At 38.2% G+C, this 144,179-nt stretch overlaps 1 protein-coding gene across 7 annotated transcripts; it reads left to right on the forward strand.

Moving 5' to 3' along the window:
* Window positions 1-11,136: 11,136 nt before the first annotated feature.
* ETV1 (ETS variant transcription factor 1) lies at window positions 11,137-75,634 on the forward strand (the record flags this gene model as incomplete). 7 transcript variants are annotated; one of them, XM_080340039.1, is made up of 12 exons in its annotated part: window positions 11,137-11,673; window positions 12,459-12,546; window positions 14,329-14,376; window positions 24,301-24,354; window positions 44,813-44,942; window positions 46,519-46,707; window positions 50,593-50,840; window positions 62,855-62,923; window positions 65,708-65,776; window positions 68,793-68,962; window positions 72,730-72,831; window positions 75,413-75,634. In XM_080340039.1, exons 1-12 carry the CDS (start codon window positions 11,629-11,631, stop codon window positions 75,632-75,634), a joined length of 1,434 nt encoding a protein of 477 aa, XP_080196165.1. In that variant the 5' UTR covers window positions 11,137-11,628. The 7 variants fall into 7 exon arrangements, with proteins under 7 accessions (XP_080196165.1, XP_080196161.1, XP_080196160.1 ...); XM_080340035.1 differs by lacking the exon at window positions 62,855-62,923; XM_080340034.1 differs by lacking the exon at window positions 24,301-24,354.
* Window positions 75,635-144,179: the final 68,545 nt, after the last annotated feature.

Consider the following 144,179-nt stretch of genomic DNA (forward strand, 5'->3'; position numbering starts at 1 on the left):
TTTTTTAAATTTCCAATGGTACATTTGAAATAGAAACGTTCATAAATTGTTTGCTAGTTTTGAATATCCAGAATTTCCAAACATTTAATTGCTTGGGTTTTTTTAGGGTTGATCTTTCTTCTTTTATTTTATAAGGATATACAGAGTATAAATCAGGAAACCTTAATTGTAGATATATTTATTTGAGTTCTTTATGGGAAAGTTTCAGCTCCATTTAATAATAAAAAAAGTTGTTAATACATTCCTATATGAATAAATGTGGGAAGATGCAAAATCAGGGGTGGGAAGAAGGGCATTTTACCCTGCTTTTGTACAATCATTTATCTGACATTGGTTTTCTTTAAGAGGTGACACCTTCTATTTTAGAGAAATAACTTCTAATTTCACTTTCATTAATTTTTCAAGCTCTCAGCTTCAAGGCTTAGTTTACTTTCTGCTTTTGCTGGTCTGGATTCAATATTTAACTCTGGAATATGGATATGTACTTTATGGATATTTATATTTTTACTCTGTGATTCAGCAAAAATACTTGGATATTTTCTCATTTTACCACTACAATTAGTTGATGGCTTTTTGAAATAATTTGACTTTATGTATATAACCATGGCACCCTTGCTATCAATAGTTTGACCTGAATTGCATTATGCATGGCTCTAATAATTAACTCATTGCTTAAGCTTTTGAATGTCCCAACAAACTGACCAGTATCTGTCAAGTACACAATTTTTCCTATCCTAAGAGTAGAATAGTGAATGGATATTTAGTTTTTGAATAATTTTAGGTGTGTCTGTGTGTACGGGTGCTTCTTCGTTTATATTACTGCTCCTTCGTATCTGTGTCATCTGTGTAAGGGACTTGTACCAAAGGTGGCATCTTCATGATGATGACATGAACTTCCCTAGAAGGCAAAGATAATTTTCATCCTGTATCTATAAGCTTTTGAACTTAATATTTTGACTCTCTATGAAAAGAACTTGACAGTAAAGAATGGCATCCAGTCCAAAGAATGAGGCAACAAAACCATTGTTTCAACTTAAAGGACTGAAAGTCCTTCTTGGAAGGTTTTTCTTTGACTTGTAGTCAGTGCTAGCCTTCAAACACTTGGTACCTCTTTATGCCACAAATTATGTTTTCAAAACATAATATGGTAATCAGAGTTGATAAAACAAATCAACATTAAGAGAAAGCAAGGAAGAAAGTTGCATAATTCAGGTATGTTTTCCTTTGTATGTTCCCTGTGCAGAAAAAAAAAAAACAAACCACAATGACTCAGGGCACTGTGCCTAGTAAATTTGAGCTTTCCTTTGTAAGATGTGAATAAAAGCCAGCTTTCTTCCTTAGGCCAACATGGAAAGCATGGTGATGATAATAGAGTCAACAGAGTTTCTAATAGGAACATCCTGAATAAAGTACCAGATTTCAGAGATTGTAACCTTAGATATAAGAAGCATTACATTCTTATGGCTTTCCTGAGGCAAATCTACAATCCAAGGACTTTTTATGTCATTCTGGGCTTCTGTTCTTATTTGAACTGTATTCTAACTGAATGAGAAGCTGCTTTTTTTCTTTTTTGATATAGGCTGGCCTTGTTCACAATGGGATTCCAGCATTTCCTGTTAGAATGTGATTTACCAGGAATTTAATTAATCTCCAGTTCAAACTGTACTACACGCCCCTAAAATTAAAAAGAAAAATAAACATAGCAATTAACATTGAGAGCTAAACTTAGCACTTGAAACTTAAATTACAATAAATACAGATGAACCCAAACCAAAATTGAAAAAATGAATGCCAGTGAAACCTATTATGTTCAAAAGCCAAATATGATTACTGTATTTTAAATCTTAGGTTAAGAAATAACATGGATCATGATATGAATGGCATAATGTAATTACATAATCTGAGTTCTATCAAACATAAACTGTACCTTTTATATTGTTTATATTGCTGTTTTTCTTAGAGATGTTTATTTCTTCTCCTTCCCTCTTTCTCAACCAAGATGTGATTTCGAAACACAAGCAAATGTCAAATCCTCCTGCCTTCGTTCTGCCATTCCATTTCTGAACTTCTGCCAAACTGAAAATTTCCATTCAGACTGACTGGCATTTGTTGAACTGATATTTTTATTATTATTATTCTTACTTTTATTTTACCACTCTTCTTCAAAAGTAGTGGAAACTTTGTGCAACCCTTTCTCTGTCCATGCATGACATTTTAAGAGCAGCTGCTTCTGTGGATCTTTTTCACAATAGTACATTTTTTCCTGCAGATGCTCTGAAAACCCCTCACAAAAAACTTCACTTGTTAAGTCCTGGTCTATGGTATTTCCAAACTCATATGTAGAGCAGGTACCACCCAATTTAACACCATGCCAACCTAAGAAATACAGAGACCAAATAAAAAGCTACAATGAAGAGTAAAGAAGATCAGTGGAAAATTTGTTAAAATCTCCTCCTCCTTCAAAACAAAACAGATTGTACAGACTTTGGATTCAAAAGCTCTGCTCTACTACTCAGTTATACTCTTTTATGATAAAAATGAGTAGGTAGAATAATATGCACAAGAAAATAGATGGAACAGAATGGCTTATGAGGAATTCCTTATGTAAAAAAGGCTTTTCACATTTACTGTAGAGTAATTTCTCCAGCCTGTGATGTGTTAAAAAGAAATGTAAGACCATGAAATGTCGCTATACTACAAGAATCCTTCTTGCTTTTTGTGGACAGTACACAGGCTGTTTGCCCATTAAGACAGCAGACAGTTCTCAAAAGATGTGTTATTTTAGTTATAGAACCAATTTTTTAGAAATAAAATAATGAAAAGTCACCAATGAATTCTTCTATGGTTGTGCAGACCTGAATAAACTAAACTACTTCTGTGTGGACCCATAGAAAGATATTTCAGCAAGATGCTCCTTTTCTGAGCAGCATCCTTTAAGCTGCAGCCATCTCATCTTCTGTGCTTCCCTGTGCTGAACCTGGAGCTGAATAGCAGCAGTAGCAGGTGGAGCTAGACCATATTTGTCCTGTTTGCCCCTTATCACATAAAACAGGGCTTCAATTCCACCTCTTGGAGGATACTTTAAAACATGACTTATTCTTCAAAACAGACAAAAAATCTTTAGGGTAAAACAAAATTCAATATGAACTAGTAATTAAAGGAAAGAATGCCTTATTAAAACACGATACTGAAAAAATTAAATTCCTAACATTCAAAGATTATATGTTTTTCCCTTCTCCCCTCTTTTTCAAATACTGAAAACTAATGAATTGCAAAGTTACAAATGACGGTAACCTTGTGCACTTTTTGTGGAAGAAGCCTCTAAAATCAGAGCTCAGTTTGGTGACCCAATATAGCAGGTCAGAGGAGCAATGAAGTCCTTGAATATGACTGAAATCCTCCCAGCATGCACCATTTTTCCCTCTTATTGATCCTTGGTATGCTTGCAAGAGCCTAATTTTCCTTTTCCAAAAAACAGGGGTAATTATGCCTTCCTCTCTTGCTAACAGATTTTGTGAGGTGCAAATGAAAGTTTTTAAGCACATTAAATTCAGCGCATGAAAAGATCGCTTCCTGCTTCTAAATGTTCTGTGCCTGTTATGTTTTATAATTCTAAGGGTTCAAAAGTGATTGTGTTGTTATATCCTCTGTGACATTTATTATTTCAGTGAAGACTTGCACAATTCATTTGGAAGAACTCTGGCCTGTAATTCCTGTACATCCTATTCCACCTGTACGTATAATTTTAGGCTCCATTTTTAGGTGATTTCTTCCCACTGAGGAATTCAGTTACCACATGGCTAAAATAGTTGTTTAGTCCTCAATCTAAAACTTGCTGAACATTATCTTTTGTCAGTGACTGCTTGCCTTCAATTTTCCCATCTCTGAACATCCCTGTTTTGGCACCTCTGTCTGCACACGCCAGGTAGTGCGACAAAGCACAGGCTCCTTGTCTGTCTTGCCCTCCTCCTCTGGTTTCTATGCTGTCCTCAACCATCTTTCATTGAAGCACTCTGCCTTTGGCTCTCTGTAATATATTTTATCCTAACTGTGATGTTTTCTGCTCCAGGTAGCTGTGTAATAGCTGTAGTAGCTGAATTATCAACAATGAAGGCCTGCAGTGCCCTGCATTTGCTACTTACTTTCTGCTTTGTATGGGAAAAGTTCCCAGGGAAAGCTCAGGAACCTCATATGTTGTGTTCTTTCAAATGCTGCCTTAAAACCTCTGATTTAAAACGCCTCCGTCTGGCACAGGTAGACACCATACCTAGCTGCTGCCTGTTTTGTTACTTCTGCCTCTCAAAGATACCGGTTTGGGTGGGAGGGAGTACATATTTTCATTTCTGTTTGAAAGAACAAAAATATTCTCTCAGGCAGAGACTGGCATCTTTATTCGGCACCTTCACAGGCAAAACAGTGCCCTACTGCAAGGCTCGCATTCTCAGCAACTGAAAAATTACAGAATGTATTTGATATGTCAAAACTGAGAACATAATGTATATGATCTGATTATCCTCACAGGAGTTAACATAGTTCCTTTCTCCTACATTAGCTATTCCATAACAAATACATGTTCCATGCTGCTGATGGACACAAAAAATTAATGTTCACCTGAACACAATAACTCTCACCTTCTTGCCCGCATAGCAACTTCCTAATGCTGGAGACTGGGGCAGGCTTTGTCTCTGAAACAGAATTTACAACAAATATGTAATTCAACTAAGGCCATGGTTTACCTAGGTCTTTATTATTTGCTTCTGCTACTAAGACAGGCCTTTACTATTTAGACAAGCATTAAGAAATACTGTTCACTGCCTTTTAATTTTTTCCTTCTATAAATAATCTATATCTGCTTTTCAGTGTCTTGTTATTTCATGTGCTTGGAGCTGAGCTCAGATTTTGTTCTCTCTCTTTGACTCTAGTACTCTTTCTCTCGGAATACTCAGATGTTGTATTCAGACATCTGGGTTTCAGGATGGTAGGCATGCAAAAATGAATGGTTATGTCTTGATGATTATAGGCATTTATGATTTCACATGTGTATATCTATTAATATTTCCTGAGAGGACTAGGACATAAAGAGAAGAGAGTCACAGATAGTAACATATTGATAGTGCAGGTATGATAATGCCAATAATATGATGTAGTATCAATATAGCCATTGACTGCTAATACTAATAGTTTTTGATCATCTCTGTAACTGCCAAAATGCATCAATTAACATTTGTAGAGAGGTCTTATTTTTTACTAGCCTGCTTGATGCAGTTACTAAAAAAGAGCAGATAAACTTAAGGCACTTCTTTGTTTCCAAAAGCTTGTTTGTTTTTTGTTTTTTCTTTTTTTTGTGTGTTTTTTTGTGTTTTTTTTGGTCATTATAGCCACTCGTTTAATAAAAGGCACTGCTTTTTCCTACAGACCTCTTGCTGCTGTGTTAATATCTGTGCTCAAGCTCTGAGCATGTCCAATGGTGATCTTGAGTGGGAGTGTGTAATTCTGACAGGGCACTTTGTATCATCTCTGTCTTCTGGATTTCAGGCTGTCAGGAGGGTTTAAATCATGGCCAAACCCATTTAATGTGTAATGAACAGCTTCTAAATGACAGATTTTCCAGCAAACTTAGTAAACACAATTTTTAAGTGTTTCTCTTCCTTTCCCTTCCTTCATGTTTGTCTTAGACTATAACTGCACCAGGATATTTGAGGTTTTCTACAAACCCTATGAACTATAGTGGGGCAGAAATCTCATATAAAGTATGTGAAGGATTATGAAGTGTTTGCATGATTCTCTCTTGGTATTCATAAGGGAGGACATGCAAATTAAAGCCATCTGTGAGATTAGGGGTTGTGCACAAATTCTTTGACTGGCCTGATATCCAAATGACTTCTAGGCTACTTCATTATCACTTAATCATGGCCAGCCATTTCGTAAGTGTAATTGGAAGGGGAGTAAACTGGGAGATTACTGACCCTGCAAAAACCTATTACAATTTACACGTACATGTTCCTACTTGGTTTGTTCTTCCAGTGACTCATATATTGCTATATTAGGTCCTGGGCTAGTATCTTTTTTATTTTAGTTTGATTTGCTCAGTTGGCCAGGAAATTAGCATTGTTGAGATGAGGCAGTAGTGATTTATGAGAGTCAATCAAACTGCCATTTAACTTGTTCACTGGTAGTTTGTGGTAGAGGGATGCTTACTGCCTTGGTTATGATGGCACACAGAGCTGAACGTTCTTTCCTGAGCACCATTTCGCAGGACTAGATAATCCACTCCAGTTTTGTAGCAACTATTGTTGAAGTTACTACATCGGCACAGCATGATTTTTGCCCTTCACCAATTTGGAAGGAGCTAGATTAAGACAATCCAGGGAACTAGGTGTAGCCAGGATCTCTACAATCAATCATCATACACTTTCTATAATTTTCAAAAGTACTTCTCAAGTGATGGAAGTATCATTGTCTCGCCAATGAGCTCAGTGAGATGACAGGGCTTGCCCATGCAGGGATTACCCAGCAGACTACTAGCAGAGCCAGAACAATACTGAGGTTACTTTGCTCCAACAAATGGGCCAGTGCTTAAAGAGAGCTGCTAGGCCTTCTCCTTTCTAAAGCTTTTATAGTCAACCCTCAGTTTGAAGTCTTAGTTATGAAAAAGGCTGAAAATATTACTAAAGCAAATTTGCTTTTCGCCTTTCTGCAATAAAAAATTTGATTTATCTTTGTTTTCTTGCACTGTTTGTGGAATATCTTAATTTTTGTTTTCCTGGCTAGCATAAAAGTTTTACTAAAAGTTGCATTTCATTGCATTGCCAGGTAAATGGGCATTTAAACGCAGTTTGCACAATGCTAGTTCTAAATTACAATGACATAGGCAATATGTTATTAATCCATACACTAAAAACAGTCAAACTGGGGTTACTTCTTTGTTTTCTTTCCTCCTTTCTTTGAGGATCCTTGTTCGTATGTAAATTCCACCTCTGATAGTTTAGTGTATGTATGTGTTTTATTCCTACTGGTACTTTCTTTTTTCTTAATTTAGGTTTCACTCCTTGATGCTGCATTTGAATCAAAAGCTTTACAAAAAGCTCTGCTGTTAGGCAGGTATCTGCACTATTAATTCCTCTGTTTTTTTCTTTTGAATTTTGCTATTATATACTACACTACTACTATACTACTATGCCAGTAGTGTCACGATAAGATAAGCACTGTTAACCTACTGAAAGAGTCAGCATCAGGAGGTTAAAATGTGGTCAAGGGTTAATTTTCCAGACAGAAATCTCATTCGGTTTTCATGGTTTTGCTGTAGTCGGTCACATGTTTAGTTGTTATTTTACTGAGTCTGCTATAGACCATGTTTTAAAAGTTGCTGCTCAACAGTTGTTTGGATTGACAGCATGGGCAACCCTTTTGTTGTATATCAGGCCCATAAGTACATCACCTTTACTGAGGAAATGCCTGGAAGGAATGGTTAGGCTAAACAATTTCAGAAAAACAAGTGGGATTTTTTAAACTGAATGTTGTTTTGAAATATACTTGCCTCTTACATTTCAACTGTGCCTATCCTTCTACTGAAGGATCTTCTTTGATGTATATATAATTTTACAAAGATGTCAGAAAGGTTTGTTTGTTTTTTTTTTTTTTCAGTATAAAGCATTTTTGAGGGTAACTCTCTGTCTTGTTATTAAGTCAGTTTGTGTTATTTTTTTTTTCCATATTGAGTTTAGATTTTATCCTATTGGATTATGTTTTGTTTTTTTTTTTAATTTGAAAATGTGGTTACATTCTTCTCACATTTTCCAGGAAAACCAGAGTTTATAAAATCTTCTCCTTGCTCTGTCTGCCTGGATTTATTTCTGGTTTTTATGTTACAGCAATTATTTCTAGCTCCATAGTGTGTCAAATCAAGCAAGAAATATATCATTGTCTTCTTTCAGATAAGTATGTGAAGTATACATATACATTATGAAAATGAAATAATATATAATTTTCAATATATAGTGAAGCTTTGTAGTGTAATTGAACATGTCTTTTTCTAAAAGAACACAAATATCTTGCTTGTAAAGCAGTAGCATTAAAAAAGCTGAATTTTTAGAACTATTTTTTCTAGTAAAACAAATGCAGCACATTTTTCAGAATGTTTTCAACTTGGTAAAGCTGTTCAGTCTGTTCAAGTAAAAAACAAAGTGATTTTGAGGTTACTTTTTAGTTTTCTAAAAGGTTTATTTAAAAAAATATATATATATTTAAGAATACTGTTTCCTGAAAATAGTAGTGAAAACCTTAAAACTTTATTAAAGTAGTAAAACAAAGCTGCAAGAATTTTGGACAAACATGCAAAGTTACAAAATAGTTACTGTGGCTGCACCAGTTCACATGCAAGAGAAGTCTAACTGGTGATGGCACAAGACTGTGTTTGTGCACACAGAGCTTTGAGTGGGTTGCCAGTAGATATGTGGGTTGCTTTTTTTTTTTCTTTCCTGTAAGCATCTACCTCTTAATAGTTAATGAAGTTTCTCTGAGTACCACTCAGCATAGTGCATGAAGAGAGATGAGGATGAAGAGGACTTCAAAACAGCTTTACTCTTCCGTTCCCCCCAGCATGCCTGAAAAGACCAGTTGGGGGAGGAGGGAAGAAGAGGCATGTGGTGTGAGAAGTGACAGCAAGCAGTACAGCTCGTCTGCTGCCAGGACACCTTTAAGTCACAGCTTCTCCTGGAGTTACAGCCCAACCGGGAGCACAGAGATCTTGGCTGTTACAGAGTGCCAGCCTCCTGCAGCTCCATAAACTGGGGTGCCAAACATGTGGCCATGGCGGGGTATGTGCTGAAAGGTGGCCAAGGTGCTGTGCCAGCAGCCTGTGAGCCTGTGGTGTAGGGAAGTGCAAGATGGGATCCAGTGGTCCAAATGCCACAGGTGGTACCTAGTATCTGGTGGGTACAAGGTCCCTTGGAAACTTCAGTTGGGGCTGGCTTAATTGGCTTTGTCTGACTGACACACTGACAATTTTTAGTGCGCTGCTTAATGATAATTCATCACTGATTTTGGTTTAGAAGAGTACGTGGTAAAGCCTAGCGCTTCTGGAGATGGTCGATGAGTGGCTCAGACATCCACTTGGCAGGGTGGTGTGGACAACTGGAGACAGTAGCTTCATCAGCTCTGCTGGTCCAGGGGTTAAAGTGGTCACGTGCTCCCCAGGGACAGATCTGTAGCCACAGCCCTCCCATGAGGCCATCATCCCTGGCTCAGCAGCTGCTCTAGTCTGGATATGGGTATAAATAAGAAAACAATGGCCTCATTACCCAGGAAATTTCATTTATACCTGGAGCATTTGGCAGAGTTTTATTCCACAATTACATCACAAGAGTGGCTTACAGCAGTAGCAACTCAAGAGATGTGGCCAAGAACACAATAAAATGATTATAGATTTATACAACACTGAGAATATAATTACTTTCTTGTAATTCCAGGAATGCTGGATTGCACGTGTGGAAACACAAGCAGCAAGAACACAGAAAACAAGCTGCTGGTGGTGAAAATTTTCCCTGACAAGGCAGCATGGGAAGGACAGAAGTGACAGGAACATGGTGCTTTCCTCTTCCTTGGCTGGACAGGGTAAGTGGCGAGTATGAACAGTGAGATCAGAAAGGAGAAAAGGGGAATGGTTGTGGCAGAATGTAATATGCGCCAGAATATGGTGTAGTGAAACAACTGTAACTTTGAAAAACAATGTTAGTATAGAAGTAACCTGAATAGTGTTACTGCTACTGGAGACGATTTATGTAAAAGCAGATTTCTTTAGTTGCCTTTACACCCTTAGCTGTAAATAAAACCCTCAGGAAGGGCTGAGGGTAAAGCTGGATTTGCTAGCTTGGGGCTCTGCCTGTTAATTGCTGAACTACATCAGATCATATAAATCTGAAACTTCATATCACACAGCAAGACGACGTCATGAATACCTAAATTTACCACCTGATTGCTGTGATACCTGGAATTCAGTGCTCAAAGAAAGGACAAATATAGCTGTTAAATGAAACCATACAGTCTGCTTTGGTACATTTTGGCAGTTTAGAAAAAGCAGGTTTTGGACACTGCCCTCCAACAGTCCCTCTATACAGAGAAAAAAAAGCTCACTTTCTTTCAGAAGTCCTCAGAAATCCTGAGCTTGATAGGTTCTGGCACCATTGCACCCCCCCAAAAAAACCAAACTCAAACCAAAACAAAAAAACCCTCAATCTAGACCCAGTGCCTGGATGCTGCCAAAATATGTCCACAAAACCTAGAAATTATGTCATCCTAGTACAAATAACCACTGCTTTCTATGATTCAGTGAAAAAGGAAAAAAAAAAAAAAACAAACAAAAAACAACAAAACAAACCCAAACCAAAAAAACCCCACGACCAACAGCCCTGGGATGCCGCCAGATCCCAACGGAGCGGTGCAGCCCCTGCCGCTGTGGCTTGAGCCTGTCGCCGCGCTCACCTCTCCCTCACCTCTGGGCTCCCGCGAAGTTTTGCGGGACTGCTCTGCCACCAGAAAAGTCGCGCGTGTGTGTGGGTGAGGATGCCGTTTTGCTTTTAACACGAGAGGCCAAACTTTACTTTTTAAAATAAATTCGGTGAGGGGAGGGGGTTGCCTCGTCACTCGGGGGGTGTCGCGGACACGGTGTGCCTGCGTGGCGGCACCGCCGCGCATCCGAGTTGCGATTTCCGACCTCCCCCCCGACACCCCCGGCAGCGGAGCCGAGGGGAGCACGGAGACTCGCCCCCCGCGCTGGCGGCGGGGCCGGGGCCGGGGCGGGCGGCGCGGCGATCCGGCGATCCGGCGGGGGGCGCGGGGAGCCAATGGGCGGCGGGGATCCGCCGGCGCGGCTCGGGGGCCCCTGGAGGAGGAGGAGAGGAAAAACCACGGGATTGAGCTCTGTCAGTGGCGCTCGCTGCTTCCAAGGGGGAAGTGCCGGGGAATAATTAATGTTTTTATTAAATTTGGAGGGAATTTTTTGCAGCCGATCGCCGCGCGTGGCCTTCAGGTGGGTCTTCCCCGCAACTTTGTCCGCCGCCCCGCAGGATTGCCTGGCGGTGGGCTGCAAAAGCGAGCCTGGGGGAGAAGGTGGCTCAGTGCGGGGGTGTGTGTGGGGGGGTGTGGGGGGGTGTTTAGGGGGGTGTGCGTGGCTGCGGCTGGCGGGCGCTGCCGCCGCCGCTGCCGTGAGGTGCGCGGCCAGCCCCGCCGTTCGCCATTACGAGTTGAGCACACGTTTGCCAGAGTCGGGGCTGCCACTTGCGCGGATCGCCCGGGGGATACGGCGGGGAGTGTAAATAAACCCCAGCCTCTCGCCTCGCTTTCTGCTGCTGCCTCGAAGTGCTTTTGCTCCGTGTTTTCCTGGCAGAAGCGTGTAACCCAGGTGAAGGCAGAGAAGGGAGGGTTGTTTTTATGAATGGGACTCTTTGAGGTTAATTAGCTATGCAAATTCAAGCAGTTCATTCATGGCTTTTTTTTTTTTTTTTTTTTTTAAATCTAAAAGCCATCTTGTGTTCCCCTCTAGGCTGGTTGGAGTCCAGATCCCGAGGAAATCTCCAGATCAAATGCCCAGTAAATAAAACACTGAGCTAAGACTTGTGGAAGACCTGCAGAATGGATGGATTTTATGACCAGCAAGTGCCTTACATGGTCACCAATGTGAGTGATCGGTTCAAAGTTGGTGTTTGTAAACTTGACTACGACTTATTTCTGTGGGGGAGTTTCACAGTCTGAGTATCTGCTTTGTTATTGCTGTAGGGACGACTTCATCTGGGAGATTTGCCTGCAGGATGAGCCTATTTTCTTAGCTCTTTCAATAAAGCATCATGTTCTTTAAAAGACAGTTTTGAGATGGTTAAAAAATCATGCACATGATTAGCGGATGAGAGAGGCAAGAGCAGCAGCAGCTGCATTCAAAGTTTCTGGCTGCATTTGCCTGCTACACTCAGAAGAATGAACTTGAGGCAAACGTTAACATTTTTTTTTTCTTTCAGGACTTTGCAAACATGTTATAAGTAACACGGAGAAACAAAGCAGTCTATTATAATTTTATATCTGGATTCTCCTGCATAGCTTGTGCAGAGGGGATTTATATGCTATTGTGTAGGTTTGTGTACTTTAGATGCTAAAAATACATGGTATTGTGTTGCTGCTTGAACACATTATATATGTATCTGTACAAACAGATGTTTACATAGATACATACATAAAAATATGTTGCATTTAGACACAGGAATCTTTCAGAGAATGTTAGGTGCTCAGCAATACCTTTTGCTAGAAATTGGAGGCAGCAAGCCGATAGTTTCCCTGTTTGAAAATGTAAAGAATTCATGCCAGCTTTGAGTATTCTTGATTAAATGAAAAAAAAAAAAAAAACCAACCAAACAAACCACCAACCAACCAACCCTCAGATTTCTGAAGTAACTGATCTTTCCTGTTTATAGAATCCGCGTGGGAGAAACTGTAATGAGAGACCGACAAATGTCAGGAAAAGAAAATTCATTAACAGAGACCTGGCTCATGATTCAGAAGGTGAGGGCTTGTTCCCCCCGTTCCCCCCCTTGCCCCCCCTCTGCTTACTTACTAATGCAGAAAAGCTTTTTGAGAGGTATTTATTTATTTATTTTGGAGATAAATATATCTGGATCAATCTGAATAAACAAGACAAGAAAATTGCATTTACTACTGCAAAACAAACTGGCAAAGGCAATAAACTGATGAAGTTAGTGTTCTTTCCTTGACTTAGCCTGTTGCATTTGAGGTACTGCTGCACATGTGGCACATGGATATCGTGCACTGAGGCCAAGCCTTTGCAGCATCTGACACAAGTCACGGCACCTGGCTTTTTCACCTCCAGGCCTCTCGAGGTTCAGGGCTTTTCCTCATTGCTCCGATCTTTTAACATCCTTTTCACTGGTGTGCATTCAGTGACGGCAGTCGGCATGATAATGCTCGTGTAGAGACTGTTGGTTTTCACTCTGGCTTTTCTGTAGAGTCAGGCTCCAGGTGTCTGGTAGCCTGTCTCTATTGCTGTGTAACACTGGTAGGGTTAAAAATCCTGGGGAACTCAATTAAGGAATTCTAGAGTGGAGGAAGTTTTGTATGGCCAAAGATTTGTAACTTGGTCCCATAGGTTGCTGCTCACATGACTGTAGTTTGAGAATTGTAGTCTAGCAATAGCTGTTAACACTTCTTTAGGTTACTGTCAGTATAGATGCTGCGCCTACACCCTTCTAAGTATGTAAGACATATTGGAAGGCATATAGGGCCCTGCAGCTTACCCCTTTATAAATCTTATTGGGTGAGGACATATTGATACACTTTTCAAAATCTCTACATACTTGTTTGGAAATTTTATTCTAGGGTAAATTGAAAAGAAGGCAACTTTCTGATTTTCAATTAAATGATTTCCAGACACGAACATGAGGTAGCAGTCCACAGGGTAAATGAATAGCCTCTGTCATTTAAGTGTGTTTAAATAGCTATCTGTCAGCATTCATAAAAGAGGAAGTCTCTCTCAAAATACAGTAAATTAAAAATAAACCATTTGTCAGTTCAAATATCCCACTTAGTCTTAGTAAACAGAATTTTCATAATTGAGTTTCTGAGCTTTGCAAGTAAGCCGAATGCTGCCCGGTTTTACACCCATTATAAGCAATTGAGTTGCAGAAAAAAGATAAGCTGCTGCAAAACTCAGTCCATGGAGAAAGTGATTTCACTTTAAAGAAGTACAGTGAGTATAGAATAGAGGAAATACTGGTGATTCTCTTGTCATACATAAAAACATAAGGGGAAGTACAAAGGACTTCCCATTTCTGTTTACTATTGCAGCATCCCAGGTCTTTGTTTCAAAATTTTATATAATGTTTACGACCCGACTCATAAAAATAGTCGGTCATTGCCCAGGCAGAACTCTTGCTGAGGTCCGAGGGAGCTTTATAGCTTTATCTGGGGCAGATATTGCAAGCGGAGGCCTGAATTGTATAAGGGGAAATAGTTCACCTGTAAGAAAAATTACAATTTTAAACGTTTCTATGTATTACTGAATGAGCCTTTTATACTATAGAACTTGGTTAGATTCTGGCTGGTATTTTGGGAATTGATAAAATAGTACAGTAGTTACTTCTTTTTTATTAACAAGTGGAGAAAAATCATTAGCTGCAACCCAAAAATACCTGCCTTGTCTGTATGTTTGACTGGCCAAAACAGAATTCATGTACATTGTTCATCAGGAAAAATACATTTTTGAGCATATTTTAATCTTAAAAAGAGATTAAAGGTGTGAGTCTTATCCATGTCTTCATCTTTTTGCAGAACTCTTTCAAGATCTGAGCCAATTACAGGAGACATGGCTTGCAGAAGGTAAGGGAAAAAACTGCTTGTAAAAAGAGGAAAAACAACTCTGGAGGGAAAAAAAAAAAAAGTCCTGAACTTACTGTCTTAATGTTCAGCCCAATTAATTGAGCTCTAAAAGAGCCACCTCATGTGTCATGCATACATTAGAGCCTCTGATGAGTTTGTCTTTGGGGACTCTGGGGCTGCTCTACCCAGTGTCATCACAAATTACCAGGAGAAATTGCTTCCAGCTCACAATCACATCTGCTTTTGGCAAGAACTAATGCACCAAGACTTCAACTTCTAAGCCTCTGTTCAGATTTTAATTGCAATTGATCAGGTTTATATTATTGTACCTCGAGAGACTACATACAGCCAGAACTGGGCTTGCCGTTTCCTTTAGAGCAGCACATATAATTATTTGGTGTTCTGGTGGAGTACTTTTCTGATGGCAGAAATTAGTTTCTCTGGGTTCATCGGGACGGGATGCTTCAAGATTTAAGTGCAAGTGTCTTCTTTCCACCTTGTTCACAACACAGAGCATTAGGTGTGTATGGAATACTTAAAAAGTACTTCTTTCTTTTTTTTTTTTTTTCCAGAAACCTTTAAATATTTTGCATGTTATTTTTATCTTCGTATTTGTAGTTGTGAGATTTGTGTACTATGTAATTAGAAAACTGACATCAGTCTGTTTTACACCTGCTTGTGCTTTTAAGTATTTCAAATAATCTTGCAGAGCACATTCTACTCAAGAGAGAAGGTTTAAGAACAATAATGTAGAAATCTGAATTTAGAGTAGATGTTGAGAGATTCATTTAATAACAAAAAATGAGCTGCTATGTTAAGAGAACTTTAATAGAATGCAAGGTAGTTTTCTGTTTGTTGAAGTGTATTTGTTCTCTTCAGCAATATTTTCTTTTTATTTTTCCTTTGATATTTACAATGCTGCTTATTTCAAGCATAAACATTCTTATGCATTGTCTGTTCTCAATATTTCTGGTTGAAATTTTTATGTAAACTTCTGCATCTGAAATGTTAAACATGATTTTGGTGCAAGTTAACATAATCTCTCTAAATTTATCCTGATTTAAATGAATGTGAGTATTCACGTGTGTTAGATTTTTATAATGTACTGGACTAGGCATGGTTGTTTATAGAATAGATGTTACGCTTTTTTGGGAAAGGAGGGATGTTGGGGTGAGTTGCTTACTGCTGGTTTTCATAGAAAAAGGGAAATACTGCTGAGGACAACTTGACTGCATACTGATTTTTGTTTTAACAGCTTTATATATCAAGTCAAGTTCTTTATATATAAGTCAAGTTCTTAACATATAAGCAAGTTGTGGGGTATTGTTAATTTTGCTGACCTTTTTATTCTTCTAGCATTATTTTTAGCATGTGATTATTCAGTATATAATGAAAAAGTCCTCTTTAAATCAGTGGATCAGAGCATATATTTTTTATGAATTAATAAGGTTCTTTCCTAATAACTGAAAGCAGAATGTCCTGTACTAAGATCATTTTGTAGTATAATGATCAGGTACAACTGTAACTGTCTCCCTGTGGTAGTTTTTCTGAGGATCTCTTTATTTTGTATTATCTCATTCACTCTAACAAGCCAGAAGTATGTTAAAATACTACTCAAAAGATACTATTTTTTGATTGAGAGGAGAACTTTTAGTTTGATTTTTCACTGGTGTGGAGGTTTTTGTTTCTGAAAATGATTAAATTTCTTTGATCATTAATCAGAAAAATACAGGCAGATTCATAATGCATGTACAGATAATAATGTAAGTTTGAAAAATAATAAGGAATGTAAAACTGATTTAATAATTTCAGCAGGTACATAAATTTCTGTAATGGTGATTTTTATTCTGGAGGCACTGCTTATTTTAAACTAGAATGAATATTTTGAAAGCCCTTTTTTCCTCTTTAGCTGAGTCTATTTCACTTAATAAATGTAGATAGGTTTTGAGAGAGAAAGGTGTCTAGTCCTGCACCAGCTAGGTTGAGGAAGCTTTGTAAAAGCAGATAGCATCATCTGGTAAGTATTTAAAAATTAAAAAAAAAAAGTTGCCTTTTCATGTAGCAGAGGATAATAAAGCTAAAGAATGTTACATTTTTCCACAGCTTGTTACAAATTAATATTACAGATTTTTCAGTGTTCTAGAAATATTTTAAGAAACCTATGTGTTTCAGGCCACGCCGTGGTCTTAGCTGTTCCACAAAACACAAACTTTTCACAGCTTTTCTGAAGACTAAACTAAAACTGAAATAGAAAGTCAAGATGAGAAAATCAAGTATTGAGCTATTAACTTGATCTCAAATTTTTGTTAAAAAAAACTCACCCAAAACAACTTTTGGTAGTCTTTCCAATATACTGGTGTTTGAGAATATATTGTTGTTCTGCTCGAGTGTCTACATGGATGAGCTTAGCCAGGAAACAGATTTTGAAATCAGACTTGTTTACCCATTGCTAGATGTGTCCATTTATGTTCTTCTGGACCTTCACAGGCTAGAAGTCTGCCAATTTGGCAGCATCAGTAATGTTTACATATTTCTTTTCATAATGCTCTGGAGCCAGGGAAATGACCATGAAATTTTAAAACATCTTGACCCTTTTTAAGAAAAGCAGTGGCAGCTGACCAGGTTTCTCCCACGAGTTCAGATCCCCACTGGGGAGTAACCAGGTCAAAAATCTACTTAGTAGTTAGGAGAAGAAAGTGAGTTGGATTTTATGACACACAAAAAATGCTTGTGGATTTCTTTGTTTTGCTTTTCCTGAAGCTATCCTTGCTACATCAGATATTTTAGCCTGGAGATTTTTACAGTTAGTGTCACCTGTGACAAGTTGATGGTAAAGAAGTAAACACGAAAGAAATGTATTTGTTTCCCATTGAAAATAGTGGGAGGTTCACATGTATTAAAGAATTAATCCAAAATGTAAACAATCCAGTAACCTCTTTAATATTTTATTACTCCATAATTAACAAGCTGAATACTACTTAACAGAAAACTTACAAATGTATTCCACGAGCTGCATACTAGATTTTTATGGACATGAGTTTTGCTCCTTTCTCTGTGTAGTATTAAATGTGTAAGAAAGAATCTAAATTATTTTAATGTCAATTGTTATGCTGGACAGAAGATAGATTATAATTATTTCCTTATGTCAGAAATTGAAAGTGAGAAGCCTTTAAGAGTTGTTTCAGCTTTCAAACTTGAAAGGAAATAGTTAAAATTGCCTATTGCTAACCAAGGCAAATATTATTCAGACATTATCTTTTGTTTTATATTTAAATAACTTGATGGCAACATTTTGTTATGATAATATTATAAAATGACTTTATTGATTCTGTATATTTGGAATCAGATTGGTTTTGGCAGAGAGCAATTGTTCAGTGACTTGAAAAAATGGTTCAAATATTAATCTAATGTTATCTCATCATGAAAGCTGTAACTTCCCATTCTGGCATAAAATGAAGAGAGGGAACAAATTCTTGGTGTCCTTTCCATGGTAAAAGCATTTGGTTTTAGGGGTATAATAGATCAACAAAAACCAGATTTTTATTTCAAACAACCTTTTTAGGTACTAGTTTCTCCTACAGCTTGTTAAAAATACATAAAAGGCATCCCAAGCAAAGACAAATAATGAATTTATGTGCTAGAGCTGTTTCTTAGAGCAATAAATAATACACTTCTCAGATGGTAATAAACTGGAAAATAAAATACAATGTTATTTCGGTGACTTGAAAAAATAGAAAAAGATAAGTGAGCAGTAAGTGCTTTGAAATAATAGTTACAGGTAACGCGTTTATGCCTCTACTGCCGTTTAGCTACATTTAGTGGATGGCTACTACAACCTACCAGTATTTAAAAGCCACTTTTTGGTATCTGCATGTAAGTTATTTCTCTCAAATAATTATTATCTCAGTTTGGAACGAACTTTTGGAAGTAAGTTTCTGCCCTCTGCTATCATGAAGGATGTACCAGTGTTGCGGTGATGTGTAAGTTGGTGCTGACTTCTGGTTTATTTCTTAAATGAGTAGATATGACAATAAGTAGTTTCTAGTTCTCAAAGGATTATTTTTGGTAAAAGAAAGTACTAGATCTTCAAATATTGGTCTAGTTAGAGCGACTTTGTTTAAATCAGTGAAGATGCATAGAAGCTTGCTCTGACTAACTAGCTTGCTCCTGCCAGAAACTTGTAAAATTTACCCAGTGTAAGGCAAATGCTATGTAGCCATATTCAATAACTATCCACGTTTTTACAAGAGCAAAAATAGTCAAGAAATTATAATTTAATACCTCCATGGCTACAATATGTCTGATGGGGTCACACGCTCTAAAACACAGTGAAAATATTTTTATTTTGGAATTTGTCATGCACAAAATAGCTGCCTTTTTTTTTTTTTACATTTTTTGTTCTAGTGATTTGGCAGATCTGGCTTTCACATACTTGTAACTTGTTAAATATCTGTGCACAAGGAATGAGAAAAGTTAAATGAGACAAAAAGGAGGAGAAATGGAGGGGATGTTCTTTTAAAAAGAAATCCAAAAGAAATAAAACCACCAGAAATCTCCAAGTCTGAAAGTCTATGTAGTAGTAAACTTTTAAACTTTTTTTTTGTTTAGTCGAAAAATATATGCCTTTTACTCAAAATAGTAATTTTCAAAGGCGTAGTGGGGTTTGCGAACCATGAGGGATGTAGCAAAATGTCAAATGTGAGTGTTCTTTTAGTTAACTTTTTTCTCATTTTTAGTATAGCAGCAAATGAAGAGCAGATTCTGCAAACCCATCTTCATATTCCTAGGGATTATTCACATAAGGAAGAATTTTGAGATCTGGAGCTAGTTTTGAACTGCATATAAGTTTATTAGTCAGAGCATCTCACTGTATGTAAAAAGGGTTAGGGGTTGTTTTGACAGCAAATCCGGTGCTTATGGGAAATAATATTTTTTCACCATCTTGAAATTTGTCACTGTTTTGCCTTCTGAATGTTCCTTTGTTAGAAACAGTTGTTCCCATAGGAAAAAAAAAAAAGCAAGCACCACCCAAAACATTCCCCCCCGCCCCCCGCCGCCCTGCTCTTTCAGGAATACTTAAAATTTATACAATCTCTCTGATATTCAGAAGTGACAATGAGTCAAAGAAAACTCAATAGACTCCTTACTGTTGAGGCCTGAAGTCTTATTTTAGCTGAAGCCAAAATACTACTGTTCATATATAATTTCCTGCCAATTTCAGTTTCTTTTGCCACTTTGAATAAATCATTGATATTTTAAAACAAATTACTCTTAGCTCTAAAAGTGAAGCGTGAGGTCAGAGAACACAATACCGCAGGAAGTGTTCTGCTACCCAAAATAAAGTTTTAAGTGAAGCGAGGAGGTTTGCAGCTTCTTGTTTTTCTGGAAAGTTTTTTTGTTTTGTTTTGCTTTGTTTTTTGGGTTTTTTTTTTTAAACAAGAACACCTTTCCCTGGAGTGCAGCTGAGCTTTTGGAAGCAGTTTGTGATTTTGAGAAGGAAGAGTTAAATTTAAGCCTTTTATAGTTCGCTTAACTTTTCATTTATTAAATACGTTCCTCAGCAGGTCTGCACTGCATCTTGAGACAAAGCAGTGAAATCAATGTGTTTATGCCTAGAGTTCAAGTTTACTTTGCTGTAGCTTTCTGGAAGGGTGTGACATGAAAAGCTTGTGGTTGGGGCCACATGGTTCATGCTGGACTGTGTTTTTGTGAATGGAGGCAGAACTCCAGTTCTGACTGCTTGTCTTGAGGAATTGCTTCGGAGATCAGCTGTCTCATTCACTGGCAGAAAGAATGACTCATACATCTTCTGCCTTGTTTGGCTCCAGGTCATTGTTACAGTGGATAGAGCTGGTTTTAATTAAATATTAACTCCTTTTGTCCTGGATGCTTGTTAATGGGCACTTTTTATTTTTTGCTTACTTGTAATGAAAGCAAGCTAACGGGCCCTAGTTTTAAACTTTTTTTTTTCCCCAATTTGCTTTCCCTTTGTAAAATGTGCTGTCAGTTCAGCTTTTCAAAAGCTTTTTAAAGCTCTGAAAACTACAAACGAGTATTAAGTATTTTTGTGCTGTGAATGCTTGCTTTTGGCAAACTGATTTTAACTCAGTAGGTAGTGAAACCGTAAAATCTAAACTGATAACATCCTCAAGATAGTCATTAACATTTCTGTACACTTCCCAAATCCTCTTGAGACATTATAGCTATAATCAGAAGAAAAAATAAAACTTTTGGTAATAATCTAGACTGAGCTGGATGGCTTATGCTGCAGATGTTGTCTGCTTCAGGAGTCTGAGTCTTGATGGCTCTGAATGTGGAATGAACTAATGTGGCTGCTTCTGCTATTAGCAGTAAAAGCCATGTGCTTAATATCCTTCAAAACCTTTTATTAGTCTTTTGGAATATACTTGCCTTCTCAAACCCCCATAATTAAGTAGCTCAGGGAAATATTCTCATTCACTTAGATGATAATTTCAGGTATCTTTTTCAATTTTTGTCTGAATGGCAAAGTAAAAAAAAAAAAAAATTAAAAAAAAAAAGAGTTTTGGTGATTTATGTGTTGTGTCTTATATTGAGTATGTTAACAGAAGACCAATGGAGATTTTATGGCCGCCTTGCTGAATTGCATTATTTGTGAATAAAAGAAAACAGGAAATGAATGGCGTATGTCCATAAATGCACAGACGGCTCCAACACTGCTGGTTATTCGGACATTCAGGTTGAAGTGTCCTTACCTGTCTGTTTAATTTGCTACAAAGTCTGCCTATAATTATCCAAACTCAAGGTACAAAAGCCCTTTGAGCAGTGACGTGGGGTATCCCAACGATTTGCCTTCTCACAGCAAGAGGCTGGTGGAAGAAGTCTGTGGATTGGGCTCATGATGGTTGCTTGCATTTCGGCAATATGATCCTGTGTGAGTTTCAGTTCTGCTAGTTTAAAAATAATATCTGATTAAATGAAGGAATAATTTAAGTCCTCATCTCCAACAGTTAGCAGGTCCTTTTAATTTCTTTCTATATGCTTGTGGGCTCGTTTCTAAGGTACTGATGCTGCTAAAGTTAGATTCCAGCAGGAAATCTTGTGTTCCTGGGGTTTGATATTTTGGATATTGTTACTTGTTTTGTTTATATTTGGCAGGCTTGTAAACACTTCCTAACTTGCTGTATTCCATTTCCTACAAAGGCTTTTAAGTCTCTGTCAATATTGTATTTAAAATACATTTGACAGCGTAGTCTCCACCTATTTCAAGAGTACTGATAAAGTGGTCTGCCTTGATGTCTGTTAAATATCCCTTCATAAATTTTGAGGATCCGTGAATGAAGTTTATTTTTCTTGCTTACTCCAGACCAAATCAGGGGTAGTGTCAGTATATACTGTTTTTCCTTGACAGTTGAACCAGATGTATTTCATTTTTTCTTACTCTTCGCCCATAAATAAAAAAGGGCCTCATTTACTGATATGTACATGGGTCTTTACAATGGAATTGTTCTGGAGTAAGTCAAGTTAAGCTGATGAAACAGGAATAAAGCATTGGTGAAGCAGTCTCGCGCACCAAGTATGCTCTAGGAAGTTACATAAGACTGCTGTCTCAGTTCTGCAGTCACTACGTGTGGCCTCCCAGTTTCAACAGGAGGGATTTTGTTTTCTTTTACCCTTTTTCAGGTATCCTGGATTTCCAAAATAACATATATATAATGGTATATATAAAAAATGCATGTGTGTGTATAACACATGAGTCATACTAGCCTCCTTGCCGCATTCGAAAATGATAGCTGGCTTAAGAAAAATGTGTGGGATGTGTCTTCTGTAAACAAGAAATTACTTGATACAATTACTTTAACTCTGAAAGTGCTCACAAGCCCTTCAAAAACAATTGGAAATGTAAGAAATCCTTAGGAACTGATTTTTAAGTAGGATACTTTGGTTTCATAATTGGATTCTTCTGTGACAGTCAAATATTTGGCATTTTTGTAAGGAAAATGCCTAGCATTCGCATGTAGTGAACTGCATGAAATGTCAGAAGTTGCAGAGTGTTAGTGTTTGTGCTCATATTGTCCCTGAGTTAATTTCTGGTAAAAGTCCTGTGATTTGTATGGAGGAAAGAAAAATTAAAAAATTAAATGCATCAAAAATACTGGGAATATTTGGCTTGATAAAATAAATATTTCATACGGTTTCAAACTTGGAGGAGCTAACATGTCCTCAGAGGTACTGCTTTCTTCTAAAAGGATAGGTTATTAAAAAAAAACCAGACAACAAACAAAAAAACTCAAACAACAAAGCAATAAGAGCTATGCTTCTTTTTTTCAGAGTAATGCTAACTACACTTTGTCTATTTATCTTACTCAGGCTTCTTTTCAAATCTGTATTTGCAGATTTCCCAGGGTTATTTGTTCTTAAGGGGTGTTTGCTGCAATTAAGACAGTAGATCTTAAAACATTTATTTTAAAACTGAGAGCAAATAATTTTTCGGTACAATGAGCCTGATTCTGAGCTCTTTGCCCGGGAAAAAAAATCTCACTTCGGTCATTAGAAATATATCCTGAGTAAGGAGCGGAGGTCTGTTCCATGAAGAGTACTGTAGTGCACATTCAAAATAATTGTAAGTAATTAAGCATCTATTTTTAAGTGAAAGAAATTATGTTGAAACTAGTAGCGAATGCACATATGTGAAGGGGAACATACACTTCCTAAACTCACAAAGTGTTCTGAATGGCAGTAAAGTAACATTTTATCATTTAATATATTTAATTATGTGATAGTCACAGTTTCGATACATGATTATATAACCAGTATTTACCTCTCAAATCTTGTTGGGTAACCGGATCGTGGCAGATGTTAACTTTTAATTAAGAACATATGAATTATTTGCTTGTGTTTAGACAAGAACTGTGTAAAGTGAAATATTTTCAAACAGATAATTTAATGCGGCTTTGCTGTGATGATTCTTGTTAGTGTATGTTGAAGACAAGATGACAAAGTTCAGAGATGGTAAGCTGGATCTCTCTTGGGATGTACCCAGCACCTGTTGTGCTCTGAGGACACCACTTCTCAGCGTAATGTTCTGCAGTTATTTGAATGTATTCACCTATAATATACCTTCAATGGTATTTCAACTTAAATGGTTTAAATGAGTTTCCAACACAGTATGAGAGATGGCTAATGTCTTAGATATACAACGAAAAGGAACTGTGGTACGACAGACACAAAATTATGTATCAGCAGACCATGAAACGATTGTATTTTATAGCTCAAGTTTGTGATGAAGGCTTCTTAAAAGCGGACATGATCTTACACAAGGTGAATGGATGATATAATGATTCCTACTTTAAGTAATTATTTTTTTTTTTCAGTGTCTGAAATGTTGTCATTTAACCAGGAATCCTGCAATCGGGTCAAATAGGGTTTTTTGTTACTGTTCTAAATACTCAAAAGGAACTACCGTGTTGGCTAACTGCCATGAAAAATGGGAATCACTTTTAAGGAAGCTGAAAGTGTAGTTTGGGGTTAAATATGCCTAAGTGTAAACCACTAGGATTTGGTTTTGTGCAGGCTTTCCGTGCAGTTACTTTGAAAACGAGCACGGATGGGTTTTACCAGCGGCATGGTAGGTCCAGACCCTGGTGCAGGGAGCGAGGCAGGGCCAGCGCCAGTGTCAGCCTTCCCGTCCTCTCGTCCCCATCGCTCCGTGCCGTGGCTGCGCTGGGCTCGCACCGCACAGCTTCACCCCAGGGTTTATCTGATAGTAAAACGATGCACTTGCCTGATTTTCATACTCAACAATGATAAGGAAAAAAAAATCCTAGTTTTAATCTTGGCTGTGCTTCAAATTAACCACAAGAGTCTTTATGCTGTAATGGCTTCTTTTAATTCTTTCCTTGTTTTTGTTTTTTGTTTGTTTGTTTTTTGTTTTCCTTTTCTCAGCTCAGGTACCTGACAATGACGAGCAGTTTGTGCCAGACTATCAGGCTGAAAGTTGTAAGTATAGTATGAATCGTCACTTTCTTAAAAATATATATTTGTGTATTTATATTTGGGTCTTCATATTTGTTGTTTATTGTGTCATCTGCGGTCATGTGATAGTTCCTTTTGCCGGTCAGTGACATCAAGGTGATGAACAGATAAAGCAAGTGGCGTTTTGATACGCGGCTAAAATAAGTTATTTAAGCTGAAGGTATAACCTTTAGCAGGGGCCATCTCCTGTAGTTCCTACCCGCCAGCCCCATGGAAGTGAGAAGAAACATGGAGATGGAGGGAGTTTCTGTGTCTATAGTGTGGGGAGAAGAGTGTGTTGAGCCGATATGGATCAGATACTATGGGACAGAGAAGGCAGCTCTGCTGAGCAGAAATCAGGCTGCTCAGTATATTTTATGTATAGGTAAATAAAATTCTCCAGACAATCAGTCTAATACAGCCACTCCTGAAGCATTTTTAAGTTGTCTTAGCATGTGGCATATTGTTGCTCAGACAGAATATCTCTTTGAATTAATGGGAGGAAGCAGGAGTTTTGTTAAGCTCGATGCTTTGCGTTGTTTGCTACTTTACTTAACATATGCCCAAACTTCTTTTTCTCAGCCTGTACCCCTCAAATCCTGCTTTTACCTGCTAAAGTGCTACTGTTCTGTTAAACTCTGGCTCTCCTTTGCTGTACCTGCTGTTCTGTGGTTTTGGGTGATTGCAAGGAGGGAGTAAAGAAATGGCAGGAGAAACATTCTCTGACAAAGTCACAGACTTTTTGGAGCATCTTTTTTCCTCATGACAAGGTTTCTCTCCGTCATGAGAGGTCTCATCTAAACAGTGCCTGCTGATAGCAGCAGAGCGCATGGTAGCTTTTCTGTTTCGCTAAATAACTTAAATAATTTATCCTATCAGAGTGAATTACGGCAGTTCACTAAACCAGATAGCTATTAAATACAGCATTAATGTACCGAAATGTTAGGATTAAAATGAGAAAAATTAGAAAGAATTGCATTAAAATAGTCTTTCACCCAAAACCCAAATTCAGACTTATTTTCTTATAAATATTTTAGAGGATTTTTTCCAGTTATTTAGAAACTTTTTAAATAACAATTTATTAAGAGTATTCATAACAATGTTTTGTGGGGGAAAAAAATAAAAAAAAATAAGTTTCTTTATTTTTTTGTCCCCTGGACTCCAATAGTGTACCTGCACAGAAACGATTTATTTTTATTTTCCTCCGGCAATTCCTGTAAATACACCAACCAACAATCCCAGTCACTTTTAAACTTTTAAAGTTGCCCTTTGTAACAGCATGTGTTTGTTTTTTGGTTTTTTGGTTTTTGGTTGTTTTTTTTTTTTAACCTCTGGCTTCAAAAACTTGTAAAAAAAATTAAATTATAAAACGAAAGCCAAAACTATTCTATAAGTTGAAAATCAGATATGTTATCCTACATATGGAGCTGTGTCCAAATATAGTCATGTATGCATACGTCCTTTGTGTAAGAGTACAAAGTTCAGTTAGGGCTTCTATTAACCCACAATTATCGTTACATAAGTCAATGATTCTTGGAAAATAATTTGTGAACTGTGAATGAAAAGCTCCATTGAAGCTGGTCAGTGCTTTTGGTGATAAAGAAATTCTCCTAATACGGGTATTTTATTAATGCTGTTGTATTTCAAAGTTCCTTAGCCACAGCTTACACAGTATTATCAAAGGAACATTTATTTCTTCATTTCAGTTGGTTTCTTTATCTTAAGTAAAGGTCAGGAGAGCTTCCTGGAGAGTTACTCTGGCAAAGGTTATGGAGTTTCAGACATACACTTGGATATAATATATGTAGCTGTGGGCTCTGTAAAACAGGAACGGAGATCAGCATAACCAAAGCCATGGGGAAATTACTGCTGCAGCAGTAGCACAATTGTGACTCTTTTCTCTAGGATCCAAACCTGCCTTCAAACTCTTTTATAATGACTTACTATATATAATCTGTAAGCCTGTACAGTGTTCACCCTGTTACTGGCAGCAGGCTGGCAGGAGCACTTGGCGCTTTTTATTTTTTGTTGTGTTTTTACTATTTTTATTTTTATTTTAAACGTGGGAGAGGATGTGCAAGCTTTCCTAGGTTCAGTGTTTAATACACTTAATTGAGCCAAAAGTGGTGAAGGACCGAACTGTAAACCAGTGAAGGAGTTCACAGCTGCTTTGTAGTGCAGGAGCAACCAAATTGTGGCCATCCACCTCATTTAAATTTGCTGCACAAATTTCATTCATGGAGCTGTATAAAGCTATGGGGAGGGGTGTGTGCAATTTGAGAATATGATAAGAAAACAGACGTGTTCCACGGAAACGGTTACAGTCTGCAGTCCAGGTACAAAAAATAATTACATTTTACTTTTGCCTTCATTGCTTGAGAAATGGGCTTTAAAACTCAGATGGATTTGTGGTCTTAAATTGAAGCTTGCAATGTTGAAAGGAGTTGTAAGACACTTCAGTAACATTATCAGTGCTGGAAAGCTCTGGTTAAAACTTTCTTGCCAAGACATCACCAAGTTAGCCAACTCTTGAAGCGAAGGTGTGGAAGGAACTGATACTGCCATGAGCATGGGCTGTGTCCTAGCACTGAGCAGGATTAAATGCCCCTTAAAGAGCTGTGGGCTTCACGTTTCTGTTCTGCAATAATGATTTTACCTAGTGAAACTGCACTGGTATTAGTAAGTAAGGGAAACATTTAGTTTAGATTAGATATACAGTCCACTTATCCACGTAGGGATTTAACTTCAAAGCCAGCTTGGGACCATGAATATTTCAATTATGAGTTGCTATTAAACTTCAATCAGTTTTCAAAACGCAAACATAATATATATATTTATAGTTAGGTGTGGGCTTTGGATAGTATGAGTGAGATCAACAACTACCATAACTTCATGTGATATTATTGATGTCATTGGAATTACGCATATTTCTACTAGGTAAAGATTCAGCATGTCAAGCTTCCCCTTAATGCTTTAAACTGCAGTTTACGTGTTTAAAGTTGAATTCATTTTGTTCCTCCGTTATGTCTTCTGGAAAGTGGTCTTTCCTGCTGTAATAATCTTAGAAATGTCTGCACTTCCAAACCTTTCTTTTTTGTCAAAGCCCCATCTTGTCCATCTTGTACTACCTTTTTTTTTTTAAAAAAAAAAAAAAATATGAATACGTGTCACAAAGAATATTTTTGTTGTTTAGCTCAGAGTGAGGGGAATGAGGAGTAGATAACAACTAGCCTGTTCGGGTGAAATTTGGAAAACAAATTGCTATTTAGTTTCTCAGAACCTTCTGCTTTCTGCAGTGACTGAACTTTTTGAGTTCTAAGGGAGAAAAATGTGTATCAAAAAGACTTCCTTTTGGCTTGCAATTACACTGCAAAAATATTGCATTTGCATATTAAATAGTGCATTTTTCTTACTCTTTCATTTCCGTTCTCACAAGGAATAAACATTCCACAAAAAGGCATCACTTTTATAGGCATTTACTTGGAAATTCTGTGTTAGGCAGGTTGGTTTTGCCCCATTCTGAATCTGCTTCTGCACTTCAGCTGACCTGTTTGCTATATATTTGAGTGGCTTCCTAATGACTCTTCTTTTAGCAATTACGTGAAAAGTTGTGTAAAGCAAAAACGCCGAGTCTGTTTCTCCAAAAAGGTGAAGGCTTTTTGAATCAGTGGTTGGTACGTGACGCTTTTTCCGAATTGGTATCTAATTCATAAGACTTAGTTAAGCTGTTTTTGTCTCTGCGTAAAGTCAGTGTTCACGTGTCCAGAAGGGTGACCTGTGTTAACTTCCTCAGATAAGGTTTCCTATTGTTTGAAGTTCATTTTCATATACTGAGGAGGAGCCAGATCCTGAGCTGGTTGTAATCAGTGGCGAGGCTTTCAGATACTGTAGAACAGCAAGGACTTTTCCATCCAGGAGTAAAAATGAATAAAGTGTTCAGTTTGCTCGAAGTCAATAGCTGTTGAGGTGAAGATTGCTTGCTCCCATTGTTTGGATGGTTTCTATGGCAGACACAAGAGGAAGTAGGTAGGATTTGCTGATGTTTAAAGGATGTAGTTGCCAGAGAATACTTGGTGTTGTCAACAATACACTGATTTGTAATTTGACCTTGGTACAATTGGTTATAAATGGGGATTACCCTGCCCCAAACCAGATTGTGTCGTGTCTTAATAGCATAATGGTACTTTGTTTTGTTTTATTAATATATATTTACATTGGTCTGTCCTTCCAGAGTTTTTTTCTCTTTCTTCTTTTGCCCTAAAATGTAGGTTACCCATTTAAAATTCATGATAAACTCTAGCTTTTTGCTTTCTATTTGTTATTGAATTTCTGCTAATGAGGATTTGTGCTGTGCTTCACCTTGTTGATCGGTTTCCTTCCTTCTCTTTCATTTTGTTCCTGTATTGTTTCCCTGACCATCACAGCCTTAACTTAATACTGCCAAGGGGTAAATGTAAGTGTTAGACCACAGCTGTTCACAATAAATGGGGAGGGCTGGCTGTAAAATCTGTGCTCCTCCATGTCTGTTTAACTTTAAGATAGGAAAAATACTTTTTTAGTAGTGATTTTGTCTCTGATCTTTCACGACCTTTATTCTTTCTCTTACCTCTGTTTTTTTTTTCCCTCCAGGTTTAGCAAGGGAGCTCTTTCAATGTAGATGCCAGGAGCCTTAAATTATTCAGGGATGTGCTTTTTAGATGCTCTAGCTTGCAATCTTTAAAAGCCTGTTAAAGACAGATTCTTTACATAGGCTTCAGGTAGCTGTATTGTTCTGTCATTTTAACTAATGGCTTGGGATATTCCAAATGCAGTTTAAAAGAGGAAAAGCTTTAGTATTTATTTACATGTTTGCAGCATACAAAGACGTTATTTTATTTTTCACTGTCAGCCAAAAGATGTTCTGTTTTCTTTTTCTTTCTGTGACTTAAGTTTCAAAAGAGCATTTCAGAACCAGAAGAGCATTTCCTGTTTGGTTTAGTATAGCAAGAGCTGGTAAGCAATTTGTAGTGGTTAATTTGCACTTATTTTGACATATTTTGGAGGAAAAAACCCACATGACTAAAACAAAGTAGAAAATACCAGAATAATGTAAGTTCTCATGGGCCTTCTGAAGTCAAAGGGAGATCTGTTAACTGGGTTTGTTTTTGTTTATCATGCAGAATAGGTTAATTTTGCAGCTTCTAGAAGAAATGTTATTGAACTGAAAAAAATGACAACATTTTTTAACGTGATGATTCACTACATAGGCAGCTGGTAGTCATGTCTTGGTAGTGCACAATGTCCTAGAAACTGCAGTTGGTAGTGTTTGGGTTTTTTGTGTGTGTCAAGTTGCACACACTAGTGTGTTTTCCATGGTGGGGTTTTTTTTGTGTGTGTGTATGTGTTTGTGTATTTTTATTTTTTGGACTCTCTGTGACTGGAATGACTTCAAGTGTAGCTCCGCAAGTGTCCTGCTGCAGCAGGCAGCCCGACAAATGCCCTGCAGGGTGGTGCTGGTTGTTCCCGGTGTTTGGCTATTCCCTGATAGGGCTTTCTGCTGCAGCTATGTTTTGTTTCTTGCCACTTGTCTTGAAACTACTTCCTTTCACAGGTCAGACGTTGTCAAATACAGAGACATTTACTTATTTATTTTATTGCATGCCTGACTGACAGATTCTTTCTAAAGGGCTGTGAGAGTCGAGGCTCTGTGGTTTGTTCCTGCCCTTTGCTTTGCATGACCTTGGGCATGTTGCTTAACATCTTTGTTTCTCGGTTTGAAGTAGGTACAGAAATGCATGTATCACTCTGGTGTGAGATACACAGCTTTCTTAATGATCACTTATCTAGAGATCTCAGAAGCATTTTACAAAGAGAGTCCAATGCAATTGCTGTTGTAAGAGCTGGAGAGGTCAGACTGAGGAGTCAATGCTGACCACCTTATCTCCCTTCATAGTTGCCTTAGATAGCCCCACTTCTTTCATTGTGTCCCTAAGCACTTGTTTCCTTTGTTTAACGCAGGACTGAAACTGTTACCAGCTGTTAACTTCCTTTTTTTTTTTTTTTTTTTAATTCTCATTCAAAAGAAATTAGGAATCAGTGTCTTTCAGAGAACTTTGTGGGCTCATTTTGTGGTTCATTGCCAAGCATTAGCCTGTGCTAATATGGATTTTTCTTTCCTCCTCCTTCCTCTAGAGGTTTTTTTGGAAATATTTAAATCTGCCATAGTCGCGACCTTTTCCATAATTGCAGGATTTAATTCTTGAAAAAGTTTTACCAAGAGGCAGACTGTTGACCGTAATGCCTTTAACTTGTGATCTTAGTAGAGAATTTGTGGGTTTGCTTTGAATTTAATAAGCAGTTTCTGTTTATTTGCTTTTCTGTTTGTATTTTTATACTAAATTTCCAGCTTCGGAGGTGCAAGGACTTGAGGTTCATCTGAATTGTAGCCGTGGTAGTGACTCACAGTAAATACTGATGGTAGCAACAGCACTGTGAAACAAACGACCTCATCAAAGTACATAGCTTTTGATTTTTAAAACTTCTGAAGTGAAAGCTGTTATTTTCAGAGTGCCCTGCATGCCGCGATGTGAATTTTATTGCTAACGATAAGGCGCCTCTGGGCATCCCAGCAGAGAGAGCAGCCACGTTATGCATGTGTGGTTTAGTGGCACAGGGCCACTGTGAACCTGATGGTCTCTAGCGTTCTGGGGCCTGGAGGACCACGGAGCAGCTGGACAGGGCTGTTCTTGGGGGGTTTTGTCCCCCTGTCTGCCCCTTGGCCTTCAGCTCGGCCATGCTGACTTAGTTTCCTCAGAGCCTCATCCTCGCTTGCCGTTTTATTGCAGATTAAAGGCTTGGGTTGCATGTGGAGGTTATCAGCTAATGAATAAACTTCAGTCATCCTATCCTGTGATAAATCTGTCTCTTAGATCAAAGATGAAGCATGTAGAGCTTTTTTCTTTCAAATGGTAATTTCTTAAGGCTGTCAGATCACTTCCTAAGGTCCGTTTACATAAAAACAAAAAACATTAAACATATTTTATTCAAAATGTTGAATTTTTAGTTTTGAAAAAGACTTCTGTTTACTTTCTGAGGAAGCCTCCCCTCCTCTCTTCCCCATAAGGACTCTATGAAGATCCCATCTGTGGAAATGCAGGCGAGTCTCACATTGTAACTTGTAGTCATGGCAGTATTTTCGTAACACTACAGTTATTTCTGTTATAAAACAGATAGTTGTTTAGTTAATTTCATCAGGAGTATGTATATGTATTAGAGCATCTGTTCAGTTCCAGTTGTATTAAACAAAGTATGCAGAAATTTGTTTCAACTGTATTTTCACACAGAAACCAAAAAAGGCAGATTGAAGTGTCTTCATGATTGTATTTTGATATGAACCTTTTATTCTCCCTAGACTGCTTTCCACACAGTGTTTTTGCGAAATGTCTTCTGTATTCCAAGAGCAAGCTAAGTAATGCTTTGAAAATTCATAAGCACCGGGGTGGTGTAAAATAAGGAGGCAGTCTGCAAGCTGAGTCCATCCACTTCTATTTATTTATATTTTTCTTTAGGTAAAATGTGTTTACAGCCTTTATCATTATTTTGGGGGCTTTTTTTCCTCTGCTTGCTGCCTCAGCAACTGAAGACATAAGTCAGGCTCTCTCACAGACGGCTGTGAAGTTTTCAAAGGGCATAGCAGGAGAAAAAGGGAGGAGAGAGTGACAGCCCTCGGAACCTCAGTTAAACATTGGCGAGTCTGTGACACATTCATTTCGTGTAGGACCGATATTGCTGGCCCTCTGTAAGCGTACAGGAAAAACAACTCTTGTTTCTGGTTCTGTGTCCTTTTGTTTTGGTTCTATACATTTCAGTACTGGGAATTAATTATGATGGAGCCATTTATAAACAGATAAATATGCATAAATTATGATTTTTTTTTTTTTTGAGTTTTAAAAGTTGTCAGTGTTTTTTGTAGGAGTGATCTAAACCTAGTCTAAACTGATAAATGGAAAAATGATTACTTTTCCAAGGCATGTGCTCTAGTCCTTTCCCTCAGAAGCATTCTTTTTTTTCTTTCCCTTTCACTTGTTCTTCATGTTCTCCTTGTCTCCGATACATTACTCTTGCCCGTTCCTGGATTATAGTTTGACCTTGATGAGGTGAATAGAGAAGTGAACTGTCTTGGTAAAGGAAATCTTTATTCTTACGTATCTATGTGTTCTGTAAACGGAGGATTATGCATGTTAGAAAAGAGTGAATCATTAGCAACTTTATTTCTGGTTGTCTTTTTTTCTCGCGGCTGTTTATGAACTTATTCAGCAAATGTGGTTGCCAGTAAGTTAATGTAGTGAAATATTTTTTAGCAGTGACGTTTACTGCCAAGTCCTGTACTCATTGAATAGGAAGGTTACTGACTGGCCAGGTTTTTGTCTTTATGTATTATGAGTCGTCATCAAGGACGTTTGAAAAATTATGTGTGTAAAAACAGTTCCCAGTCTTGCTAATTTGATCCTCTTTGCTCAAATGTTGTTTCCTTTCTGCCTCTAATATATACCTTAAAAAGATAAACAGTTTAATTTTTTTTTAATACTCTTGTCTTTGTGCTGAAACCAAGTGCAATTTTTCTGTACTAACCCATCCATAAATAAAATTTCACATGACCGAAGCATTAACATTGGTGGAAACAAAGGAGACTTTGAAAGTGTCAGTGTTCAGTAGAGACCAAAAGTTTCAAGTATTTGGGATTAGAATTTGGGAGCTGGATTTATACGAGTATACATGTATATACAAAGTGTATACTCAGTGTGTGTATGTATGTGTATATATATTCATACATGTATATAAGAAATGTACATGCCATGTAATTATCAGTCTTACTGGTTGCATGCACATGTAAAGTAATCATAGAACTTAAGGAACAGCAGGCTTCGGAAAAAACATGCTGTGTGTGTATTGGTAATGTACGTTCAGTTGCAAGTCTCATATACAGTAAAAATGCTTTAAGTAGCAGTAGAAGCCTTAAGTATCTGTGCTGAGAACAAGAGCCTGGTTGCAGGTGGTCAAAATTCCACCACCTCCAGAACTAACACTTTGCTAAGAGTCTTTGAATATCGGGCTCCTTATTTAAGTCCTGACTTTATGTTCCCAGACGTAACCACTTCTGACAATGGCTTCTTTGTCTCTCTGTTGAATCAGTGATAAAACTTGTGAGCTGAATTTTGTTATTGACTTATTTCAATGGCCCACGCCTTTGCCAGTGGAGGCAGCAGTTTTTGCAGGTTTTTTTGGTTGTGAAAGATTTAGATTTCAGCCTTCCTTTAATGAACTATAAACTCGATATGTTAGTTGCCTTACTGGTGAGCATTTGTGAAAATTTAACATTAAAGCATGAAGGACACATGTATTTAGAGTCTCATGACAGTCTCATTCTTCCAACGAAGTAAACAAGAATCCTATTAGCTGCCCTGAGTTATTATATACTTATTTTATGAATGTATACATATTTTTGTTATTAAAGGCAAAATGAAATAAAAAACCCATCTTCTTTAATTGCAAGTTTGTTCCTTCTAGTGCCTATTATTCAGAGTTGGTAAAATAAAAACAAATTGTAAATAATCTTCTAAATTAGTTGTTTAATTCATGCAGAGAGAGCTCACTGTGTAGTCCATTTCAGTATTTATTGGCTTCTTTTGTTTTTGCATATTCTTGAGTGGCTGACAAACAGGCATGATCATCCTTAAGAATAACTTTTTATTATGATGCTCTTTTATTATCAGGTTATTCCTATCTTTATAGGGAAGCAAGCTGGCACCGTGGTTATGGATCTCTGAAGGTAGTCTCATAAAACTGAGCTACTTCAAACTAAGCAGCAACTTTCTGACACAGAGTTGTTTAGGTTATGAACAACAAATGGCAGAACCAGAGATTAAATCCAGCTTCTTTCACGTTTTGTCCTGCTGCAACTATGAGATCAGCAGCCTTTTCATCTATAGCTGGCTGTTTGCTCTTTGCATGAATACATCAGAAAAGAACAACGAAAACATAATAACTAGATTGATGTAACTTGAAACTTTTCCGTAAGACAGGAAATGAGGCAGAATCAGTTGCTGTTTGTTTTCTGCTGTGGGCATGCTCTCCTAAATATCGACTTGATGATGCCTTTTACACAATAAATACAAAAAATACAAAATGGTTTATTTTAAAGCTTACTGTTACTTTTGGCAAAACCACTTGTTATAATTTCCAAAGTTCATTCTGTTTCTACAAAACTCATTGAAATCCAGACCTGAAACCCTCAAACTGCAGATTTATCTGAAGTGGAAAGTGTGTGTGTGTAAAATGCTGCGATATTATCTCACTTGGATATTTTAGTAATGGAAGTTATGTAGTACTTAGCCATTACCTCTCACAAGTTAAATTAAATTTTGCAAATTGCAGCAAATGGAAGTCCTGTCCTCAGAAGAGCACACAGACCCAGATTTAGTGGCCAGCTCCTCTCTTTGCATTTAACGTTGTTGATAATTCCCAGGTAGGAATACAATTTAAGTTTCCTCCCAGGCTTGGTTTTACATTAAGACCTTCATCTTTAGCAGCAGCTCTAAAGGTGGATTGCCTCACCTTGCACCCTGCTTTTGGAGCCACATATATTGTGAGGAACTATAGGAACAAATAAATGGCTGTGTCTCCTCAAGGATTTTAACACTGAAAGCTAATGCAGATGAAGAGCAGTCCTGTTTCTCTGTGGGGTCCTGGAGGCCGCAGATCCAGTATAGAGGGATTAAAAATTCTGTAGATTGTTTTTTTAAACCCTAGTTGTCTTATGCAATCCACAGGTTTTAGATCAATTGCTATGGAACCCATCTGGTTTAATTTTTATTAGGTTACTGCTTCCTCTTCCAGAGAACCCTAAGCCTCTGTTTATTTTGGGGGCAGGGGGAGAGGGAGAGCTCTTCCTCCTGCCTCACCTACTCCCCTGAGACATCAAAGCAAGCCAGTTTGCTCCTCCTAGCTTAATCCTCCCTTCCTCTCTCCTACCAATGTTCTGCAAATTTCCTTGTATTCTTCTCGGAGTTATGCAATGTCCATGCTATTTGTCAGCAGGTGAAATTTTGCCCTGAAGGCACTTGCTGGGAGGCAGAGCCCCTCTGGCAGTGCTTTCCCCTCACTGCCTGCAACTCTGAGTCCCATACAGCTGGACAGGTAACTGTCTAGAAAACAAGGAGAGCATTGTATGAAGGGGATATAAATCAGAATAAAACAATGCTCATGACAGCATTTCTGTGAGATTGGTGCTTTCAGAGGCTAAGAAACTGTGTCGGTAACTGCAGCTCCCACTGCATGAAAATGCCTTCTAGACAATTCTTAACAAGAAGCTGAAATCTTTTGGGGGTAGAGGAGAAGAGGGGTCAGCTAACCAAAATTGTGTCAAACTTTTCCTTTGCTTGAGGCTAGAGAAGTGGAGACAGTCTTTTAACACTGTGTGGCAGTTCAGCTGGTTAGCAGCTGCCCAAATACAGTGTCAGTTCAGGCCAAAGGACCTATAGTATCCTGACAAGGTGTTTACTGGCAGCCTCTTGAAAAGTTTACCTTGGATTTGCTTCATCTTTGGGTTTAGGGAATAGGTTAACTTCTATTGATATTTGCTGAAAGCATTCTCCCCTCCCCCTTCTCTAGCCAGGTGGCTTACCCTTTTCGGTGTGCTGCTTAATTTTTGCTATTCTGAATATACTCACAGACTTCAATTTTCAACCGGCGTGGTCCTTTTAAAGGAGATGCCAAGTAGCTACAAATATCTGAATTATCTCAGTGGTGCCTTCAGCGCTTCCAGCTGCAGGTGTACCCTCAGTAACTCTAATGAATATTTCAGAAATTGCAATTTCACAGGCAAGCAAATAAGGGATATCTTGCACTAAAAATGGGGATTTATAGCATTGAACCAATTATCAAGCTGTATGGGTGAAATCTATAATATTTTGCCCCCTCTTGCACACTGGCTGGGAACCCCTCCACCTCTCAGGAAGGCTGCAGCTGTCGTGGCAGGGGAGTCTTGGGTTAGCTGCCCAGAAACAGCTAAACTGGCAAAAATGTTTAATGTCTTAGTGCACAAGCTTTAGAAGAAAACATTTCAGTTAAAGAATGAGATTTATTTCCATTTGTGAAGAAGTAGCTTGGAAAATTTCTTTGCTGAACAGAGAGGCAGGAGTGTCATGTTTAGGAGTTAAATAAGCTGTGTTGTAGGGCAGTGGCGTATGTCTGCATTATAATGATGATTTTGTGGGTCACGTTTCCCTGTGTACAATTGCCCTCATATAAACTCGCTTTATGGATAGTGATGCAACTTTGATGTGCTGTAGGTACACCGAATCCCTCTCTGTTCTCTACTTGAACCTTTTTTTTTGGCTTCACCTGTTATTCTCAAAGGTTTTATGTTAATAGCAGATCATAGCAAAGATAGGGAAAAATTGTGGTGGGTATATAGAGTTAACATAATCTAGAGATGAACAGGTGATTTAATGAATTTAAAATTGATTTTCATCAATACCTGTTTTTCATCTTTTAGTCATTAATCTGTAATACTTTTCGCTTTAAGAAAAGGAAAGAAAAAACCTCTTAAAGCAAGAGAAAGTTATATTAACAAACAAGGCTTGTTAATATGGATGCATTACTGCAGATTTTAAGGTCCAGAATTTCCCAATATCAGTTGTAGGAAAATGTGCTGTTATTTTCCATCTTGAAACTCTGTAGTAGTAAACAGGAATAAATTCCAACTTCCAGTGCAGTTTTTCTTCACATGCTTGCTCATTTTTCCTAATTCAAATTCAGAATCAATGCTTTTTCCTTCTCATACCATGTCATCTGAGAACAGTCCATGTAGACTTTGAGGAAAAAATCCCACAATTTTGGGCTGTCTTTTATTCTTCACCCCCAATTCCTTCCCCACCCCCTGAGGATTTTAAAGACTATACTATTATGTAGCATTTGTGCAATGCTATATTCAAGTAGACCATTAATTGACATGCACAGTATTGTATGCTTTAGGCTGGAAGAGAAAATAAGCAATTTGCTTCATTTTGCAGAGTGAGTTCTAACTGTTATTAAAGTGCATTTGTAGTTGCATATTTTCCGGTAAAGGTGACAGATTACTTCAAAGCTGGTATTTTCTTTTTGTTAAACAAGGTTCTCAAATAGATCCATCTTGCCCACGTATTCTATTCTTGCCAGTTGGCTTTGAAAGCTGGTGCTTGGGCTCATCGTTCAGAACTAGCTTCCAAAAAATGAGGTCCCATGCTGTTTCTATCTATCGAGCTGGTAGGGGCTGGAAGGATCTGATCTGAAGCCAAGGCAAAGACTGAATTGATGGAATCATATCTAACAGGTTTGCCAAGTACTGCCCAGCCATAAAGTTCCACTTTCTGGGAAAGAGCACTGAGACGAGGGGTGGCAGAGCACTTGCCGTGATGCCGGCTATCCTCAGATTTCCTCCCCTGGACTTAAAACCAGGACATCGTGTAGGAAAGAACTAGCTTTTTGTTGAATTTTTTTTACACATTTATGTTTTGTTCCTCTCTTCTGCCTGCTGCTTCCCCATTTTCTCCCCAGTTACATATATACATTTGAAGAGGAAAAAACTTACTGCCATTTATTATGGTATTACACATATTTTGACCATACGTAAGGTATTAAGGCAGAGGCAGGCTTGCACATTTGGTATGCTTGCTTCCATTTGGCTCTGTGTGCACAGACACAAACATCCGAACACACATGCAGACTCAGTTTCAGGTGAGTGGTCACCACTCGGTGGGACTAGGTGGAGGACAATTGTCTGTAAGGCTGAATTCTGCATCTTAAGCAAGTTCTAGTTTTCTAGGTGCAGCCATAAGATGAAGAGTAATACCAAGATCATGCACACCTTTGAACAACTACTTGACAGGATTGCTTAGATTTTTTTCTTCCCCACTTTTCTAGCAGCTTTCGTTTGTGAGATAGTGAAAGCTCAGGTGTCTTGTCTATGTTCAGTTTTTATATAAGCTGCCAGGATAGTCTCTGAAACCACAGTGGTGATACACATCTGTGTGTCAGATATCCAATTTGTCACCAGCTTCTTCCAATATCTGGCAGAGAGCAGGACCTAAATGAAATCCACTTGACTGGAGCTCAGCTAAAATCTGATAGAGGTGACTTTGATAGATCAAATGGTTGAAGAACTCAGTGGAGTCTGGGTAGATGTAATCTGTTCAGCCACTTTTAAATCAGTCTACAGTCTACAAGTCTTGCTCATCTCTGCAGCTGTTGGCAGTGGTCAGAAACAAAAGGGAGTTTTTGCCATTGTCTAGGCAAGAGATTGACTGGGGTGAAAGCAATTGCAGATCTTGCCTCAGTCATCCACGCTTGCAGTCAGTTCTTTCTTCAGCTGTTGCAGTGGCCCGTATGCATAGCCTTTAATTCAAACTAATTCAAAACAGTTTAGCTGGAAAGACTCACTTGCCAGCCTTCACTATCTTTCCATCCTCCTACCTCTCTTCATCTGTCACCTCTCCAATGTGATGTTTTCATTTCAGTTTTTGTTAGTGTACTAGGCTGGGTGCTGCATTCAGCTGCAGTAGCAGTAACCTCCAGGGTATGAAGGAATGGTCAGCTGGGTCTCGTACCTGCTTCAGCTAATTCCTCTTGTGCATCCCAGAAATTACAGGTGAAATTTCTCATCTTAATGTAGAATGGAATAAAATGGAAAGAACACCCTGCTTTGGCATCCTGTTGTCTTTAATCAGATGCCTATTAAATGGCTGTTGAAATTCAGAGTGCAGCTCAAACCATAATGATCTAGAAATAAATAATCAATAGCCTCCAAAATGCAGAAGGCTATTGTTCCATAAGTTAAATACACATTTTTGAAACCTCTTCAGAAAATACTTATAAAGCCTGGCACTCCCACCTTGAAGGTCATATAGAAAGTATTTAGTTTTGTAGCTCGTTGCATCAGATATGCAAATACTTGAGCTGAATATGTGGTCCAAATGGTAAATAGCTGTTGCAGAAATAGAGCATTTCAGGCCTTTTAGGAACCCACAATGTTGTGTTTTGATTTGTTTTTTGTAATGTATACTGATCTGAACACCTAGGTCATTACTATCACCTGAGAAGTAACCAGCACTTTACCATCCTTGATGAACCGTTCAGTGAACTGTTTGTTTATTGAAAGCAGATTTTTTTAATTATTATTAAAATGCCTACCTGTTGTACTTACAGCATAAATAATTTGTTTGAATCATCAGGTGAGTGTTGTTAAGCTATAGTGAGCGAGGAAAATTGCGAAAACACAAATTAGGGTCCCTGTCCTTAAGTGTATTTCAGTTTGCATTTTGATAGCAGTTTAGAAATGTTATCGCCTGTTTTGTCACAGACATAATTCACATCTTTCTTCAGGCACTGTAAACAAGAGAAATGGTTTAATGGCTCCATAAAAGGCACTCTGTGCTGATAGCTGAGATTAGACCCTTTAGTAATGGATTTTTGTGTGTTGGGGGAAGGGGAGGGCTTGGCAGAGGTAAATGTACTGGAAAAGAATCTTGGAGAGACTCTGTAGCTGAAGTGCCTGCTGCATTTCTGTGTGTATTGGGAGACAGATTTAAAGTGTGACAGTATTGGCTCTATCAGTACAAGGGCCTTCTTTTCTTGCTTTTGAAATTTTACCAAATACTCACTTGGGTCACCTCAATCAGTCTAGCACCTGGAGTTGTAGTGATATTAACCTAAATATTTTTACATTTTCTGTCTTTTCATCTTGCTGTTAAGAATATCAAATACCCTCTATTCAAATGTGTTCAAGAAATCTCTCTAAACTGACTTCGTGTATTAACAGTTTTGCCTCAATCGATCTTAAAAATGCATGAGTATATTTACTAGATCAGGTTTAGAGGGTGATTTGAGAGCATAAATGCGGAAAGAAGTTCAGAAACAGGCAGCAGAAATGTTTAGGGCATGATTTTCTTTGACTTCTCAGTTAGTTCCTTTTCTCTGCAGGAACACAGAGTCCTCAAACATAATACGCATGAATGTAGTATTACTTGGGAGACATCGGAGTTCAGTAACACGAGCAAAGTTGCTGCTGTCAGTTAGTTTTTTACCATATAGGAAATGTTCTTGCCTTCTGAGTGCTGATAATAAGACATCTTTGTCTCCTTGGTCAGTGGAGTCAGGATTGCCTGCTGTTAGCCAACGTCATTGAATTGCCAGTAATATTCATGCCTTTTAAAAATATAGTTAAATCTGTTCTTCTTCAGAAAATAAAATCAGATTTATTGTGTGTTCTGGGCAGGAAACTGAAGTTTGAAAATTATAAAATAACTTTTTGTTCAAAGGAGAAATGTCTTCCAATTTCATGCAAAATATCTCTCATTTCTTCTTAATCTTGAATAATCATCTCTTGAATTGAAAAATACTCTAAACTGTTGCTTTTATATTTGATGCAGTGAATTCCTGGGACCCTCTCAAAATAAGTGATTCAGTTCTATCTGTACAGAGGTGATACATTTCTGTCAGGCTACAAAGTATACAAATCAGTCTTCTCTGAGACAGTGATTCCTTCTCCTATTTTCTGAGGTCTTAGTAAACTTGTTCTTCATTTGAGTCTTAAACTGAGTGTTATTACGAACAAAATGTTTGGAGATTAGGCTGTTGACAGACAGCAAAGGGGAACAGCACTTCAAAACAAGGGGTAGCAGGTTTCACCCTGTGTTTTTGCAGGTTCCTTGCAAGTTCTCTTTGTGGTGAAATTATTTTTGCATTGTATAAAATCCAGATCTGTACAACAGCCCATTATGTATAACATGCGAGCCCTCTTACTCTGCAGATATATTTATGCACAGAGAATATGCATACAGTAACATACCTCAATCAATTTGCTACAGATGGTAGCAGTCCTCCTGCTTGCCTTATATCTGCATGTTGGCTGCAGAGAAGCTCCAGAGAGGGTCTGCAGATTGAGTCCATTCTGATACTGATAAGCCTGATTTTCCTCAGTAGCTGAGATGAGGTGTTGAAGCCTTCCATCTAAATACACGTTTTGAGATTGTTGCCTTTCAAGTTGGGAGGTGGTTATCTGTAAGTAATCGCTCGGGATGAAATCTTGGCCCTTGGTCACTTCTTAATAAGATCGTTATGAAGGGAGAGTGCCCGTTACTTTAATAGGGTTGAGACTCTGTTCTGGGGTTAAGTAAAATGAATTTGCCATCAGGAAGAAAGAAGTGATGAGGAGCTGGTTGTTTGAAATGTCATTTTGTTAATTTGGATGTGTTGGTAGCTTGGGTAAGCTGCACTAAAATTAGATTGTATAAATAAGCAGTCTTGCTCTCCTCAAAAGAAAATGGATTGAAAACATAATATAAAATCCAGCTTAGCAAAACGGTGTATGTTTAAAATCTGTTTTAATAGGTGCACTATTAAGTGAGTGTCACACTAAAATGAAGAGCGACGGGTGCAAGGTTTCAGTGATGATACAAGAACTGGTTTGAATGTTTGAAATTTTATCGTTGGAGTAAGTCTGTCATCTTCAGCCACACTTAAGATTTGGTTTAAAAGGTCAAGTAGCCTTCAAGAAAGCCCCCCAAAAATGCAGTAAGTGTTCTTAGGCTATCTTTTTTTCCTTTCTGGCTCTAAAAGTGTACACTTAAGGAGCTACAGATAAAGTTTAGCATGGTGACTGTGTCAGGGGACTGCCCGAGGAAGGCTTTAAATTTTACAGCTACATTATCTTTCTGGCCGTAGTTAAGATAAAGATCTAATATAAAATCACTTTGGACTGTAATGCTTTCCCTAAATGAAATGAAGGCGTTAACCTACTTGATTTGATACACTTTGCCCTAGCTTATAAAGCTGAGAGGAAGGTGAGGTAAACTTTAATTAAAACTACAGCACAGATGCCTTCTAGCACTGTGCCCTGTACCTCGGTAGGACTGTACAGTAAGCAAAATAAAATGTACCTCGCAGCCGAGGCAGCAGGCTGGAGCCGTGTTCACTGAAAGTAATTTAATTAGTGTTGATCATGACTCCAGATGATGGTGATTTGATAAGGAATAATTTAGTACTTAACAGCCTTTTACATGCACCAACTCCATGTGGGAAGGTAAAGCAAATTGCACAAAATGAATGTGCTGCTTTCTTGTGCCTGTGCCAGTGAGCTGGAAAACTGCCTGTTAGCAGACGTTCAGGCTCTCAGCGCTGTGATGAAATACCCAGCCAGTTCTCCGCGCAGGGCTGTGGTGTGGGAGTCTCTGTACTCCCGTTATTTAAAAATAAATAAGGGAAGTAATTTTTCATAACAGATTAACTCCGAGGAAGTAGCAAAGTTAAAATAAAAAAAAAAAAATAGAGCAGCATGTGGCCTTTGTGTGAATATGTGATACTGACTTTAAAAAAGAGTCTTGTTGCAGTTGTGTTTTAATTCTCTGATTCAAGTCAAAGAGATTGCCTACCTTTGCATCCGAGCCACCATCCTGGAGTTGTGGGGCCCATCATATGCATGAAATGTGCGGCATGCGTTATCTGACCAAGACATTCAAGGAGAGTCAGCGGTAAAAGTTCACTAGCAAAAACCTAAAACGAACTGCTGGATGTCAGTCTGCTTTGTGATTACAGTGGAAAGCTGACTGGGCTGCATTTTGACATATTATTTAATTTGAGAATCTTTAAGAAGTCCATATGGTCTTTTATTTTAGTGCAAGTTCAGACAGCTCTATTCAGAAAGAGTTCTGTCTTTGCTGTGGCATTCACCACTTCTCATGTTTCTTAAGTTGCTATGCTGTGCGTATGTATTTGTGTACCTATTTTACTGTCTGCTTTTCCTTTGTAATCTTTCCAGATAATTGTCTATTATCCACCAAATAAAATAGCTGGATAGCAGGTTTAGAGGCAGTTCTTTTGAGTTTTGTAAAAATACGTGTAAAAATAACATAGTGCTGTCTTTTATACGTCTCAGCTGAAAGGCAATAGTAGAAGCTGTCATGTAATAAGGTACTAGAGGACCTGTTTGTGAAAGAGGTCTCTGAACGTTGCTCAACCGTGGGAAAACCCGTGGTGAGAATCTGGACTCCAGATCTTGCACACAGATACTTATAAATCAGAGTTTATTAATTCTGATGCTCACTTCTCAGACAGCATTTAATTTACCTCCCCCTCCCCAGTGAACACGTGTATGTACGCAGGTGCATTAGCATCAGAAAATATATAGTGTGCGTAACAAATTGTCTTTCCTAAGTTCAGGTGCAACGGAAGGGACAGGATGCTACTTGATGATGTATAATAATGGCCTGATTTTGTGCTGAGGTTCTCTAACAGGGATGGCTGCATGTATATGGATTTCCATGGGGAAACAAGTGTCTGTCTCAGCCTGGAACGTTATGTTCAATCTACGGTGTTTTGGTGACAGCATCAAAAATTAGTGATAAAATTGATCTCTGAACCCTAGGCTTCCCAGAGTTCAAAAATGTTTTTACAACATCGTTTTATTTAAAACTTGAAGGGTGTGTTTTCAAGCTCTTTAATACCTGTCTTTTACTCCTTTGTCCTCCTTGTGACTTACTTTAGATTTGTCCAAATCAGGTGAACCTTGAATTTTCTTCTGCTTTAATTATAGTTAAGGTTGGCTATGAAATAAGGAAAGTTATCTGGCTTAAACTAATATGCTTGTTAACCTTGTCTTTACCTTTGGCCTTTTACTTAATCCAGACCAACTTGTGCTTTTAATTAATACTGCATTACTGTCACACTCTCTCTGTTCTTTTTACCTTTTAAAACAGTATGATTATTTTTTTTCCCTCTCAATTTGTGTCTGTGTCACATTTACCATTGACTTTTGTGAGGCCAGGATTTTTTATTTTGTATTTTTGAGAAAAATTACTGAGACCATTTTTTGTGTATTTTTTTCAGACATTATTTATACCTAAAGGCACATGTAATCATCCAGTTTCCTGAGTTTCACTGCAAATTTTCATGCATTCTGTGGGACGAAAAGATCGCTGATAATATACTTGAGTTTGATATATGAGAAATTTATTTTGGAGTAATTTGTGTGGCACTCTTCAAAGTGGACTACTATTGCATTTATAGCTAAAAGCTACCTCACTAATATTACTTAGAAACATTTTGTGCCTGAGAAGTATTTTGCCTCTGACAACATTTACAGTAGTTAAGCCAAATATAAGTGGGCTGTTAATTTCCTGCTAATGAGATGGGATCCTGGACATCATTCTAATAAACAATAAGAGTGCTAATAGCCAGTGCGAAGGATCTCTGGTGTCTATTTTTCAGTTGACACCCAAAGAAATATTTGAAATATTTATTTCCTATATTGTTTTTAGTATTACAATGGTTTAATTAATCATGTGTTTAATTAGCAGTGTCTGACTTACTTGAGAAAGCTCATTGTTAATATTGTACTTGGGCTTTAATTACATGTTCTTTCTCTTTCCAGTGGCTTTTCATGGTCTCCCTGTGAAAATCAAGAAGGAACCCCATAGCCCATGTTCGGAACTTGGCTCTGCTTGCAGTCAAGAGCAGCCATTCAAGTTCAGTTATGGGGAAAAGTGCCTGTACAATGTCAGGTAAAGCAATCGGTAGCATGTTTGCAGTGAGAACTGCTGATTTAAATGAGGACTGACTAAAGAGTAATAAAACCATAATAGAGTTCTTATAAAAGTTACCTCTTCAGCAGATAACAGACTGATTAGATAATGCATTTAGCTGATGAACACTGATGGAGTTGTTTACAGTTGTATCAAACACTTATATAACCATTTTAAAGTAGTGTTTTTCATCAAAATGCATATTCTCCATTCCTTCTCCGTGGGAGACAGCCAAAGTTTAAAAACCCAGAGTGCAAGCATGAAACAGAAGGAAGGAGTATCTTGTTTTCTGTGAGTTGTGTTGAAAGTACTTTCAAAATGCATTACTCACATTAGGAAAAAGAGATATCTGTGTAACAGGCAAGAGATTGGCAAGTCTGAGCAACACATTAGGCATTTGACAAGTTTTGAAGATGTTGTATGTGTGTATTCATGGGTGATTACAATTGAAAAGGCTATTTCATTAGTCTCTGCATCTTTGTTACCTATTCAAAAACAAGTTATCTTCTCTTATAGGGGTAGATAATAAAAGCTTTATATATTTGTGGGAGTGGAGAGACTTGATACTACTGCATCCTTTATTGACTTTCTTTTGGTTTGCACTTACATGTCACTCCTTCCTTTAGTGTCAGCAGTGAAGGGTTTCTTATTGACATTTCAGTCTATTTTAGAATCTTTCATCTAGCTTGTGAGTTTTTATTCTCATTAATGTACTACAAAACCTGTTAGCACTTAAAGCATTTACATTTAACGTTTTGGATATGAAAGGGGGAAAAAAAAAAGACTGGCACCTTTGCCAGTCATAGAGGAGTGATTTTGATTTCAAAAATGAAATGCATACATTGATCAATTTGATGAGTGATAGGAGACCTGACATAAGAAAGCATGCAAGTTCTTGCTTACTCTCTGCCTAATGTCTGCATTTTTCCCGTTTAGAAAGAGGGATGATCAAAGTGTGCTCAAGTCCTTTCCTGATTTAGGACAACTTTGAAAACAGCATCTATGTATCTGAAGGATCAGCATTTTATTTTTGAGAGAACGGGGGGGAAAAAGAAACCTGTCAGGAGAGACTGCTGACATCCTAGTGTGGGTAGCTAAGCCAACATACCATTGTTTTTCTGGGTCAGATCCCTTCCCTCTAGCTGTATTGTTTTACTGTCTCACTTTGTGGTTTGTGCAAGCTCTAAAAAAGAGTCTTGAGAGGCACTGCCAGCTCTCGTGCTCAAGTCCAGGTGCATCTACTTTTATGTATTTTGTATGCCTCCTGTTAGAATGTCGCTGGAAGACCGAATCCTTTAAAAATACATTTCTGTGCCCCAGAGAAGAAAATGCTGTGTTGAACCACTTGCCTATAAAATGATTTTTTTTTCTGTGCTTTTCGTAATGTAGAGAATTCCTCTCTCCTAAACTGGTTAATAGGGTAACTATCATAAAAAGCTTACAAATGTGACACTTGATTTTTTTTTTTTCTGGATGTAGATGCTACCTTCTTTTTTTTTTTTTTTTATTTTCCGAGAAAATAACCTGACCTCCTTTCCCCTTGCTTTACTGATAGTGCCTATGATCAGAAGCCACAAGTGGGAATGAGGCCCTCCAACCCACCAACGCCATCCAGCACTCCTGTGTCACCGCTGCACCATGCCTCCCCAAACTCAGCTCAGACTCCGAAACCTGACCGGGTTTTCCCTACCCATCTCCCTCCATCGCAGTCCATTCCAGACAACAGCTTCCCTGTGGACCACAGGTAAAACACAAAACGCATGAGGGACCTGTACAGAAGGTTTTTCAGTTGTGGCTGCAGGTCTCTTACAAAGGGTAGCACTGGCTTCCTACCCATAACTATTGTTTTGTGAGTTGGGGGACCAAGGTGAAAACCAGGCACTTTCAGAGTGTCAGAAATAGTGTTTTGTGAAAGGCTGGTGCCCGGCTTGGTGCACTTCAGTAGGAGTTCATATTGGCAGTGACAGAGTTTTAGTGACTACCTTTTTCTGTCTTGTGAGGCTAATTACAGGGTTCTGGATAATCTCATGTAGGCTCCCTTTCCCACAAAAGGCTGGAACAGATGGTCTTTCAAGGTCCCTTCCAACCTGGGATATACTGTGATTCACTTGAAGTTAGTTAGCCCTTCAACGTAATGAAGTCACTAGTAGGCATGATCCTGGCTATAAATGTCTGGCCTCTTGCTAAACAACTCACCTATCTAACAGATAAGTGGCCAAGTTATGGTGTTACTGCTTCAGAATATTCTCTGGAAGGGTGGATCATTTTTCCAACCCCTTTTGAAATATAGTATTTCAAACAAACTAAGATGCCAACATAAACTGTGCTTAAATAACATTAGTCTGAGTAAAAGCCACAAGAGCTAGAGACTAGCATTAAAGCTTAAACTGTCCTTAAGTCACCCTGTTTTGTTTTGATATGTTAGAAATCCCCAGACAACCGACTGTCTTTCTTAGCTTAGTTTTGCAGCAGATATGCTCAGTGGATTTCACTGAGTTTTGAGACCAAACACTTGTTTGTGGAATTCTATTTATCCTAACCTTTATTGCAAGAACCTGGTTTTGTCGGTAGTGTTGTGTGATTGCTCCGAGCTTTTAAAATTTCAGCTGTATGTAAAGAGATATATATGTTCAGAAACTCGACTTAGCTCTTAAACGTTAGCAAATTAAGTAGCACCTGAAAAGAAAATCACAGTTGCTGAGTGTGTGATCTGCATGCTTCTGCTCTTATAAGGGCTATTATCTCCAGGGATTTGTGCAGATCACTTCTGAAAGGGGGTTAGTAAGGTGTATGTTGCTGTTATGTGCTCTGCTTAAATAGTTTTAAATATCATCCAAGGTTCTCTACAAGCCCTTCTGGGGCTGGGAGTGAAGAAACACTGAATTGGCCCCTTCAGCTGCCATAGTCACCATCTTTTTCCCCTCTGTGGACTGTGGTCTAACCACGCAGGCCTCCAGTGAAGCCGGGCAGTGGTTTTGATTACAGGATGATGGATAAATGTGTTTCTGTATATACAGCAAAGTCAAGTTGTCAAGAGACTGAAATCTCTAGAAGCTAAATGGCTTCTGTTCAGAGAGCAGTAATAAGATTTTTCAGATGAAAAAATCTTCTGTTTTAGAGCCACTTGTAAAGAGAGTATTGAAGCTGAATGTTAGTCCTAATTTGTATTTATAGAGATTTGCGTACACCTTAGTATATTTTTCTATAGCTATAACACTTGCTCTGCCCAAGCTTTGTAGGCTCTTTACATCATTTCCCCCCTGCTGCCCCTATCTTTGATATTCATGTTCTTTAGGGCATTTTGCACTTGTGCTTCCCTTCCGTAATAGAGCATGATGTGTTTTAGTGAAGTCCAAAACAGAAAACTGTGGCCAAAAAAATATTTTTTTTTCTTTTTTTAGAGAAAGTTACAATTGTAATGGAAGATGTTTTTTCCCAGTTTTCTTATGTGTTGTGAATCTTTGCACTTACAACTGTCTGAAGCAAATGTACTTCATATTTTTGTGAAATTCAAATCGTCCCGATTTACAAGGTGATCTGCTACTACAATGAGTGTGTTCAGAAAATGTCATTTAAACAAATGACCTACCTACGTGATTTTGTATATAAATCTAAATCTCAAGGCATATTTCTATGGAACATGCATTGGTGCCATAAGATTGCATTAGTATCTAGAACATACAGCCCATACATCTTCATACAGTGCATGAATATATGAACGATAAGTGGTCCTAACAAGTACCAACAGGAATCAAATCCACTTGTATAAACAAATGGCTTGATTCCATACAAAGCTTCCAGTACAACAAGTATTATTAACTTCCTTTGAGGCTTTGTGAGTGAGCCTGTTTCTTATTTTAACTTCAAGTTGCAATTTTCTGATTCACTCCTTGACAGTTCTTAATGATAATTTCTGCTTCTTTTTTTGGCTAATGAAAAAAGGAAAAGAGGGAAATGAATGCAGTGCCAGTCAGCCTAACTGTTTCATAATACATTTGAGTTTCTAAGTTTATTTTCTGCAGGTGTAGGTGGAATTGCAAAACCCAAGGTTACAGTGCAGTACTCTTTCTACTGCAAAATATAATATTTACAGCAGCATTAAAAAAAATAATTTTGTCTCCACTACTACATTGTAGTAGTGTCTACCTCTGTAGCTCCCACAGTATTTGGAATTAAGCTATGGCAGTGAATATTTTTCAGACCAAGTTCACAGAAGCATTATGACAGATGTTATCAGAGTTTAAATTGTTTCAGAAACATACACTACATGTGAGTTGATAGTCATGGATTGTATTGCCTGTGCAATCAAACCTCTGTATTCTTCACTCAGGCATTTTTTTCCAAAAGAATGTCTGGTTTTGCTTGCGTGAACCGAAGTTGATTCAGACCCAGAGTACAGGAAGCTGAGGAATTATTAGTAGTTCTTGATTTTTTTTTTTATTTTTTTTTTTTTAGTGTAGCACTGAGAAACTTGCAGAGAAAGGCACAGGTTTCTTTCTTTTTTGTTTTTTTTAAAAAAAAAAAGTGTGCCCTGTTCATGATGAGTGCTAACAGGACTAGTAGGCAGTTTGTTGAAAGAATGTTGCATCTGCTGTGGATTAGTGCAGACCCAGTGTTACTGCAGTGGTGGTTACCACTACTATGGTAATCTGCAAGAGATCACAGGGAGACTTTGTGCAGTTCATTAGGGCACGGTGGGAAAATGGCATCCTTTTGCTCTTCTATGTGCTTCTGAACCTTCACATGTCCAATACATTCAGACCTTTTAGTTCAGGTAGATATGTTTTATGGAAGAAACAACAAGCATAGGTTCTCAAATAGCACGGCATGTAAATGAAGTTAATTTAAAACTGAATTATCAGATTTTATACCTGCTGAACAGCATTTGGGAGTAGTTGATGGCAGAACGGCTTCTATGGATGACTTCTTTCATGTAGAAATGACCAAGGGAACAAGTTATGGCAGAAGGGAAATTCTTAGACATTGTTTCTCTTAGCAGAAATTTGCACCCTCTCCTTTTGCTGAGGTGCTTATATTCCCTTTCCATTAGAGCTGGAATGCAGTGCAGCCTTGCAGGTAGATCTCACGTGGCACTATCCCGGAGAGGACGGAACTGTGGACTTTTATCCTGGAATGATTCCAGATTTACAGCAGACAGTACTCTTTATGCAAAATGTTTGTGTTTGTTGTGGTCAGAATGGTTTCCGTGTAACTGTAAGAATGATAAGAGTAAATGAGAGTACAAGCAATACGTTGCTGATACTCATGAAAGAACAGAGAACTCTGCCTAAGCCTCCTTCGTGTTACTGTGGTAGGATGTCAGTCTTTCTGCTGGTTTGAAGCTAATGCAGTTCCTATTTGCCTCTTCTGTTGACAGAAGATAGTGAATGCAAAGAGGATGGTGGTGGGGATAGGTCTTAGAGCTGTTATTAATAGGTGGGGTTTTTTGTTTCTTTGCTTGTTGCTGTTTTACAGTGCAAGTGATCCTGATGGGACCACTGGGCATGATCATAACCAACATGCTTTCTACTGAGAAAGCGATACAGCCACTGATCGTGACCTGTGAAGGTCTTTGGGAAACGGAATGTAGCTCAAGTCCTTTACATGACCTCTCTAACTTGTGTCCTAGATTTCGCCGCCAGCTCTCTGAACCTTGCAATTCTTTCCCACCTTTGCCTGCAATGCCAAGGGAAGGACGTCCGATATATCAGCGCCAGATGTCTGAGCCAAACATCCCTTTCCCGCCTCAAGGTTTCAAGCAGGAGTACCACGATCCAGTTTATGAACACAACGCTATGGTTGGCAGTGCAGCCAGTCAAAACTTCCCCCCTCCTCTGATGATTAAACAGGAACCTAGAGATTTTGCATATGATTCAGGTAGGTGAGACTTTCCTTTAGTTCTGCATAGCAAAGTAATAAATAAGTGCAAGCCAGTGCTGTTGATGTTTTGATTGTATGAATTGAAACTTGCTCTTTTGGCTTCTAAGTCTCCTGAAATAATTTATGTCTGAGATAGCTTAGAAAGTAGTAAGATTGCTACATAATACAGTGTGACTCATTCCACCGTTGCTTGTTCTGCAAAGGACTTCATTTTCCAGAAGTCTCTGTCCAGAAAGTGCACAGGTTAAAGAAGCTGGAGAAGAAAAAATCAGGGATGCAAAATTGAGCTTGGCTTAAGAGGGGGCTTGTTCTGTGCTGTCTCATCTCTGACCTCTGAATTTGTGTGCTCCATTTTATGAGCTCTTTCATTTGTCTGCCAGAAATAGAGGACTCTTTCTCCTCTTGCTTGCACTACTTTAAATCAGGAATAACTCCGCTGAAGTGGGGTTTATACAGCTATAAAACCAATGAGGGAGAAGAATCAGCCAAATTGGTGTCAGCTTCTCAGTTTGTGCATACTGCTGTGTTTTGTGCAGGTACATAATCTGTGATGCCAGGTTGCTGATGTAGAGAATACATTGTTGCTATTAATAATGTTTATTGTGATTGTGCTTATAGGGCAACTGCAATGGAGCCTTATTGCTCTATGGACGGTACAAAACCGAGGAGGTGGTGGCAGAACCTCCTCTCAAATAGCTTCTGGTCAAAACAGAAAAGCAATAGAAAAGAATAAAAGCATAAATCAAGGGAAAAGCATTATAAATGTTTGCTGTGATTGAAACATAATATTTATATTATGCTTGGGAAAAGAGAGGGAGAATCAGGAATGCAAAAAAAGGAGTTTAGTAATGAGTACCAAGTTACAAGGAGACAGAAGCTGGAAGGGTGGTATGGAGAGAAGCTGAAATTAAAGCAGCATGGAGTGGGCTAGGTGGGGTAAACAGTCGGCCACTGTGGAGCCAAGAAAATGCAATCAAAACACGTTTTTCAGTTTTTTGTGTAAATGATTTCTGCAACTCCCCTTCAGTCTGTGCCTCTGTCCTGCTTTGTGTCTGCCACACTGTTGAAAGGGAGGGATTTCAGTGAGTCTTCACTGTGCTTCTGGAGGAGGGTCTGTTGCTGTCGGACACGCTGAGTTGGGCAGGGGGAATGGGTGGCCCTGCCTGACTTCAGTCTGACTCTCTCTTCTGGGTGCTGCAGCACCTGCACTGCTTTCCTGCTGGTTCAGTTTGTGCCTAGATGCTTTTGCAGTTTATTTCTCAAAGGCTACGTGGTGAGGTCTCCTTCGAAATCTTAGCCCGTGACAAGCTATCTTGCAATTTGATACAGAAGAGAACTGGTTCTTATTGTCATTTCTGTAGCTAACTTAACATTGTCTATTTAGAGGGGTAGTTTGTGGTACCATTAATATAAAGTGCTTGTTTTAGGGTTGATGTCTATGCTAGAACAGGGGAATTTGGAAAGTAGAGCTGCTTTCTCGTTTCTAGTTCTTGACAAGCAAAGAACCAATCCTTAGGTAAATTTCAGTTATGCCCACACAGGTAGGGGACCAGGGATTAAATGTTTCTCCAAGTTTAAATATAAGACAAGATGAATATGAATTCAGATTATAAAGATGAGATCTAGAACTCAGCCTGTTCATTGATGAAGGTTCTTTGGCAGTTGTGTTTCTTTAGTCTTATGGACCAGCACGGGAGAGCCAGTCTGCAGAGTTCATGTGGCAATGGCTAATAAATGGGGGACCGCAGCTTCAGGCACTGCCAGTCCCTTGCAACCTTCACAAGCACTGTTATTCATCCTGCTAAATTAAAGACTTAAAAAAAGCTCTTTTGTAAGCGTGCTTCATATTTGGCTAGAAAGTGGGATCTCCTTATTGCATACTATTAGTTTAAATCTGGGTTGGCTGCTAGGATTCATCTTTCTTTGCAATATTCTTTTTGGAATAAAGCAGGAAATTTTGTTCTGAAAGGAAGATGTGCGAACTTGTATCCAATCCTGTCATGCCTTTTTTTTTTTTTTTTTTTTTTTGTGCCAGCAAGAGCAACATTCCACTTTATAGTAATGACGTTCAAGCAAAATTGTTGTTTCTTTTGCAGATGAATAATTAGTTTTTAAAAATGTAATAGCTGTGTAACCAGTGGTCATGAAAAATTAATCTGTTGGTATCAGGAAGTACTTTTATTGGCCTCAGAATCACTGCATTTAAGTTGACACATCTGTACACTCCATAAATTGCAGTCAACAACTGTGGTCTGTTGATATTTTGTCTTGTTACCATCTGTTCTCTAGAAACCATCATTTTCCATCCTTGCTAAGAGTACATTAAATAACCCCTTAGGAAACATAATGTATTTGTCACTGAATCATTGATTTCATTTTTCACCTATGGATGTTCAGGGAAGGAGGAATGCCAGAGTGAAAAGTCCTTTTTGCTTGGTATTTTATTGCAGCTCAGATAAGAATATAGAAACATATTTTAAAAGTTCATTGTAATACACTGAGATGTTCCTTTTGGGATGTTTTTGAAAGAGCCTCATAAAAGTTCATTGCTTTTGTGCACTATACTTTTATACTTTGTGGGAAGCTGGTGAATGAAAAGCATTATTATGGAATGATTATAACTCTATTAAAACATGACATTAATTATGACATGGGAAATGGCAGATCAATTAGTTGTAATTGTAATTGCAGGTATGCAATTTCTACTGCAGAGTGTTTGAGATAATGGAAAAAGAAAAATGTCAACAGAGTAGAAGCCCGCCCTTATTCGTCTACACTTCTAGAAGTCACAGAGCATCATATATGTTCAATCAATCAGGCCTCATCTTCCACCACAGATTTCTTTTTTTTTTCATGGCTGCCAGTCAGAGGTATTTAGTACTTGATGCTATATCTAGCAGCTTTAAGCACAAAGATGCAGCCAAGGACATGTAGAGCTTTGAGATTTTGCATCATTAATGAATATACTCCAGAAGGCTTCCTAAGACCTTTGTTTACAAGGGCAAATGGTGAGCATTTCTGTGCAGTTAGCACTTCTAGAATTCAGTTAATGTATTTGAGTACTTAAACAAAATGGCCAAACTTGAGATACAGCATCTATTCTGGGCTTTATTTTTAAGCAGGATCTTTGCAGACTTTTCTTAATATGTTAATGTAGTGTATTTGCAAATATACTAAGGTATGACTCTAGCTATATGTGTATCAATTAATACTAAAAATCTAATTTTAAAATGAGAAATTATTAAGTTTAAATCTAATTTTGTTTTACCAAATCAAAATAGTTATTTTGGTTGGAAAGTTCTTTTATGACCATGTCTTTAGGAACTTTGAAATTTGTCAGATGATGATGTTAGAGGAGGAATTGTTGTTTGCATATGCTTATTACTGGTTGCCAGGAATTCAGCTTTTGAAATCCAGATTCAGTCTTTCCTGAGCAGGTTAGAGCCATTAGCAGGGCTGTCCTCACAGTTACATTTCAGGGTAGCCCCACAATTAAATGCTTGAACAGACCTTAGAAAATTTAGATTCCCTCCCTGTCACTTCCAAGGTTTTCTTCCAGGATGCTAGTCACATCACTTAAGAATGAACTATCCAGACGAATTATTAGCCTCCACGTCTTGCTTTCTGAGTTGCTCATCCCTTTAATTCCTGAGACATCAAGCAATAAATACCTTGTATTGGCATGTGAGAATGGATAGGGACCCTTTGTTAAGAGAGATGAGCAGAGGCAGAGAGACACATCAGATCTATATACCTGTTTATTTTGGGTACCCAGTTAGGACTGGATAGTTTTTAAAGAACATTATGTATTACATAATAATAATAAGCTTACCTCCTATGGACTTTCTTTGTATTTCTAGGCGAGGATGTGTATGAACATCAGATTAGGGTCCCTGTGTAAGCACTGCAAAAATAAGAAATAATATGAAAAAACTGGCAGAAGTGATATGACTGCTTTGGAAAACTTCATTGGGGCTGGAATGGGTTTTGGGGCCTAAAATTCAGCTATATTAATCCTGAAGGACGTATTTTCCTTTCTTGAAATGTTCTGCCTCATGAAGTACACAACTTCCAGCCTCTGTAACAAATATAGCAGGGGCTCCACCTGCAAAGCTGTTTACAGCATGGCTTTCCCTCCCCAAACAGTTTTGACCTGTGCACTCAAGAGACAAGTGTGCCGAGGCGAATGGCTGTATCATAATTCATTTGCGACAAAGGAGTTGTATCAGGGTTGTGCAGGAAGTTGTAATTATGACATTTCTTAACCTCCTAAGTTTGCTCTTACAGGTTAGGATGTTGTTAGCATTCTACTGTCCATGTTATAAATGTGTATTTACCTAATGACTGGGCACAGAATAAAAGGCAACAGTCCTTTTACCTGATGTGGTCGTTTTTGAAAAGCAAATCAATGCGAGTTGATGTGGAAAAAGATCTCTAGTAGCACATTCTTCCCTAGAGGTCAGCTGGCATGTCCTTCAATTTGGGAGTTTGCAGAACAGCGTAAGAGAATGCTGATGACTTAAAATTTTAGGGGAAAATAAAATCAGATTTATTTTGTGGAAGAATATTTATCTGCAGATTGCCTTTGGTTTTTCTTTCCTTTTTTAAACAACAGTTGGATATTATATTTTACTTCTTGGAGGTAAAGTTCAGATATGTGGAGATGCTAGTGTGAAGGAAGAAAGGAAATCTTAGCTGTCAGAGTCAGTGCCAGTTTGCTTTTTCTAGGGTGTTCTCTAGTGTGTTGACCAGTGCAGCATTTAAAATGGCACAACTCGTGGTGCTTCTACTACTGTTTTTAATTATATTGGCTAATTTTCGTACAGTGCTTTGAAAATATAAAGCACTATATGAGTACTAAGTATTATTACTACGGTTTTCCCTTGGGAGATTATTTCACAGACTACTTCACAGTTACAAAATATTTTTTGATCATAAGCCTAAATTTTCGCTTTGATCAGCTCCATTCCTTTGCTCATTGCTACACCTCTTTGCCTCATCCTGAACAATTCCTTGGTATTAATGTACCAACTCTAAATCTCTGTAGACAGTTTGCATGTATACTCTTTAGTCTGTCTGTGTGACTCGTTGTTGAGATCCTGCTTCATAAATCCTCCAGCTGCTTAATCTTTTCCTCAAATTCTGTCTAGGTTTTCTTTTTCTTTCCTTGTCTCTTTCTCCTTTTTGGTCATGCTGCAGATATTTGCAGTATTTTTGAACACAGTTTTATAAAAAGCTCTGTGAAACAGAAGCGACTCCATCCTTTTCCTGGATATGGTGCTTCAGTACGCACATCTCAAAACTGGATCTCCTTATGGCCTCTACATTCTTTTACACAGCAGTACAATTGTTCTCAATGAAAATCCAGCTGGCATAAAGGCAGGAGGGGAGAAGTGGTGGCGGTTTGCTCTTGTATTCAGTAGGTTTAAGAAGTCTTCCCCTCCTCGTTTTTGGTTTTGCAGTTTCCCTGAGTCTCACTTCTGTGGTTTAAAATATTTCACCCTTCTGTTTCAGGAGCTTGTCTTTGCTGTGCTCTTTCAGTGAATGAGTGTGGATTTTTTTCAGTCGTTAAGCTGCACTGTGCTTTGTATGTGCCCTTAAAACACATAAACACAATCTGCTGTTGGATGGTATGACAGTAGAAAATACGAGCATCTGAGGGGGAACCTTGGGAAACCTGGACTTGAGAAGATTGCTATGAATGGCAGAATTTTAACTTCTCACTTGCTTCCTATCTAACTGATTTGCTCTATTCACTAGTTCTGTCTGAGGGAAATCTGTAGTTAGAATAGAATTCATTTTTAATATTATCTTCATGAACAAAGAAAAACCTGAATACCAGGCTAATGTGAGCATATAGGTAGGAGACCATACATTTATTCTTCCTCTCAAAGCAGACAATACAATCTGAAAAATTGTCCTGCAGTCCCTGTTTTTCAAAGAAATGGATAAATTTCCTCTAAATCTACAGTTACAGTAAGTGGCACTGGCTAATGATTTGATTTGAGGATTGAGAGCGCAGTCTGGATTTACTCTTTGTGCATTAACGCAGGTCAAATGGACACAGGCTGCATTTTAAATCAGTAATGGAAGGCTGAAGCCTGCCTTAAACCAATCACATCAGCCTTACCCAAGACCGATTGATCCCGAGAGACTGAGCCCTGTGAGCATAGCTTTTATATGAATGGACTCTGTGCAGCCTGAAGTTTCATTCATAAAATGGATGCTGAAGGGAAAAAAAAAAAAAAAGCACACACGCCAAACCCTGGAATGTCCATTTATGCGGAGCTGAAGGGTGTAGTGTTCCCTCAGCTGCTGCTTTTGCCAGTTGCCTTAAAGTAATGATTAATGCTCCTTGGCCCTGCCTGCCTGTAAGCTGACACCATTTATGGCCTTGGTGTGTTTCTAATGTATAGTGAATGAGAAGGCTACATTCTCAAATCAGAAACATAAACAGGAACTGGTTGGTCTGAATTCCATTCAAATATGTCACTTCAGCCGTGCAGTGTTTGTCCAACTTCGATTTTACAGGCAGGGGATGGGGCAGGGGAGAAAAAGCAACACAGACATTTTTGCAGTAAGATTACCAACAAAAGGAGCGAGGCAGAGAGAAAATACTGCTGCATTCTTTTGAATTCAAAGGGAAGCAATGTTTAAAATACGTTTTACAGTTACTGAGGTTAATAAAAGCAAATATATGATTTTAAAGTATGCTCAAAAGATCAGCTCCATGTGGAATTTCAATTCAGAGCTGAATGTATGAGCCTTTGTTTTCCTGCTCTGCTGTATAAAAAGTTACACATCGCCTAGACAGGCTGTTGACATCTGGTCTCAGAAAATGCATTAGATGTTGTCATAGATCTAAAACCCAAAGTTGTGGAAACGAAGCTGTTTGCTTAAAGGCTTTTTTTCTGTACATGTGTAATAATTCCACTTAGACCTGAGCTGGTAGGGCCGAATCTAGTTCTCCGGTAGGTTTTTGTCAAGTGAGATGTAAGAAATTAAACTGAACAAATTTTAATAGGTGATTTTTATAAGGGAATGTATGTGTACCTATGAGTACATACACTTGGAGATTTTTTTTCTCCTAATTACTGGTATGAAGGCTAGTGACAGTCAAAATGATCAACAAAACCTTTGATTCTAAATGTTTTAAAACTGCATAATGGTTCAGGAAGAGAATGCTTGATTTTTATCAGAGAAGACAGTGACTCTGTTTTCACCCATGTAACTTCAGTGCACCTACATTTTTCATGCTGAACCTGCTAATGGAAAAATAATGCTGACTTTTGGGTTGCCAGGATTTTACCAATATGTAGGACTCTCTTGTAATTATGTAGCTTCTGAGGGGATAGTGCTTTTATAGGTGGTTGAACTAAAACATGGTCCACCAGCATTTGTCATTGTGAAATACACTCAAGCACTTTCTGTATAGGGGGATTGTCCTAAGTTCTGAGTGTCTCTTTTTGGACACCTGTACTAGTTTTAATCTTAATGTGTTCTTCAGGTTTACAAAATCATAGGTTTCATGATCAAAGAGAATCATTTGGTACTTCTCCCTGCAAAATATAGATCATGCATCTTTTTTAGTGATGCCTGGTGCCACTTTAGCCACTTGTTGCAGTCTGATTTGAAGAATTTTCTTTCTTACCTAAAAAGCCCTGTCTGTTTTCCAGTATTTTCAGTATTGCTCCTCACCCTTGGCCTGGTCAGAGCTCCTCAGTGGTGGAAAACAGCTGCTTTCCACCAGGAGGCTAAATGTGTTTCAGTGATGGATGGAAGCGCTCCTTTGTAAACAGTTTATCAGTGTTCTTGGAAATCCATCAACAGAAAAGTTACTTAGAGTGTGATTATGATGTTTTAAGTTTGAGGCCAGAAATACGACATGTTCTAGCATGAGCATTTTATTTTGAAAAGGCTACCTTTGTCTCTGCACTTGGAAAAAATCTCTCCCACTGCACCAACCACCTCTTTGCGTACCAGGGAAATGCTTGTGTTGCTCAGGTAAGCCCATGGCAGAGCTCTGCAGGGCACCAAAGGCAGAACTGGTGTTCTTCTCACCCTGTGTAGCACAAGGTCAGACTGCCATGTGCCAGTGGCACCTGGGAGCTGGGTTGGTCCCAGCTACTCAAAGGGCTTGTGAGTATCCTGTGCTCAGCAGCACACAAGGGAGGAATCTGCACATGCTGTATTTCTTGCCTACGTGAAGACAAGTGACAGAGCACGTTTATGTCTCTTTGTACAGACGCACCAACTCTGAATTGCTGAAATAGGCATCAAAACGCATGTAATTACATTTTGAAGGATATGGTGGAAGTTAAATTATAGGACTGGCTGTATACACTGCCAGTGGAGCCCCTCCAGAGTTTTGGGGAACTGCCCCTTTGGGAGCAGTTCCTTTTGGGAACTGTTCTTAATATGACTTAGTTCATAATAAAGTGTAAATTGGAGAAGTAAATGGGCACATAGTAAGAAGGTTCCAGTTTTAGTGTCATTGCTTTGTTTTATACTGGTAGGGAAGTAGACAAGTTTCGCATATGAGTTGAGGTGACTTGGTAGCAGGCTCACTGCACGAAGCAGCCACTCCTCAGGACACTGTACCATTCCCCAGAGCTGCCACATGGAGACCAGTGCCAGGCCCATAACTCGACTCTTCACCCACACTATTTCAGATTGTCCACACCTTCTAAGCTTGGTCTCTCTCTCTACACATGCATGTATGTAATGCGATAGCTATGTATTGCACTATGCTTTGTCACAATGCACATGGGCTGTGCCCTGGGCCTCCAAATCTTCTGATGATGTTGATAAAGCGAACTAAAAAGTAATTCAGAGTTAGAGTGTAACATAACAAGGAGTCCTTTAGATAGGAAGGATATGTAAGGTCAGAAACAGAAGTGACTGAAGAATAAATCCTGGTTCAGGTTTCTAGGTCCTGCTTCGCTCTGCTTCATTCAGGAGGAGATGGCCAGTTTGTCCCGTTGCCTGCAGAAGCTTAGTCTTCACCATGTCTCGCCTGGCTGGGCACGCGGGCTGAAATTCTGTTTGTTTCTGCGCAGGGTGTGATTGTGGGTCTGAAACCTGGTCCTTATCTCTGAAAAACAATCAGAAAAGGAAATTTAAGTATTCCTTACCTACGTTGAGTTAAATAGGGCTGAGACAACCTAGCCCTTTAAATCCTGATAGGATAATTAATATTAAAATCTTCCTTACCAAGGGACCATTCAAGTGTCTTCCTTAATATGAAATGTAGAACGTCTACCTGATAATTCAGTAGTAGATTTTTCTTGTCCTGAGGAAGTCTTTTTTTTCTGCTTTGATGTATTTTGATGAAGGCACAGCAGAGCTTATTTCCAGTATTCTTGTTTGTGACAGTCTCAGATGAGAACGCATTTCTCCAGTGTCTAGGTTACGCATATTTTTGATATAACACCAACTGGGAAAAAAATGTTTCAACCCAATATGATATAAGGCCATATTCATTGTTTTAAGATGACTACTATGTTGCTGTTAGCAAGGCAAACAATGAAGACTGACCTCTAAGTATTCCAAATTAATAAAATTTTTTTTATTTTTAATGTCTCTGTATTTTTAGAAGTTTTTTTTTTTTAAAAAAAAAAGGGGGCTCTGCTGTTCTTGAAATGATGTAACTTTACAATGTGAATTATTTCATTAAAAGCCTGAAATAAGTTTGTGTGTCCTAAATCAAGGCACATTTTGCTTAGAAGACTACAAATTGTTAAAAGGTGATAGAATCAGTCACCTCAGACACTTGGATCCTACCCTAGAAGTGTTTTATTCCTAATTCTGTCTCATTTGTTGTCTTGAAGTAATGCTTTCAGGAGAAGAAAACATATAATTGCTCTGTAATTTCTGCACTAAAATGTTTTCTTTTGAAGTAGCTCCGCTTAGCTTGTAAAAATACTTCTGGGTCTTAGTCAAGCATTTAGTACAATTTAAAACTGCAATGCTAAATTTCATTGGTTGGACTTTTTATTAGATAAGGTAGAAATGAAAGCAGCAGGCAATTTAATTAGCAGTAATTTTTCTGGGCAAGTCATTACTTTGATGAACTTCAGAGCAATGTTTATGGCTCCTAATTAACCATGTTAGTCATTTGATTGAATAATCACTTTGGAAATGTTTCTACAATTTGATTAGAGTCTGACCCACTCTGATAGTCATAAATTAACTGATAGCACTTTAAGATAACAAGACTCTAGTTACTTTACGAGAAATAAACTCTTCCTTGCTGTATTTTTTGGTCCTCTGTGGACTGTTTAAGCACAGGCTAACCAGAAGATTGAGTAATGTTGGTACAAACAATGCTTGCCTTAAAAAGACTCCAGATGTTAATTATAATTGACTTAGGAACATGGGAGATGAAACCCCAAATTGGCTAAGAACACAACTTCTTGGATGTGTGCATAATTATTTGTTCTGTATACTCTGCTGTATCACTTTGCAGGAGTGGAGTTCATGAGTCAAAAAAGGGTTTTGCTGCCAATACGGGTGGATTTTAACCTAAAATAGAAAATAGCATCTGTTTCAGTTCTTTAACTTCCTCTTTTTTTACGTAGATTTTTCCATTCTCCTTAAAATTCAATCTGCTTGGTAACGTAAGTGATTCCTTGCAGGTGAACCAGTACTTGTAGCCTTGACTTCTCGTGTACAGAGCTGTACTTGACTCGGGTGATCACTGAGTCACTGATTCCTGTGGTTGCTCAGAATGGCTGCCTGAGACATTAGAGATTCTCGAGGCCTGAGCAGGCAGGCACCGAGTGTTTCATCCAGAGTAGGTAATGAAGAGTTCGGCACAGATGTGCAAGAGAGACTGTGGACTGTTAGAGGAAACTTATTATTACTGCCCTGTGTTTCACTTGTTTTGTGAAGTCAATGTAAAACCTTATTTTCTTATCCTGCCAAATCTTTGATACTCATCACTAGTCAGTGAACAGTGAAATTTGGAATCACAGCCTCAAAGAGTCTGTAGGCAGTGTTGGAAAAATAATGTCTGCTCTTTCGACCTCTGTTTGCATCTCTGAAAGAGTTACGAGTTACTGGTAACAGATTGCATAGTTTAGGGTAGGAGTTTATCACAAGATCAAATAGACTTTGTTAAGCAGGATTTTTGATATCCAAGAAGTAGGTTTAACATGATCTAGAAGGGCAAACATTTATGGTATATTTCTGTTTGCAAATCCTAGTGCATAGGATGTAGCTACTTGGGGACAGTGCAAGACACAGGTTAAAAATAGAAAGATGTTTAAAGAGCACTGTTTTCATTTGTTCTGTTTGGTTTTTCTCATTCTTTTTGCAGATTGGAGTAGAAGTGGGGAATGGTGAATGTCTGTATTACTTAAAATGTGCACACTATTTCTTTTTTGAGGGGGGGAGGGGATTTGTCTTTTTTTTGTTTAAGGATGTACAGTTGGAGGGTGAAATTGATGTATCTGAATTCCTACATGAAATGCTTAGTAATTGCAGAAAATTTCATTAACCCTTCAAGTCCTTAACTGGAGTCTAAAAAGCAATATCCTATTCTAAATTCACTCTGGCATTCCTTGTATTAGAGTTTATAAGTCTCCAGTGTGATTGGCAGGCTTTTCTGTGTAATTTATTAAAAATGCTAGGTTGAATTAGTTACAAAGGTAGATATACAAGCACAGAGCTTAAAATATTTATACTGTCCTGTGTGGCTTTTTTTGATCTGTGGATGGTCTAAAGCGTGATTGTCATGGAAGTCAGCTTTTAGCAAAATTGATTACAATAATTGTTTGAGTTCAAGTGCCTATGTTAGGTGGGCTCTATGATCCTCACATTATGGTTTTCTCCTCTGCCATGGCTTGTGCATGCTGCTCTGAATTGCTGACTGTGTGTTGACAGGTTCCTCCTCACTGTAACTTGCATCCTTTTTGTTGCTATTCTGCCTGCAGCCTGTCTCATTGGTAACCTGCACACCTTTAATTTCAGACAGTCTTCTGACTAGCATTGTCATCTTCTCCTTTCAGAAGTGCCTAGCTGCCATTCCATTTACATGAGGCAAGAAGGCTTCCTGGCTCACCCCAACAGAACAGAAGTTAAGTTTTCTATTATGTATCGCTTCTATATGAGAGAAATGTAAAAAATTAAAAAGCCTAGGGGGATTTGGGGTTCACTGGTTTAATTCTGCTGCTGAGAAGACTCGCATCATCTTTCTTTCCCTTCCCAGTCTTGAGTTTCTGATTTTTTTTGTAGCTTCTTTTAGTGCTACAGGTTGATCAGGATGGAAGCAATTTTATTATGAATTTACTCGTTCTGCTTTTCAAGGCCTCTAGCAGTTGAAAGGAAGAGACACTTAAAAATTCGTTCATTTCACTCATTCTGCTCAAGTGATTTTTTTTCCAGGCTATTGGTGTGACAGGCTCAGTTAACTGTTAAACAATCAATTTTATTCAGTGGAGGTTTTTGGCTTTTCCTTTTGTTATGATTTTTGCAATGTTTTGGTGCTGCGTAGGCTCAAACTATATAGCCATTTGATACATACCAAAAATCCTAATGACTTAGAATCATTTAGGTTGGAAAAGATCTTTAAGATCATCAAGTCCAACCGTTAACCTAACACTGTCAAGTCTACCACTAAACCATGTCCCTAAGTGCCCCACCTACATATCTTTTAAATGCCTTCAGGGTTGGTGACTCAAGCACTTCCCTGGGCGACCTGTTCCAATGCTTAGTAATAAACCTTTTGGTGAAGAAATTTTGCCTAATATCCAACCTAAACCTCCCCTGGCACAACTTGAGGCCATTTCCTCTTGTTCTGTTGCTTGTTACTTGGGAGAAGAGACCAACACCTTCCATGATACAGCCTCCTTTCAGGTGGTTTTAGACAGCAGTAAGGTCTCCCCTCAGCCTCCTTTTCTTCAGGCTAAACAGCCCCAGTTCCTTTGGCCACTCTTCAGTAGGGCAGAACTTACATCATTGTCAAAATTAATAATTCTGAGTAAAAGCGCTTTAAATGTATTAGAAAAGAGAAGGCCAACAGAACTAAGAAAGAAGACCATTGAAAAAGATGTTGTACTCTCCACTTCCCTGCTTTGGTGTATCTTTCTTGTCAATTTTTTGTTTGCTTGTTTAGGGTTTATTTGTTTTTATTCCAAGGGGCAAATTTCACAAACATGAGGGAAATTGGTTTTGAGATTGATGAGAATTTAGACAGATGTATGAATCCAAGTCCTCTAGTAAGACTAGTGAATGAACACTAGTGAAAAGACACAACCGGAAAGATAACAAATCTGGCTGAAAGCCCAACTGCTTCTGGGGTGGAATAAAGGCAGAAAATAGAAATAAAAGGTGTTGTTTAACAAGGAGGGTGAAACAGGAGCTGGAAATTTATAACAGTCTTGGTATATGAAATTATATGAAGTATAGAACCTTGATAAGAGAGGTGAAAGACATCAGGGAAAAATCCACAGGCTGCAGGGCTAAGGTCAACAGATTTAAATTTTAATCAGAGCACAGACATGGGAAAAACAATCTTTGCCCTGTTATACACTCATGAGTACTCGGAGGTGTTAAAATTGTTATGAATGACGCAGAAAAAGCAGTGATGTTCAATAAATATTTGTTCTCTCTATTTGGAAATCACTCAACATGATTTTATGGAAAAAAGGTCATGTCAAATCTGATTCTATTCTTTGCTAAGATTAAAAGTTTAGTTGCTAAAGATACTTGTATCTTATATTTAGACTTTTTGTGGCATTCAATTTGCCACTGCATTACATTCTGATTAAGAAGTTAGCACAAAGCAGTATCAATAAAGTACACATTAAATACATTAAGACCTGGCCAACTGACAGATCTAAAAGTGGCTGGCACTGGCCAGTCATCTCTGAATGGATTGTTTCTATTATAGTTCTGTAGGAATTGATATCAGGAGTGTTGCTATTCATCATTTTCAGTAAAGATACGGGACAAAGTTAATAGATAACTTTATGGCACAAAGATAGGCAGAGTGGTAAATAATGGGCAGGACAGGGCAGTCATAGAAAACAGTTTGAATTGTTTGGTAATCTGGGCACATTAAACAAAATGTTTTTTTAATATGCTCAGTGTAGACCAGGCCTATGGAACCGGGAAGCAGTATATTGGAAAAAATGATTTTGAGGTGGGCCTCCTCCTCCTCGGCTTCACAGTGGAAAAACAGCCCAACCGAGTACTGCAACTATATGGCAAAAAGGCCGCTTGTAGTATTTGCACAGTCAAAAGTAGGGCCATAGGGAGACAGGAGAGGAGGAGATGTTTTGTCTTGCTGAGTAGCACTGGTGAGGCTGATACTTGCATACACTGCAGTTCTGGTTAAGCAAAACATTAAAATAATACTGAAAAGTGGGACTGTGTACAGAAGAAAGTGCTAGGAGGAACGTAGGGTTGCAGAGAGTGTCTTTTAACAGCAAAAATAAATTGTACAGAATTATCTTATTTGGAGGAATCATCAAGGGGGGTGACTTCTGTGAGTATGAGGAGGAGATACTGAGTAGGACATTTTAGTCTCGCAGGGAGAAGACCCACAGGAACCAATGGTTAAAAGTCAAAGCCGTGCTAGTTCAAACAGGAAATGAGACAAACATTTTAGAATAAATCATAGAGAAAAAGGGGTGCTTTTTCATTTTTGCAGGTGGAGATTAACAGTCTTTTGGGAATGCATACATTAAATAAACAACCCTGTACTGAGGCCAAAATGTTGCGATTGGGTGATGTGTAAAGGATGTGGGATATTAATCTGATTCCTCTATGACTTAGTGTTCCCTCTGGCATTAAACCTATGGTCTCTTCTTTCTCCATGCATCTTTTATATAAACATCTCTCTCTTTTTTAACTTACAGGTTGCATGTATGAAAAGGGACCTAGGCAGTTTTATGATGACACTTGTGTTGTTCCAGAGAAGTTTGACGGTATGTATGACACATTTCTCTTTCTTTTTCGTGTGTCAGGAGATGAAAAAGGAATAGGTGAGGGACTTTTCTCTGTTGCTGATCAAAAAAAGCTCAGTAACGTTCCGATGTAGGATTCCTTAACACACCATTTGCGGTGCGCCCAACCAAAGCTGACCTTTGTCTCTTGAAACCAAAGTCTCCTTTTCAATAGGATGTGGTTTGACTTTTGCCAGTGAAAGATGCTGTATCCAGAGTTGTGGCAGAAGAGCTCAGTTCCTGTACAGTTGAGAAGTAATAGGAGGATTTCCATTGCACTGATGATCACATACTGCTTGTTGTTTGAGATTTAATGAAAGCTGTTCTTATAATTAACAAAACGGTGGAGAAGGCGGCAGCTTTGGTTTTACTGAGGATTAAGCCTCTTGTCTCGCTGTCTGTGAAGTGATGAATAGTGGGGAGTGAGTGTATAGGGCATTTTTGTGTTTGTGTCAGTATATTTGCACCATGTTAAACATTGTACTATTGGTTTATTTTTCAGTGGGATTGATAACAAATCAATGATCTTTTCACAGCAGTACCCATTACAACAGATTTTTTTTCCAAGAGGGATTCTGAGGTCAATTAAAATAAATGGCCCAAATTATCCTCAGTTACTCTGATGTAAAATCAGGTTCCTGGTGTAACTCAGTTGATTTCAGATTTATTTTGTTATAGACAAAGTAGATGGACTCAGTATTTCTGACTGGTGACTCTGTTAGTCTGCAACTTTGGGAAGTAATTTGGAGATGGATTATTTAAATATGCTGGAGTGGCTTCTTTGTGTTAGTGGATGCATGTACGGCTTTATTTATTTTACCGGAAAAGATGTGATACCTTCTGATAAACTTGTGAACAGCTCTCTGACCATAGCTAAAAGTAGAGCTGGAGAACTCTTGGGGTTTTTCTCCTGCTTTATTTTGTTTGTTTTCCCCTGAGAATCACTTAATATGGATTACAAAGCTATTGCGTGTCTGGCAGCATTTGTTGTCTTTGCTGAAGAGTGGGAGACTCTAAAATGAAGGTAACCCAAAGAATTACACATTCCTCAAATGGAGGTACAACATGCATTCCAAGGTTTGTAAGGAATGGCAAGAAATAAATAGAGGATTTGAAATAGTGTTAAACCTAACTGAAGTACGCTCAATCCAGAATTGCATTGTCACTGGGTTGACACATTCACTGAAAGGGTAGTTTATTGAAAGTCTACTGGCTTTGGATTGCCTACTTTCCCCTCACCCTCTTACCTTTTTAAGGCACATTGTGTCAATGATTGTGAATGTGACCTGTCTTCAGTGTCAGTGGCAAATTCATATTTACATTTATGGCAATGGGATAAGACCTATATGACAAGAACTTAAAACTCTTCAGGAGTAGCATTTGTCCATGTCTTTGTTGAAAATCCTTTTTGTTTGTTTGGGTTTTGTACAGGAAAGGGAATGAAAACGGAAAAGAAATACAAATACCATAAAAGAAATAAATGTTTGCAAATATTCGTGCGCTTGCAAAGCAAGTGATTGCTGCCAGCTTCTGTGACTGTCCATTGACAGGATACCTTGTACTCTAGAAGACTGATGTTGTAATACAAATAGGTGTGTTTGTACTTGTAGCATTATGACTTTTGAGGAAAAAATAATGGATTTGTCATCATGTTTTGGCCAGTAAAGCAAAAGTGGTGTTAGCTCAGGGCTAGTCATGATGTTTCAGAAGTAGGTTCTCAGCTGCTTCATTTGACATTAAAGATCGGCACAGGCAAAGAATCTGATCCTCTGTAATACTGCACTTGCTATTTGTGCATCGCTCAGCTATCGTTAAAAGAAAAATCCTGTCCTTGAAAACGAAGGCCTTTCAGGACTGGAACTTGAACCTCACATAAACCAAAAAGCTTTGTGTTGATTTATTTGTTTTCCACAGCTATTGACTCAATTTTCTTTCCTGATTACAAAAGGAAGTGCTCCATTTTAAATATTATTATTCTTTGACTACACGGAGCTGTTCTGTAATGGCCATCAGAGCATCCTAATGTTTTGGTTGAATGTGAAGTCCTGGCTTTCCGTATTAAACACTGCTTATTGGAGAGTATTGCTGTTCTGGTAGTTGAAATTAGGAGTTTTACCAGTGTATCAAGGATTGCTATCATTGTGTGAAGAAAAAAATATTCTCTGCTTCAGCATCAGACCTTTCAGCTGTTGTTGTTGGCATGAGTTGTTTAGTATAAATATGATTTAAAACCAACAAAGACACAGTATGGCTGTAGAAGGATGGTCTTTCATTGTCAGTTTGTGGATCTGGTAGCAGAGTATTATTATTGTTTTTAAAAGCTTCCTCTGGATTTGAAATTTTAGAAAAATTAACTCACTGCTTTTCAGGGGAATACTAATCTAATATGCATATATGAGTAAAAGTAATATGTGCTTATATGCAAGTCCAATATGCCACAGAGGAACTCGCATATCTGCAGGATTTGCATAGCTATACATAAAGCACATGCTGTTTAAGTCCAAGTCAAATACTTTGTCAAATTTTCCTTAGAAGCATTTGCATGCAAAAGAAGTTTCACTCAATACGGTTTTGCAGCTTTACGAAGCATACATTACATTTCCAAACCTGGAGGTTGTGCAAAGTATAGCACACAAATGCAGTACTCAGACATCAGAGTTGCCTACAAAAATAGTTCATGCTCTTTCAGATAAAGGATATTGCAAAATGGTTTGCAAGCGAGATTTGCATGTATCAGAAGTAAATGGGGATAGGATTAGGGAGACTTCCATAAATCATGGCTGAATTTAGGTACTTTTTAGTATATTAATGTGTTATTGTAAGAGTGTTTACAATTAACAGGAGACAGAGGAGTGTTGCGTTTGTGGGTGTCTGGGTAGTAAGAAATGTTTTCCTCTATTTTATTAACCCTAATGATTGCTTTGCCAGTTTTTCTGACAAATGGAGTCATGATGCTTTTTGAGCATTGCTCATCTAACATTGTTGCTCTTCTGTGCAGGTGATGTCAAACAGGAGCCAGGCATGTACCGCGAGGGACCCACGTATCAACGGCGAGGCTCGCTTCAGCTCTGGCAGTTCTTGGTAGCTCTTCTTGATGACCCATCAAACTCTCACTTCATAGCATGGACTGGCCGAGGCATGGAATTCAAGCTGATCGAGCCGGAGGAGGTATGTTAGACAGACAGCGTGTCCCGATATCCACTGCCCCATTGTGCAAATTTAATAGTACTCCTTTGGACTCTAGGTCTTGCTTTCCTTCAGTGTTTTGTTTCATTAGCACTTTGGAAGGGTGACAGAAAGGATGGCAGGGGTGTTACTTCAGTTAGGACAGAGGTGTGGTTAAGCATAGACTTAATTTTCTAGTCCCACTAAATAGTAAAAATATTGCAAGTACTAGAGTTATAAAATACTTGGCATTAATTTTAGGGCCTGGATTTTTCAGAATCACTTCATGGATAGAGCTGTGTTCCAAAATCCTTTGGAAACTTGTCCCTGAATAGTCTTTGAACACCAAATAGTCTTTGGTGTGAAGATACAGGAACTTGGAACTTTTAGGCTGTAGAATGAAGGACCCCAAGTCTGACAGACGGCAAAGGAGGAAGTTAAGATTGTTAGGCATTAAAATCCCATCAAAGTTATATAAATCCCCCCTTTCTAGAGTCATCTTCAGAGTCTTCCTGCGCTTATCTGTATCTTCAGATTGTTTAGTGCACGCTGAGGTCCTGGACTTGCAAACACTCATGCACACGCACAGCTCTCCTGAACCATGAAGGACTCATGGGGTAGATAAAATTACTTGTATTCATGACTATTTGCTGGAGCGTGACTTAGTTCACTTGTGTGATAAACAGGAATAAATTGAACATTTTATTATGTAAACTTTTTTTGGACTAGGTAGCATTAAATAATCTATCCTGTGTTCTAAACAGCCGTGGAAATTGTTGGAAAATCTGGTGTCCGTGAATTTTATTGTAACACTGATGCGGATGATTTTATTAGGGTTGTTAAAAAGCAGCATCTTTCTGGTTTACATTTTAGCCCCTTGGACAGAGTTGGGTAATAGAGGAGATCGCAGCATATTTTCCATCAGGATCCCCTCTGAGCTAGAGCTGAGTAAGAGGGTTTGGGAGTGTAAGGCTGCTTCTGTGTTCCACCAGCTATTTCTGCTGTTTGCCATTCATCTGCTGGCATAAGCGACCTGAAAGCTTTCTTTATATTTAAGTTACATCATCTGCCAAGAGCCCTTAGGGGTTGATAGAGTAGCTGGGGATGGCAACAGGACTGATGTCCCTTTCCTTCCCGACATGGTCTGGCTGAGGGGCAGGTTGCTGCAAGGACTCATGTGCTCACTTTCATTTGTCTGAGCATCCCCCTCACTAGTGGTAGTCACCGTGGCAGATCCTGGCACTGTGCATCTGAGGATTTGACGACAGAAGAGTCTTAGTTGATTTGACACTGAAACTTTCCTTGCATGTCTGCAGCCTTAGCAGGCTACATGAGCTACTTAGTTGTGTGACCTGGCCGAGAACAGTGAAATCTTTCCAAAGGCTTTTGTTTGATTTTGTTGAATGGGATATCTAATTTTTCCTTCTACCCCAGTCAGAGTATTTTTTACCATCGTATTTTTGTCTTGTCTTCAAGGTATGCTAAAAGTTTTTCAAGATTAAAGAGATTTATTGAAAAATGGTTCCCAGCAGATGATGCAAAAACTTAAGAGGATTTGTTAGTTAAGAAAGGGAAGGTAGCAAAACAAAACCCTAAGACTTCCTTATTGTGCAAGTCCCTAAAGAACTGCGTATTCTGATTAACTAGATCATCTGCTTGTCAGGGTTTCTAGCAGTTGCTTTGTGTTTTTGAGGAGCACTGCATCCAAAATCTGGTTGAGGCAGGCTACTTGAAACTTCCTTCACTCCTCTGTGCTCTTAGGAAGTACAAAGTAGCCTAAGTTGTTTTCATATGAATGTCATGGATCTGACAGAAACTGTCGATTAAAATAAGAATAGCCTGTGGGAAGTTGCACACTTCTGTTGGTTGCCAAGTGTGAATTGAAGGGAAGTCAAAGAGCTTGTTGGTTCAGCTGTGGCAGGTTAGAATGTCAATAACATGACCTTTCCATCCCATCCTCTTCTGGAGGTTTATGCCCTTGTAGAAAGGGTGACAATAAAAATGAATATGTATCAGCTCCTAGAGCACCGTAGTTCATTCAAAAAGTAGATAACGGTGAACTGTGGAGGCTGAGAGTTGGGCATAGGTCCATTTCTGCTGTCTTGCCACAGGGCCAGCAACCTTCATCAGGAAGGTGGGGTGGAAGGCTAGAAGCCTGAACCACATCCACAGAGCAAGACTTGATGAATGCTGTGCAGTTCAGGGACAGGAAGACTTGCTTACCAAGACTACTTCTGGACCTGCTTGCTTATTTAGGAATGTCAAAATACCACATAACATAACATATACTTAACCATTATTTTGTTGTAGTTATCTTTGCAGTGTATTTAGTTATTATGCAAGCCTGTTTTGTTGGAAACTTTTAGGACTCTGATTAATGCAGAAAAAGCTTGGCAGGAATAAACAAAGAGTGATGTAGGCATATGTTACAAAGATGAATGGGCGAATCAAGGTTATACATCTAGGCCAAATCTACAGCTGGAATAAATTGACATGATTGGAGATATGTTTCAACACAGCTATAACATAGCTGAAGTTAGCAGAGCCATGATAATTTACATGAGCCTGAAAAGCTGTACCATTGAAAGGAAATAACGCTTTCAAAAGAAATTTTAAAAATTATTGTCCAGATGGAGATCAAAGTCATGGATTTTGGTGTTGTTATTTAGTCCCCTTCAATTCTCAGTGCTGCATGTCATCTATGGTTTGCATCAAAAGGCTCCAGACACCTATGGGAAAGTTGTGCAGAGTAGTGTGCAGAGAAGCTGCTTGGCTACTCTCTCCTTTTTCCACATGCACCTTTCAAACATTTTTATAAAATGTGCTTTAAAGAGTTCATCAGCTTTGACTTTTTTTCCCCTCTGGTGACATGATAGTCATTTGTACGGCCAGTAATTGAAATGTCACCAACAGCCAATTATGATTTCAGGTGGGGAATAAGCAGTTAAGCTATTTAAACAAAAGGTCTCTTGGTCCAGAACTACCTTTGGCAATAAAACAGGAAGCATAAAGGCAAGTAGAAATCACAGGTCAGAGCAGAAGGCATATTGTTCTCTATGGAATGGCTTCATGAGTTATTTGCAACTCCCCATTTATTATTATTTTTAAGGGACATTATACAACTGCAACTATGAAATTTCTGTCCCATTCTTCATACTGACATATAAGTTCTTCCAAGCAATTACTCCGCCTCCTCTTGATAATTCATTTTCTTTGCTGAAGTAATATTTAAGACTGAGATTTGGCTTTTGACTTGTATCTCCTAATAATCTCAACATCAGTGTCATTCCAAGTACATACAGTCTATATTAGTTCATGAACTAAGTGTGTATGCATGTGTGTTTAATATAACTTAGTGTTCTGACAGCAAGGAAAACACAGGAATAATACAATTATCCACAGTGTCAAACTAGAAAAGTTTTCATCTTGCATGAAAGTTTTCTGGTGGAACATGATAGATATTTTTTGTATATAATCTCTTTATATGGCTTTATTTTTTCATCAGTTGATTGAAAACAAACGAAAAACCCCCCAGTGCTCCACTACATTTGCAAATAAGTAAGTCTGCTTCAAGTTTAATGGATGACTCTGTGTCCAATTAAAAGTCATAGGAGTAAATGGGAAATTCAGGTCATGGCAACCTTTTCTCTTGTGTTTATTAATTGCACCTGCAGGGTTCCCCCTCCTCCATCCCCAAATGAACTATCTGATGATAAGATCTGCTTGTTAAATGCATTTAACAAATCAATGCTAATCCATTTTTGTGGCAGGTGGCACGTCGCTGGGGGATTCAGAAAAATAGGCCAGCTATGAACTATGATAAACTTAGCCGATCACTTCGCTATTATTATGAAAAGGGAATCATGCAAAAGGTGAGCAGCTAATTTTGTATTGCATTTCACTGGCGTGTTGCATATTAATCTGTAAGTCAGTTTATGAGGAGTACTTGTAACTGCATTGCTTAGGTAGGTTTTTCATCTATTTAGGCAAACACTAAGCTTTTTCACCTACCAGGTCCAGAATATGCATCAAGGGTTTTTTTTTTCCTATGTATAAAATGTCTGTGGTTTTACTTCACACAATGCACATCATGATTATAGGGAAAGAGGTAACATTCAAAAATATCCAAAAGAGCTTCCTGCCACCTGGGAAAGGCAAACAGTAGAGTATGGTATGAATAATGTTTTGCAGTTCTGAATTAGCTGCCCAGTGCTTGGGTACTTTGGTAAGTGCAAGATGGGGAGAAAAATGATACCAATTAACATACCAAATAATTTAATATTTTACCAATAGTGTTGTAATAATACCATTTTAAAGTGGAATTTAATATTTTATAATAGGCTGAATTATGAGAAATATTTAACAATAATTTATATATAACAGTCTGGTTGTGCTGACAGTATTCAAGCCATCCTTCTAATTGGCTTGCTGATTTATACATGTATATTTTTAAATCTTGCCAAGTAGTACTATGGAGATTGACTGAGAAATCAATAGGAGAGACCTGTCTGTTGCATCTGCAAAACTGGCAGGTGTGATCGAAGATCATAATGAACACCTTGTGCTGTAAATCTTGTTCCATATCTTTTGACATTAGTTTTGTGACGTTTAATGACTGATGTGTTTAAACCTGCCCTTTACCAATTCCATGAATGGAAACGATGCTCTTGGCTCGAGTTACTGGACGATTTTTCCAGTAGGTTTTGTGTAGCCCCAGTTTGGAGTTGCCTGTTAAAAGTTCTCTTGCTTTGATTATGGGATCATTGTAGCATTCTCCTTTTTCACTAACCAGGAGGCAACTGGGACAACAATCGGGGGTAGTATTGGCTTGTGGTACTTCAGCAGCACAGTCCCTCATCCATTTCTGTGTGTCACATAACTCTTTGCATTGAGTGTTTGTGAAGTGGACTGGAGACTGGGTCCAGCTGGGGAGAAGCTGAAACGCTGGATTGTGCTGGGCGATGCTGCAGGCAGGGGAGCTCCTTGCTGCAGGTTCCAGCTCTGCTGCATGAGCAGTCCTGCTGGCACAGCTCAAGGGCAGCACAGAGGCAAGAGCAAGTCGCAAAGAGAGTGAAACAAGTTGAAAAGGTGGGGACGGGAATATCGTAAGGCTGATAATGCTGCCCAGCCCACACATCCATTTAATATGGAAAGTTTACAAGTACTTCTGACAGCTAGCTTGCTAGCTCTTAAACTACTACTTTATTATCTACAAGAATGTATTTAATACACATTTTAAAAGCTAATTTGGATGCTTATTTTTCTGACATAGCAATGTTTGAGGTTTGCTCTGGGATCACTCTATCTGGCCGGTTAGTGTACATTAAAAACTAATGGTGGTTGTCGATTCATAGCAGGTTTCTTTACTGAAGGGTTTGCAGGCACGTTTTTCCCCCTTTTGTTTTAAGTTAAGCAATGATAACAGGTTATGCAAATGCCCAATTTCTGAATGCAACCTTAAGTCTGTCAAACTTGCTCACATTAATTTGATGAAAAAACTTCTACTTCAGGTACAGCATCTGCCAAAATTTTACATTATTTATATAATAAATAAGGTGAAAATTGAAGCAGCTGCTTCAGACTGTTTTGCACCCATAAAAACACTTTCACCACCTTCATTCACTCACTCCCTTCCAGTGCCATGCTAGCTGGAGTTGCAAGAAGCAGGCAATATGATCTTTACGTTAAAATCATTTTATTAAACTGTGAGCATACAACATGGTTCTTATTTTTAATGTAATTCTTCAAGGTCCTTGAGAAGACACTATATTGACTTCTTTTTTTTAATAAGACACAAATTCTTTATTGTTTTTACCATTCTCCAGCTTTTAGGGAGATGAAGCACAGGCATTTAGTGCTGTTTCTGAATAAAGGAAAACTTTAGGATCTTGGACAAATTGCCCCTCCATAAGCAAATCCAAATGTCCCAGCTTTGCATGAGCAATTGCTAAGTACATATTAGCCTGCCTATTTGCTTATGCTGTCCCTGTACAATCAGTATGCACTATAACTAAGTGCTTTTATACTTAAGTATGAATCAATGTGCGTAAAATGAAGTTGAGATCTCTATCATGCAATGTGATTCTTTTTTCCACTTCGCACACAGAATGTTGGACTTAGTCATTTTATTTCACCACTGTAGTGACAATTTGTTTACATTTTCCAATGAGAACAGTTCCATTTGTGGTTAAGTATAGGAAGCGATCACAAACAAAAGTTTAGAATACCTAGTTCATCTTCCAACAGGATATCACGTGTGGCAAAACCGAGAGCGTTCTGCACAGTCTGTTTCTGCAAAACCCTCTTGTCTTTGCTAGGTCATTGCCTTACCAGTTGTGCTGCTGCATTATTAATTGCTTAACAAAGGTGAATTCTTCACAAGACTGTTGAACTTGGAGTTGGAAAACCACAAGGTCTTACGCTGCACCTTTTTGTCCCTTCTGTTGTCCTAAGGTGGCTGGAGAAAGATACGTCTACAAGTTTGTTTGCGACCCTGAAGCGCTTTTCTCCATGGCTTTTCCAGACAACCAACGCCCCTTACTGAAGACTGACATGGAGCGTCACATCAACGAGGAGGACACTGTACCCCTGTCCCACTTTGATGAGAGCATGGTCTACATGCAGGACGGTGGCTGCTGCAACACCCACCCCTATAACGAAGGCTATGTCTATTAACAACAGTGACAGTGAAGGGGATGTTTCCCCCCTCCCTTCGGCTTCTCCTCTTTCTCAAGACCCAGAGGAAAGCTTAATCGACTTCAGTTCGTTTTTTAAATAGTACACTAAAAGGGGCTTTTCCTGTTGCATTACTCCTATGGTCTGCCATGGACAGCGCACTTTATTTGAAAAGGGGGTTTGGAACCTAAACGTTGTTCTGTGTAACAGGAGGAAAAGGGTGGGTTTGCTTTTTACTTAAGTTTGGGAAGGGAACACACAGGTTTTAAGTACAAAAAAGCTATATCATGTCTGTTTTGTTTCATATCAGCATAAGATATTGTACATTTTCTCTGGGTATCCGTAGTACAGTTAATTCTTATTGTGCAAAATAACCACTTGATGATGATATCAGCACAACATGCCAAGGGCATTTGTTTCTTGCCATTCTTAATTGTCTTTCTGCAGTTCTAAAAGAGGAGCAAAGCATATACCACAGCATTTAATTTAGAAGCTTGCAGCGGCAGACTTTGCACCTTGCCTCTGAAAACAACCCAGATATCTCAAGAGATTTTCTTTTTTCTTTCTTTCTTTTTTTTTTCTTCCTGGTGTGGCCTCAAAAAAAAGCCCGGTTAATGCCAGAGTGGCTGTATATACAATGACCAAGCAAAATCCCTGACTTCAGACTGCAAGCCGCATGCCATATCAGGTGCCACGTTGCTATACATGTATGGCCCATGCTATGGCTTAGACCTTTCAAGATCCATTTGAGGGTAGTAATTACATGTGGTAGGCTTTCTGATGATCGTGTCAGCATTAAATACAGGATCCTGATCAGGAGGGAGAAGACATTTTGTATCCTTCCATTTCCTTTGGTACATAAATAAGTTATTTAATCAATAGAAATTAACTGTACTAAGTCACATATCTAATTATGCTGTTTAGACACAGCAAGCACTCCTTGAGAAAAATATCCAATACACTAAATAGGTACTTTAGTAATTTTTAGACACGGTACCCAATAATATGCATTTAAACCTTTTACTGCTGTGTTATGTTGATAACATATATAAATACTAGATAATGCTAATGCTTCTGCTGCTGTCTTTTTCTGTAATGTTCTCTTTGATGCTGAATTTACTATGACCATTTATAAGCAATGCTGTAACTACAGGTAGCATTTCAGGACAAAATAGATGACTTGAACCATTTATTGCTTAGAAAATAGCTTACGCCGTAGCTGTGCTATAAGCAGCTTTTATGCGCATCCACAAATGACTAGTAAGCTTCAGCTTGCTAAGGAAAGCTCTGCAGAACCTTTTGTAATTGTTGGTGGAACGGAGACTTAGACAAATTGTCAAAGAATACCATGAAGTCGCTGTATGACGTTGTAGTGCTGGCACTGATGTTACCAATCAACTTGTTTTGGACACTAAATGTAAATGTGATCAGATATACTTGGAAGACAATTTAAATTTTGAGGGTTTTTTGTTGTTGTTTTTTCAAATTTTATTTTTTGAGAGGGGCAATCCTGAACACAAGCCACACACACTATTCTCTATGTAAAATGGAAAAGAAAAGAAAAAGCCCTGACAAATACCCCAAAGTTTTAAATATTTATGAGCACCTTTTCTGAAATATAATATTTCCTAGTTTGAAGGGAGGGAGAAGGGGGTAAGATCTGGATTTCTTTTTTTTGCCCAGTGAAATCTAAATAGGTGTTATATTGAGTACTTCATTTTCCTCTATTCCCAAGAAGTGGGAGGAAAATGAATGCATAACCATAAAACAACAAGAACAGTTTTCATCAGAATTGATAGATTTCAAAGACAATCCTACGTGGTGGGTTAATTTTCGATCCTCTATGAGTTAAGGCACTACTTAAGCCATGAATATTCTAATATATAATTAATCAAAAGTAAAGAAGTAGTGGTCACTAGAAACCACAGGTGCATAAAAAAACATTTGGGCAGGTATTTAATTTACTCAGATCCATAAGACAACATATTTTGTGGGAGTGTATATATGCCTTAATATGTCACCTAATTCTGTCATCCATAAATCTCAATGGCACTTAAATTTTCAGTGATCAACCCAGAATCAGAAGTTTAAAACTGCAGAATTAACAAAAACGGAAAGGGAAGAGGTTGACTAAGATTGTTTAAAAAAATGTGATTTCCATTGAAATAAGGTTCAAATGAAACATGCTTTGATGAAAAGACCTTGGATTGGTTTTGGTTCTTTAATGTCAGCACGGAGCGCCTCTTGCCTGTGGCAAGATGTGGGTATTTGGGAAAGGGGTTGGGCAAAAAAGGAAAAAAAAAAAAAGAAAAAAAAAGGAAAAAAAAAGACCAAAAAATGCATAAAATGTGTAATATTTAAGAAGAAATATATATATATCTGTATACGGTAGTGACTCACTGAACAAAACAAGCAATCAGACCAACATTACATGATCTCTCAGCAGAAGATATAAAAAGTCTTTCACTGAACTGATTAACCCTTTTAAAAATGTACCTAAGAGGTTTATTTAAAGTCTGTTTTTATTCCACTTTTTTTGTTTGTTTGGGGTTTTTGTTTTGTTTTGTTTGGGGTTTTCAGGTAGAATAATAAATCTGGCAGCTGATTTCTGCAAGATTGTTGTGTATTGGATTCCTAACCATTTGGACTGGAGAGGCCCCTGCAGTAAGGTGATTCTTTTGGAAGAGACTGTGGTCTGTTCCCAGTGCCTAGAATGGCTTCCTGCAATATGTAACCAAAAAAAGAGAAGTGAGGAGTATGTACAATTCATATATATGTGAGTTATAGCCAGAAGTTAGATATTGCCAAAGCATCGTATTTGACTGACAAAAGGGAGGAGGATGGTCTCTGTAAATTTGGAGGAAGACTGATTCTGACGAAGAACATATACACATTTTCACAGGGTGTTTTAATACCCTCCTGAATTTGAATGTTGGGTGTTTGGGGCTGAGGTGGGCCTGCTGGCTTTTTGTTTGTTTGGGGTTTTTGGGGGGTTGTTTTCAAGCGGTGCCACAAGTGGAGGGAAAAACGCACGCTTCACCTCTTGTTTTTAGGAGCAGCTGTAGTGGAGTTAGCATGTGTTTGCTTGTGTGTCTCTTTGCTGCCCAGAGCAGTGGGCAGCCCAGGGAAGCGCTGCTGTGAAGCCAATCCAGGAGTCGTCACTGCAAGACCCAGGTGCTGTTGTGCGGCTGTGGGCACTCGGGCTTCCTCTCCTCTGACTCTTCGCTTGCCCGGGTAGCTGAACAGAAATAAAATTACGTAAGGACTTGGCAGATCCCCTCAGAATCCGTTTGAGAGAGTTAAAATTGCAGGCTTAGGGCAATGCACAAATTTTGCTTTAGGGATATGACTTTACATGACAGAGAGCCTAAGCCTTTTCTCTCCAAGGTCGCACCAGTCTTAACTTTCCCACACACCAACTACCCTGCAAATCTTAATGTTACATTCTTGGAAAGCATGAATTTCATATACCTGTCAGACCAAATCTGCCTGCTTTACTTACAGTTGGCTGCTGTGCTAACTAGGGGATATTGGGATACAGGAACATTAAGGATCATTTTCTCTGATAATTCCCTGTGAAGAGCCCTTTGCTCCGAATCTTTTCATCTTTGGGATTCTCTGGTACCCCAGGGATCACTGCTTAGTGTTTTATTTCCTTTCACATCTGACTGGTTTGGGCTGCAAGTCCATCTTCAGAGGACAGTATCATCTAGTAAATATTTTTGCCTTGTTTGTTTGGTTTTTGTTGTTGTTGTTGTTTGTGTTTTTTTTAACAGCAGGAAATAGGTCAATGTGTACAAAAGATATTATGAGGCAATCGTGGAATTTGTTAATGGCTGTACTTTCTCCTCTGAAGAGAATTAGCTTCAGCTCACATACTACAGGTAATAGTGGACAGTCCTATTCACTGCTCACATTAATAGCACTGAGGACTTTTCCAAATATCCTTCAAAGATGTTTTGGGAGTCTTAATGAGTATGGTGGTTTCCACTCTTAAGAATCATAACTCTGAAATACTCCACTTGGAGTATGTAAAAGACTGAAGCGATTCATTTATCAGTTCACTTGTTCGGACTTTTTTTGTTGTGTGTAGGGGTTTTTGTGGTGGGGGTTTTTGTATTTTTTGTTTGCTTATTTTGTTTTAATCAGAGCCTACTCTGCTTGGAAAGGAGGTAGCAGCTGAGAGCAGGTGCTTCTCCTGCAGAAACTCCAGTTCAATGTCCTTTGCATTTTCCTAAGATACCAGGGTGAGAACTGGAGCATCTACAATGCATAACTGAGCCCTGTCCACCGTGTTCTCTTAAGGAACAGGGAGTTACCGTGCATTGTCTTTCTGTTGCATCTGCTATAGGAGTGGTAATCTCTGGCAGAGCATTGGGGCAGTAGCGTTTTAAAACTACACAGTTACCCAGAGGATGTCTGTCAGATCCCTAAGAATCATCAATGCATCAGCAAAGCTCTGTACCTTACCACCCAGCTTTCATGGCTGTGTAGGCAGGTAAAGTTGACTTCATCTTTTACTCACAGAAGGTTGGAATATTGGTTTCCCCCTTGAACACCAATTTGATTTCTGTGGGAAGGAAATATCATTGCCATCTCCTTATGTAATAGTCTAAAAATGGCTGTGAAAAGTCTCGTTGACATTTCCCAAAGGACTATTTTTGTGTGAAAATGACACAACAAACATCATCAAAAGAAGGGGTAAATAAACTCCAAGAAGGTACATGTTCTCCAAAGCTATAGTGTTATTCACCCTAGAAATGTATCATGTCTTTAATACTGCTGCAAGTATTTTCCCTATTACATACTTTCATTAGACTGACCTTAAAAGACAGAGCATATCCTGAAGTTTTGGGTTTGTGTTTTTGTTTGTGTTTTTTTTATTTGTTTGTTTTGTTTGTGGTGTGTTTTTTTTTTCTTGTTTTTTTTTTTCTTTTTTAAATAAGCTTCGTGCTGCTAATAGAGGTTACAGGAAGGTAACCCTGAGGCAGGGTCACAATCAAACATTTGAATCTGGTAAGCCATAATTCTATGTCTTTGTTCTTGCGAAGCTCCGTGGACATTTCTGCCTATGTCCATGGTTTTTAGTTGCATGGTAGAGAGGTACTTAAAGCCATTGCTTGGGGTTATTTTTTTGTTAGTTTATGAGTAGCTATGATTTGTTTTGTTTCAGAAGAAAAGCCTCTATGTATCTCTTTCCACACTCCAGGTAACCAGGTAAATACTTGGGGTCCAAAGTAGCATTTTTGCTGTATAATCCACAGTATGGGCTGTGGCAGTTCCTTGCTGCTGTCCTAGAAAGGAAAGAGGAGAGGAGATTTCACTGTTTTCTTTTGCCCTCCTGTCTGTGATAGGACCCAGCTGGTCTATCTGAGGATAGTTCATTCTTCACTCACCCCGATATTTTAGTGAACAGCGTGTTCTCATTGGTTAGTACAGTGGCACTTCATAGAGGCTTAAGTAGAGAGAGCTGAGTTTTAGATGTACTACAAAGGGCTCTGTAAAGTGGGGTTGAGACAAAACCTTTCATGGGGAGTGGCATATGGCTGCAAAACCTAAATAGAGATGGAAAGAGGTGCTTTTGCAGAGGCACCAGCTCCTCAGAGCTTGAGGCATTTGCTGAAATACGCAGTTAAGGCTGCTGCCTGGCCGGCTGGGGTGAGCCTACCCTGGAAGACCTGGTGAGGAGCTCTGTGTGCACGTAGAAAGCCAGAGAAAGCATCATCCCAGCACACCTGGCTAAGGCACGGAGATGGGAAAGTCTGGTGAGGGCAATCTGGCCCCACCAACTAACAGAGCTGATTAGTACAGGAAGGAGAAGGTCATATGACCAATATAGTAAATCACAGAGATAATTATTTGAAAGACATCCTGCAGGAGAATCATAAGAAATGATGGAAAGTAATAAACTCTGTAAACAGCAATGATCTTTTAAGACCTCAGTGCTTCTGGGAGTGCTTCAGGAAAAGGAAGAGAGAAAGTAAAACACTGAAAGGGACAATAATATTAGATGAGAACAACAAGAGTCAAGTCATGAACAGCATTAGGGGACCTGGAAGATTGCAGTGTTTTAGATAAGGAAGGGACTAAGATAAGTATAGAGTCAGTAAACTGAGATAAGAGCAAGAGAGAGAAGGTAATTGGAGGCAGTGCACTTTGTGGTCAGTGGGCCAAATGTGTTAGGCTGAGCTGCACCAGGGATGTGTTTGGCCCTGATCGTATATCCCCAATGACAGGAATATCAGTACTGACTTTGGAGTGATTGATAATTTAGTGAAACCATCTGCACAGTGTTTGGTAGCTGTTAAAAGAGCAAACAAGATACTGAAATATGCAGAGGGTGTTCTGGGCTATAAATGTAGTGACTTTATTGTCCCACTGTATTTTAAAAAAAAAAAAAAAAAGAAAAAAGAAAAAAAAGAATATAGGATAATGGGTCAGATTGTGGCTTGGTGTGAATCAGCTTGGTTTACTTGAAGTCAGCTAAGTACCTTTATGCTAACAGATTCTGTGGCCTGTTTTTAGTAATGTGTATGCCTGTCTCGTGTGGTATGTACACAGGACACTTGTTACATTATTCAGAAAGATTTACAAATGATCAAGACCTGGAGCATAGCATGAGACCAATAATAAAAGATGAAATTAAATAAAAATGTATGTCTTCTGAATTCTACTCATGTAGCCAACTTGCTCCATTTTTGTGTAAAACTCTCTGCTGGAGCTTAATATGTCCCTTTAATTCTTACAGTGATCTTTTGTGATTAATACTGACAAACTGTAAGTTCTGGAGTCCTTGGTACAAGTGGCTCAGCATTGGTCTCTACAAAGGTGGCTGGAATATGTAGGGTCAGGCTACCTTCCCAGCTATTTGTGAAGATCATGTGGACATTTAAAAACTTAAGGAGTACACTAAGCTTCCAGCCATTCTTGGGAGTAGCAGATTTCAGGTACATAGTGGATTTAGCCACAAAGGCTAGACTTCCAAAGAAATTTCAGCCACTTCTCTGCTCCGTATTACAAGGCTCTGTGAGCCCAGCCATATTTAGGATATCTAAAATGCCTCTACAAAATCTTTCAAAAGCTGGATTGCTGAACCGGGGCTTCTCTGCTTCCTGCAGAAATGAAATGGGGGAGAGACAAAACAAAGACCTAGATCTGCATCTACAGAGAAATAAAATAACACCTTTGTATTATTATTTTCAGGTTTCAGTGTGACACTGCAGGAGGGAGTTCATAGGAGCTGAGGCAGTCAAATGTTTCCTTGGAGCCCAGAATAGATGCATACACCCAGAAAAAACCTGTTAGTTTTCTACAGTGCATGCATGAGCTTGCTCAGCATTCGAGCTTTCATGAGTTTGTTTTTTTGGTGTTTAATTCTTCCTAATATATAGGGGAATAGTCTGCTCAGTAACAAGTTATCTTTTAGACACCCTAATGTTCTACTTTATAGTATGTAAAGTTTCTTTGTGAATCCAGCCTTAATGACCGAAGAAGCACTGCCACACATGGAAAAGTCAGTTCATGGTACTGTGCAATCCATTAAATGGAGTTTCTATGATCATGATCTAGCCTGGGATAAATGACCTAGCTTGGCCATGTCAAAACAAGTCCTTGATTCTCAGCTTGGCTTATTAATGCTTTATGCCAGCTAAATGCCAGGAAAGCAGCTCCATGCACCACATGACCTTCTCTTGCCCCTCTGACCACTTCTACAGTGCTGATACCCACATCTAAGGTTATGGAAGACCTAGAAAGATACTGAGAATAAGCAAGAATAAGTAAGGCTTACAAATGGCTTTTGTACTAGCAGAAACTTAAAAGGATTCAACTTGGGACAGTTAGTGGAGAAGGTCTGCAACATCATGAATTGTTTGGAGAAGAATAAGGAATCAAAGTTACTGAGTCTCATAACAAGAATTAATTGGGGGGGCAATAAAAAAAAAGTAGAGGCATTTAAAGAACATTAAGGAAGGATTTTTTCACACAGTGCAATTATTAACTTGTGTTAAGCTAGTTTGGGTGGCACAAGTCTTAAACAAATTAAGAAAAATTACTTAGACAAATCCTTTGAAGAAATGGCCAAGAATCATTTTTGACTATGATGATGAAGTTGAACTCTCCAAGTCAGGAAGTCCCCAGTACAAAGACTATCAGACCTTCAGAGGACATGCCAGGGTCACCTTATTCCCACACTCTCTTTCTAAACACCAGTGCTGGTGTCTCCTGGGATGGACAGACCTTTGACTGCAGGTGACTTAATATTCCCTGGAAGTGACTATTGTTTGAAATGAAGGCACAAAATTCTAGTGGCACAAGGTAGCATTCTGCATCCTGCATTTTATATGGGTCCTGTGGCTGAACTAAAAAAGATGTAACATGACTGGCTTAAGTAGTTTGGGTGTTTTTACACTTAATCTGTAAATTTGAACCTGGAATCTTTCGCCTCTAGGATTTGTTCCCCTTGCTAACAAACACACCCCTTACAAAGAGCTATTGTCAACTTGGGCATGATTACTAAGCTGCTGACATTGGGGTCAGAGTTATTTTTAAAAGGAGAAAGGAAACTGCCTCATTTGTGTTTAACTGGAAACTACATCTTTCAAAAAAGAAGAAACAAATTAAAGAAAAAAAAAATAAAAAAAATGGCCAATTAGTGAGTAATATGACAATTTTATATGCCTGTCACTTAACACCTAACATTCCACTATGATGTTTTCTCCTTGTGTGGCACTTTTGCATACAGTAAGCTAAGACTATTTAGTAACACAAAAGGTTGAAGCAGGACTCAGAAGTTATCACTCCCCGCCCCAAATAAGGAGAGAGAGAAAATCACATTAATGAATGTCTTTCCCTTCTCATATTGCCTCTAACTCTATCAATAACAATTCCATAATGCTCTAAGTTCCATCCTCAACAGATAACATTAAGCAGTACATATCCTAATTTCATCAGACTTGGACTCTTGCTTAAAACCTTAGGTGACTTCATGCATTTATATCAATTGTATCAACAGACCAGTGCATCCGAATCTCTGAAACAGGTGTGGATCCACAGAGAGATTTCTTGTGACAAGATGGTTTGGATTATGATGGGATGGCTATGACAAACACAGACAGCAATACACCCAAATCTCTCCTGTAAAATAATAGAAAAAGCGCTGGGAATACTGTGTTAGTGGTGTCTTCAGTCAGTAATATTTTTGGAAGACAAAAGGCAGGTTTGTTTGGTTGATTTGTGTTACTTGGGGATGAACCTGTGAATTAACTGTAATGGGAAGTTGGTATTTCTGAAAATTTATGTAAGAGGATCTAGCCATAGAGGTGTGACCTGCTGACTCATTGTCCCAAAATGGTGTCAGTTTAAAATATCATTGCAAGTGTGAGCTGAATTCTCTTACAAGCCCTGAATGGGATAGACAGCAGTTCCGCACATTAGGAGGACAGAGTGCACATATGGCTCTATCAAGTAGGAAAAAGCAAAGAAAAAATCCTGAGACCATTGAGCATAAGAAAAGAAGATTATAGCTCTCAGTCTTGCTGCAAATTGGCAACTGCAGGCTGTGAAGTGTAACTCATGAGAAGTAAAAATTAGCTTAGAACGACTTGCTTAGAGACCTTTAATTCTGGAGCATCAGACGAGTTCATCTTCTATTGAACTGCACACCCAGCATCTCCTTTCTATCTAGAGCTGTAAGTAACTAAAGTAAATGGATTTTTGTGCTATATGAAGTGGTCTCAAATTTGCTTAGAAAAAGTCCATCTGGAATGTTCAGACAGATATCATAAAGAAAAAGTCACTTGTTAAAAAAATGCACCTCTGTATTGATAAGATTTAAAAAATGGGAATCAGTACACAGGCAGCAATGTTATTGCTAAAGAAAAGGATCCAGAGGGGCTTATGTACATAGCAAAAAAGACACTGAGAGAAGCAGGTCCACTCTCTCAGGTTTTTAATGTTTATATGGATATGCAGTAGCTTCCTTTTTTGCATGACCCTACTTTATGAGCAAAAAACAAGCTTCCCCTTAAAAATTTAATAGCTATCATCAAACTTCCTAATACTTTTCTTTATTCTTACTGTTGAAAGATGAAATTCAGATTTAAAGCTGAAGCCTGTAATCCACTCTTAAATGAATGCCGTTGTTGCTATGCTATAATTACGGAATACATCATGGGACAATGTGCTATAATGTTTTTATTGACATGGATGTGAAGGATATGTATTACCATGCCTGAGCTGCTTGTTATTTCCATGCTGTTTATTTGTGAAGGCAGAAGGACATTTTACAGCTACTCCCCCCAAAATAAAAAGGCTTTTATAGCAACATTCCCAAGCATCTTTTATTTTCTCTGAGCCTCATATGCTGAAAAAAACCCAAAACAATAACAAGAACAACCATAAAAAAACCCTAGAGAAAACTATTATTCTAATGTTTAGAAATTTTTGAATAGTGGCACAGGCTTCATCATTTGTCAAACTATGAAGTTAATGGTTGTGATGGAAAGTCTCAAGTCCTGACAAAGGATTTGAAAGTGAGATCAAGGTGGAGTGTCTTAGGGAGGCAGCACAGATGTGTTAGCTAATATTTGTGCACTCACACATGTATTCAAAGTCCTTCTTTCAAGGAGAGTTATTGATGGTTTCAGACATCTATAAGATAGAAGTTGATGGCTTCTGTCTTGTCTAAACTACTTTCAGAAGCTGAGCTAATGTTGAATCTATCTCAAGTTGTTTTCCTACTCTGTTTTGTTGAAGCAATAAAAATTTTCTTGGGTGTCTCTTCTCATGGGTTTCTCCGGGCCCGAGTTGTCTGAAGAAATCGAGAAACCTGCCCAAACCTCTTGCAATTGTGTTGTAGCTGTGGAAATGGAGAGAATGGCAACAGGAAGGAAGAAACTTTCCATCTGCAAAAAATGTGGCTTTGGAAACTTTCTTATATTTTACTGTCATCATCTATTTTCTGTGGAAAGCCTCAGAAATAATCACCTAATGTTACAAATTTATCATGATAAGGCTATAGGAAGCTCTAAAAATGCCTTGAGAATGCAGGCTTTGAGGACTTAAAATTGTATTTTCCCTATCCAAAAATCTCAGAATCTAGAAGCTTACTAAGACGTCCGTTATCATGTTCTGAATGGTTTTCTAGATGTAGAAAACTTTTTAAGGAGGATCTAAGCTTTAACCAAATTATCCTGTTTTGATCTTTGGAAGGAAACTCCAGGTTTTGTTTGAAAAGGAGGGAAATTTGAAAAGAAAAGAAAAGAAAAGAAAAGAAAAGAAAAGAAAAGAAAAGAAAAGAAAAGAAAAGAAAAGAAAACTAAGTTTTCCAGGGTGCTGGACTATGAGGTTGCACAGTGAAGCAAGAAAAAGAAAGTTAAAAATGCATGGATAATTACAGTTGACATATAGCTTTATGATTTACTACATGGATACTATTCATGTACATAGACTCTATAGGCACTTTATATAATAGCCATGTAATTAATGTATACATTATTAATATAGAAGTGCTTCTATTAAGAGGCATCATTAATGATCCTGCCATCCTGAAGCTGTAAGATACAACTTAGTGTGATCCCCATAAGACATTTGTTCTGGTCTGTCAGAATCAGACAAAAAAGCTGGAGTAAATTCTTCCCAGTACATAAAATCTATGAATACAACTGTGTGATATTTCAGAAGCAGCCAGTCTCATTGTCCTGGAAAGGGAGCACACAGGCTGATTTTTGATGAGGCAGGTAGAAAAGCTGTGCAAGTGGATCAAGGAGGACTTCAACTGACAACAGTCAGACTCTAAGAACAGACTGGAGGAAGAGCTTCACCTATGTATAATACATTCAGAGTAAAAAATATACAACTTTTTGTTTTTCCTTTGTCTGGTTTCAGAATGGAGGTGGAAGTGAGAAAAGGATTGAGAAGCAGTTCTGAGGGGAAGAACATTTAACACATTCCTGACACTGCCAAGAGAAAATCTATTTATTTGCTTCAGCGTTCTACATAACAATAGAAAAGTTTTCAGCTTCCCCTGAGAGCTGTAAAACAAAATATCTTCACAAGATTTCAAGAAAAAGAACAGTTAGTGAATTTAAGGTTAAGTATAATAATTACAACAGGTAGCAGAGACTTTAGGACTGTAAATACATTCTGCTCTGTCGAAAGAAGTTAGAGATAGGAATATTTAGTTACAATGTATTAATATAAGCATTTCAAATGCTTTCTCTGGGTCTACTTTAAGGTCTACAGCCTTGATGTGACTCTGCCTTTTTTAAACCCGTATGTGATGTTTAGTTTCCTGAATGTGTGAACATTCTCTGTGCAGGTGGAAGCCTGAACTGTGACGGGGCAGAGATTAAGGGCCAAACAAAATCTGAAGCATCAGTTTTTGTGCACGTTTGCTGGCAGCAGAACTCCACTTAATGGCTCGGTAAGACCTCCAGCATTTCACAGTGGTGCTATGAATTTTTCTGTATGGTTTACATAAAACAAGAACCCTGAAGTCCCTTGATATCCCTACTCTACCTCATTATCATAGGGAAGAAGCTAATCTTGTATGCCCTGGGTTTTTTTTTGTGTTTACTTGCTATGAGGACACTGATTCATTCTGCCCCTTTTTTATGCATTTATTCTTGTATAGAGGGTGTGAATCGAGCAAGGTCAAACTAATCAGCACAAATGCAAATGAAGATAAAAAGTAAAGAACTGGGCTGTGGCATCCAGTTGTTTGCTGCCTTCTCCATGCAAATCCAAAAGTTTTTCTTCCTCTGTGGTGTTTTATGAGCTGTAACAAGCTATTATTTGTGTTTATTCTGTATCTCTGTCACCATCAGAACACTGTAATCTGCTGTTTCTTCTCTTCAGATGAGAAAAATCCTTTTTCTTTTTATCCCATGTACTTCACTTGGTTTGGGTTCTTCTTCCATGTTTTACACTCTTCCATTGTGAAAATTCCTTTTTCAGGAAGCTAAGGCAGACCTATTATCTTATTCATATGAGTTAACATATCTTACAGAGAGTACTGTGGCAGACAAACGGTACAAAATACAAGTATCTACAATATTTAGTCTTAGTGTATGAAATATTTGAGCATAAACACCTCTTTAAGTCTATACCAGGATATTATGCATTCTTAAATATGTCTTCCTTGCTGAAACGTGTGGACAGAACCATTTCAAACCCTTGCTTGGGCCACCAAATTGAGAGGAAGTATGCTCATCATCAAGCTGTGACCCAGTCAGCCTGGGTTGTGTTTACAGCACCATGGGTGCCTTTTTGCAAAGCTCCGTATTTTTCTGTTACCCCTTGTGACAAGCAAGATCCTCCTGCCTTAGTAAAATACATAGAGATCTACAGATAGAAATATTCTATTTCTATCTGTAAGAATTAATGTTATTGCCTGGTTATGTCATCCATTGATGTTCAACTTGCAAATTTTCAGTCCTGTCTCATACCTTTGGATCAGGGGTTTCTTCTTGATAGCAACCTAAAAGATCTAAAACTAACATTATATTTCAGGTGTCAGAATTTTGGGCATATCAGGCCACCTGGAATTGCATTTGAGAGCAAATGAAGTATGTAGTTTATATATGTAAATAGTTTTACTGAGCCTCACTCAGCTCACTTTTTTCTTACCTATTGGTAGAGTCATAACAGTGTTTCTTTATTGAAGCATGTCCTGCTGACCCCTAAAGAATTACTGGTGAGAAGCTCCTGAAGGAAGTATTAAGTATCTATTTTGTGACTAAGATATTAGAGATTACAAAAGAAGTATAAAAATATGTTTGCATCAGAGATAGTGGGAAAAGGTGATTCCTTTCCTAGCATGTGTTTCAGCACATTTTGCCTTCAGCCATGTAAAAAGTTATTTTATAAGACATTACCTCACTAAAAGTCACTCAACCTCAACTGAGGTCACTTGTGTACTTTGGAGATACAGCCTCACGAAAAAGATAAGCAGCTCTGAGGTTCTCCATATTCCTTACTAGTTATGAACTTCCTAACTGCACTGAGTGCTATACAATTTTTCCTTACAATATTATGGGATCAAGAAGTATATTTCCTGCTTTACAAGTACATATTGATATATGGGTGAGGAACAGTCCCACAAGGATTCATTTGATCTGGAGCTGAATCCAGCTGCATCCAGTTCGTTGTCTATGCAGTGGATGCAATTTCCTACTTCTTCACACATAGAGTCTCTAAGCAGTTCTGATGACGATGGCTGCGTGACCCTTATAAGGAGCAGTGGATTCAGGCAGAGCTCCTGCACTGAATCCAAGCCTCACCTCGGTTGTCTGCTGTGGAATTCAGCTTCCCTGCAGAAGGGGTTTCCCAGACTGCAGTTCTTTCCTAGGCTGGAGGTCAAGATATCTGGCAGGAGTTTGGTGGGAAGGGAGCGAGAGAGATACAGGTCCTGTGGAAAACTCAGGGCTGTGTTTTCACTGAGCAGCAACTTCATGCCACTGTGTGATGGAATGAGTTTTGGGAGCCAAGAACTCCACTTTCATGTTTTGATCCTACTCCTGTGTAAAATCTGCACAATTTACTTGGCATCTGACATATGGGCCAATTCCTGATCTCTGCAGGAGTGCTCTCAGGACAGGCATCTCCTGCTAACCAGGACCCATAATGGCAGCTCAACTAAATGGAAAAGAATAGAACCACATTGATGATTTTGGAGGCTTTGTAATCTTAATAAGAGAAAAAAAATCAAGCAGAGTGCTTGCATATGATATACTCTGTGTTTCCTAGGAGGCTGTCCTGTCCTCATACAATTCCCTCGACCCCTAAGGTATTTGTGGAGTTGAAAGAATGATGGAGAAATACTGAATAAATGACCTTTTTACTACCATTCTCTGACTCACAAACCAGTATCTGCCACATTTCCATTGTTTTTATTCATAAAGAAGGAGAGTTCAGGACAGCTCTTTATTTTTCACATTTACTTTTAATAAATTAATTTAGTAGGTAATAATATCAGGGGCTGAATACCAACTATGTCATCCATCCAACTCACAGTGGCCTTTCTTTGAACATGAGCTCTCAAAAGTATGGCATGAGCGTGGCTCATATGAGACCTCAAAATTTGTTTGCTTTTGCACTTAATGCCAGAACTTAAACTCTGTTCTCCTAAGGCTGAAAGGCTAATGTACTAATTTACAGTGTCATGCAGCTGCCTATTTGGTTGAGTTTTCTTTTCTTCTCACAGAAGGTTAATTTCCATAAAAGGGATTTCGATTTGACTGGGCTTGTTTGGACAAGATTTTATGGGATTTGGTTTCAGTCATGGTGTTTGATGTCTCATTACATAAAGAAATACAGTGCAAGGACAGAGAATACTGTTTAATTTTTCACTAAACAAGCCTATCAAGTGTCTTTTTGTATTAAATGTGTGTGCAGGTATGTTGTCCTGGGCCAGTGGAGTATTTTTCTTTGTCTAATGCTTAGCAACATAGAGTTCTTTATCACTTTGGTTTTTGTGCTTATTTTCAAGGAATACATAGCAGAAGATAAAACTGATTAAACTAGATGATGGGTAGTAGGAACCAAATAGTTCAATTTATCAGGCCCTGCGTTCAGTTATCTGGGGAAAATATCTGATTGCCAGAAAGTCACTTCAGAAAATCTCCACACACAACAACCCCAAGAAGACAAAACAAAATGAAAGTAGTTGATAGATATGCACTTGACCAATGCATTCAGCTCATGATGAAGTTAGTTTCTAACGGTTGGTTTGCAATTAGACCTAATAACATTGATTAATAATAGAAGAAAGGTGAAAGAACCTGTTGATTGTCATTACTTGGATTTCTTCGGTGTTCTGTGCTCTAGCATGCAAGAATTAAAATGTAGAATAAAAATTTCCATCAAGATCCTGTAATATAACTAAATTAGAACAAAGAAAAGTCTTAAAATCAGTAAACAAATTCATCTTCTTTAACTCTACTGGACATAATCCAAGTTGAATTCAATCCTCTACAACCTTGCTGAATTTACAGCCATCTGCAGGGGGGTAACCAATGGTAGCATTTGCCCCTGCAACTCATTTAGAAATACATCTTCATTTGGCACAATCCAGCAGAGATGAAAGGCAGCAGCACTTTGTGAGCTTTACCGAGAAAAAGGGTTTAAAGCAGCTGACAAGTGTCATAAGATATTGTTGTACCAGTCTGTATTGATTGTGCTGGAGGGCACCTCCTTGTGGAAGACGATTGATTTTTGTGTGTTTTCACAAAGAGATTTTAATAGTCTTTGTACTTGCTGCCATGTCCCAAAGGCCTGCAAGCAAGACATGTCTGATACCACAACTTTAAATGATCAGCCCTTCGGCCTCCAATGAGTATCAATTAATACTGTATTAAAAACATCTCCAATGCAGTTATACCAAAAAAACAATTTTTATAAGTTATAAGGTCAAATTCTACACTCATTCAATAGTAAAGAAATCAGTGCCATCCAGGAATTAAATTAGCTCAGCTTCAGAAAGAGATTAAGAGAGAGAGTACTCAGTTTCTGATTCTTTGTTAAGAAGGTCAAATTCTTTCTTAAACTCATGAAAATGTGAAAGCTGTTAATTGCAATCATTTGAGTCATTGGACAGGAAATCGTTCCGAGAGGTTTTTCTTTTGTTTCTTTACTCAGAAATTTAATGACTCTATCATTTGCTGAGGTAAAAATTTACAGAAAAGAAATCACTAGCTAGCTTTTTCAAATCTGGGCAGAAAAGGCATCACAAAGAGTATGTGTTTTCATGCCTTATATATGTAGGCATGGTCAAATGACTATAATATTCCTCAAGGCTTATCATAAGTCAGTGGCACTACTATAAATATGACACTAATTCTCCATATTAAAAAACTCCATAGAATTTAGCAGGGCTGAAACCATTAGGTTTCTCTTGGCTTTAATGTAGTATTAAAAAGTTTGAATGTAATTGAACACAAAATATTATGTATAGATTTTTTTTAAAGTCTTTTCAATAATAGGATATCTACAGTAAGACAGTGTGTCAGAAAATTTCTGTTCACTTCTATTGGGCTTTTCAATAAGATGAGGCAATCCTTTATCTGCAAGTCCATATCCACCCCACCATCAGGTGCCAGTTCTGTTGGGCTGCAGTGCTACATCTGCTCCAGGAGAACCAAGGCACTGCTTGTCGCAGCTGCTCTGAAGAGTGAGTGGTGCATTTGTGGTTTCTCATGGCTGCAGTAGGTGATGTCCCCTCCTGAGTCAGCAGGAAGTGCCTGGCTCCTTCAGCCATGAATGTGCTCATGGTGTGTGCCATGAAGTGCGGAGCCCTGTATCCCAGCTATGTGCCAGCCAAAATATCTTATTCTTTTCTACTTCCATTCCTCCTGTAGTTGTAATCCTCACCTTCTTACTTCATATATGTTATAGATCTGGAATAGAAACCAAGGTTTTGCTACAGAGCCAGCAGGTAGTGAGATTCTTCTATCTTAGCTTTTCCGATTTGGCTTTTAGAAGCAGCACTGACAATGCACAAACCTAAATTGTTTTCCTAAAGTCAGACGGAGAAAATATTCACCGCTGCTTTATCTTCTGTTTTGTCATAGCTGTGCCTTCTGAATTTTCTGGAGGTGGATATGTGAGTTGTAGCCATTATAATGAAAATTACAAATTGAACCCAGATCAACATAGAGGCAAATAAAATTAATAGGACCATTTCCACGGATGTCCGTAGTAGCCTGATCTGAGTTAATACGGTTTCTGAAGTAAAAGCTTTCTTTTACTATATGTTCATGCAGTATTTTGTGAAGTGGGTTCTGGAATCTGCTTTTATACTGCTGCTGCACTAAAAATAACAGTGATGTAATGTACTTAGCAAACACTGAGCTTTACTGTGGAACATACATTTGTAACTTCTAACTTCTACTTTGTTACTTTTATTTGTAACTCTCCCTACATATTCACACAAGGAAAGCTCAATTGCTTAACTTTTGGGAAAAGTAAAGAGCAAACAAGTGAGAAGATGGAAAATGTTGGTTAGCTCTTAAAACATAAAGGTGGCTTCTATCCAAAATAAATCAAATAAACCTCCATTTAGTTGGTTGTTTGTATGGAACATCGAAGATGTGAGGGTGGACAGAAAATAAGTGTCTTATTTTTAGTGATGTACAGATCTGGAGTATTTCAAGACAATTCAGACTCTGGTCATTATCAGAACCATCAACAGTACTTTTTCCAGAACAAATATGCAAACAAAGACAAGACTGCTTCTTTTGTACAATACTGATCAAAAAAATAGAGAAAATGTGGTAGACAGACAAAGAATGAATGACTAACAAGACTTCGTGAATCAGCAAGTATTGGCAGTGCTCCTTAAACTCTTAACCAGCTGGAAAAAGTTGGCTATGACTGTAAGCTTCGATATAGAATATTTATATTTTGCAGGATAGCAGAATAAAAAAAGAAAATAAAGTACCTAATTGTTTTAAGGTGGAAAGAAATTCTAAGAAATGAGAAAATTATAAGATCATATAGATGTCTTTGTTTATATACTTCATGTTGTATATTTTATATTTTGCATCTTGTACCCAGGGAACAACTACTGTCTCCTCCAAGCATGTCAGTCTTGATTTCTGATATAAGATGATGGTAGAGCTTCCATTATAGTGCAGTTTTCATCTTTCTTTCAGCAACATTTTTTTGGGAGGGAATGGAAGGATAAATTCATTTGAAAGAGACTAGCTGAACAGTAGAAGAGTATTGAAGTGATGATATTTTTCCCATATAAACCCTGCATGAGAACATCCTGCCTCAGAGTTAATTTTGAAAGCCTGTGTTGTTTATATATATATCTATATCTATATATCTATGTATATCTCACAACCCCAGAAGTTTTTAAAAGAAAGTTGCAATATGAGAACAATGCTGATGTTTTGGGATTAAAGCAATCAGATCCAAAGCACTTTACCTAATTAAAATAGTGGACCTTAAAAGTCAGTTTAAGATTTCAGGGAGCCACTGCATAATTCTATCACTCAAGGGGTACAGAAGCCTGATCACAGAAGCTTATGGGTTATCTCACCCAGCTTTCTGCTATGTGACTGTTTCATACAATATGCATTCAACTATTTTAAAAGTATCACTACTTAACTTCCAGCTCTGCCTTTAAAAACAATGTTGAGTAACTGAGAAAGTATTTCCATGCAATATGATGTTTTGTTCTTAGAATTAGCGTGGAATAGGTAATAAGAGCTAGGTAATGAGTTGTTGTGGTTATATCATTGATACTGCATAGAATTTAACAGCTACCATTGCATGTCTGAGATAGATGTGAAATCTTTTCTTAGGCAGTCATAAAATATTTCATGTGATCTTGTACAGAATTAAAGGAATCTCTAGTGAACTCTTTCTAGTCCCTCTGCACTGTTAGAGATGCAGCTAGACTGTGGTTGTTGGACCTTGCAGAGATCTATGTGTGTATCAGCAGATGTATTTGCCTGACAGGAAGGCAGGATGATGGCAATTACAGGTCAAGCATCTGAGAAAAGATGAGAAATGAATGAGTCCAAGGGCTCAATTCTTAACTCAGAAACATGAGCACATACGGTTGGTTTGCTCTATTCCTTGTCAGTTTAACTTCTTTGGTTGCGTGATGTTATCAATGATGTAGAATGTTTTTACACTTAATGGTGGAATTGTTTCCTAGATTATGTATTTTCACCTTGGTAAGAAGGAATGTAGATAGATGACTTAATGTTTATCAGGGGAAAGTATGCTTAAAATCTGTTGTCAAATATTTGTCATATGAACTACAGAGAGCTAGCAAAAATAAACAAGCCACAGTGCCATGCGCCCAGAGACTTGTCTTCATTCTGATCTTTACCTGGCCTGCTTTACAGGGATGGCCACCATATTAGTTTCTGTGTGCTCAAGTTCTCTGTCTGCAAGATGGGAGTAACTGCAATAATTTGATATTCCCAAATAAAGAATATTATTATTAAGCATGGCAATTGATTGCATAGCCTTCTACAAAGACTAAGGTTTTCCAGAGATGGCTCCAGTTGGGGGAAGAGCATCTAAGCATCCAAAAAGTACTGAAAACTCAGTAACTTCTATTAAGCTCTTGACTGATTTTTGGAGCATGGTTGTTGACATCCATAGTACACATGTAAGTGGATGATCACAAGAGACAGACAGGGGACTGACAAGTAAGGGGTGGACAGACGTTTACTTTCCTAGAGATTATCAAGGGGGAAACAAAGTGAAAAAGAAAGTGAGGTGGAGGGAAAGTGAAGAAAATGAGGAAAGGATCATTCTGTGACTAGAGCCATAGAAAGAATAAGGACTATTTGAGAAGGAATAGAGTTTATGAGAATATCTAGAAAAGACTAAGAATGGAGAGAACTAGAGAGTCATAAATGAAAAGGAGGCAGATACACATGAACGAGGACTCATTAATAATTAATTTCTGAACCACCTATTCTTGCAGCAGTTTGTATATAGAGGCAATTATCTACTGCAGCAGGATGTGATGTGGTGATGAAAAAGCAAACATGGTTCTAGACTGAATGAAGGAATTTATCACCATCAGAAATTGAAAACCATCAGTCCCATTGCTGCATTCTGCTGTGTTGGTTATGTACTTCCAAAAGTACCTGTAACTATTATGGATGCACAGAAACGAATACTCGGGGCTTGTGTTTTCTAGATTGGCCATGGGACTGGAATATCTCTTATGTGCCAAAAGACCTGGATGAGAACAGTGGTTACAGCAAAAGAGCATATGATTAGCACCTAGAAATAATTTCTATAGTTCTAGGAAGCAGCTAGTGCCTCAAACTGCTCCTTGGTTCTGGTTTCTTGTTCCTAGGTCTGGCCTATGTGGCTCATAGTATCTATTTAAGATGCTGATGGAATAAGTGACATTTTCTAGGAGATGCATCCACCACTCTCCTTGTGAAATTGAAAAAAGCGTGATAATATGACTCATTTAATGTTGGGAGCCTTTTGGCTTTATCATCAGCAAATTTTACTAAGTTTCATCTATGCAGTAGATCTAACTGTACAAAAGCTAAACACAGTGTAGGGCAGTGTTGTCAATGGTGGAGGAATGCTAAAATTGCACATGATGTATAGTTTTTCAGGTGAGTCTGTCATGGTGGAATCCAGACAGTGAAATCCTGCTGAAAGCTACTTGAGTCAAAAAACTGTTGAAATCACAGATGTTCAAATAAGGTTTTAAAAAGGGAAGCATTTAGATTCTGAAAGTTATTAGAAGTTATTGCTGTCTAAATGAGGTGGATTTAGTCTCAAATGTATGTATTTGGAAAGTAAAAACCCAGCAATATTAACCTAATGGTTTGTTACACTTTGAATAACTGTATTCTGGGGAAAAAAAAAAAATGGTTATATTTAAATAGACCATGGGAACTAATTTGTAACTAAAACACTGATGATATATTTATGCTTAATAGCTCCTATCATTTCAGAGGAAGATTAAGCTTTCCACAGAACCCATAAACATTTAGTTTGTTGTAAGTACAGATTTTAATGGTTGAAAAACAGGCTCATCCATCTGTTGGAGACCAGCAAAACAAATACCTTGAGTTACCTGTATAAGCTGATTTCTCTGTAAATTTTGTTCTAAATAGGCGCAACGAGAACTGATAATACTGCTCATTTTTTAGACAGGATGTCAAATTTAGGGTAAATGATGCTAAAAAATATTGTAAAATGGTCCCTAGTCTCTGTCAGTGCAATAAAATTATCACAGCAGTTTTTTTTTCTCATCAAAGCAGATGGCTTTAATGATTTTTCGAGCCATGCTTAATTCATCTGCAAACAACAGAGATCAGTTTGCAAATGTGTACTGAAAGAGAGGGATGTTACTGTTCATAAATGCTCTGCAAGTTTGTTTTGCCCCATCATTAGTGGCAAATGGTGTTTGCTTAAGGTAAATTATTTTTGTGAACTGTCTCAGAGTCAGTGTTGCAGTTGTAATAAATTACCTGTAAAATGAAATGAGCATCCCCTGGTTAATGTGGCTAGTACAATTGACCTGGTGGAATAAGTAAAATTATCTATTTTCTTTTGAATTAACTCTGTATTGTAGAAATAATTGGCATTTTTCCCAAATACTTGTTTTCTTTGCACTATAAAACTGAATCTTTATTTTTTTCATAGTTTTCAAATTCATATTGTGAATTTGTTGTTGCTATAATATTGCTCTTTAACACCAAGCAGACAAAAACAAATAATCAATTCACATATGGTTTAATATTTTAAAAATAGCTTTGTTCTTGTATAGTATCAGAAGTTAGTCAGAGAACAACTGAAGAACCAGTCTGTACATGATAACTTAAAGAAGGGGAAGTTTTAAAACATACTTGGTAAATAAAAATGTTGATTCTGGCTTCTTTATGTCCCTAGAAGAGGAAATTCAGTTATTCTTAAAATTATACCATTTGTCCATTTACCTAGTGACTGAAATATAACCGGGATAAGTTTGTGTTTGGTGAAACAATGGATGTATTTCTGAACACCGAAACTTAGTTCTGAAGAGGCTTTCTCCCATTAAAAGCTTTGGATTTATCAATTACTATGTAGCTCCAGGCCATAAAGAAACTGAAAATGCTGTTTCTGTCTATACATATATACCAAAACTCTGAAGAAAGTTTTCTTTTCCAGAACAGGCATTTATCACTTATAGATGTGAGTAATGTACCCAATTAGGCCATACAAGACTTGTTTTCTTTCTAAACTGGTCTTAGTTGAAGTTAAAATATGTCTCATGATTTATGATTGATGGCTTGCCAGCTAAACCATTTAAAATGTAGCAAGAATAGACAAAGGTGTTGGGATGACACTGACTATAATAAATAACATGAGATATGTGTTAAGAAAGCTGTGAAATTAGATATTGAAGAGCATTGATGCTTGGGGTTGTAGATGTTCTTGATTTCAAACTGGAATTATAAACAAAAGAAAGTTGTATTAAATAATTTAAAAGAAAGTTAGTTGCAGGTGGCATTCCAGATATGAAAGTTGTATGTTTCTTCATAATGCTAATCTTGGACAGTCTAAACATTCGCACTCAAGCCTCATCAAAATGTTGAAGTGTTTATGCAATTAATATGCACCATTCTGTTCCTTTCTGTGTCATATTCTGTACTCCTCCAAGTCACTCCCATCTGAAGGAGCTGTAAAAATCCATGGTCTCCACACCACTCAGGTCAGAAAGGGAAGGTCAGAGCCATGCCTGCTCAGAGAATTTGCGTATGCAGAACACAGCTAATCTCAGAATTGAAGACACTTGACTAAATCAGTAGCTACAGAAAAAGAATTTACTGACCATGCTCATTTCAATGGGTGGTTACGCAAAAAGCCTATTCTGATTTCAGAGGGCAGTTTTTTCAGACCTTGGCTTGCAGTCCTGGTAAGATCAGCAGTAAGAGATACACAATGCTTATATGCCAATATAAAATTTTCATTAGGCAGACAATAGAAGAGACATCTTCTAAATAACCTTCTTGTTTCACTGTTAGAAAGGATATTTTAAAATCATCCTTATTTTGAAACCTTGCTGATATAGCATTATTCATGATATCAGTTGTCTGCAAGCCCCTGCATGCAAAGTTGTGACATTTTTGAGTCACAGTAATTAGTTCAGTTATCTAACACAATACAAGTGAAAGTGAGAAAGAATGGGCCAGAACAGGAATAATCCACAATGTGCCTTTCAATTCAGATGGGGGTCAGGGTTATAAAGATTGCATTCAAGATGTCAGAAACAGTGTTAGAGAGCATAATTTAGCAGTGAGGTTCATGCCTAATGCCAGTAAAGCAGCTGGCATCCTACAAGAAATACACTTGAATAAAACACTGTTCAAGACATTCAAGACCTTTCTGAGAGGTGAAAACCTAGATGAAAATGCAGCCTCAGAGTATAAATGCAGGATCTGTCTAGCACTATGCTTTTGGCATTCTGTTTTGGTTTTTATTTTTTTTTTTTTAAAAAAAAAGCCCACAACAAAACCCACAGTTGGAAGGTGGGAGGAGGGGATTGTATCCTGCTAAACTGTGAGTTTCAGTAATAAGGCTTCACTAAGAAAAGTGCAGCATAACTAAATTTAACATACATTCTAGAAGAGCAATCAAATCATATAGCCAGAGCTTCAGTGAATAATTCATGTGAAACCTGATGAGATAAAAGGACTGACATGAGAGAACACCATAAATAACATACTGTAAAAAGACTGAAGACCAAAGATCTAGTCTTTCATCAACAGATATAAGGCAACATCCCCCTTTGGAAATGCTGGTTCTTCTGTGCTCAATCTAGTCTACTTGATTTTTCACAGTTTTCAGCTGGGAAACTGACAGAAGGCAAATTTCCCAGCAGACAAATTTAGTATTGCTAACTTGCTACTAACTCTAATTCTTGCCAATTCTCTAATTTTCTCAAATTAACATTTTGCTGAACAGCATAATAAATATGGGACCTTCTTTCCATTCCCAGCAACCGTGAACACCGTGTCTTTCCTGTTTGATCTATAATCTACATGAAACTTTTAACCACTTCTTCTCTTCAATGTACAGAATTCCACCCCCTCATCTGACTCTCACCACTTTTCTGGTTCTGGTCTTCTTGGTTTGGGAAGAGAGATGAAAAGGACACACACACAGACATGCAAACACTGAAAGAATGAATATCACTTTGCTGGGAAAAATAAACTTTTTTGAATATATGTCTGCTGCAAAAGATTAATGGAAGTGAAGAAACACTTCTAAAATGTGATAATCCAGCACTACAATGGAACTATTGGCTGTATTATATCTGCTGCATTGCTTAAAAGCCCATCTCTGTCTCTTCCACTGCTGTGTAGCTGTGTTGCTCTTATGTGGAAGTTTTGGTTGTGGTATTATGGTATTATAACTAGGACAGTCTGTTTCTTTGTATATTTTCACAATTTTTTTTTTTTTTTTTTTTTCCCTCCTGGCTTTTGCAAGAACACCTGGGTGACCTTTGTCAGTATACAGCAAAATGCAGCAGGGACAATCTTTATCATTGTGTCTCCTAATCAAAATGGGAAAGAAAGGACACCTATGCTAGTGTAGTTTACCGCAAAGCCATGCTGAAGACGGTTGTAAAATTTCTTTGTGTTGTAGGTGTGTTTTGCTATGTATGAACATTCCCTGAGGTGCAACCTGCACTCCTTCTTCCCAAGTGTTCACCTTAGTCAACGTACTTCTGACTACCCATCATGATGGGATGCGAATGTGGTCCCTTGTTTTCTTTGTAAAGAAATACTGATACACAGGCAATAACAGAGCATTTGTGACTCCAACAGGTTCCTTTGGTGTAAACAATTGAAGACCAGGATGTGTGGTGGCCAGCTGAGTGTGTTTCCACTGATGGGAAAGGGACAACTAGAGACCACAGTGAACTGGGAAGTAGCAGGTGCAGTATAGATGCTGGATTGTTGTTCTATTTGAAATTAAATACACTTATGTGCTTCACTGGACCAAAGCCACAAAACTCAGCACTGTGCAGACCTAAAGATCTTACAACATTTAAACTAGATCTAGTCACACTTTTTTCCATTAACATGTTGATTCTGCTGAAAAATGCAGAAGTCAAAAAAAGGAGTAATTATTGTGCAGGGGGAAAAAGAATCAAAACTACATATATCATTATGTTACGATAATCCTTATAGTCTCTTAACAAAATTTTATTTTGATAAATTAAATGAAATTAATTTATTTTCAGATAAGTTTAATTTAAAATATCGTTTTCTATTTTAGTTTTCTGGGAATGATAGTTCAAGCAACTCACTTTTACACAGCCTGGGTGGTTTAGAGCATTGTCTTATCCATGTTGGAAAGTGAAATTCCACTTATCCATACTGCTTACAGCATCTTCAGAAATCCAAAAAGAATGGGAGGATACCATATGGGTCTGTGACACATAATCAAGCTAGACAAAAGGTTTCATAGAAGAAAAAATGTCTGCCAGCTTCACCTCTCTTTGCTATAATGGGGAAATGACAAGAAGCAAATTGCATTTTTTGCACTATACTGTACAAGTAGTTCTGTTCCAAGTTGTCACTCTAGTTTGGAATAATGATAAAGTTTGACATATTGCCTGTACAGCATCTCCCTACTCCTGCTTAGCTCTTAAAACCTTTTCTTCCTGGTCTGTCAGAGTCATGGCATCTTAGCAAATGTTTTCTAAACCATCAAAATGGCCTCCCACAGCCCATTTGGATTGCTGTGGTGGACCGGTGTCTGATTCAGTGCAATGTCGTGCTAAGCCACAATGTCCCAAGAGATACTGGACTTTGGAATGCTGGAATGCAAAGATGCCATTTTTCATTTTAACCTCCTTCTTGTACATCTCACTGAACAGCTCTGCCAGTCCCAAGGAGAAGGGTCAGAAACTAACTTTGATTAGCCATTGGAATCATCCATCTGGCAGTTCCCTCAGCTCATACTTCTTTCTTTTTTTCAATCTGGGAACTTATTACCCAGGCTTTCTATTTATAATGCCTGTAATGTCCCCTACTGGTAGTTTATTCATGGAGAACAGTGGTACAAAAATATGTATTAGAAGCAGACAACATTAGTCCTAGATGTGCTGATATTGTCTCTGAATTTTATTGAGCAATTGTTTCTCTTGCCTGCAGGCACTTATTCATTGCAACCCAGTCCAGAAAACAACCTTGGATTCAAATAAGTAACTGAGGTCAGAAATTTGGCATGAAGCACTTAAGCCAATAGTGGAGGAAATTACTTTATTACAGAGTTAGGCTGATATTTTCAGAGGCAAGTATAATTCCTATTAACATTGTTGGCAGTCACGCAGCCTAATCCCAAGCACGTAACTTAGAAAACTTCCCTCTGTGCAGACAATTGTTCTCAATGAGTTTCTAAATTTATAGAAGCCTCAAAAGCCCATAGTCTCTATGTTTTGTTGTTGGAGTCTACATTTAACTCCCAAAGGTGGGACTCCAGCATAGCAGCAAGCAGCATTTTTACTAGGCCAACAACACTGAGCAAAGAAATATTAGCATGTGTATGTTATACATTCTTATTTTTACACATAATTTTCGTGATTCCTTTTTAGCTCTATTCCCAATAGATGTCTGAAGCACCATTGCTCTAATCTCTACTGACTAAGAAAACATGCAGTAGATTAGGCAGTAGTAATGATTACCAAGTGCAGGGCCCCTGCTGTTAAACTCAAATGACAAGCTCATCATGGGCTCTGTTTCTGATGTTGAGCTGCTTTACTTCATTATTCTCCAAGAAGCAAAGTTGGCAAGTCACCACTCTGCTTTGAGAACAGAGTGGCAACATAACAAGAAAAGTCAAGGCTTAAATCATGATTTTCAGAGCACAAAACTTCCAGCAAAATGTCATCTTTGTTAGTATTTGCTGGTTTTAACTTTCAAGGACAGTATGAAAATGACTTATAAAATAGCAGCAACAACACCAACAAGTTGCCATGACCTATTCGTTCTCTATAGCTCAAACAATCTGTTTGAAATCATAACACAAGTCAGGATCTTAGTATTGTCATGTCTGGGAGTTCACAAAGCAGAAGTTCCTTGTTGAACAATTTCGTTCTTGAATAACAGAAAGTTGCAAAAGCTGTTTAACATGTCAGAAAGAGAAGAAGCTGGAGCAAGAACCTAACATCTGAAATATACTGAGAAGCTCCCATTTCTCAAGGAGGTGAGGGATTTTATTTCTTTACTATTTTTTTGGTATTGTGATTGCTATTAATTCTCTTCAGAGCTTCCAAACTGTCTGTCGAGAAATTTTGAGTCAGAGAAACTGGCAACTCCTCCATGTTTACTGTCTTCTGGTTTTGAGGCCTCAATCTATTTACATTCATATGTATCTACATTAGATATATTCCAATGACTCCTGAAACACTGGTCTGCTTGTTGCTGGCAGACAGCCCCCATATTCAATTATCATAATTTCTTCCTGGGAGGGAAAATGTGGAAGAGAGAGAGTACCGTCTGCAATATGAATGAATAAATAAATAAAATGCACAGAAGAGTCTTCTGAAATCCTCACCTTCCTCTGTCCTAGTTCAAACAATAAAGACTATGTGAAACATGAATGACAGATATTTCCCATCTAGTATCTGGCAAAATGGTTGCACTCATTTTGCATTTGAATATGGAGACCAACATACAGATATTGCAGCCAGGAGTTCTCAGGATCCCGGCTTCCTCCAAGGAGGCAGGGATTGCTACTGAATGGTAATGCCTAGGTGGCACCAAATCTCTCGTCAGATTGACACAAAACCCGTCCTGAAGCTGTCCCTTCTCTCTTTGGTTGGTGTTTTGGGATGGAAGAAGCAATGGCTACAAGGAGCTGATAAAAGCTGATGGGAGCAGACCTGGTATAGACTACAGAGCTAATCTGGATGGTGACATGAAACGGGTGGAGACCTACAGGGCTCAACCCTGTCTGTGAATGAGAGTAGTTCTTACTGTTGTTGTCTGGGTTTGGCCAGGATAACAGAAAGGCTATTTGGTCTTGATAGAGTGAAAGACAAATATTTGGAGTGAGATAATATTTGTCTGAGAAAGACAAATAGGGTGTGGATGATGAGTTACGTATGAAAGAAGATAGGAAATCTGTGTAAGTCATGAAGGACAGGTGGGTAGGCCAGGTAAAGTGGAAGAAAAACAGTTACCACTTCACAGCTGGGGGGACAGAGATGATAAAATGGTGGGAGGGAAGAGGGCAAGTGGGAGTCTTTATAGGGAAGGGAATGAGAAGATTCAGGAGTTTCCAGTATTTTTAACTCCATTGCGAGTGAAAAGGTAACAGTGGCCAGAGAAGGAAGTCATTGTTGTGGCTGATCAAACTATCTTCCTGCAAATAACTTGACAAAAAGATAGACAGGACTCCAACTTTTTTTTTTTTTTTTCCCAGGTAAGCCATTTAGAGATGAATTTTCACATTGCTATTCCAAATAAATGTCAATTTTGAAGACTCTGGAAAATACAGAAAGTCAGTTTTTGATACACTCATTCTTATATTGGGTTTTAACCACATTGTTCTAGAGAGGATCTAATATTTTTAGACTAGGAGAACCAGATATTATTCCTTCCTAAAACTTCTGAAATCCTCTCACTGTAAATTCTTCATTAGTTTGATAGCTTCACCCTATACAAAGGTGCCTTAAGAAAGAACTGCATAACCAGAGAAAGTCAGTTCAGGCTAAATAAAATATTTACTATATTCTTGTGACAAGAAAGAACCACTTTAGTTATAGGGTTTTTTAATCTTGTTGTCAGTGTACAGTTCATTTTTTTTTTGAAAAAGTGAAATCTGTTAACCCTGTGCTTCAATTTTACTATGTGTACAAACAAAGGTGATGCAGAAGGACACCTCTGGACTGGATACACAGCCCTGCTTGTGACAATTGCCCAGCTTCTTCCTGGCAAGTCCAGTCCTCTCTATGTTCATTTCAAAGCTAATATGTGCAAAATGCTTTGCAGTGCTAATAAACACATTCCTGGTAAAAAACAAAAAAGTAAACTAATTTTCTCTTGAAAGCTGAGGTTGGTGATGAACAGTGCAGGCTTATACAGTAACTTTCTAAATTCTATTGGTGCTAGGAAGGTGATTCAGGACCCATGACTCAATCTTTAAGGTACTGTATCCCTTGTTTAAGAATACATGCTAATTCGTAAGACATCCCAGTAGGCATGAGCTCAGATGTATAGCTGGAATGAAACAAGGTGCTATGAGCACCACATTTGGAAAACTGATCAATATCAGAGTATGGGTGATGTTAATAGAATCAGAATAGCTGAGGTTGGAAGGGACCTCTAGAGGTCATTTGGTTCATTCCCCTTGCGCAAGTGGGATTTACCTAAAGCCAGTTGCCCAGTACTGTGTTCATACGACTTTTCCTTCCAAGAAGGAAAATATATAATTAAACTTTGAATTTAACTTTGGAGTTTCTGAAAGTACTCCTCCCATTCCCCTTTATATCTGTTATTGAAGCAGCAGGCTGTACACTAACATGTACGAAGAACCACAGTGAACACACAAGTACACTCAAAAGGTTTGGTGTGAGCATGTATTTACCCCATTAGTCACGGTGTTGTTTCACAGCAGTATACAGCAACACAAGGCCACAGGCTTGCCTATCTCTCCCCCAGCCTTTAAAAAGAGAGTGAGTTTCTGCTGGCTTAGCTCCATGAACTAGCTCACTGTCAGATCACAGAAACACCAGCATAGGTGAGAAGGACGGAATGAAAATATATGGCCAGGGCAGGGATGAGGGGGAGACAGGACTCTGGTAGTTTGTATTTAAGTATGACTTAACAGTCCCATACATTTGACTTCACTGGGAGAACTGAAATACTATGGAAAAAGATGAAGTACCGATTATTCTCATCATGGTACCTGTTGATGAAGAGCTGATTCCTCTCCCAGTCTATGAAGTGCCTCTGGCATCTAAGCAAGGCAAATATTCAAGTATCTTTATTGAACTTTAAAAATAGTCTATTGTAATTTCAGGGTAAAGTAGAATACCGTATAAATAAAAATGGCAATCATATTGATAGGATAGGCATTTCCTATCCAAAATTAGTATCTTTGGTTAATATCTTAGCTTTTTGTTGTAAGACTTTAAGTATTTTTCATCAGAAATAATGGACAAATGGAAGTGAAAGTATCTTCTCTCATTTCATGTCATGCTCAGTTAGAAGAGTCAAACTAAGTTACTGCAGTGACTTCAGAAGTAATGAATTATGTTATTAATGTGAGTAAACATTGTAAGAATATAAAAATGAATTAAATTGAAGTGATTGGTGAATTTGCTGTTTCAGCTGTTTTGGATTTTATGAGAAGAAATTTGCGTATCTCTTCCATTGTGCCATGTATATTCCATTTTTTCCCCCAATCTGTTATTTCTTTATAGAAACATCATTATTTCAACCACATCAGTTTACAGCATAGAGCCCTACATGGGCAGTGATTTGTGAAGGATTACTTGAAAACCTTACAGTATAATTGCCTGAAGTAGGAAAAAAAAAAAAAAGGAAGGTAATGTACACTTGTAATATCCAATTGATTCTACATGCAGAGTGTCAAGCCTGCTGTCGTTACAGCAAAAATATAGTGTTTCAGTTACTGCATGTCAAAGAGCAATAAGTCATCTTCAAATAAGCATTTGCTTTAAGCAGTATCTCATATGTGAAGATTTCATCCAAAAAATGATAACAGAAATAAAATTTGTGCCTGCCATTATTATTTTTATGCTTAGGTGAAAGGAGCTGTTTTGAACCAATGGTACCAATGAAATTTCTTATGGTGATTAGCATACCGATAGCTGGAGAAAAAAGACCACTTTATGTATTTTTCCTTTAAATATAGGGGCTGTTAGAAATGTAAAAGAGGAGTATGCAGTAAAGTGGATACCTGCAACTGGAAAGCATATGTGTAGGGTCAATCAGGCTGTTTCAAAAGTGAATGCCATAGGAGGAGTTTAAGATTTATTTGTCTCACCAACTCTCCATGTAGCACGGTGAAACACTGCTGCAACATGTAATGTGCTGGTTTGTGCTCTTTGTCTTTTGTGATGTTAAATTGTCTTCAAGAAGGTGAGTGTAATTTCTGTTTGTGTGATACTGCAATGTACCATGCTTCATATACATTTCCTCCATATTGGACAATCTTTTATTTTCTTCAGCTGTGCACTTCTTCATACCAGTGTCCAGACATCATAGGTCTTAGGTAGACCTGTCTTAAGCCTTCGTAAACAAAATTAATATTTATCACATTCCTTGATTGTGCCAAGAATGAGGAGCAGGGACCTGACAAGGTTCGGGAGTCTGCTGCTAGAAGGCCAAGAGGAAAGCCAGTAAGATAGGCTATGAGAAATTGGACTAGCTGCTTCTGATGTTTCTGGAGGAACAAGAGGGTATGGTGGGGACTTGTGGATGCCTCCCCCCAGAAGCCACAGCCCATACACTCCAAAGTCCTGCAGGTACAAGCCTGGCTTTCTTGGGACTCGGCATAAGCAAGAGAGGCAGTGGAGCCATGGCTGCTCCAATCTGTTGCTGTAGTTTTATGCCTAGATCTGATCTTCTTTACAGTGTTAGAATTACAGAATCACAGAATGACATATTTTTTGTATTTCTTGATGCCTTTGATAATTTTGTTGACCTTCTGCTCTTCTTGGCCAGGTCCTCAAAGGCCACCTCACTTTGAATTAATTAAGCGTTAGATACCTAGATGTAGGCTGGCACTCAAATAGGTGTGTGGACTGAGTGTATTTTTTTTTTTGCTGAGTACCCTTTGCTGGGCATCCCTTCCAAGTGATCCCTTCCTTTTCTTACTTTCTTCACTATGATACAGGTTTCAGCTATGTGTTATGCTGCAGTGTTTACACATTTCAAACAGAAAGCCCTAGGGTATTTTACTGCAAGGTGTGTTGTGGTGAACTTCAAATTGAGCACAAAGGAGTTTTCCTATTGACTTCGATTTAGGTCAGGCCTAAATGCAGGGTGAGGCATATGTATTTTAAGGATACAGTTAGGCAAATTTATGCATTGGAGTAATTAGAAAGTAGGGGATGACCCTTTCAGGTAGTTACTTGCCTCTTAGGAATGATGTAAAAGATTCTCTGTGTTCTGGGTGTTGCTGTACTGGGTATATGAAAATGCTGGCTGGGCTAGGTGGTGGTTTTAGTTCCTGAATATGTGTATTGAAATGGTGTGTCAGGATGACACTCAGTTTTCCCTTGAAATTGTGTCATTTGACATCAGTGGAGGTGCCCAAGAGAAGAGCTCCCAGCTTTCATCTGAAAGATTTACAGATGGCAAGTGTTTTGAAGGAAGGCCCTTCTATTCCGAGCTTAATTCCCGCTGTTGGTTTCATGTAGCCCAAGACTAGGGGAGAGGACTGGCTTTTTTGCATATGACAATGTATCTGTGAACTCTGAATTTCCTTAAAAGGTGGCCTGACCTAAGTGTGCTCTCCAGGCAGAGAAAGTCAGGGAAAAGGGAGGGAAGGATGGTTAACACACTGTGGGTGGCTGGCAAGTGGAGAGAGGCCTGTGATGAATAATTCTCTACTGCTATAAAACCATCTGAAATTTTGAATGAACTTTTAAATATTTGTAAAGCTGTTAATGTTACAAACAGCCATTTGTTACAGTGAAACTGAAACAAACAAACAAATCAAATAACTCTCTTGCTTGTAAACATTCAGATTTTGAACGGTAGATCTGAACTTTTGGCAACCTTCTCCCAAAGAACAGACAATAGATTTGAGCTTAAAAAAAAAAAGAAAAAAAGAAAAAAGAAAAAAAATAGAAAAAGTAGTAAAGAAAAGCAAAAAGAAGAAAGCAAAAGAAGCCTCAGAAACCAAGCAAAGTCTTTCTGGCTTCTATTCTCTTTTTCTCTCTCCCTTTCTCTCTCTCTACTTTCTCACTCCACCACTTGACTGTATCATACTGTGTTGCTGGTTGCTGAGGTGCTGCTTCACCTTCTGCAATGTTGCTTGATCTTTGATTTCCTGTGAAGCACAATGAATCTTACATTAGAGTGTGCAGAGTCAGGTGGTGCACCATCTGTTCCCAGGCTCAGAAAACACTGAGTAACAGAGAGCAACAGAAAGGAACAGCTACACCAGTTTCATCAGAATATTCATATTCACACTAACAAACAAGCAGATGACTCTGTTTTCAGGCACAGAAAAGTATTTTAGTTTTCTAACAGTTACCTATTAAATCTAAAATGTTGAGGTGGGTTTTTTATTAAACTACATTTAATATTCATTATTCATGGCATAGTAATAAAATACGGTAACCAATTCATACTACTTTGGTGATCTGATGTTATGGAGACCATGTGACATGGACAGCAAAGAAGTGTTAATTTAACTCTATTTAATAGCATCTGTGCATGCAGCAACCAAAAGATAGCTAAACCAGTTGCAAAACTGTGATACAAACATAGTGAAACACGGGTAATGCAGAAGGGTGGTGAATCTCTAGCTAGCAAACTATAATAACACTTCTTTTTTTTTTTAATATGCACTAACACTTTGTTAAGAAAGCATTATGTGTACGTGACTTGCTGTAAGACATCTCTATACTACCTTACTGAACACTGATTATGAATCACAGGCTACAACTATTTTAACTATATGTTTTCTTAACTGCAGTTTAATCAGACAAAAAAGAAACTCGTTGAGCGCCTTTGAATATGCTTATTGACTGAGAATAATTCAGCTATAGAGTCAAAGTTGCTAAGACATATACTTCTAATTCTTTAATGTTCCTCTCCATATTAATGCTAGAACAGCTTAAATCACATTTACAGGAGCCCAAAATTGCTTTAACTACTCTGCTAAACATTGTGCTTATTATAGAAGAAACTAGAAGAAAGATTTATCACATTTTTAGAAGCCATTTAAAAAGCTTCATTGATCTTCCTGTACTTTAACTCTCCAACACAATTGTTTTGAAGCACTACATTACAAGGGGAATATGAACATTCTAAAAGAAGTGCTTCTGCAAAAAAATGAGGAAATTGGGGAAAGAAAGAAACAGGCTTGTTTGACACTGGTATATCAGTACCCTCTTAGTGCCCTTCATCTCTCAATATACAGCACTGAAAATAAAGTGTATCTCATGGCAAGGTTCACCTGTTTCCAATTGTGCTCATGATTTGATGAATGATTTTGAGAAAGTTACTATGTGCTATACTTTATCCAGATATGAGTTAAGGCAATGATGATAATTCTGGATATACAGGATTTTTGACTTAGAACTATTCATATATTTTACAGCTGTGCATTTATTTTGCTTTACAGCTTCCTTGAAAGATTACTTATGTCTGGCTTTCATCCACATATAGAGTTGTATATTCATATCATACAAAAGTATACTAATATTTGTATTATTTTACATATGTGCATATGCATGCATGTACTATATGAGTTATATATAATAAGTATAAATGTAGCTGTATAGACAGAAAATATACAAAACCCCTTTGTCATGCAGCAAGGTAACGTAAAGCATTTGAAGTTGTTTGTGTCAAAGATATTGTACTAGCACAAAGAAAACAATCCTGTCAAAAAAAATGCTGAGTCCCTCACTGTTGCAAACAGGACAATGGGGAAAAAAAGTCAGATGACTTAAAAAGCTGACACAAACATAGTGTGTGCATTTGGCAAATGTTGGAAGTAAAATTGATTTTGCATTGTCTGAGTTTGGAACGACTGCTGTTGAGATCTAGCTGTTAGCATATAGAGGAACAAAGACTTTTGGTGGATAGGAATAAACACAGAATATGAAAGTAAAATGCAGTAGAGAAAAATACAGTTAAATTTGACGTGACTTCTGATTTTCAGCCTGGGCAGAGCTCAATGCCCAGCTGGCTCAGCCCTATGTTTTGTGTCTAGTCGGGGTGACCAATTAAAAGATTTCTCATTGCTTAATGTGCAGGTATGTCCTAGATCAATGAGGCTTAGAAGCCCTGCGGTCAGATGTCTTATTATCTTAACCTTTGATAACTGACCTGTAAAAGGCGCTTCCTTCTCATTCTTCTCCTTGAAGCCCTCGGGAACTTGTGTCAGTTTATTCTTTGCTTGTTAATTGTTTATTTGAATGTAAGAGAGTCTGACCCTACATACACTGACCTTAACAGAAGTACTTCCATTGAACTCATTGGATTTGACTGCACTGTTTCTGCTCGGGGATCAGTCCTCTGTGAACCGATGTAAATACATGGGTGTCATGTATGCTGAAAAAAAAAAAAAAGCAAACAGCTGGACAGAGAAAAGCTGTTAGTAAAAGAGTAGGTAGAATGTTTTTCACATAGAAAAAGTCACAATGTAGAGAAAATTGAGCTACCTCCAAAGGAGGAATTAGGAGCAGTCCTACTACAATATCTTCAAGTTGCATCCTGGGTAATTTAGTTTGCTCTGCAAAGTAAATGAGGGATGTCTCTCTAATCTGGCTCTCCTACAAGGACATCAAGACTGCAAATGATTTACTTCTTCAGCTACAAGGAAGCACAGCCTCTGGTCTAAAAGCAAGGCTGCTGAGACAGAGTTTGGGCTATGAATTTGTCCACATTTCCACTGGAGGTCTGTGCCAGAGCTAGAAATTAGGGTGTAAATAGTGCTCTATCAAGGTGACTGGAGCATTATTCCTGTCCTTTGGACATAATGCCAGCTTTAGGCTGGCTAAGGATCCTTGTTGTGGGTCAGGAAATAGACAACCCTCCCCTCTAAATCATACATTTTGGTGCATAGGTTCACCAAGCAGTATTCATCCCACTCAACTGGGGACAAGTTTTGAATTGATCCTGCTTATAACCTTTTTCAAATACAAGAAGGATTTTCTGAAGAACATCATGATGATAAAGGCTGTTCTCCAACAGTTAGTCTCATAAACAATCAATTTAAGGTTAACTGAATTGCTTTCTACTTCTTTATCTTAAAGTGGAAGGGGTGTATGAAGCTGAACAGGAGCCTGTAAGTGCAAAAAGTAGTCCTGAGAGTGGAAAAGAGGTTATCCTTCAGTTCCTTCCAGGTGTTTTGGGATGTCAGTTTCTGTTCAGGAATTCCTGGGACTGTGCCATGTCAGCAAGTGATACAGACTGGCCTGATATGGGGTGCAGATGTGTCTGGGGAGGGACTCTGCAAAGGTCAGGCAGTTGCCAGGCTATTGACACTGGGGGCAGCAGAAAGTGAATATATGCTTCAAGGAGAGTGTGGACAGAGTTGGAAAGGAGAGCTGGGACGGTGTGAGATTGGACTTGATGTGTATATCTGTTTGTATTTAAAACTTTAACCACATAATCTTTCTCTCTGCTGCTTTTAAAAATTTCATTATTTATTGCAATACAAGCCTAAATTTAAATTAATGCTGACCCATTGACTTGAATAGGTGATGGCTCTAAATTTCAGGGGCTGAATTTGCCCATGTTCACATTTCCTTCAATTACAATGACAGTGGTTTTAATTTAGACTAATATTATATGGTACAGGTTTATCTTTCTGCTGCCAACTATGATCTCCATGGAGAACCTGAGAGATTGTGACATAATTAGTAGAGATCATTTCCAGCATGTCAGAAGTGAGTAAAGTTGCAGGCAATCCTTTCTCAAATTTACTCACCAATTTTTTTTTTTTTTTTTGCTAAAATGTGTTATGATTCCTATTTGTTTAATATTTATGAAAAACTACAAAGTACTTACCAGTATCTATACTCTGTGTTAATCACATTTTTACTATTATACCTGTTTATGACTTCATTAATTAATTAATATTAATTAATAATGTTAAATAATGTTTATTATTTTGTAAATGGATTGATGTATTAAAGGCAGTTTATTAAAGAAAGTGGTAGTGAAACATTTTGAGGCCCACATATCATTGAAATAGCTGTTGCCCATCTGCCTGTTATATTTACTGTGAAAACTTACAATGATAGATGCAACCAGAAATTATTCCATAGCTGAAAAACTGCCATGTATTATAACAGATTACAGAGTGTTGCCTGATACAAGACACTCACAATCTGTGTCACTATGTGCCACTATGAGCCCTAGTTGAGACTTCACCAGACTGGACGTGTTCTGTCTGAAGCACCAGAATGATACTGAATCACATTTCAACATATATTTACTTTTATCCAAACTACTGCAAGGATCAATCCTGCTCAATATGGGATTTCTGAATGCACAAATTCATTCTAGTATCCATACACTAATAACTACATCAATACAACACAGGCTGACAACTGGTTTCTCGCTGACAAGAACAGTATAAAGAATTTTACTTCCTTCTTTTGACCAGATTAAGTCAAATGTTTGATATCACCCTCGTATTTTGGAAGATGAAATCACATCAATTGTTCATTCTTCTAGAAATTACTCCTTAAAAATTATAACCTCATTTTGTACTCTACCACCTGTGCTTAAGGACAAAAGTGCATCTAGATTCAACTCCAGTCGTGAATATATATCAGTCAATGGTTTTATACACAGTTGATAAAAACCCTTATTTGTCAAGATATTTTTCCTTTATCCAAAGCTAATAACTAGTTTCATTTGCATCAGCTTCAGACAGTATGTGCAAAACTGACACTGAGATTTTGCCTTTCCTGACTGAAAACAGGCGGGTGAAAAAAAAAAAAACAAAAAACAAAAATAGAAACAAAAAGCCAAAAACAAACAAACAAAACCAACAAAGAAACCCTAAACAAAATTCAAATAAACAACCAAAACCCAAGAACAACAGTAGATTTGAGAAAAACCTTTATTGGATTGCACTCATTTAACTGAAGAAAATTCTTGCTCCATTTGTATGATGATTTTGACTCCTTTTTTGACATACCATCTTTTGAGAAGACACAATGTTGATGTTGACGTATAAGAACTAAAATATTGCGTGACTGGGAGTTGAAGTAGAGCGGCAATGTGCAATACATTGGCAATGTCTAATAACTTCTCAGCTGTGTATATTTTTATGCCTTCACATGTGGGTGGTAGCTTACCCAGCACCAAGAACGCTACCATATGAGGTAACGTGCTTTGTTGGTTAAAGTGCCTACAGATAAGTTGGACTATTTGAACCTAGCCTGCATTTACTGTTTATCATATTTGAATAGTAAGTGGTTGTCTTTTTTTAAATATATGTATATATATATATATATATACACATGCCTTTTGGCCCTTCTATGTATTTGTTAGCAATGTTTGACAAATAACTCATTTTCACTGTACTTGCCTGATTTAATTTAAGGGCTCAGGAATGTGAAATCAAACTTGCAGCCCTCTTAGTAATAAGAATAGTGTTGGGTATGAAAGGATAAAGAAAAATATTTTCTTACCATTTGTTAAAGAGCTATGAAAATGTTTTAGAACTGAGTAAACCTGATAATTGTATAAATTGAGAAGTTTCTTGAACATAAGCGTAATTTGGAGTTCAAAGAGATGAATGTGGGCTCTTCATTCCCCTATTCCTATCAGCAGCTGAGCTAAAAGTTATAGTAAGCCAGAGATGAGAGACCCTTCACATTTAGGGTTCATGGAATAACGAAAGGAAAAGATTGGGCAAACTTCTAACTTGACAGTGGTTTTTGTGAACTTGCCCACTGGTTTTCAAGAATACTGACTCTACTTGTGTTTCCTTATAAGAAGTGGAATGACCCAAGAGTCCTATATATTTGTATGTACATAAGTATTTTTTTCATTATAAACCAGACAGAATGTAGGACTTCATAGTACTATATCTCAGATTTTGTATGACCAGTAAAACAAGTTGTTTTGCATTTAAACTGTCAGCTTTTGACATCTCCTCTAGACATGACCATCACCACCAAAGGGAAACACCTTTCCTTGCAGACACTGGTAAATTAATACCTGTTGGATGCTATATCTTCTAGATCAGTAAGAAAGTACATTTTCATATGATAAACCATCCACAGGTTACAACAGATGTTCAGCTGGAAGTGTCCTTAGAAATTTGCACCACAGGATACAAACCCACCAAGACTCACAGAAAGGGCAAGTCACATCAAAACTTAATAGTATCTGAAAAAAAACAGTGTATTATTGCAGGTCAATACTCCCTAAATTCATAAGCTTTTAAGATCTCCACGTGTCTTTGCAGACTATCTTTAATTGGAAAATTGTTTAATAAATCCTCACATTTTATCTCATCAAAGAGAGACATAGCGTGTGTAAATATTCATTACCACTTCATGTTTAAAACCACTTTGATAAATTAACTTCATAACCTTTAGAGAACAGGAAGAGACAGGAAGCCTGGATATAACAGAGACAGTGCATAAAAAAAATGGAGTAAGAAAAATGTAACTCAACACAGTCATTCGAAAACGTGCTTAGAAAGATTTTGATTGTGTCTATTAGTAGAAAGGAGATTCACATCAGCTCTCTTAGAGGAGAAGATGAATTACCTTATTGAGCTGCCAGTCTCACTCCTCTGTTTGTAGAAGCAGCTTTGTCCAGTGGCTTAGTATAACTTTAAACTCACTGTGAATCTAACTCTGGTGGATATAAGAAAAACACAAACAATGACATTCAGTAGGAAGCTCAGCTGTCCTAGACAAGTAGCAGGTATCTCAGCATGCTGCCCACTCCTCATACTTGCATACCCAGCACTAGTCATCTAAGACTTTAATGACAGCATGTCTTAGTCCAAATTTAACAATGCAATCTGGTCTCAATATAAAAGGGTGTTAAGATAATTTTCTTAACTCACTTCTTTAACACTCCAAATGATCAAATTTCTAATTTATCTGCATTTTTCCCAACTTGTGAGGTTTGCACTGCTTGCCCTCACCCTTAAGATTCTCCAGAGCCTGTCCCCACCTCTCCATATCCTCCCTGTTCACAACTGAGTCTTCACTATTCACTTCTTGTATCTTCAATCACCTTTGTGCTTTCTCTCCCTCTGCTCTTCATGCTGGGTAAAGTCTCTCTCCCTCCAACCACATGCCCAGCTACTTTATCATCCTCCTTTCACTCCCTCCTCAGAAATCTCAAACAACAGGAAACAATAGTGATGTGAATGTGCTTTGACCCCTATCAGTCTAAGTGACCAATATAAACTCATTTTTTGCCCTGTATTCCCCTTTATGTCTGTACATATCTGTTGTCTCTTATCATACGCTTCAGATACGTCTCCATAATATTTACAAAGCCAGCTGTAGAATAGAGAGAAAGTACCTGAAATAACTTTAAGTGGAATGGTTTGATCATGAGCACTAGTCTCAGGTACAGTATAGTCATGTCCTTAAACAATAAGCTCGCTGAAGCAGAGCCTGCTTTTTTTTTTTGGCAGGAGTAGCATAGCTTCAGTTTGTAAATAGGTCTCAATGCAAATAATTGCTAATAATACCAACAAAAAAAATCCTGTTACCAAACAAGCTGATTAGCAGCTAAAATGAAGTTGAGGTCTTGTCTACATGAAGTGTTGAGAAACAAGTGAATAAAATATCCCATGTCACTTTGTACCAGCCCTCTTCAAGGTTTGCTTCTGCTAACGCTTAACAGCATATGCACATCATGCAATTTCTTCTGGTTTAATTAGAGATCTGTGAGGAGTGAATTCTCTGGAGATAAAATCTTCTGCCTATCCTATCCACTAATTATCTCTTTTTCTTTGAACAGATATTTGATATTAGAACCTACTGTTCTTGAGTAGGAAAAAAAGTTATTCTGACCTTTGATGTGACAATGCATAGTAAATGAATATAGAGAACCTGATGAAACGTAGTTAGATCAGTCTTTGGAGTGCTCAGATATACAGCACATAAATGAAAAGTCTTATAGGAGGAATCTTCAGAGATTGCTACCTTCAGGAAAAAAAAAAAAAAAAGTACTAATATAAATTTAATTGCAAACCACTAGGTACTGTTATTCACAAACCAGTGAGGTTTGCTTTCCTAGCTAGTTTTGTTCATTTAGTTTTTTGCTGGAAAAAAATGCTAATCGTCTTACAACAGAGTGGGACAGTATTTTTCCTCTCTATTTAAGCATTGTACAAGAAATCTTTCAGGTATTGATACACCTCAAAAGAACCCTTACAAAAGTTTAGAAGGCTGAAGGGCAAAAATAATTTTGGCAAAAGGTAAAAAGAACAGTCAGTATTAGAAAGAAGATGGTACTTGGACAGTAACAATTATTAGCAGCAGCTAGTTTCTACCATTCATGTGTTACCTGTCAGTTTTGGAGATGTTAACATTTCCACGTTTTCCTTCACAGTGCTACTGTATGAATCAGATTTGATTGTTGCCGTAAGAAATATATTTATGGGGATCTTTGCTGCAGTGTAACAGGTAGGACTATGTTGTTATATTGTAAATTCTCCTTCTGAGGAAGCTGAAAGAAGCATGAAGTACAAATTGTGGCCAGTCAGCACTTTGCTGGTTACAGTTAGATTAAATTGCCCACTCTTCAGCACTGTCTGGAAAAGCTGGGTTTGCTTTGCCCTCGGCCACAGGCTGGTCAGCTGTGTGCGGTGTGTAGAGGGGGTGGCAGCCAACACCCCTCAGCTCAGTGGCTGGAGCAGCTCCTGCAGCTGCTAATTTGATGGCCCCTCAGGCTGAGGAGGGCATGGTCTCTCATCAGTCTCCTCGGGGAGAGCCTCTAACCGCTAAACTATTACATGTGGTTCCTCCTTTGGATTTATTTTTGAAATAAAACAATGAGGTCTGCTCAAGGAGCAATTGCTAAAGCTTTTCTCAGGAGAGGATTTGTGGCTGAGGGTCCCAAGTGGAACTAGAGCGTCTATCTGATCACAGCCCAAACCTGGGAACCGAAATTCCAGAGGAGAGAAGGGATTGCAGACGTGACTGGCATATCCTATTAGCTAGACATAGGAGATACTCAGCTCCTTAGGAAGCTTTCCTTCACTAGATGACTTTTTCAGGATCATCTTTTGGAGGTCCCTAATTTTTCACCTTTGTCTCTGAGAGGTAAAGCATCTCACTCAGATCTTGGGACTCCAGATGAGGGATTAGCGGCTTCTGGCTGTAGCAATAGCATGAGTAGTAAACAGATTCCTGCCCTGGGCCATGCTCTCTACCTTTACTTTGATTTATTGTTTATCTCAGATCTGATAAAACATGGCTCTTTTCTAAGGGCTCTGGAATAGGACGTTAGGATACAGGGAACTTTTAGCTTTATTGTTAGACAGTGTCAGGTTGTTCCTACTCTGAAAACTAAACTCTTTATGTGGCAGTCACCATCTTCATAAATTCCTGACCTCTCTTTAATACACAGCACTTATGTAAACCAGGCAGAGGACCAAAACTGCAATTCCCTATGTAAGAAATCTCCAGCCAGAGGTCTTCCACCAGTTTTAGGCCACTATGACTACCTGGACTTAGAAGGAGTTACTTCTAATACATACTAATCACATGAGATCTAAATCAGGCCTATAATACAGTGCACAGTTCAGTTTGCTACCCTTACTTCTTTGTATTCTGGTCTTTATTATAAAGTTAGTGTATTTATGAGGAAGGTATAAAAATTACTGTAAAACTACTGGAGAAGAAATATTTTCCTTTAGACAAATGTATATATAAAATAAAACAGACCCGGTTACTTGAATAAATCCCATGATACTTTCACAGAAGTAGGTGCAATAACTGCAAAATCCCAGTGGATTTTCATTCCTCACTCTTTCCATATGAATGACCTTGCACTTGGAAATTAAAATTGCTCTCACCTGCCTGCACCTGGAGCCAGACTGGTCTCCTAGAAGCCTCCACCAGCCAGACTGAATTTTCAGGGATGCTAGTCTGCATACAGAAATCATAGGTCTCAATGAACAGAGACAGTTAATGATGTTTGTACAGACAAGGCCACTTTGTCTGATAAAACGTAGATATCTAAATTCAAAGGAGGGAGTCAGAGAGTCAGCCTTCCATCACTGCCTAACTCTGATGGTCAGAATGAAAACAGATAAGTGGGACAGCAAATCTTTAGCTCATTGATTATGTACACCAGCACAGTGCGTGCAAGATCTAGATTTTGATCTGTGTTCACTGGACTGTTTATACCTTGTTACATTCAATGGACTGGGTGAATAACAAACAAACAGACAAATGAGACCAGACTGTGAGAGCAGTCCCTGGTCTTCTGCTCAGATAGGCACCATCAGAGATGACCAAGGACCACCACTGTCCTCCAGAGCAGGGCTGCTTCTTCAGCCCTGCATGTACTGAAGGGCTGCCTGACCCCAGAGGGCAGCACCTGCTGCGGGTGGTCCTGGCACCTTTGGGACTCTTCTGTTCTGCAAGGAGTCTTCCTTCTGGTGGTGAAGATGCACACCTGAACTCCTTCAAAAACTGCTGAGGGAACTGAAACACGATTTAATTGACTTATAGGCAGGGCTGTTATAAAAAAGATGTGCTGTGCCATGGGAAGGACAGATTTCTCTAATTCTGTCTTAACCAGAAGGACAGTTCTGAGGGCTACTGTAACTTGGCCTAGTCTCTTGATCTTGAAACGTTCAGAAATAAAACTTAGAAAGTTTGAGCCATATCCTTGTACCCAGCTCTTGGTTCCCTACTGGAGAAACATAGTCCCCTGCCTTGTAAACCACCTGCTCATCTTCAGAAATGGTACAGGGAACTGGGCATCCACACAGGTGCTCTGGTTTACCCTTCTGGGGTCAGGGGGATGCCTACATTTTATTTATTATTGTGGGCTTGAGTATCACTTGGTGTAAAACTGGAGGCTACCTCTACATTTCAGCTGGAGTCTAGAAAGCTAAGCCCTAGAATAATATTTTATCTTGCTGCTGGAAATGGTGCAGCCTCTAATAGGCTTAGGCTAATCTACCTTGTCTAGTTTACCTGGTGTTTGAGCCAGTTTGCCTTAAGCTACATGAAGATATCTCTGTATCAGTCTGATGTTTGCAGCACAATGTGCTTAATTTTGGAATTCTTCACAGGCTTAACTAATTCAGTCTTGAGCATCAAATAAGATGAAACATGAATGACTATTTTTGTAAAAACATTTCTGATTAAAAAATACAAATTTTTATTTCCCACCCTTTGTGATGCTGGCCCAGCTACTCTTACAAAAATACTTTGAAAGAGAAATATGTGGGGTTTTTTTTTTGTTTGTTTTTGTTTTTTTTAACCACAGGAGCACTTTCAGAAGCAAAAATATGTAAGAAAGGCTTGACAAACAAAAAATGCTGACTTTTTGATATCCTTGATTAGAAATCCTGCAATTTGGTAACATGTCAATTATCATGTTACTCTAAGCAATCACTCAGAATACATCTAAATCTCCTTTCCTTCTTTCTCTTTCTCTCTCTTTCTCTTTCCTTTCCCTTCCCTTCCCTTCCCTTCCCTTCCCTTCCCTTCCCTTCCCTTCCCTTCCCTTCCCTTCCCTTCCCTTCCCTTCCCTTCCCTTCCCTTCCCTTCCCTTCCCTTCCCTTCCCTTCCCTTCCCTTCCTCCCTCCCTTCTCCTTTCCTTCTCTCTCTTTCTTTCTCTCTCTCTTTCTTTCTCTCTCTTTCTTTTTTCTTTCTTTCTTCCTCTTTCTTTCTTTCTTTCTTTCTTTCTTTCTTTCTTTCTTTCTTTCTTTTTCTCTCTCTCTTTCTCTCTCTCTCTTTCTCTCTCTTTCTCTTTCTCTCTCTTTCTCTCTCTCTCTTTCTTTCTCTTTCGTTCAACACTGTAGTTTATTTGAGTGCTTATTCACGCACAACGTGATAGCCCTGGGGTGCAATTAATTTTAGCATCTATAGAACTTAGAATGAGAAAAAAAACATTAGCAGTGTCATGTGCTTAACTGAAGGTTGTATGGTATCACCTTTATTGAGGAAAAAAAAAAAAAGTAAATTAGCCATGGACATAAACATATTAATTAACTTAATAATTTAGTAATGAAGTCAGTTATATTTTCTGATAATGCATTCTACTATTCTGTCCTTGTTCTAACAGTTTCAAATTTTTGGAGGATTGCCTAGCAGGAAAGGTATTCAGTTCCGGGGAAGAATGGAGCATAGGAAACTCCCCAAAAAAACAATGCATAATTGGATTTGACTATCATGTTGTTCAACACAGGAACTTGATTTACATGTTTCCTAAGCAGATGTGGAAGAGATATTCTATAATTTAGGTTAATACATGAAATACAAAGAACATTTGTCTCTATGAAAATAAAGAAAACACATCTACCATTGCTAAAATTTCAAATTTTACACTCTCATGTTAAAAATGGTATTATTTTCTTATCTTTCTTTTGGTCACTGGTGACAACAAAAAAAGGTATGGCTTACTCAATCCAGAGGGTCTTTGCAAAATAATAAATTAAAATGATGAATAAAAAACTGAGGCAACTATGAATTCTTCTTACTCATTATGGAGAGTGTACCATGGTCATGGTCATCTTTGAGGATGGTTCTTCAGAATCTCAGGATCTCCAGGGTTCTCACTGTTACCCAGTGAAATAAGCAGTTCTGTTGTGTGATGTCTGTCTATGTGCAAGATCCACCTTTGTAAAAATTTTCAAAGTGTTTTACACGTGTCTTTTTTATGCATAACAGTGGTGAAGGAACAAACAAGAACGAACTGCGATCTAAAACATCTCAAATTACCTCTCCTGCCTCTTTTGGCAGGAGATGAGAAAAAGGCAAGGAGCCTTCTCATCTCAGGTAGATGTTTTCCTCCACCATCCTGTTGTGGACACTGAAGAGGTAATGTTTATTAGAACTGCTCCCTTTTTTCCATGCTCTGCCATAATTTGTAAGGGGAAGGTCCAGCCATATGAATCTATTTTCCTTTCATTTCTAGAGACGTAGGAGGCCATGTAGAGGGTTGTTTCTTACTGTCTCAATTGGACAAGGTAGGACAAGTAATCTCTTGCTCTACAATTCTTTGCAAAGACATTGGGAAGATATTTAAAAAAAGAGAAGAAATAATCTCAAGCTGTGTATTGAACTAGTGCAATTACTTTAAATATATCATTGTAATAACAATTTTAATTATTTAAAAAATAATTAAGATTCAGTCATCTTTAGAAAGACTAAGAACAAATCAATGATATCGCACAATGTAGTAATACTTCTAACTCTACATTTTTTTTTAAATTAAGAAACAATTATTGCATGATTAGCACTACCTAAACTATAAGGGCCAGATGGAGCTCTTCACTTGAGTAAAGTCTGAAATACAAAGACTTAAGTAAATGATACAGTAAAAGCTTGTTAATTTTCATTCTGCTAATCTGCCCACTGCATAATTAACACAAAAAAAGACATTCTTTTCTCAGCTTCTCAGCAAGGACTTGATGTTTCAGTGTTATGGTAAGGTTTTGAATCATGAAGAATTTGTTAGTTTTACAAGTTATAATGAAGAACATTTAGAATGGGTTAGCACTATAATTAGTATGTGGTAGTCTGCATTATATTACTATATTACTATATTATTACATTTTATCATTATATATGTTATAAATCATATGCATATATTATATAAATAATATTATTATAAACAGTAATTGAAATGTTAAAGTTTTTATAAAATGTAATTGCTTCTTTTTCTTTTATATAATTATTTACCTGCCACTAAATGCAGGCATGGTGTACTTAGAAACTTCATCTCCTTCCCTGTGAATCCCTCTCCAGTTTTCATTAATGAAATTGTTAGACCACAGAGCATATAAGTGTGGGGTTAAGGGTGACTAGTCTCATGCTTTCTTTTTTTTTTTCTTATGAAAGATGTGAGAGACCACTAAAGAACTGTGTTTCCTGTGGCCCTAAGCAGACATGGTAGGACTAGTCATTCTTTGCCCTACTTAGTTATTGTTGGTAATTGTTGTAGGTCTAGGCTACTAGCTAGGATATTGGGGAGATCTTCAGAAGTAAGATGAGAATAATTTAGGTTACCTACTGAACTCTCACAGGCAGATTTGAAAATCATATCATTAAAGTTCGATAATCTTTTGACAATGTAAAGAAAACTGATTTACCAATGTAAAATATAACTTCCATGCTCTTACGAGACCTGATTATTATTGGCTTCAATTCAGAGCACACTTCTTCCCAACCTGAAATATTTTGATAATTTTCATTAAAAGAGCTCCCTCCAAGGAACAGGTCTGTATTCATAGAGCTCAGTTGCTGGACATAGTCCCTCCTCTGCATTTATCTGCTTTCAGCTGATTACTATTATTATTATGTTTCAGTTCAAATAATTTCAATTAATGTAAAGCCTGAAATACGACTCTGGTTCTTCTACATCAGTTGGTCATTTATTCATTACAGTCAGTCTCTCATTTTCTCAAGAATAGCTAGAAAGGTACTGAGAAAAATTCAGAATTTTTCTTCATGATTGTGTCATAAAGTTAATTTAAAAATACCATGCTATGATTACATACAAGGTAAAAAAAATTAAAAAAAGGCATCTTTGTCCACCATCCAGAAAAAAATGTCTTCAAGAGATCTACTTAAAATTGATGACAACAGGAGAACATTCAGTTTGGGCTAAACTGTCTGCTTTTCCAAAGGAGTGACATTTTGAAAGCACAAACAGAATATTCACTGACATAAGGAAGAATTTTGACGAATTACAATGCACCTTGTGATGCAGTTTCAAATGCATAAGGCCAAAGAGCATCAGTAAGTCTGAGTGGTCATCATCTCTCTAGAGAACCAAATGCTGCTGGCTTGCTGTTAGAAGAGAAGCAGTGAGAATCTAGAAAAGCCACTGATTGACAATGACAATCTTACTTGCTACCCACATTTTATGCAGAAAGAGGTTGTGGTAAGGCAATCTATTCAGCCTAAATACCCTGAGCCTCCATATTCCTTGGAAAAGATTTTGATCATTTTGGCAGAAGATAGTGTAAAAAGCATGCCTGTTGTTACCAGTAACTTTCCACATGTGACTAGAAAAAGGAGCTGGAAAAAGTCTGTTTTGTTATGTAAGCAAGGTGCGTTTTTTTTGTTACTGAATCAAAATTAGCCTCTGTTGGTTCCAGGATGGGAAAGCCCCTCAAGGGCTCCATTGCAAATTTCTTGCCAAATACTGTAGTGCTCTTAGGGATCTATTCAGCTGAAATTATATGCTGGCTTCTATGGATCTGTCTTTTGTACCTAGATGAGCCATTCAGCAGGGACAAAAATACAGCAAAAATACATCTTTTTTGAAGCAAGAGGGTGCCTCACTGGATGGGATATGTGTGTGTATGTATACATATATGTATTCTACCTTCTGTCAATGATCCAGGAATCTTCTGCAGCATAGCAGAAGAAATGGTGTTCCCAGGTAGCTATAGGAAACATGGCTTAATTAAAAAAATGAAATCTCCTTCAGCTGTCTTAATGATTGCATATTTCTTTAACCATTGGCACAGAAGCCCAGCAGAAACACTCTCGTTCCCACATACTTAGATGAGAGGCTGACCTATTGTACTCAAACGTGATGCACATACTGATTCTCAGCATGCCAACACTCATGCCCATCTGCTAGGATGGCGCTGTGCCCACTGCAAAGGTGGGACACCGTTCTCAGGAGGCCTAGGTGCCAATTGCCTATAGATTTAAAAGGATAGTTAGAGAATAAAAAAGAGACACTTTCTTTGTGGGTGTCCTTTCTGATGCCACAACCTAGTTCAAACATTGTCTATTCCAGGCAAAATTTTGCTAATTCTGCCTTTTAGCAAGCATCACCAGAAATATGTTCTTTGAAATGTTTCATAGACTAAATTCCAGACAGAAAAAAAAATAATCTTGAAAATGTTGCTAGGCAGAGTCAGCAATCGTAAGGTAGAAACTCCCCCCACGTTGCTCCTACTTTTAAAAAGAAACAATTAGGAAACTGCTGAAGGCATAAAAGCCAAGAAATAAGTATCTGGAGGGGAGGGGACCCACCACACCCACTGCTGGGACATAGAACTTCATACAGCTGTGTCTCTCCCTTCTCAGCTCTCCTTGCTTTATTTTGGAAAATGCAGTTTCTTGCAAATCAAAGTGGTTGCACACAAAGCTCAATATGCAATCAGTCAGATTTTCAAAAAGACTCTGTATGTACCAAAACAAATGCCTGTATTCCTCTCTGGGAGAAATAACGAAGAACTGGGATGAGGAGGAATATGATTCTCAGATTACTTAAGCTTGTTTCACCTTTTTATTTTGGCTTAGTGAGCTTTTAAGGATAGGAAATTTCAGTTTACTAAAGTTTTTTTGAACTTCCAAAGCCTTCTTTCTAGAAGCAAGCAAATACCATGATTTGATACTAGGTGTCTGGATGTTGAAAAATTTGTATCATCAGAAATGTCCTTCTGTAGGAAACACGTAGGTGATAGCAGTGGGAAATCACAGAAGTTAGGGCTCTGTTGGAGGCATCACAACCTAACATGTGTAAGGAGCCCTGGAGCATGACAGGTGGTAAAGTCAGCACTGGTGAAAGTGAGGAGGGGCAGAGATAGACAAATTACATTGCTGAGTTTCATCTATTTAACAAAACCATCATACCTCAAGTTGTCATGCAGATCACTGCCTTATCCAGTTCAGTATTATTGGACCAAAATAGATCAGTTGTGCTTGACTAGCCAGTCACTGCTGTGGCAAGAGTGACAACCCCCAGAGGATAAGTAACTTTAGAAGGGATGCTCACTGCTCTGCAGGAGCACATCTGCCAGGGCCCAGGTGTGTGCTGTCACATCCACAGCTTGTGTCACACACGTGTGTCACTTCTGAAATCTGAGAAGGCATAGGTCTTTCTCGGTATTACACTGTTGATGAAAGTTATTCTTTTAAGACCTATTTTGCAACGAATTTTTGTCAAGTGTGTGTGTTTTACTTTTCACACTGAATGAAAGAAATGTTGCTGTTCTTCAGGCTGAGTATTTTAAGTTAGGATTTAGTCTGCACACAGACACATACATGTCGATTTTACAGTATTTTACACATATGTATTTCACAGCAGGCAGAGAAAAAAAAAAAGGAGCTTGTTTCTGTGGTATGACTTTTAGAATAAATGTCAAAAAGTTTGCACTACACAGTAACAGAATAACATCCTTAAAACTCCAGTGCCATAAACCCTAGCATTTAGTTTTCACTCAAATCTATGCCAGAACATGAAAACAGAACCCCAGATGGCCAGTCTGTAAAGATATTCATGTTACAACTTCAGCAAAGAAGGCAAGGGATCTGTTCTCTCCAGATAGAAGTCTTTCACATGTGACATAGAAAAGGAGAATATGTCTCACACATCCACAACAACAGGGAAAAATCCTACAGTCTTCTCATATCTCACTGAGAAATTAATTCTGTTTGGAAAGTTTCAGGAACAAGTCTAGTTTTCTTCTCACTCTGTGCTCATTATATTGTACACTTCCAATTTTCCATTTTTGAAAGTATGACTAGATGTGTTTATGGAATAGTTGCAATGATCAGACATTAGCACACATTATTGAGCTTGATACAGAGTTAACTGGATCAAGTGTAATGGCTTGTGATTTACAGAGGTCAGACTAATGCTTCCTTCTGGCCATCAAAGTTTATCAATCTGATTTTCTCTGAAAGTTTTTGGTCTCCTCAGAACATTATTTACAAAATAAACTAGCTGGAATCAGAAACAAGTTTGAAAAGAAACTGCTTACCTCTCATTTCTGTTTTGGCTGCCTATCTCGGCCACAGCACGATTGAGATACGGAAAATAATCTGCACATTAAGCATGCATACTTAGCTAATTTTACAAATAGTTGTGAGGTTATGTTTGTTATGTCTGGCTTATATATAATGAATGGTTTTATTTTCCTCTCTTTCTTCCTCTTTGTTTTCCTGCAAAGCAGAGGCTGTGCAAGTGGCCTCTACCCCCAATCAATGGTGTCTGCACAATTAACTACTAGGAAAGAGCCAAGCCCACTAGGTAGCTGACAGCTGCTTGAATTTAGGCTGACACCTTTAAACAGGAATAGAGATAGCAAACGTAGTTGATGCTGGGATGTCTCCATGGGGAATACGGTAGATTAGCTAGCTCAGAATGTAACTTCTGTTGCATAAATATAAACTACTGAGAGTTCTATGGGCCTGATCCTTTGAAGCGCCAGGCTGTTAGCATCTCCAGATCCCACTGAATGTGCAGGCAAAATGGAGATGGTTCCGGTATCTGTAGCATTTCCTTACAATTTCTGCTTTTGTGGATCAGGTTAATAACTTTTTAAGTCCATTCTATGGACTTAATAGAAGAGTCTTTCAGATGCTTAATTACATAGACAAAGGAAGAAAAACAGACAATGGGCAAAAAGAGCATAGAAATTGATCCACTGTCTAACCACAGTGAAGTAGAACTGTAGGACTGAATTGAAGAGCAATAGTATGCGACTGGATGAACTCCAGAAGGAACTCAGACATTAGTACAAAGTAATTTAACTTCCAATGGGTTCTCCTTCCTTCCTCTCTTCATTTACTCTCATTCCTCCCCCTTGTTACTTCACAGTTTCTTCAGAAAAGAGCTCGAGAGTTGAAAGCCTTAAGTACAAATGAAGATGATGTCAGACGCATCTTTTTATGTTACAGATCTTTTCAGCACCTAATGAGAGATGTAATGACAGACATTAAAGACAATGCACACCTAAAATGACCAGCACACTTCACTGAACTGTCATTTTAACCTTTCCCATAGTCTATTCAGATCAATCCTCTCAAGAAATTGCTGGGATTTCCTAGATTGTCATGATATATGTAATGATGAGTTAGGAACTGGAACATGTTTATTTATCTTTTAAGGACACAAGCATTTAATCGATACAGGAGAAGCAGTCTTTTCTGTGAGGTTTTTATACTCTGAGGTAACAAGACAGTGAAGGAAAGAGAGAAAAAAAAAAATCAGCACCCCCGTCTGAGAGAATGGAAGGCAAGGCACAGAGATTTTGAACATTCAGCACATGGCCATGCAGAAACAGGTTGCAGCTGTAAGATTTAAACCAGATCTCCTGACTTTTCATCCAATCCAGCTCTATAATTATTAATTTTATCTGAGAAATATACCAACAAAAAAGTCCTTTGCTGCATCTGGTAGTAGACTGAAGATATACATCTCTAAAGAAAGAAGGTTTGCTATCATTTACATCCAACGAATGGCATCCACGACTGAGTGACAATAACTTTTCATGGCCTCCAGATTCAAAGGCTGAGTACATCAGTCCTTCAGCCGTTACTGACAGCAAATTTGGCTTGCCTTGCGTTTTTTTTTTTCCCCCTTGTGAGAGTGCATGAGAGGCTAAATCTGAATTACTTGGTGGTCAAGGGCATAACCAAAATATATACAATAGGTATCCTAGCTGTTCATGGCCATGACTAACTTTGTTAGTCCTCCTACTTTTTTGCACAAAATAGTCTTTGACTGACACTGATTAGTATGTCCTGATTTTGGGCACACAAAACAAACTAAAAGGTTGTAATCAATAATAAAAAAAAAAATCTTCAAACCAGAACAGCTGCTTGGAATAATTTATTCTTTATTTAACCAATATGCATCACTTTTCCATGCAGCTTACTGTTCTAAAAGCTGTAATACCCATATTTAAATGCATTAGTCTTAATTCCATAGTAAATGGAAGTATTATGTAAAATCACATCTCACTTTTGGTTTGTAAGTGAAAACCTATAAACAACTAAATGCTGTTTTGCCAAGTGATAGGAATGAAGCATGTATAGAGAGGATGAGGGTACTTATTACGTATGTGGTTGGATGATGTATTTGCTTTCTTGAATAATTCCATTTACCTTTGTTGCTTCTAGGTTCTCTTTCTCTTTTTTTTTTTTTTGGACTGCAGACCTGGCCCTTTTTTCCTGCACTTCACCTCCCCTAGTCTAGAGCCATGAAGATCTTCAAAAGTGTCTGAAGCTGGTATTTGCAGTAGATGGCACCCTTCTCACCCCATCATGAAATAAGATATGGGTTGTTTTGAATTCAGTGTCATTGGAGGGGCTATCCAGAACAGAGTCCTGGATTAGTGCTGCTAATTTGGAATCCAGTAACACTCCCAAATTGAGAAAGAGGTACCAAGGACAAAGCCCATTTTGTTATCGCTTTGCAATGTCAGCTTGACATTGCTCTCTTTACTTTTACTTTTCTGCCATGAAGAGACAGTACAAATAGCGGCTACTTTTCTCTCTTCTATTTCAGTAATAGATAAATGTTATTACATCTCATTTATTGAGCAACTCGATGTGTTTCACAAAGGACAGGTAAAAAGCCAGATTGTGTTTTGTGTGTGCTCTACAGCATACAGCACACAGGGAGAAAGTTTGTTGGTTACAGGATTTGGATGAAGCTGGTGTATTTGGTCCTGTGCTCAGGCCTACATGTGAAAAGTGCCTCGGGGGGCTCCTTCAATGCCATTTTGGGCTTGAAGAGGTAATTTCCGTAGTACTGAATGTAATAATACTGTCATTACATCAGTATCCTGGATAGCATAAAGCCATCTCTGCTCTGCACTGTGTGGTTGCACCTCTGTGCCGTTGCCCTCCACTGCTCTATATTTGTGTGGCAAATCAAAGACTATTTTTAGAAGCTGCCATTTTTTATAAACCTAAAAATATGTAGCAGAAAAAGCTGTGAAAATATAAAAATGCCTATGGGAAAAAAATGACCATTAAAGTTATAGAAGATAGTTTTTTAAAGAAAATTTGAAGATGATGGAAAAACATTAGAGGAAGAGTCACATTAACAGGAAGACTCAGTGAGAATCTGTGATGGGACATCTAGCCTAGGATGTGGGAAAACTGGACTCAGCTCCCTGCACTGCTACCAGAAGTTGAAATGGTGCTGGGCGAGTTAACAGTCTCTCTGCTGTCAGAGAGCAGGAGATAGGGACAAGAGCACTTCCCAGCTTCACAGGAATACTGTTCAGGTAAATTAATGAAAGACTGTGAGAGGGAAGAAAAGAGAGAATCCTGGTGGCCATATACTACAAGATGGCAACAGGGAAGATCTCATACAAAGCCTGCCTCAGATACAGATGAACTTGAGTCTGCAGGTTTGGAGGATTCCAGGGCATTCAGTATACCATATATAAATTGGCCTGAATACTGAAAAACCTATACTTTCCACCTGAAACAGGTAAAAGTAATTTCCTGGGCTCTGCTTCCTCTTAACTGATCCTGTCCTAAAGGCACACCTAATAGCTGCTGTCCTGCAGCTGTGGCTGGGGAAGATGGGACAGGAGAACAGGAGATATAGGCTGAATCAGGTTGATGTGAGATGGAGGGGAAAACTCCCCAGGTGCTGTGGTGTAGGGTGGGAGGGTGCACAATTAGGAGGCATAGAACTTGGCATCAGACAGGAATAGGAGGCATTGAGCAGGCACTCAGACCATTTGTTCTCACCACAAAATGTAGGACCACGTTTCAATTTTTTCACCAGGAGTTATTATGGCTAGCTGTGGGATAATTACCAAAGTGAAAATAATAATAATTATTATTGCCATATATTGACAGTAAAAAAAGCATTTTCCTTTCATGACCTCATGCCCATTAATTGTGTCCTAAGCAGTGATGCTTTCCAGAGGTAGTAGTGGTGAGAAGTGAGATGCAGCTCTTTTCTAGAAGCTCTGAGACCTCCAGCAGTTTCCTGGCCAGCTGAATGCTGCTCCTTCACTGTGACTCTGTGAGGCTGGTCATGAGTTACAGGATGCTTGGCCCCTGCATAGCATGTGCATGGGGCTCTCTCCTGACCTGATCTTCTCAAATGAAGGGACAAGCAATATTTACTGATGCTGCTCTGAGAAAAGAACAGAAAACGATTTGTCTCAATTGTTGGTTCCAGTGGAGGGGGACAGGCTGACAAAGGAGAAGGAAAAAGCAGAGGTGGTAGACAAGGGGGACGATGGTCCTGGCTTTCCATCCATGAATTGGTTTATGTGTCTGTTGGAGCTGTAGCCTGACAGGAGTATAACAGACTTGAAGGCTGCAAGAAGCACTCTGCCACTGCAGCTACGAGAAGACACTTAATTTGTAGATGAAGGAAATGGGAGCATGGGGTATTCAAAGGCCATGATTTTCCAAATCAGGTTTCTAAAGGTTTGTGTCCAAATTTGTTCTAAGTGAACCAAGTACAGACGTTACAGCTTGAGTCGTGGCTTTCTGCAAAAATCATGGTAGCAATACATGCCTTAAAATATCACAGGAATACATTTCTCCGTAAAGATACATCTTGGGCAAAAAAAGCTTATGCTTTCCTGCTGGGATATATTTATAAAATAGATGAAGATTTCTACCTTTTTGGTCTTCAGGAGTCTTGAAAAATTACATAACAAGCCAAAGCCATAGAAAAAATGCTTTTTGGATGTTTGAAAACAGTTGCAATCCCTAAATATGAAATCTCATGTTAATTTCCAATGAATAGCATATTCTGTATGTTATACCTCTTACAAATACAGGAAGAATGTCTATATTTATCTCTCAAAACAGTAGCTGGGTGAGGGAAGGAAAAACTCTTTCCACTTTATTTATTTATTTATTTATTTATTTATTTTCCAAATTCAGTTTCATCCTCCAAACTTTCAACAATGAATTTGGACCCTGGTCTAATTGAAAGCAAACTGAACTTTTTCTTTGCTGCCTGCAACAAGGTCTAGATTTTTCCTTCTGTTTTGTGGCTGAATCTAAGTAAAACGTGATTTTGCACAGATTCCTTTTGTCAGATGTCCCCAGTTTTCTATCTAAACTGATCTGTGCATTCATGGTGAAGCTTCGTTAAAGATCAGGCCAAACAGTCTTTAAAAAGTACAGGGCTCCAATGATAGACAGATGGTGGCTTTCATGATGTCAGGAAGTGTCAAATATTATGGTTGGCTGCAGAATGATGGCTACTTTCCAAACAGATTGAGAAACAGACAGAAAGAGTAAGAACACCATTTGTTGTATTTAGATACATTGTGAACAGAAGGAAGCAAGACAGAGCATACTTTTACACATCTTTTTTCCACTCCCTGTGAAAACAGTTTAGGATTTGTTATGTTATATTAGCCCTATCATTATGCAAAAACATGTGAAAGCCAGAGATGCTGATATATACATATAAAGTTTCCATTGTGACTTTCTGTGGTTTTTATTTGCATTTCCATGGGTAATTTTTTTAACATTATGGGTAGATAGAGACCTTTTTATTTTTATTTTTTAGGAACAAAACAGTGCTATTAGGAGAACAAGCAAAATATAATATAGGTGGGGTTTTTTTGTTTGTTTGTTTTTTAGTTAAGCTATGTGCTCTTCTGAGCTCCTGTTTGGGGAATTACTCATTTAAGTGCTTCAACTTAGTTGCTTTGGTGTTGAATAGGTGTGGGTTTTGTTCAGCATCTGTGTTAATCCTTCTGGAGCTGTGATTCAGAATGGAATAGTTTTGAAATAAAATAGGTGTCAACAGCTAAGTAGCAAGGATTTTAATATAAATATTGGAAGACAGAAATCACACAATGATCTGTGCCCAGATGGGTGGTTTAAGCTGAACAGAGCCCAAATCACATCAGCAAGTCAGAAGTTGCTTGTGTCTGAGAGATGGGGCAGTTTTTGTTCCTAAAAAAATAATTAATAACTATAATTCTTTACTACAGTATTTTTGGCCCCATGGAATTCAGTGTGAAATACACTAAAATGCATACCCTTGGTGCATAGTATTTTACCTTGGAGATTGATATCCAGTCAGCATTTTGGTAGAGCAAACAGACTGTTCCTTATGAATGCCATCTTGAAAAGTACACATCCTTATGGATTGTATGTGCCTAGCACAATCACTGGAGCATGCGTCTTCCCTGTGGCTGTAAGGGAGAGGTGTAAGGATGCTCATCATACACACACTCATGGACTCACAGAACGACTCTGCAGTTGCTGGTCCCTGGGCAGGACCATGCCCATGGCTCAGGAGACACTGGTGTGTGTTCCACAGCCTCTCAGGGGCCATGGGGACAGGGCTCTGCAGGAAACACAATGTACAACCTGGAAATGGTGGGACAGAGCCCAGAATACGGCGCAAGCCACTGAGGCATGAGTCAGCCTGCACCTACTTACACTCTTGGTTAGGCCGGTCTGCCAGATGACAAAGCAATGGTTGATTTAAAGGCAAGGGAAGGAGCTGACCTCAGTCAGGAGGGATAAAGAGGATGAGAGGGCCTGTAGGGAAGAGACATCTAAGAAGCTGGGAACTAGGACAGCTGCCCTGTGTGTGTTCATGCTTATTTTATTTATTTATGAGCTTTTCCATGATGCTATTCGCTATCTGCATGTAATCACTCCTTTCCTCCTCATTGCTCTTACAGAAAATCTATTTGTTTATCCAGACTATCAAAACACTTCAAAAGAAATACATGCTTACGTTTGTAACAATTAATGCCCTGTAAAAACAAATGACCACATTTGGGAATATTATTTTATTCTTTTTGCTAGTTCTCCATTCAATAGTGGACTAGTTGAATCCATGGAGCCATCATGTGAGAATAATTTTCATTTACAAATTTTTTCAGCATTTGGAAACAACATAGCAATTATGGTCCATAAGGAACCCCCTTAACCAGCATCCTGTTGGTCTGAGGAAAGAAAACAAAACCTGTAGATTGGACCTTATTCCTGGCTTGTTCAAGTACAGCTTTTGATAAATGGTGCACAATAGATGAACTGATTTTTTCTGTTTTTCTGCTTTTGTCAAATTTGCTGTATGACTCAGCATTTCCCGTTTGAATATTTCTTTTTTAGCTTTTTCTTATTTTGGTCATTTTCTGTCTTTTCTAAGGATGTTATGTGGATTGAAGGCATTTTTTTATCTAATTCATTCTTTGTCTATAAACAAGCACAGCATGAATAAAACAAAAAATGTCCACAAATAATGATTAAAGTTCTTAATTGAATTTTATTTGCCCATGGTCACACAGAACTCATTCACATTTACTTCTCTGTGAAAGAACAACACATTGAGTTTTACTTTCAGCAGAAGGGTTTATAAAAAGCAAATTTTGTTTCACACAAGCTTTTATGGAAGACTGATTTTGAGGGGGAGCACACAACTGTGTGCACAGGAAGTAGTGTTTCTCACACTTGTTCAGTCAGGGAGAACCAACAGTGTGACCTGAATTACCGATCTCAAAGAAGTGCTACAGCTTGAATTTCAAATATTTGTAATCAGTTTGCAGGGTAAAAATTCGGATATATTTGTTGAGTACATTTAAATGAGAAAATCATGATCTGCTGATGGATATTGCATGAGAAGAAAAAGAGGCTAATTTAGTCAAAGAAATTACAGGCAGAGAATTACTCACTCAGCGCTACTGGCAAATAGTAAACGAGTGGCACCAAGGTTTTAATTCAAACACTTAACAAAGAAAGCAACTAATAGCGTCTTCCTTTTTCATCTGAAGTACTATAAAGCAGAGGGCTAGCCCTTCTGCCAAATTGGTTTTACAGAAATCTGACTTCCGCCTTCATTATTTTTACTCAAATTGCCTTAATTAAGAAACTAACTCTCCAGCCCTGGCTTTGATCTTGTTTTCAGTCTGGGTGTGTCCAGGTTCATCTTTATGGACTTGCTGATTTGCTGCTGAATTCAGGTCAGAAGTCACTGTCTGCTTGTCTGCAGAATATTCCTCCATATCATACCTGCCTAGGGGAAGAAAGGCATCTGATTTGATACTTTTATTAACATTTATAACAAATTGGAACGTTATTAAACAATTTCCCATGTTGGGAGACATTGCCCAACCTATTTTTTTTTTCTTTTATACTGTAGCATTACACAGCACAGAATTAAATAGTAATTTCAAAATCTCCTACTCAATTAAAAAAAAATAAATCTACCACACCTGGGAAAGCTTGTTTGGAACTCTTCCTTCTGAAGCCCAAAACTCTTCCTTAGGCATATTTCCACTATGGACTGCTTGTTCGTGTCTTTTGAGCCCTTTGCACAGTTTATGTTGATTAAGATTGCAAGTTCTTACCTTGGTTCCATATGGTTAGTAAGGGGATGATTTACTGGTTGCATTAATTCTAAATAAGTATTGTGGATAATAGCTACAGTGGCATGACAACTGATAGTACTAACGATGTTTGGGTCAGGATTTGGAAGCGAGTTCAAAAGCATGGCTCATCTCCATGCTAGTGGCAAAAATAACTGAGACTAGCCTCTCATCTGTAAGGGAATTTCTGCCTCAAGCTGTAAGCTCACTATGATAGGAGGCAGAGGAAGAGCTAAATGAGCCTCTGAAAATAGCTAATCAACTAGTGGAAAAATAAAAAAATGTCCTATCTGCTGTCCGAAGGGGGCACTTCCTAAGGGTATTCCATTAGCGCCCTTGAGTTTTGTCCCTTTCTGAGGCATGTTAATTGTCATAGGGCCTCTCTTAACCTGTCCTCTTCATTGCCTTCCATACCTGAGGAAATCTCTTTTCCAGGGGAAGACGCTCTTTAAGTCTTTGCTAACTGCATGTTGTAGTGCCCATCTCATCACTTGACTGGGTGATGGATGCCTTCATCCTCCTGTCAGAGCCATGCAGCTGGTTGCGTGCACAAACACTCAATAACCTCTGCTTGCACAACCTATCCCAGTTATTCACTTTCAAGACAAAGTAGAGGTCATGGTGTAAAAAGGTCCTCATTTTATGGAAAGTCTAAGGAGCCTAATTGCTCATGACTGGAAGGCCCCTGGGAGCAGGCTCAGGAATCAGATTGTCGCCTAAATATATCAGTTTTGTTATGGACTGTTTGTGTTCTCCTGTATATCAGCAAGGTCCCCTAGCCCTAGGAAATCCATAATGGCTATACACAGCCTGGTGTCAGAAAACATTCTCCTACTTGTGCCACTCATGTATTCTCCTAGACGCTGATTTCAGTCATTCTGTGAAGGTTGCTCTCATGGACCAGGGAAAACCACTCCCTTCTTAGATCTCCTCCCGACCTGTTGCGATGTAAAAGTTTTATAGCTTCAAGGCAGTAGCAATATTAAAAAAAAAAAAAAAAGAAATACCAGGAGCAGAGAGAGGGCCAGGGGGAGAAGGGGGATGGGAAGAGGCATTTGCATATTTTAAGTATTTGACTTGTGATCTTTCATGGAATCTTCAAATTTTTTTTTTTGTAATTCCTATATTCTGTATTGTCGTAATGGGCTACAGAAATAGAGAAAAACAGTAGATAATTTTGGTAAGGGTTTTTGATAGTCTTGTATGTTATTTAAGCAAGTCTTCACAGTCTTGATTTAATTACTGGAGGGCATCTGTAAAACTGAGTGATAAATACACCAAGAGAGTCGTTGTAAAAGATTGTGAAGATATGTATTAATTGATTCCTCAAAGGTCTGTCTTGGTTATGATTATGTTTGGTATATTCATTAATGAGTTGGATAAAGAACCATAGCTTACTTTTAACCTTTGCTCATGATACCACAATGCATAGCAGTAAATGTACTGAAGTGCAGGGTTAGAAACCGAAGTGATCTGGAGAAAGCGAGAAGCAGCTAGAAAATGCAAACCATAATTTCATCAGAAACAACTGCAAGGTATTGCCCTTGGGCAAAAATAATCAACTGTGCAAACAGAGGATGAGGAACTTGTTCAGTAGCAGTTCAGAAAAAGATCTGGGAAGAATAAACAAAGCATCAGTCAACAGTATCATTCTGTTGAAAGCAGGAAAACATCACACTATGCTATATGCCAGGTCACTCCTGATATGCAAAATATGTGAACTCTCCACCATGGTTGAAACTGACAGAGCTTCAACTTTACCCATATATAGTTTCAGATAACAAGATTCAAATGAAAGAGAGTCCAGATAAGCTGTTTACAAGTTGGTAACAGAAGAGTGAAAAAATTGAATTCTTCATTCTAGGGAAGTCTGGGGAGAAAACAACCATGGCAAAATTTTTCAAATTAATTCAGGGAAGAAAACAAGACAGACTTGGCTTAAACAGTTTTTTCTAAATGAAATGTCCACTAAGGACAGTGAAGTCCACACAGATTTCCTGGGAGTGCGGTGGTAGTGGCTTAATGCTCACCCTTTGGGAATAATGAAGGTACAAGTGCTTCCTTCTCCAACGGAGTGGAAGGTGTTCCATCAACACATGAGAGACCCACAGACCCTACTTTTTTTTGAATGAAATTACTGTCTTGCCCCAACTTGAATATACCACAATATCACTGAATATTATAGAGTTTTGTTAAAAGGTATTAACAGATATTTAAGGTTGCTCAGCTTCACGTTATCTAATTAAAAAAGAAATACATTACTTAAACAAATTCAGAGGCTTTCAATATATCAGCTGCTTTATCTGAGAGCTTATTTCCTTGCAGACTTTCTCAATAGCTATGAAGTTTGCACGAAATATAAATAAATGGCTCTCCACGAAGATGGTGCCATTCTTTATGAAACAGCATTACTGATAGGTCAAATTTATATTGCTCTGCAGCACAATTTTAATATCATTCCAGCCTGGTTTAGGCATAATCAAGTCTTCTGTTGAAAGAGCTCTTGTAAGGAGCAATTAACCATTAGTACTTCAGCTAAACCCAGATTAAATTATGTCTTGGAATTTAAGTATCTGAGAATCATCTTAAATCTCAGCTTAAATTTTAGGTGATATTGTATCTGCAATTTATATTGAGGTATAAGACAATCCATTTGCATCTTGATTTAGTATTTATAGCTTGAAATGTTATTTTATTATTAAGTGTTCTATGCAAGTGTTAGTAAGGTCACTAATAGATTAAGGTACTATTATTTAGGATTAGAGCTTCTGCTTTTCAACAAGAAGCGAAGCTGAACATCCAGCAGGAGAACTTTAACATGTTTTTTGAAAGCCTTGAAGTAATAAAGGCTAGCTGGGTACTCTGCAGCAAGCATGAGTGGCAATTCCAGCCCTTCCAATGAAGATTCATAACACAGAGAGGCAAAAGGCTTTGGACTGTTGTAACTCTAAGGACTCAACAGCACCTTTCCTTTAGGCATGAGCAGGAGAAGATTATCTGGAAAATATTTAAACTACATTTATCTCACCTTTCCTTTGATGTCGCCTAGCAGGACTAGCACTGAGCATTCTCATGGACAAGACAACATATGAGTCTGAGTCCATCAAAGCAGATTGTGACAGTAAGAACAATAATTGGGAGCTTCACTTACCTCAAAAGTAGACCTGCAACAGCAAGATTGACACTGTACTGACAGGAGAGAAAATGGTCCCTTTACCTTGATCAAGGTAGATCACCATTGAAAATCTCTGAAGCCTAGGAAAAGCTTTATGTATGTGATGGTAAATTAGTCTATAGATTTATTTTAGCATTAAATATGTCTGTTGTTTGTGTTTTAAAGAGATGTTCAATTTATGTCAGTGTAATTTTGGTCACTGATGGAAGATTACGGGTTACTTTCCCTGTAGGCAAAGAGATGTCTCAAAGCATTAGAGAAATAAATACTTTAAAATCCAAAGGAATAAAGAAAAATAAATTACGTTATTTACATCACAGGAAAGACAGGTCCTCTGCATAAATCTCTTGTGTTTAATATGTTATGTCATTTGGGCCAGACTGGATGAGTATGAACTGCATAATTTCCTTTTTACTTCCCATGTAAGACACAGTTCAATGGCTTGACAAAGAAAAAGAAACTTACACTTGCTATGCCAGGTTATAGCACATGATATTGCCTAAACATCATCTCTTTGATTATAAGAAATAACTTCTCTGTACTGAAGGTCTATTCTGAAAACTCTTTTGTGTTTTAAGAGATATTCCGCCTTCTCCCAGTTCTGAGATTATCAAGGAAGAGACAGAAATGGGGAAACCAACCTTGTTTCTGTGTGTTCCTACAAGACATGAACACTGATGTTCTCCTAAGATCTACCTACACCTTTGAGAACTGGGTTGCACATAAAAACTATGAAATTCTGATTCAGCAAGCCATGTGAGGACTATTGTTAGCTTGAAGACTTGCGTAAAGACAGACAGATTGAGCCTATGTAGTTTGTCTCTTACACATAAAAGATTTCATGAGGCTTCTTGATAGAAGACGGTGTTAGCTTCTCAGTTTTGGAAGGTGATATAACTAAGCCTGTGACTAGCACGTCATTCAAGGACAGGCTCAGAAATTGATTCAATACAGGCAGCAATATTTAAGTCCGGGATAGAAAAGACTCTGTCTCTCTTGGCTAATATATTCAATATGTGTTCTAGTGTTTGAGCTGCCTATGTTAAGTCACCAAAGTAACAATGTCTCTAGAGGCTATTCTAATTCTATTGTTTGGAATTATTCCTCTCAAATCCCATATATTCAGCTTTTTTTTTTTTTTTTTTTTTTCCCTGATTATCATCCCATGTCTCTTAAAAAATCTATTAAATCTGATCCTTTTGCATTTTCAATTAAGATACACCAGCAATGTAGCTACCTGGGGGCATGGGATTGAGAACAGGGGCGAAAAAGGACTTCTTCCTGGTGAATTTACTATTAGAACAGCTGGAGAGAGACATAATTACTGTAGTCCCATCCAAGCTTAGCATTGCCACAAGACACCAAGGATGGCATTTAGCTGAAACATTCCTCTGTAGAGTTTCATTACTTTACTTTTGTTCATAGCTGAAAGCTTAGCCTATAGCAACCTGTACCATAGTTAATGAACACTGAAAAGTTACATTACATTTTGTCCTTTGGGGTAAAAAAATTAAAACATCAACTTTATCTACAAAGACGTTTTCATTCCAGCTGCTGCATTTAGGGAGAGAAGTGCATGCAAGGCATATATATTATCCAAGCATCTTTCTCCCCAAAGGATGGATGAAAGAATGTTTTCCGGGCATGAATCTCTGTTTTTTGGAGAAGTGTTATGATAATTTGTTGTTTGTAGTAGACTACACCATAAGGAAGGTTTTACATGCAGTATGCAGACTGAGTGATGAAGTAATTCACAATTTTTAAAAAGCACAGGATAATGGCAGTAATTTCACTGTCTGTGGGAGCCATCCCTGTCTTTTGTTAAGAAATAAGATACCATGGCTTTGGTTCTTGACTATGTCTGACATAGCAGAGGCAGCAATAAGCAGTGGTCCAGGAAGTGAAGTGCAACTTTCTGAAGCAATTCCAATCACAGAACAATCCTGCATGGTTGGTCCCTGGTCAGTGACTATTTATGTCACCGAGATAAATTCCTATATAGTTACATTAATGGAACCGAGTGTACAGCTGAGCTAGTCCAGTAAGAGTTCCTTCCCTTGTGCCTCTCCTTTTGGAAAAAACTTTCCATCCCCAGTTCTGTGAATACACAGTGGCAGCAATAACGTTTATTAGTCACCTCTTGCTGAAGGTGCATGCAAAAGACCCACTATAGTCTATGTACAGCTCCTGGGAGTTCTTAACCACCAAAACTCCCCAGTGTCCCAGCCACAGTTTCTACCAGAAAAACTCAGGCTTAAATGCCCTGTCTGTGATACAAGTATAAATCAATGAAAAGGAGCCTCATAAAATGAAGAATAAAGTACATGAAGGTGGTGTAGGACCCACACATGACGTAGTATTAACAAAGATAATAGGCCTGGTTACAAATTATGCTGCTGGGACAGCAGCAAACTTTTTATCTTCTCATTTTTAGGGATTTCTGTGTCTTACTTTGTGTCTGCTTTCTTTTCATACTTCAGCCATAATATCCTTCCATAAAAAGTGAGATGAATTTAAGATTCATCCCCTTGAAGTTAGTTTTGTAAAACAAAACAAAACCCAGCAAGTATGCAGGCATAAGCCATACTCAATTCCTGTTAACATTTATCACACAAAGGCAAGGTGGCTTTAGGATTAAGGAAATGACCTGGCACTTGGAAAACATAGATTTAAACTCTAGTAATGATTCTCTTACTTACTTCTGCTTCAGAAAAACACTTAAACATGTGCTACAAATTAAGGACATGCTTAAGTGGTTTGCTGAGTCCCAGGCTATAGACCTTGGGCAAACCACTTTGTCTCTCAGAGTCAGATTGCAAAATCTTTTATTCAGCTTGGTGAGAAGTTTCATGCACAACTGATGTCATTGATGTTAATAGGGTTAGTCAGGATAGTAACCATTCACAAACCTGAGGTTGGTTCCTCAGCTCTCTATCTATAAAACAGAGTAATTAATTTTCTGTGCCTGCCAGAAGTGGTAGCATTTTACACACAGGTAAATTTCAAAACCTTGCTCTTTGTAACTGCGCAAAGTATTTTCACCAAATCTCTGCATACATGCTTTCAGCAGATGAAACATTGCATTGTCTTTTATATATAAAAAGTTGTATAAAGAGTAGCATATTACCATACTTAAGAAAATTGAAGTGATATGAGAGATTATTAGAAAAATAATTTCAGAGGAACACACTAATTCTGTTCACTGTAAGTCTACAGCATACTCAGGGAAAGTCTTCCCCTCCTGTCTTCCTTTAATACTACCAAGTCAACAACAAGTTGACAACCAACAACAAGGTGACAACCAACAGTAGGACAAGGGGTAATGGGTTCAAATTGGAACATAAGAGGTTCCACTTACATCTGAGAAGAAACTTCTTCTCAGTGAGGGTAGGCAGAACACTGGAACAGGCTGCCAAGGGGGTTGTGGAGTGTCCTACTCTGGAGACATTCAAGACCCGCCTGGACACATTCCTGTGTAACCTCACCTAGGTGTTCCTGCTCTGGCAGGGGGTTTGGACTAGATGATCTCTTGAGGTTCCTTCCAATCCCTAACATTCTGTGATTCTGTGATTCTGTGAACATGCTTTATGTGTCATCTACTTCAAAACAAAGCTTGGAGAAAGGTTATTAAATAGAAAAGAAATAGCCATTACTATTTTTTTTTTCATGTATCTCTTTTATCTATTGTTATTATTATTAATTTTTTTAATCACTGCTAATATTGCTAAACCAGGTGCAAGATAAGCTATTCTGAGCTCCTTCATGTTCCATAAACCAGGGTGTGTTCTTAGGCAGTCTCTGAAAGGGGAAAGTAATAGGGTAGTTGCAATTAAATAGCAAAAAAATCTATTAAGAGGAGAAAAGGAAAGTTTGGAATCTGAATCAAAAGACTTCAACTTCACTTAGCCTAGCCTTTTATATCTCAGTAGAAATCAATGGACATGGAAAATAATCAGCAAAGTATCAGTTTTTATATATATATAGATATGTGTACATACATGCACACACACACACATAGATATCTCATATTTGAATTTCATCTTCCCCTTTTAAATCTCAAAGCCAATGGGGAATGTTTCATTGCAGGCTTGTCTTTCAAATCCATTACTAATTCCTTCAGTGCATCCAAAATAAAGGTTTTTTCCCCCTCTCTAGTATTTCTGGTGGCCCCAGAAAGCAATTTTTTAATGCTGAAACTGTAAGAATAGAGTCACTCATCAGTCTATCCAATTAGATGCTTTAGTCAAACACAGTAAACACTTGAGTGAACCTGGACAATTATGTCATAGGAGAGCTGGGACTTTTTAAAGGATAGAAATACTCTGATGGCATAAAAAGTGTCAAACGTCATGGATGTGTTTTTGTAGGAACCAAATTATCCTTGTGAACCTGACCCATTTCACTAAGCTTTTAAAAATGTTGATCGCAAGGCTCGTAATGAAATTTGTTCCACTGTGTGCAATCATGTGTAGCCATTCAGCTCGAGTCCACTGGGCTAGTGGGCTCCTTTGTGAGGCTGAGCTCCTGCTCTCTATTAACCTTCCAAACAGTGCCTAGCTCAACTTCACAGCTCTTAATTACATTTGTTCCACTTTGTGCAATTAGGCTTACTCCATGCACCCAGTCCGCTGGCTCTTATATAGGACTCCAGAATGTTGCACGTCATGGATATTTGTCAGGAAGGTATGAAAATAATGGAATCCCAGACTGTCCTGACAAACATGAGAAAATGCCCCCCTTGATACAAACACAGTACACACCTCTACGGCATTCAGCAGTGAAGGATTTTGAGTGCAGAGCAAGAACAAAATGACCAAGGAGGTATGTATGCGTAGAGGAGAGGCTCTGAGAGAAGGTAATAGGAGTTGTGGTTACCCGTGTGTGTTGGTACTCCTCCTTTGTATTGATTGAATGCAGAAGGAACGGTATTAGCACATTGGTTTATGCTAGCCATATGCCAGCTTTGTTAGACTCAGCTGACTTTTGCAGCTGACTTTTTTCTTGTTATATGCCCTGCTCCCCCTTATTTGAGATAAGATACAGTCTGCATATTTAGATATATATATCTAGAACATTCTGTACAACAGTCCCTTTTTGGGATAAAGAATGAAGTTTTTATTTTGTAACCATGTTGGTATGGGGTCAAATCAATTTACAAGGATATGGTACTAAGGAAAGATGAAATATCCAGTCACCTTGTCTCTGTGTATCTGCATGTGGTCACTTCCTGTCCCTAAATTTCACTGAAATTTAGTATATTAGTATAGATCTCAACCCTGATCTAGGTCCTTTTCCTATTTCAGGAGAAGACAAGAGGCTGGAGTCTGAGACTTGGCCAGGCAAAACCATATACCTGAGCTAATCCTGAACGAAAAAAATGAGAGTTACAATGAGCCTGTGTGTAACTACATTTCTACATACAAATTCTCTGTAAATGTTATTGTTGTGTAAACGAAAGCTTTCCAGGCAAATCTAATGCAGACAATCCAATATCCTCAGTCTAGTTGTGTCTGCATATACTATAGCTGATTGTGCCATATTCTGCTTGCTGACATTTTGCGTAACACAGCACGTAAAATGTAAAATAGCAATTATTAATCAAAAACCCAGGCAATACCTGTGAAAATCCTACGTAAGATAAGTATAAGCACTATTTGTATTCACCTTCGTTCATTTCAGTAGTTAAAACATCATTACTCAGATCCCCTCTCAATTTAAAAAGAATTTAGGGTATTTGGAAGGAATGAGGGAATATTCTGCTCCTCTGAACAACAGACAGTGAAAGCCAAAGAGTTCTTGTGCCACCAGTTTAAAATTTTCTGCACAGCCTAACCTCTGAAGCTGCACTCTCTGGCCACTTCCCCTTGTTTGTTCATCTGACAAGTTTGACTCTATCATTTTTGTAGC

This window comes from Nesoenas mayeri, assembly GCF_963082525.1.
Source record: "Nesoenas mayeri genome assembly, chromosome: 2".
Lineage (NCBI taxonomy): Eukaryota > Metazoa > Chordata > Aves > Columbiformes > Columbidae > Nesoenas > Nesoenas mayeri.